At 40.6% G+C, this 122,445-nt stretch overlaps 3 protein-coding genes across 5 annotated transcripts; 1 reads left to right on the forward strand and 2 right to left on the reverse strand.

The window, feature by feature from the left end:
• Positions 1 to 11,668: 11,668 nt before the first annotated feature.
• On the reverse strand, positions 11,669 to 24,666 carry tfap2c (transcription factor AP-2 gamma (activating enhancer binding protein 2 gamma)). Its single transcript, XM_072683156.1, has 7 exons — positions 24,380 to 24,666; positions 22,580 to 23,041; positions 22,377 to 22,428; positions 17,483 to 17,699; positions 15,384 to 15,502; positions 14,070 to 14,211; positions 11,669 to 13,049 (listed from the first exon to the last, which is right to left on the reverse strand). Exons 1-7 carry the CDS (start codon positions 24,425 to 24,427, stop codon positions 12,752 to 12,754), a joined length of 1,338 nt encoding a protein of 445 aa, XP_072539257.1. The 5' UTR covers positions 24,428 to 24,666; the 3' UTR covers positions 11,669 to 12,751.
• Positions 24,667 to 29,463: 4,797 nt separating this feature from the next.
• Positions 29,464 to 64,962, reverse strand: rtf2 (replication termination factor 2). 2 transcript variants are annotated; one of them, XM_072684816.1, is made up of 9 exons: positions 64,705 to 64,962; positions 63,401 to 63,495; positions 63,163 to 63,256; positions 61,716 to 61,855; positions 59,359 to 59,437; positions 37,445 to 37,558; positions 37,117 to 37,171; positions 36,673 to 36,732; positions 29,464 to 30,435 (listed from the first exon to the last, which is right to left on the reverse strand). In XM_072684816.1, the coding sequence occupies exons 1-9, from the start codon at positions 64,771 to 64,773 to the stop codon at positions 30,251 to 30,253; spliced, it is 891 nt and encodes a 296-aa protein (XP_072540917.1). In that variant the 5' UTR covers positions 64,774 to 64,962; the 3' UTR covers positions 29,464 to 30,250. The 2 variants fall into 2 exon arrangements, with proteins under 2 accessions (XP_072540917.1, XP_072540916.1); XM_072684815.1 differs by having other exon boundaries at positions 36,673 to 36,741; positions 64,705 to 64,958.
• On the forward strand, positions 38,965 to 44,512 carry gcnt7 (glucosaminyl (N-acetyl) transferase family member 7). Of its 2 annotated transcripts, none has more exons than XM_072683157.1 (4): positions 38,965 to 39,282; positions 40,463 to 41,442; positions 42,351 to 42,446; positions 42,624 to 44,512. In XM_072683157.1, exons 2-4 carry the CDS (start codon positions 40,503 to 40,505, stop codon positions 42,851 to 42,853), a joined length of 1,266 nt encoding a protein of 421 aa, XP_072539258.1. In that variant the 5' UTR covers positions 38,965 to 39,282; positions 40,463 to 40,502; the 3' UTR covers positions 42,854 to 44,512. The 2 variants fall into 2 exon arrangements, with proteins under 2 accessions (XP_072539258.1, XP_072539259.1); XM_072683158.1 differs by having other exon boundaries at positions 40,466 to 41,442.
• Positions 64,963 to 122,445: the final 57,483 nt, after the last annotated feature.

Below are 122,445 nucleotides of genomic sequence, written 5' to 3' on the forward strand. Positions count from 1 at the left end.
GCTCAGATGTGCAACATCTGCAAGCTTAATCATAATATAATAATCATGGTGTAGTGTAGTGTTAATATAGTCATGGCAGTGATGGTCAGAGTAATGAGAGTAATGATGGTTAATAGTGGTGATATTAATAGTGGCAGATAGTTAAGAGTCCACATAGGTTTTAACATGGTCATTCGGCAGGTAGCAGTGGTAGGAGGGTTTGCAGCAGGTCTGGCATAGGTGGTGGGGAGCCTGGAGGTCGGACTGGTGGCAGCTGGTCTGACGCAGGTAGAGGGCTGACCAGCTGCCACCAGGCAGTCAGTCTTCCAGCAAGTCGGGCTTGCTCATTTACTCTGAGAGGGTAAAAAGACAGAGTGCATTTCAACGTTTTGTTTCATTGTAACATTCATTGTTACATTCATATGAAGAAGATGGTGTAAATTTGAGGTAGCACATTAAGCTATTCAAATATAATCCAAGCAAAGAAAACAGTTAGCGCTATTAGTATTCATACAGTGACATCATTTTTTGTAATTTTGCCACAATACACCACTTCAAATGATTTACAGTGAAGAAATCAAGATACAATGATAGCCTTTAAGCTTTAAGCTTTACTTCAAGGGGTTTTACATAAAATACTGCTTTTAAGTCTTTTAATTACAGCCATTTCTACACCCTTAACTTGTAAGCAATTTCATAGCCTTGGGTGGCCTGTTCCCGCACTGTTCCATGACAAATTAAGAAGATAAAAGATCTGATCTGATCTGAAACGAGTTGATTCCAAATGTTGAATTTGCATTTGGTGGCTGTTCACTGGAATTCTCAAGATGTGGTCGAAAGACGTTGCCATCCTTTAAGATCCACGAAAGTCAAGCATCCAGGCGTTTTCTGTCCTGCACCGATGTGGTGGAGTCCAACGCTCGCTGTCTTCAAACGCAGACTGAAGACCCACCTCTTCCAAGAGTACTTGGCAGAAGTGCAGTGTATGTTGAGCATCATGGTCTCTGACTTTTGTATTTAGTAGTATCTACGCTTAGAGGGATCTTTTGGATCCTAGTCTGTACAAACTAGCTAAGGGTATGTTCTGAGTGAACACTGGAGCACTTTTGTAAGTCGCTCTGGATAAGAGCGTCTGCTAAATGCCTTAAATATAGAAGTAAGTCAAAGGTCATGAGTAAAATCCTGACTGAACGCTGCCTGCTTGCTATATGCCTCATTTCCCCACAGCTGAATTAGATAACCCCATTTTTATGTGTATGCAGCTGTGTTGCATTTGCATACAGTCAGCTCCACTGCATTTCACTGTTATTCAGAAATGCCAACCGAAAAACCCAATGTCTAACTGAGATCGCGCCCATCCAGGCTCAATCCATGCCACAATCCGTTTTGCTTTGACTCTTCTATTGTTCTTGTCATCTCCGCCACAAGAAAGGTGATTTGGATATGCGAGGCTCTCCAATCATTCCTCGCTCTTCTTCTTCTTCTTCTTCTTCTTCTTCTTCGTCGTCTTCTTCTTCTTCCTCTGTCTCTGTATCTTGCGTGTTACAAACAAGTCTGGACAGCTTGCATCTCCCCCTCTTTTTTTCTAGATAAACACATGCAGGAAATGAGTGTGGTTGGGCTGTGATTCACCCTAGACTGGAAACACTTATTGTCTGAGAAACTCATTCAAGCTTTCAGACATTACATGATTACTATACTAGACAGCATCTTATGCTGCTGTTTACCCTATTTGTTTCCTTTAAAGACTGAGCAGAGATGGACTTCCTCTCATGTAACTGCTAATTTTAGCGAGTCTTTATGAATGTGGTAAGGTCTGCAGTACACAGGAGGATTCTGTGAGTTTCATCCAAACTTTGTTTATGCCAAACACTCATGACTGGAGATTTATCTCGGAACTTAGTCTGGTCGAAGAGTGGGGTCATTTATGGCTTGACTAGCTAAAAGTAAAAGCCAGTGCGCGCAGGGTGCCTTAAATCCTGGCGTGTTGCTCTCTGTCTCTCTGAGCTGGTGCTATCAGCGGAGAGTCTATCAGCCCTGAGGCCTTTTCCTTAGCCATGCAGGACAGCTGGTTAGTGACGGCAGGCCAAGTAATGAGTTTTACCTTTAGCTGAACCATAAATGCTGGCTGCCTCCAGGCACCTCTGCACTCTCTCTCTCTGTTCTCTCTCTAAGCACCCCCTCCCCACCACCGCCACCACCTCTTTGACAGCTCTTCATGTTCATCTGACTCCATAATAGCTAAACACAAACATCACCAAGCAAAGATGAAGGTCTTACATAAGCTAATTCCGTAAAGACTGCCTGGTCCAGGCCCTAGTTGTCATAGCGCAGCATAGCAGGGGATTTTCTGATGGTTATCAGTGTGGGGTTATCTGTGCTCATTAGCAACACCACAGAAGAACATTCAACAGCCGAACAATACCTGCAATTCGGAGAATTTCAAAGCAGGGCCAGCATTTGTTTAAGCTGCCCAGATGAGCAGGCGTTTCTTCATTTTGACCTTAAATATAACAAATATGTGGTATTTGTGAAAACATTGCAACAAACTGATTTAAATGCAGAAGAGTTTTTGCAGATTTCACAGAAAGAAATAGGTTCTTTGACCCATAACAACAGTGGAACCCTTGCAATGCCCTTGGAATCACTTTCAAAGGTTCTTCTTCAAAGAACCGGATCCAAGGTGTTTTTTTACGTCAGACAGAAGAGAGCTGTAACAGGGCAACAGACAATTTAAGCATTCAAATGATTGTGTTGTTATGGTTCTATAGAGAGACACCTCACTCCATCACGTCCTTGTCCATCACACACACACACAGCTCACCTCAGTCAGCACTATTGTGGAACTATATTGGGAAAGTACTCACACCTTCACCCACATGAACTTACTCTGCAGCCTGCACTGCACAACTGGGAACAGCCCAGTCATACAGCACCCCAAAGACCATCACCCTTGTGTGTCCATATGTGTCTATATGTAAGTAGTAATGTGTCACATCTGTACATTCATCAACATACATTCATTGTAGCTTGTATGTTTGAACAGTGCAGTAGTATGTATAGTTTACGTTAATGTGTACATCGCTGCTGTCCAATGAAAACCATGTATCTCCATTTTTCCCGTTTTTAGACATGTCCATTTAAGTGGACAGTGACAGTGTATTGTGTGTTGTATTTTTTATATTTTATATATTTTATCGATGTTGTACTGTGAAGAACAACGCACCTATGTGTTTCACCCAATTTTACACCTGAGTTCCTGTGACATGAGGATTTGATTTGACTGGGCCTCATTCACCAAACATTCAGACAAGACATTTTTTTTCTTAAAACCCACAATTTTGAAATTCTGATTTTCTTATTTGAGATTTGTTAAATATATGAGGACAATAGAAACCACAGTTATAAGAGCATAGCTGTGACCAGTCAATCTGACATAGACTTTTTGATAGAACTTTTCTCAAGAAAACATTTGCGAAGTGCGGACCACGCTTGCTGGCTGAGGCAAGGAAGAGGACTCAAGAAATTTGGGCTGGAGTTCTGGGGGGCTTCAAGCTGATGGGACCCAAAGCCAGACGCCCCCCTTGCCAGGCAGCGGTTGCGTATAATTGGACCATCGGAAGGAGCAGGGGCGGTGGAGGGGTGCGAATGTTCAGCATGAGAAGGAAAGGGGAAAGAAGCAGTTTTATAGTGCATACTAACGGAGAGTAGGAGTTTGGGTGTGGTCCTTCTCCCAAACTTGTAGATATTTCATAACTCCATTTACAGGAAATACTTATCTTAGAAGATGTTGGTGATTGAGGTCCATAGACTTATACTAAAGAAACCTTGAAGCCTTTGGTTTTGAGTGTGAAAACTGATTAAAAGTTTATAAGATTTGAAAAATAAAACAACAAAATGGCCTGAAATAAACGTTCAATGGAATACATTTACATTTACATTTAAGGCATTTAGCAGATGCTCTTATCCAGAGCAACTTACAAAGTGCTTTGCTATTTACCCAAGAAAACCTTAGCTAGTTAGAATAGACTAATAGTTCAAAAGATACCTCTAAGCTTTAGACATTACTAAGCACAAGACAATAAGGTGACCATAGTACTCTGCTATTCGTCCAAGTATTCTCTGAAGAGGTGGGTCTTCAGTCTGGGTTTGAAGACAGCGAGCGACTCGGCCGTTCGGACACCCAGGGGAAGCTCAAGATTTTGAGGTGTGGTGGGTCGAGCCGAGCCGTACTTGAAGCTCGAAGGGCTCTTGGTGCGGATCGACTTTTGTCCATTGCCATCAAGTATGGAGAGGCTGGTCCGTTCTTGGCTTTGTAGGCCAGCGGAATACAATGTAAAAGATTTTTGAAACATTTTGGAACATTTGAATTGGATCATTCATCATGAAACGTTGACACAATATAAAGAAAAACTGTCAGATTTACATAATGTCAAAAAGTGAAAAACAGGGTGGAAATGCAAGATTATTGCAGGACAGTGACAGCATTAATGTAACAACATTGTATTCCAAGTCCTTTTGGGCTGTTTGTATTGGTGAAATGTTAACACAATAAAAATGGAAGCAAGTGTTTTTCGAGTGATATAAACAATAAGAAGTTTAAAGGTTTTGACTACATGTATTTTTATTCCTTAGATTCCACTCGATTCTCAGTCATAGCTGCTAGATTGCTGCCTTCATTTCCACTACAAAGCCAGTTTCAGGGCCTCCACCACTCTTGGGACTGCAATAGAGAGTCTACAGGCATGGTAAAACGCTGCCTTTCCGCCTGCTTCTCTGTGAATGCGTGCAGGGACATGCAGCACTAAGAGACATGTCTCACATTGACACTGCAAACTGCAGAGTGTTGTGGCAGACACAGGGCAGCCATGCATGGAGCTGAGTTGTAGAGGAGTGTAAGGTCCTGTAAAGTTCTGAAAATAGCAAGTGCCATCTTGACAGAGTTTCAGCAACAGTGCAATGACTGTCTGCAACTGGCTGGGACTCCATTTAGATTCCTAATGTTAATGAAAAGCACAGTTCCCCTTGCATTATGGGTTTTGCCTCACACATGAAGGAAGTGTGTCATGTAATTAGCAATGGTGTCACTTGAGCGATGATTAGCAAGCCTACTGACAAGTGGCATATCAACACAAGCAGAATGAATAATACAGTGTGGGCTTGTCATTATTAGTCAAACAAATCACCTTCAAGTGAGAACAAAAAAACTGGCAACCAAAAATATTAATTTTAAATAATTAGACTAATTGCTTAGCCCATTAATGCCAGTATCAGTTTGTATCTGGATCTCATATTTGCTCTTTTATAACACGTATAATAAGTTCTTATATGTTTTTAATTAAAGCATATCACTTAAAATGAGCATCTAAAAGCAAGACTGTATATGTTGACATATATTCCCAATGCTTTATAATATATATGTATATATGGTCATATATCAAATCACTAAATGGATCATATCAGTGGATCTACACAGTGTGTTGTTGAGGTAAGGTTTCAGTTAAAAACATGGCACCGACCCCATCCTACTCCTGATTTGTTTAATTCTAGTTTTCAGACTGTTTGAATGCTCTTCTAAAACTTTAATTTTAGGCCAATCAGATTCAATAGAAGCAACAGAAAGTAGGAGGAGCTGGTGTGTAATGATGGATACAATACAAGATGAGCCAGCAACAAAATATGAGAAAGCTGTTGTGATTGTCTTCTGTTATGGTGCAGATCTCCATTAATCCTCAGAATCTGATGGGAAAATAACTCTGACAGGTGGTTCATAGACCATCCTGCTCACAGTCCACCCTCCAACCCCACCCCATGCACACACTCAAATCAAGTCTGTTGAGGAAATTAGACAGTATTAGCAATTGGCAACTAGCATAACAACCCTGGGAACTGACCATGTGGCCTCTGGCTATAAAGGATTAGTAAACCGCTCTGGTCAGTAAAATTCTTTGGGAACAATTGTTTGAAAATCCTGTAGATTTTTAAAGTAGATTATTAAATATTACATTTTATTAATGTGTTATTATTATGAACCATGATCATGCCATTTAGACACTTAACATTACATTGGATACCAAAGTCTGTGTTTAAAAAATCTAGACAGTATAGCAGCTTTAAGCTTACAATGCCTAATAACGTTTACTAGTAAAATTTTAAAAATTCTAAATATGTAATTTTCACAAATCAGATTGTAATACAAAAATTACTATGCAATTTTTGCTAGACATTTTATCAGGTCTCTGGATGACATGGCCTGGATGACATGCCTTAAGTGTAGTTTTGACTAGTCATATCTTAGCACTCATCTCAAATTTTATGAGCAAAAAATAAAACATTTCCAAAATATCCACACTGTAAAATATCCTCACTGTAATTTGTCAAAAGGTCACAAATGCATAACTGAACTGTGATTAGCAGAAATATGGATAACTACCATTCTTATTTTAACAGTCACAATTACATTTGTACATGTAAAGGCCGTATTGCTGCATCGCTGGTGGCATTTCAGGCTAAAACGACTCACCAAAAGAGAGCATATTTTGAGCGCGGCCGTTTAGGTGGCCACAGTGGTTGCTTGCGCACTGACTGTGGAGACCAGATGCTTTTAATTAAGTCTGATGCATCCACCATTTTGAAATTTGGTTCCTCATGCAGCTACAAGTAGCTACAGGCACTTCCAACAGGACGAATTCTGATCATCGAAAGTAGCTGAGGAGTGCGTTTCTTTATTTCTTTAAGAGGTATTTTAAAGGACTGGTGTTTTGTTGGCAGACTTGGGCCGGAGGAGCATGCAGTTCCCTCAGAAACACAGACATCTGCTGTCTACCAGGAGAGAAGCCTCGGCAGTGCCGCGATAGCCTAATTAGCAGTATTTTGCTAGTGAGGGAGGGAGAGAGGGAGGGGGTGTTTGGGTGGCTGGCCCAAGAGAGAGGGAGCCAGGCCACCACATTCCCACAGAATAAGTCAAGAAGGAACAAAAAGAGGAGTCACTCCACGCTCCCATGTCTCCTCTTTCCCAGCCCTGCTCCTCCTCTTCTCCTTCTCTCTCTCGGTTTACACCCCAACCCAAATGTGGGCACAAACGCGCTCCACGTCTGTAATTTAAATTAATTCCTTCCACATTTTCTTCAGGACTTACATGTTCACCCCCTCCCTTTACTTTTTATTTGAATTCCTTGTACCCACAAACCACCCCCCCCCCCCCCCCCCCACACACACACACACACCACCAGGCCCCCCTCTAAGCTTTTTGTCGGCCAGAAAACAGCAACAGCTCTCCCTGACCACCGCCTCCCCCATCACCCCCACGCCTACAGCCAGGTATAGGCTAAATACTTTAATGCATGTCAGAGCATAGCGCCAGTTCTGCCATTGTAATGTTCTACTGTAGTTATCACGAGCTGGTGTGTGCTGATGGACACATGACAAAGCCCATTTAATCTGAAGGCATTACTGAGTGGTTACAGCGGTTTGGAGTTTCTGTTCCCATTAGTGTTCCTGCAAATGACTCCTAATGTAAACCATGTTGGGATGGGGGTGGGGGGCTTGATTCAACGAAGCACATCTTGATTGAGAGCTGTGGCAAAAAGAAACTCTCCAAAGATAAAATGTAAAAGGAAAGCTTGAGGACGCTTAAAGTTCTTGTCTTCAGGTTACTCTGTGAACGCTAATCGTGCCTTGATGCCTTGGTTGTATTGTAAACATGGTGGAACAAATTCTAAAGGCAAATAATTGAGAAACATGTTCCTAAAAATAGAAAAAACACCCTAAAGCTCAGTGGAAGTCAATGTAAAATGATCTTATTTGGATCATTTCTATTGATCCATTGGTCCATCATGACATTTTGAGACAAAATAATGTCAAAAGCTCAAAAACTGGGGCTCCGAGTGGCTCAGGGGTGTAATGCGCTGCCACCATGGCCCCTGGGGGTTGCAAGTCTGGAGCCATGCAGCTACAAAGCCATGCTGTTTGAAACCATGCAGAAGCCATGCGGCTTTGCCATCAGGGGCCGGAGTCCAAGGGAGCACAATTGGCCGTGCTCTCTCCAGGTGGGTAGATGACGCTGTCTCCCCTCATCACTCTAGGAGCGATGTTGAGAGGCACAGGCATCTTTTAGCTGGTGCGGTGGAGCTGGGTACCCGGCGCTTTCCTCCGAGTGTGTCGGCTGCCCGGCAATGCTGCATTGGCGGCAGTTCGAAAAGAGACGGTGGCTGGCTTTGTGTGTATTGGAGGGGACATGTTATGTCCTTCCTTTTAGCATTGCTAGTGCTATGGGTGTGTTAATTGGCAGTAACATTTTCTTTGCTGTATAAAAGCGTTAAACAAAATATAAAATAAAGAAAGAAAGAAAGGAAATCTGAGAATTAAGGTTTGTGCCTGACAGCGGCGATATGCTTTCACGTTTTCCACCACAGCCTCTTACGACCTACATTAGCATAGGTCAACTAATCAAGGGTCGTAATAAATGTAATTAAGGCTGAAACAAATGAGGCATGACGCCTGGCTTTGCTCATCTTAATAAGGCGGGAGACTCTGCATACATTAAGATCATAATTTATGCACACCAGAACAGAAGACATGCTAACACTGTGCTCCTTACATTGGAACAGGGCGGAGCCCAGTACTTTGTAAAATTACTGTTGTAGTTTTCCATTGTCTTAGAACAGATATTGTAAAAACATGACAACATGAACATATGCTATTGGCTTAGCCCTATAAACCCAAAATACTCTTCTTCTTATATATATAAATATTACTTCATTAATCAAAAGCAAATGGCCTAAAGTTTTAGATTTTTAAATGGACAGTAATTGGGCAGTTAAACATATTTGAGGCCTCCTGCAAGTGTACAGTAGTTTCACTGATTTTGGCATGCAGGCTTGCGTCTTAATCTTTTCAGCTAAGGCCTTCACAACGGTTCTATTTTGACATTTGGGTTTGTAGCCAATGCAAATCAACATTTTGAGAGAGCAGGCTTCCTCATGGAGATTGGGTCTTTGCTCTTACATTTGTGAAACACATCCATGCAAATCAGTGATCATGTTTTTTTTTAGGTACCTTTTTAGAATCGCAGGTTCTTTCCGAAGTACTTATACTCACAAAACTGAACACACAGAAGCTATTACCGGCCATTATCATGACCCCTATTCTACATTCTCATAGCTCATGGTATATTAGTTCTTCTACTGAAGCAACAAGCAATAAGCAGACACTACCACTGTATTGTGAGTCATATAGGTGTGATATACTGTGTGAGGAAAATGCTATCTATAAACTGTGCAAACATCAGAGACCAGCTTTCTTTATTTAACTTCTGATCAAAACTGCCATTAGGAAAAGAGTTCTGATATTACCGAGGGGTGTGATAATCCACTTCCTTAGGAAGGAGGAAATCAAAGAAAATATACAAAGGAACAACCATGCAAGACCTGGAAATCCACCAAAACTGCTCACATTATAATTACATCACTGAAAGGTGCCTTAGTGTGGGAAACTGTATTGATATTGGCATAGTTTAATAATAAGATTTTGATAAATGGAACTGACGTATCTTGAACTGTTGGGTACTATTTTTAAAAGCAAAACACACAGAACAGGACTATAAAACTGGCCAATTCCAAAATCTCAAGACACCCAGTCCACTAGTGTTTAACCTATTTCAAGGCTAAACACAATGGGCTAACTTATGGAAAAACTTATGGAAAAATATGGAAGGGAAGCTGGCAAAGCAAATGACCATCCACACTAGACTGACAGCTAACCCTAAAATGCCCAAATACAATTTCTTCAGCTAGCTAACTGCACCCTGTACTGACTAGACACCGAGAGGACAGCAGCAGCGTCCGGTAAGACATGAGAATAATTTCAAAAAACACAATGTTCTCGTTTCAGTGCTAAAACCAAACCTATGCTATGTGGCTACTGTGAGCCGTTGCAGTGGCATAAACCATCAAATCAAAGCAATGTTGTACATTTTTTACAGAGTTTCATTTTGAGGCAAAATAACAGGGTTGTAAACAAGCTTATAAAACTCTGAATCTGAAAAAATGCATTCTGTGGCATGTTTAAAGCTGTTGTCTTTGACTGAGAGGAGAAAATTAAGCTCCACTCGCAACGTTGTTTCTGTCCATTCTCCCACTGTGAGAGGACGACTCAACATTGTGGGTCTGAAAGGCTTCTCAGAAAGACGCTCTTACTGAGAAAAGCAAACAGACTGCAGAAGCTGGGACTGACCCCCTCAGAATCTAGACCTCTACATTATTGAATGTGTTTGGGATGGTGAGAAGCAGAACATGCTAAGAAAATGTGACCTACTAAGACTAAGGAGAATCTCCCTGCAGATTTCCTCAGAAAACTGAAATGAGCCTCCTGAAACGAAGGGAAGCTTTCATGAAGGTAACTTCAGTAAATAATGAACATTTAAATAAAGGTTAAGTAATGTCCATAGCCTTGCCTGACTGTGAGGCTTGCAAAACAGCTTGCACTCGTGTTTGTTGCACACTGTTCCTCAACACCTTTCAGGTACAAGAGGAAGTAAATGTCACAAGCATAGGCAATCAGTCATCAAAGCAGAGTTAGCGTGGCTCATCTTTCAGTCCTGCGCAAGGAAAAGAATCAACTAAAGGCGGTTACAGGCAGGCAGAGCTAAGCAAAAGCCACATGGCCGGTCCATCAGGTTCTGAGGGAGAAGCTCACACTTGTTCGACTGTCAGCTCAGGCACATGAGTCACTCACTTCACACACAGGCTAAGAGACACACACGAAGAACGAGTGTGAAATAAAAAACAAGAGAACTGATGAACCTGAAGTAGCGCAGGTTAAGATATGTCATGCAGCAAATTGTGCTTGATCTGCACCTTTTTGGTGACTGATCTGTGTTACCAAGGCGGGTTGCTAGCCCTGATAGCCCTTTACCATGTCAAACTTATCAGGGTGCAACTTTCTTTTCAGTCCCAGCTCCTCCAAAAGAACCGTGAACGTTGAGCTTTACTGGCAGCCCTGAGTGGCAGTTTCCGCAGCGAATTCAACAATTTCGCAACTTGCCACATATCTCCGTCCCGTAAGCTATGATGAGTTCAGAAAAAAATAAGCTAAATAAACCCACAGGTTGAGCAAATATTATCTTATGCTTTACCGGTAGCAGTTGCGCAACAGCTTCTTCTCCTCACCTATTCATCACAACATACGGTGAGGATTCAGCATAGACCGAAATTCTACAATACCGCATACAGGATCTTATCTGTTGTATCCATGTGTTGAGCTGTCACGCCCATTTGCAGAATGGTAAGGTGAGAGAGGGAAACAGGGAACTGTGTTTACAGGCCATGAATAAACAAACCATGAAAATATCAGGGCAGGAGAGAATCCAGGTAAGGCAGGTGTTGCCAGACGTTAAAACCGAGAACAAACATGCTTCGAAGAGGCCCATCCTTATCTGCCAGCCCGGTTCATTTTATCTTGAGGATCTTCCTGGGAAATCCGGCCATCATCTACTGACCTGCATTTCTCAGGCCGCATCAACAGTTTCTCTCTGCCTTTATGCACTCTTAGCACACTTGAATTGGCCATTATCTGCATGCCTCACTGGCCTCAACCCAATGACATAAATGAGAAGATTTAACAAGCACAACTACGAAGCGTGTTGTTGTTGTTGTTGTTTTTTTTTTATTATTCTTCTTTGACCTATAGCTTTAAAAGACTTTTACACATATATGAAAAGAAACTCATCCCCAGGGCCTAACCGCTATATGATAAAAAACTAACCCATTTATAAAAAAGTTGAACACATCTGTTTGAAAGTTAAACCATACACCAGAATTGTACCAATATTTACAAATCCCATTAAATTACAACATAAATTAGAAAATATTTACAATTAGGGCAAAATATGTGGAAACATTTCTAGTCCGATTTGTCTAAAAGCATAAAAAGACGCACTGTATTTACAGAAAACATATAGAATTTCACACATAAACACACACACATGCATATGCCTGTCTGATCTTCTCGGACTCATCAATGGATTCCAATGTTGAGCAGATCTGCCGATGCCTAACTGTCACTAACTGGAGAGAATTTGCTCAGTTCTGTGATCTGAATAGGTGGAATTAGAAGTCAAACTAAAGGGAGACACAATGGACTCAATGGCCCTGAAAGAGCATCTGCATTTGACCCAAAGTGTGTCTCTTCACTGCCTTCAGGGTCATTTCAATCTGAGAACAGCCACATACATAACACTCACTCATGCTAACAATACTCCCACAGACAAAAGTACAATAACACTGCATCCAAATGAAGTCAAGCAAAGAGCAACTCGTTCTCTCGAGCAGATCACATGTTCTCAGCATGTTCTATAGGGATTCAGCACCAAGGAAGAAGACAAAACGGGACTTCCTCTTCATGAAAAAAAAAAAAAAAACACACAAAAATAATATTTCCACATAAACTCTTGAAATGGTGTCTGGAGTGGACAAAAAGCGCCTCCATTTTCTTTGTGCAGAGCCATGGACAAGATGTACGTGTCTACACGTGCCGCTGAAGAAAGTCGTAATCATCTATGTCGGTCACAGAGGAGGGGGAAGCACTGTAGAGGAAGGAGTTCTGGAAGACCAGGATGAGAAGGGAGTGAAGGTCCATCGAAATCAAGCGAGTAACGTGAAACCGAACCATTTACAACAACTACGGTGACAAGAATACGACAAAGTCAAGTGTAGTCCATGAGACAAGAGGGCCTGCACGCTCCTCAAAAATGTTCCAGTCCAGCTTCTCCAGTTTACTTTCTGTGCTTGTCCATCTTGTCCGTGGCTTTGCTACCTCCATCTGAGGAGCCTTGTGAGGAGTCTCCACCCACGCTCAGGTACATTTTGTCCACCTGCTTGAGAGCCTCGTTGAGGTAGTTCTGCAGCGAGGTCATTGCGGCGCAGATGGCCGGAGAGCCGAACCCGTGGGTGATGAGGCTGAAGTGAGTCAGGCAACCCTGGATCCCTGGCTCCAAGATGGGAGCAGGCCGCGAGTTGCCCAGTGGAGACCGATCCTGGGTTAGAAGGTCAGTAAACTCCTTGCAGATTTGTCTGGAAACAAAAAATAACGTATATTTATTTCGTTAGCTTTTGTAGGTGGTTTATTCAGGTTAGGTGAAGAGTATAGTAAATCATATATCACAAATACGTTATACAGTTGGTATGAGAGATAAAGGGGAGTGTTTCGTTGTGGAAATGTAATTAAAATGTAACAATTAAAACTGTACAAACGGGAAAGCCCATTAAAAACCACCCTGTTACAGTGGTGGTACGTCCAGGAGATGTCTATGAATTTATTAAGCTACATTGTCAAGGATGTCAAGTTTGCACTGTCAACTTGGGCTCTTCATTTTGAACCTTAATTTTCTCCAGATTTATCTCCAGTTGTATCTTCTATTAAGCCACAGTTTAACAGATAAATCGTTCATCCACTGCTACACTGTTAAAAGGACAAGATCCTCAAGGAACCTTTGGAGGTTCTTCAGTTTGAAACTATGAAGAAACCTCTTAAAATGTTCTTAGAAGAAGTTTATTTCACTTTAGAAAACCTCTAGATTCCTCCAAGAACTAAAATGCTCCTCTGTGCTCATTTGGAATTCCTCGGGACCAATTCTGGTTCTTCAAAATATTCATTTGTATTAAAGTTGCCACTGGTAAATGGACAAGATCCTTGAAGAACCTTTGGATGTTCATTAAATTTGAAACTGTGGAGGAACCTCTTAAGTTGCTTCAATGAACCTTTAAGGGATCTTGTTCTTTTAACAGTGGCAACTAGCTGTAGGAATTCCAAAAGTTATTACAACCTCCTCTAAGACCACTGAACCTTCAAAGGGTCCTCAAGGATCTTGTCCTTTTTAACAGCGTTGGACACAAGCATATATTTCTTTGATGAGCTCTGATGAGCTGCCCAAGTGTGTCAAAGGACATCAAAACGTCCCACCACTTGAGTGCCACTGGCCTAAGCCAAAATGTGGGGAATTTGGAACATGCCAAGCTTCACTAAAATGGAAAACAGCAGAATGGTTTGTCAGTAATGTTGTGAACGGAAAGGCTGAGAGGACTTCAACTCACTTGGCAGCCAAGAGCATGTTCTTGCGAGAGTTGATCTCATTGCGTTCTACGTGTGGTCGTCCGAGGTACTCTGCAACTGCCTTGGCAGGAAACTCCGTCTCGCAGACATAACCAAAGTCCCGGGCCAGGTGTACAGCCTCACCTGCAGATGTTAATCAGAGTTGAGTCAGGTCCATGAGACATGAGCAAACGAACGTGACTCATCATTTGACCGAACAGTTCACTTAGTGAGTCAAACAGCACCATACAAAAAAAAGAAGAATCGGTTTTCAGCTGGAGGGACTTGAGAGTTACTCAGATGAACATAGATGGCTGTATCTTCTCTAGGACGAGAGGGATGGTCATACTGCATGCTGTTAATGGGCTTATGTAGCTGAAGGCGGCAAACAGTTCCACAAATCCAACAGAGGATCTTATTGATAGACCGCACATTACTCGCAGAGTCTCTGTCTTTAAGGTCAGTCTCTCCTCTTGGCTAGCAAACACATGATAACAAGCCCCAATTCAGCTTTGAAGGTCTCTAAATAACACAGCCTTGGAGTCATGTTCCTGCTCCATCCCCTTCATCCCATTAACAGGGAGAGCGGCACCATTACAGCAAAGGGGGGAAAACGTATTCCATGTAGCTGTGGGCACTAGCTCACTCATGATCTTTGCATTACCATCTCCATGACTCATTGCTTGAATATACTTCCGCGAAAGGTACATCTTGAGATGAAATGTCATGAAATTAGAGCATTTGTTAGCACATGGCCTTAAGGGTCATTTGTACTGCTGAGTTGTGCAAAAAAAAAATGTGATTAGCATTTTAAGACTGAGAAGTACGCCTGAGATGGCTAAGCCAGTACTTGTCATTGTCTAGCAAGATAAATAGCTCTGCTGCAGAAGATCTGCTGGAATTTACAGGCCTGGTTTTTATGAGCCATTTCTTGCTCTTCAAGTTTGAGGCAGATGCTTGCTAACCCCAAAATGTCAAACATCTTCTCACATGACACACACTCTTTCTTCAAGTCTGATGAAAGCTAGGCTTGGAAGACCAAGCCTTTAAGCCTTTATTTGTAGCGGCTTCAGTATGATGTGGTATGAGCTTAAGACAAGTGAACAGTAATGCCAGCTAAACAGAAGCGACATTTTTGACCTGGAGTTATAATCATGCTAGCATGTTCATTAGAAAACTTTCTGGGCCACATTACTATTGGTCCCATCGCTCACTGATTCAGATGTGGCTGCAGAGCCTAACCTAATCATAGCTGCTCCTACAAGGACTGTGAAGTCGATTCCATAGAAGGGATATGCATCAAGAAACGTACATACCTTCTACTAGTGCTGTTAGCAAGGTGACGTTAGCCGCCTTCCTGCGGCCTGCTGGCAAGTTCAGCCCGATCTTATCCAGCTTCTCTCTGAGGGATCTTCCACCGTTCTTTGACTTAGCCCTGTGTGATAAAACAAACCATGGGTAAGCCTTTCGCTCTGAATGACAGACGCGTTAATTGCAGGCTGAAACATTTGAGTTTTTGACAATGAGAGTTATTTTTGTGTGTGTGTGTGTGTGTGTGTTTTTTTTGTGTTTTTTTTCCTGTAGCCTACTGTATGTGGGAGGCATTGTTCAAAGCGCGGTCACATAAATAAATAGTTACGAAACTGCAAGTAAGACGACAAATGAAACCACAGCTCCAAAGCCTTTGGAGTGAAAATACACACACACACACACACACACACACACACACACACAACGCACAGAGATGCATACACATGCACAAACAAATTCCCCACTTAATTGAGCCGCTTCAGTTTTCCGCATGACTAGGCTTGGAGGCCTGGCGTTGCCCTCTGCGTGGCGGGTGAGGGAGAGGCGACATGTTTAGGGAGGAGTGAGTAACCACCCCCCCTCCCCCTTGCTCCCCCCTCGGCCTTCACCAACATCTCTACATGACCTACTTAATAATGTCTCTAAGTGCGTGAGTGTGTGTGCACGTACGTGTGTATGCATGTATATATGTGAATGTTCTGTTTATTTTTCATTACTTTTTGAGTTTTGATCCAATTATTATCATTATTATTATTATAGCTGTATGCAAAAGTTTGAACATCCCTGCTCAAATGTTGTAAGTGAAAATAAGTTGGAACAATCTTGAATGAAGGATTTTCAGCTCATTTACAAAATTTACTTTTTGTGTATTTGCTGAATTAATTAAATTGGAAGAATGAAATAACATATAAAATGTGCCAGAATTTTTGTACATGCCATATTTGAAGCCTTATTTGTTCTCAGAGTACATTAAAATGTGTTAAATTAGGTAAATAAACAGTAAGTGTTTTACTGTCAGCAGTACAAAATATGCAGAGCTGTGTTCTCGTTTGCGTATAGCTGTATGTCGTTGATGTCATGCAAAAATCTCACATTTTTGCCCTCCATATTTGCTGTTTCCCCTTTTTTGACATAATTCATATCTGTTCTTTATATTCTGTGCACATTTCATGATGAATTGACCATTAGAAAAGCTCCAAAATGACTTAAAAATAAATTCTGTTTACATTGACTTCCATTAAAAGTTAAGTCCTTAACTTCTCCTGTCAAACTGCCGTTTTGGAGATATGAGGTTTTTGTGTAAAAGTGACCATATGTTAAATACACATCCAGCTAGCCATCCCAGCTAGAAAAAAAACACTAACTAATGAGTGTATACTTGTTTGAGCATGTGTGTGTGTGCATAACACACATGGGAAGTGAAAAACATGCATTCCCAGCAAAAAACTGCTCTAGACATCAGAGCTTCTGTGACACCCCCCATCACTCTCCATTTCCCTCAACATTGCTCCTGCTGGCATATGGGGCACAAGGTCAACTGTTCAGCTACAGTTAAAATCAGCCATGCAACCCCCCTGCACCCCCCTAGCCCCACCTACACATGCACCCCTCCACGATCTTTTCTCAGCACGCACAGACATACGCATCATGCTACCTACCACCTAACAGATGGTGACTGATGAAATTATTTGCCACTACACATAGCTTATGAGATCATTTTAATTATGAGATTAGTCTCTGTTCTATACTGTAGATATCATGGAGGGATAATAAAAGGACTGCCATCTTTCAAAATGCTAAAAAAGGACACTACACACCACCTCAATATGCTTCACTAAAAAGTAGGCCCAAATTCTCCTGATGTGCCGCACTATGGAAGTTACCCTGGATACATGGAAGCATCCACTAAATGCAGGAAAGGTAAATAAGGTAAATATACATCTATCTATGTGTTTCTATTCAGACTGCGTCATAAGCTACGCCCTTCTCCACACCTAAACGGTGGTAAAGACATAGGCCAGATACTAAACCATTATTTTACATTATTATAAAATGTGTGTTTATTACTGTAGAAAAATGTGTGTGTGTGTGTGTGTGTCCTCACCTGCGTAGTACTCCTCCAAGCAGAGAGGCATTGAGACACTCGGGTGGGGACAAACGTCTCTGGACCTCAGCTACAGTCACTTTGTATTTAGAGGTGGAGCTGAGCAGAGAAAGGCGGCCAGGAACTGAGCAGAAGACTTCCGTGGGATTGGACACCATACCCAGCAGGGACTCCTTCTGGAAGGGAAGACCCATGGGGTTCCCCTTGGGCAGGGTCACTGGACCGGAGGAAAAGAGACATGTGATTATGCTTAGGCAAAAAGCAGACAGATATATGGCTTTATAGTTAAGACTTTATGGAGGGATTTTTTGAGGTTGTTTGGTTGACTGAAAATATATTTTACTCCACTGTTGTGACGCAGTTTTTGAGCTGTTTTCGGTTTTGGGATGGTCACTGATTCCTGAGAGGGTACAGAACTATAAATGGAACCCCTTAAATACTTTGAAGGGATCTTCATGTGGTTCCCAACTTTAGACAGAGATTTTAACAGAGATACTGGAATCACTTGATTATGGGATTATACAAAACAACTACATTTGAAGTGTTCTAATCAGAATCAGATGCAATCCCTGCTAACTGCTGTCTGGAGGCGAGCTCTTCCGCCTTGTTAAACATGTAACCAAATGATTCCACAAGCCAGGCAAGCCAAAGCAAGTAAGTGTTAAGCAGGACATTCAACCATCAGCACAAATTGCACCAGAAACCCGAAGCCAAGCCCACACAACCCCTAATACTGAAAGCCTGCTTTACTTTGACTGGGTCTGAGTACACATAAAGGTCCCAGATTAAGCTTAAACTAAAGACTAAAGTTTAACTAAAGGCTGAACTAAGACTAAAATGGCTTTTTAGTGATGAATCGCCACTGAGTCTTACACCATTTTAACAACCAAGGTATTACAAAAGTTTTTTTTTGTTGTTTTTTCAATATAAAAAAAATATATTTTTGTAAAAGAGATTGATTAAATACATCATTAATGTATTTAAAGCTTTAAATGGTTCTTTACACATACATCTCTTAAATGAAAAGATAAAAAAACCTTTGTAGCACCGCGATTTTTAAGAAAGTCTCTGACAACGCTTACTCCACATCTGGGAAAATCGGGGCAACCAGAACCATCTCAGAGTCTGCCCTGCATATTACTTCCAGACAAACATGCATTACTAATACCTTCATCAAAACAAGCAAGAAAGCCCACCCCCCCCTCCAAAAAAAAAAAATAAAACTCTCAGTGTCTCTGAAAATGATCAAGACGCCTGCCACCTCACAGTCAATGCTGAATCTCAAAAGCAGGATGGGTGGTCGCTTAGGACAAAACGGATGTTTGTGTCCTGTGGCGTTTCAGCATGGGCAAAAGCCATATGGCATTAATAAAATATGCACAACTCAAGACCATTTAGGAAAACAAAATAGATGATGTAAATGTTTGACTAGTAATCCATCCCCGTTTGATGTTCCGAGTTTATCAAATGGTCTATTCTCCGTCCAAGCAGAGACTCAGATGGTTGAAGAAGTCATTGAGATAATAAATGTGAGCCAAAATTGTGACTTATATAAACCATAATAGGAGCCCACGCTCTGCCAGAGCCATCCATACTATAATCAAGTCTTCAAATGTATTGGCGTAAATGTGTATTTGTCAAGATGCTCTACGGAGTTAAAAGAGACTCTAAATTACTGACTGACAAAAATGCATGCCAAACCTGTCAAATCTACTTGTGGTGCAAACATCCCACGGTGGATGCACAGAGACACAATAAATTACATCGTATAAAATGGCTTGCTAAAGCTTTGCCCATTGATTCCTGCTTCTGGTCCCTGAAAATACAGGCCAGTGAAATTATTCTCACATGATGGAAGTTTGGTAGCCCATGTTGTGCAGAATATGCTTACAGATTTCAAAGGAACTGTTTACTGAAAAATCTGATTTCTTAAATCTGGTTTTCACCCCAAACACAGTCAATCAACCGAGACATGGTTGTCGTCTAAAAGTTGCTTGTTTAGCTTTGCTACAAAACTAATGAAGCTAAAAATGGAGGTAATTGAGGTCTATGCCATCTAGAATCCTGCAGAACAAACCCAAAAAAGACAAACTTTGCTTCCCCAAACCTTGCTTGGATTGAAGGAGTTCTATGTTGGGTCCATGTTCTGGTTCACAACAAATTTGATAATTGATGAAGCCTCTGTAGATGCTTTTGGCTGACCTTGAAGTTTTGAATGCTTGACACCAACAACAGTCAATAGAAACACAGAATGGATAATATTATTGGTTCTGTGCATCATTCATATCATTTATTTATTTCAAAATAAATGTCCAGTACCCAAGACCTTTTTTGATGACCATTTCATCAGCTTACAGCTGAGTCAGATTGTCTTTATTTACAGAAGATAAAGCCTGTTTTATCTAGACGTAATAGTATTTTTACTACCTTGTTATAACAACTTGTAATAGTGAGGAATAGAGTCATTGAATGTTTTTACAGAGTTGTTAGAGAGTTAAAAATTGTACTGGGTTCTAGAATAGGAGCTGAATTTTGGTAAATCTGGTGTAAAACAGTTCTTCTGACAATGATCACATTAATTTCATTGCGTTAGCTGACCTTACAATTACACAGACACTTCCTCTATATCTTGGAATGGATATAAAAAAATACGTACTCCTTATGTTCTTAAGAAGGCCGCCGCTGTTGCTGGTCTAGACAGTGATTAATCAGTGAAATCCTGACTGACTGCTGTAATTAAATTCATCTGGAGTTTTTTTTTTTTTTTATGAGTGGAACATTGAGTGGTCATTAAAAATGTGTGAGACCTAGCGAGTGCGGCGTGAGATTAGAGCTAATTGCTTGCTGACGGTGAGAGTTGGCGGCCCTGAAGTACCCCCTAATGTTAACGGTTGTTGTAGCAGTTACGATCCTTAGAGTTTAGTTTGAGGTAACAGATAAAGCTAAAGTTGGCTTGTTCATTCTTCATTTTTTAGATATAAAAATTTTGGATGTTTGTGTCATTACTGTGCGAATTGGCAGGCTAAATATTTGACATAATGGCGTATACTTGTGTGAGAGGACGGACAAGGGAAGCACAGCAGGAAATTTAATGCCTAAGGGACTACGGGACTGTAAACAGTTTGGGAACCACTGGTCTTATAAAACATGCTGAAGCTTGAAAGTGTGACCAGTCACAAGGCAGTCCACTGTGCTGAACTAAACACAATACAGATATAAGCTTTAAATATGAACAGCCAGAATCCCTCACCTCACTAACTCCTCACCATCAGGAATGTGCTCCAAAAAAGGCACAAATCCATCAAAATGTTACTCAAAACCTTAGAACAACACCTGACTCAGCCTCTCAGCTGGTCATAAATATGGGCTTTTAGCCTAACGTTCACCTTGACCGGTTCAGTCCAGGATCTTCTGCATCTCACTAAGTCAAAAGAACATTTCGTGTCACAACACCTGACTGAGCTAACTAGCTCTGCTCTGGCGGTGCCACACCCCGAGCTCTGTTGTTTCACGTTTCTCTGTTTCGCGTGACTTTGCTGAGGCGGTCAGCTCTGACAGCACTCAACGCTCATTCACCACAGCAAAGAGCATTAAGCTTGCTGAACAAAGATGGCCTGGGCCTCCTCTCTCTGAGCCAACAGAGCATTTTCAAGATTGCCCAACTTCCACAAGTTGTCAGCTTGTCAGCCATTTTGAGAAGATTCCTTCTCCTGACTTTCCATTCATGCTGAATGGAGACTACAATGCGAGGAGGATCAAACCCAGATTAGCTAAATGGAGCACGTGGGCAAAAGGGATTAGAGGGGAAAGTTTGAAGCACAGCTTCCTCATCCCTTCCCATTCAGGCTCTCAGTGGGTAAAGCAGCCAGACATTGAAGTTAAGAGCAGTGTAACTGGTGCCATGTGTGCATCATGTTATTTTATGCCCATCTCTATTAATGCCCTTCTCTCATTTCCATCCCGTCAGTTTGAATATTATTATTCACTAAAGACAAAGGCTTCTTTTAGAACCACAATTAAATGATCAGCACTCATAGTGATCTGATTTGATTGTCTTGACGTCTTAAGAGCTTAATGCCTCTAAAGAATAAATAAATACATATTTTATTTTTTATGGCTGATTTTTTTTCATTTATGCAATATATTTATTTATTATTATCCTTTATCAACTTTTATTTTATTAATATTTTTTACCATTCTTTTTTTAACATTAAATACCAAATTTAGGAATATAAATTAAATGTCACAAATAAATAGATTCCAGCAACACAACTGCTACAGTTAAGTTTTCTTGGGCCAGAATTGAGCTCATAGCTCAAAGCCTAGTTCCTATAATCACCACCTTAAAGACATTCAGTTAATAGATTTATGTACAGTTAACCTTTTACACTAAAATATTTTAATGACTGTTATATTTAATGACTGCCAATATTAAATTATGCAGAAATTGTGAATTTTTAAATTAGTTAAAACTCGTTGATTTTCATATAAAAAAAACAAGATAACTGTGAAAGTTGTCCACTGTTTAATGCTAAGTAACAGAGTTGTATGAGCAATTGTTGAAATCTCCATTTAATTAATACTATTGATTCTACAATAGTTATGATTATGAAATGTATCATCCAAAAATCCTGCATCTGCATTTCTGCTGTATTTACATTTTTGACATCATGTGAATGTGTCCATAATGAATGGACCAGCAGAAGGGCTCTAAAATGGCTTGGAGTAAAATCTTTTTACACTGACTTTCATTAAGGTCTTTTTTTACTTCTGTAAAGTTTTTTTTTTTTACTATTTAAAGTGTTAAAACAGCATCCCCATATTTTGCCATTTTTACGAAGATCGTATTTGCATTTCATTTTAAAAGACATTAATAAACTGGAAGAAAACTGACCTTTTTTGATGACCGTCTGGTCTGCAATTACAATACTGTGATCATCCACGTGCTGAAAATAGATAAATAAATCAAAATCACTCAACGACTCAATGATACAACGATACAATCAAAAAACAAACAGCCTGTAAAAACACACTCCTAAAAATCTGCTAAATAAAACTAGGTTTAATTTTAAGGAAGAGGTTTGGGGCACCACTCACGTGCACATCGTCTATCGCCCCTTGGCCCATGTCGTGCAGTGGCATGTTCTCGCCTATGGCCGACTCGATGCCATGGGCGTGTGGAGGCAACAGCTCGGGCCTCCTAAAGCCGTCTCTGCGCAACCCGGACGACACCCCCTCCAAACCCAGGATCTGTCCGGCCAGCCCGCTGCGGCCGTGCCCCCCGATCCCGTCCTGGTTCTGACGACCGGGCCACGCCTGCTGCTGGTTGGACGTTGGAGACTGGTGTATGGGGTTGATGTTGAAGGGGTCGCTGAGGTGAGAGTAAGGGTCGTTGGGCTGTGTGTAGGGCAGGGGCTGGTACGGAGGGGGAAAGTATGGTGGTTGGAAGTCCGAGCCGGTGGGGTGGGAGAGGGAAGGAGCCGGGCTGTAGAGGTGCTGACTGACCGCGGGCAGGTGGGGTAACCGGGGGTTCCCATTGCTGCTGCCGTCATGTCTCTCCTGCTGAAATGGAGACAGAGGGTGAGGTGTTATGGGACGTCAGGTCAGACTGGACAGTGTGTTCGGTATTAACATAGACTGGCGTGGTGTTTCATTCAGTTGGCCACTAAAACACTGGAGAAACCCGTTTGTGGGGTTTCCTTTCACTGGTTTAGAAAGGAAATGCGCCAGTGACCACCAGTTGCAACTGGAACCAACCAGGCCTTTAATTTCTCGTATGGTCAATGAAAGTGAAATATACACGTGCTTGGATATTTGGAAAATTGATATGGACGTGCAAAATATACTTTAGTCTATGAGCGATCAGATAGTGTGATTTTGTAGGTAAATACCACAAAATAAATAATGAATAAATAATAATAAATTTGCATGATAAATATGCGCGAAATTGTGCAAAGTAAAAATTGCAAAATTGAGAAGATTTAAATTTGTTTGTCATTTAAAAAAATAATGTATCCTTCCTCGTTATTCATTTATATATTCAAATCTTAATTATATGTACAAAACTAGATTCTAACAACAACAAAAAATAAATAAACATTTTAACAACACCTCTAAACTCTTAAACAAAAACATCCTATTTTTTAATTTTTTTTGATTGCATAAAAACAATGTTTGTAAAGATACGTGTGCGTGCCCAGAACCTCTGAAATGTTCATTTAACCTTCACTTGATGTAACATGGACTTCTCTTACAATCATGACTCTTCATATAATTGAAAAGGGTTCTCTTATGTCATGACCCAAAGAACCATTTGCAGCACCTTTTAAGTTCCCTTTAAGAGTGTACATTATTAGCACGTCTGACAGCGCAGAGCACTTTGTCCGAGACTGTCTCCCAGTAGCAGACTGTCCACACCTTGAATGGGATTGACATTGTTAGGGTGTCATTGTCCCAGCGATATTACTGTCAATGCAGGACAAAGAGTGAAGACCACAGAGCAGATCGCCCTGGACAGCTCGCATTAGGCCAATTGTAGACTGAATAGGGGCCAAATGAGCACAATGAAGAAACAGCAGACCACTTAAGGTCTGAGATGCTGTGAGAAGAGCCTTGCAGGAGCAAAACTTTTAAGCATGCTGTTTTTTTTATATTTTACTTTAGAAGCGAGCGCGAGCTTTGATTAACACGTGAGATGTAATGTAATTAAGTTGAATGAAATAAATTAAGGGTCTGACCTGAAGGGTCTAAAGGCCTGAACTGAAACTGAACGCCTGTTTAGGTGAGACACCCAGCTCCTCAGATCTTCTCAAACTGCTGCTAAATGTGGCACAGGTTTATGAGCAAACCGAGGAACTGAAGGAACATAGTCACTTCTCCTCTGATCGACCGACTCACCTCGCAGTCCTCCTCGTACTTGACGTTATCTGCTAACTTCCACAACATTTTCTCGTCGGACTGAAGCGACTCTTACGCGCGGAGGCTTGAGAAGTTGTCTGCTGATGTACAGTTTACTCCAGAGTGCGCAGAGCACGGGGTGAGGAGATGCATCAACTGGCGAAGTAGGCAGCCGAGAGTGTGGTGAGGAGGACCAGCCAGACGCATGAAGGTCTGGACCTACTAGCCTACAGATAAGACTGTCGGGGGAATCGACGCAACTACCAAACGTCCTGTTCCAGGAAGAAGCGACACACGCGCTGGCGGCTCGCAAAACGCAACCTGACTCCCTCTGACGGCCGAGCTCCTCTGCTGTACTCCTCTCGGCTCATCCCTCTTTAAATCTCGCCACTGTATTCGAGTAGTTGGCGAAGGGGGGCGGGGCTTCACTGAGACGTGATAATCAATGACGAGGAACTGCGCTTTGCTGATTGGCTGGAGGTAACGACGGACCAATCAGTGCGCTGTCCGCCTACTTCACTGGGTTTAAACAACAAACGGAGATGCTGGAAATGTATATGGCCTAAATATGGCCCTGTTACTGAAAATAATAATCATATTTAAATGCAAGTAAATGAAAATTAGCTAGGGTGATTAATGACAGCTTTGTTTATTATTATGGTCTGCTGACAGTAAATATAAATACAGCAAATATACTATACATTTAGTATGTATCTGTATATCTGCTTAGTTCTGTATATTTTCTGTGTATTCAGTATGTTTATGCATATATATATATATATATATATATATATATATATATATATATATATATATATATATATATATTCCCCTGTACATTAACGTTATCCTGATTAATGCTGTAATAGCCCGAGCCTCATCACAAGAATTTCAAACCTTGACTTGGCTTTTTCCTTGAATTCAATTCTTCCAAATAACCAAAATAATTGGATTAAATTTCATTTTTAATTGTCATTATTTACTGTGTCAGGAGTCTGGATAATTTCTCCAAAATATCAGTTTACTTATTATTATTTATATATTTTTTTTATTATTTGTTCTATTGCCCCAATTGCAAATTACCTCACGCTCATAAACACGCGTGTGTTTATTAATACTTTTGTTAATATTAATACCCTAAACACGTGTCTGTTTATTAGCCTAAAGTCATATTAGTCTCTGAGCACGCTCACTGAATGTGTTGACATTCTGTTATTGTACCGTATCATTTTCTAGATTGCGTTTTATTTTTATATTAATAGGCTAATACATACTCAAACACACGCTCTATATAAAACCTCTTAAGATACCACCAATTCCCAAACAGCTCCCTCTGATCCCTCCCGACAGTTACATTTGTGTAACATACATTTAGGAACACGGGATTTAATCCTGAAGATTTACAAGCAGACAGCAAAAATAATGAAGCCATGCCCACGCCGAGAGGTCAGCTGTGTTTTAGGGACGATGTCTTCCCATCAGCATTTGATGTCGTTATAACTCCAGTGAATCCCATTTAAGCCCTGAGTCTATAAGCCCCTGGCTGTTTACACGCGGAGGTAGAGCACGGTCTGCTGGAGCACTGCGAGAAGGTGCACTCGCTTAACCACTAAGACTTGCTCTCTAATCTTAATCACCGCTTTTGGTGGAGCTTCTAGGCTGAGCAAAGCTGCTGCAGGAAACCAAAGACCAGCCGAACTCAGAAAAAGAGCTAATTACACAGAATAGCCCGCCACAATCAGTGGGATCTGGTTTTAATTTGGAGATATATTTTACTTTAGGACTAAACGCGGGATGTGTGCACTGTAAAAAATAAAGCCATAGAAAACAAAAACACGTTTGACTCCATGAAGAATCATGTTTTAATGAAGACGTGTGAGTGTGAAGAACCTTCACTTGGTGTAAAGATTCCTCTCCAATTGAAATCGGGACTTTTGGTGGATCCAAAAGTGGTTCTTCTATTGGAACTAATTGAAGCACCATTATTTTCAGGGGGTACTCAAACCGTCCTGATATCTTCGGAGAGCGGCTTTCTGAAGTCCAACTGGAGATCAATTCATTGTGAATTTGCAGTAAATCTGGTGACTACAAAATTAACTAAACCCTAAATCCTATAATCAGATTTGCCAGTGTTAATTTAACAAATCAGCAAATTTACTATATATGTCTGTAATTTAAGGCGCAGCTAAAATTATTGTTGTATATATCTACAATATTTAAGAAGTGAAATTTCGGTGGCTTCTAGATCTGTTCATCTGTACAGTTTTCTAGTGGATTTCGGCTGTTATAAGGTGTGCACGCGCGATACGGGTTTAAATGCCAAATGCCGCACAAACTTATTTATTCAACATATTTAAAAAAATGTATTTTTACACCTTCATAAGTAGTATGTAGAAAAGGTCACCATATAGTCACTCTGTATTAGCAACTGAGCTTTACTCTGTAGGCCTTACTCTCTCTCTCTCTCTCTCTCTCTCTCTCTCTTTCGATTTGAGCGATGCCATAAAATCCAATATGGAACATTTTTGGTTTCATAAAGAATCACATCGTAAAATAAATCTGTGTAAAGAACATTTTAAAGGTTTAAAGAAGTAAGTGGTGTATAAATGTACACACAGAGCCTTTAAAATGGTTCTTCAAAAGAACCGCTGTCAACATCTTTATTTTAAGAGTGTATGGTTTAATGCTCAATTTGTGTCCATATATTTATCCATAAATGATTAAACGCTTCTTTATTTTTGGGCGTTAAAATAAACAAATCATAAACGATCAAACTTTGTGAAATGGGCACATTTAACACACTGTGATAAAGAGAAGGGATAAGACTGAAGACTGTTGGAAATGCCAGAACGTTCAAATGTGTCGCAAACGATTTTCAGAAGCAAATATTTAAGTGAACGAACTGCAGGTTAAATATTTATTAATTAAACTCATTTTCGGTATGGAAATGCACGTGCAGTTACTCTTCTTCTTATTATTATTATTACTACTACTTGTACTAGTGTTGTTTTATACAACCATTATCACCACTACTGTTCTAATTACTGTTAATTTTATGCTAATGCAACATGTACAATATCAATGTTATTTAATTCAGATAAATTCGGATTTGATTGCTCCTGTGTGAAAACCCCTCCTCATTAGCCTGACAACCAGCCGAATCCTCACCAGCAAAAGATGCGCTGAGGTTTTAACACCAAACCAGACCAACCAGATCACTTTAATCCTTAATATAATAATAATAATAATCCTTAGATCAAATCAAATAATACTGATACAAAGATGATAACAAAACTTACCCTCCAGTCGAGTCTCTCTAATAAGGACATCTGCATGGATGACTGCACGGTCCTATCCGACAAACAGCAAATGCTGAGCTCGCACTGAGGGAGAGCGCTCACTACACCTGGCTGGCGGCGCATGCGCAGACCATCGCTACACCTGAGTGGAGGCAGCGGTATTCCGCTTCCCTCGTCCACCCGTATTCCGGCAAGCCCCGCCTTCGTGCGCAGGGATTGGATAAGCGGTTAAAGGAAGAGCGCTTGGGAGGCATATTGAGTGCATGAGCGAGTATGAAGTACGGGCCAATCAGAGCACAAGGGGCGGGGCCTGTCGGAATATGGGTGGGTAATAAACAATGCGTAATTTAGTGATGACTGGTCAAATCTGAAAATCTGGCACACAGATAAAAGAGGTTTTTAATGTTAGTTATTATTATTATTATTATTATTATTATTATTATTATTATTATTATTATTAATAATAATAATAATAATAATAATAAACCTAATAATATGCAATACTGTTGGTGTATTATTATTATTATTATTAATAATAATAAAAATAACAGCAATAATAATAATAATAATAATAATAATAATAATAATAATACACCAACAGTATTGCATATTATTCGTTTTTTTTTTTTTTTTACTAGTGTGGCCTAAACTGGCTACACTGCCAAAGAGGGAATGTCAAATCAACATGTTTCACATCACATGATTTAATAATTTAAACTTTTATAAGCTAAAAAAAAAAAAAACTCATTATTTTTGTTATCAGATTATTACGAAACTTCAGCCTGGACACACTGCCTAACTCACCTCGCTGTTAATTAGGATTGTATGGAAACGCTGGGACAGGTTGGGTCACATTTGGTTTCTGCACACTACACTGTTAGAAAAGCTGCTTATGAAGGGTTCTTTGAGCAATGCCACAGAATGACACTTTAATAGATGTGTGGATGCTGTGAACAACCGTCTAAAGGGTTAAAGAAGTGGATCATAAAGATTCTCAACCAACTTATAGGTTCTTTACGCTCACACCTCTTACCAAATGTGTACATATTTGGTTTCACTCAAAGAACCCTTTACAGCACCTTAAAGGAGCAGGCCTAAACATTGTGGAACTGTTGAGTGACCGTGGCTTTAATAAAGAAAAAGGTTCATTTGGCATTTTAAATAAAGCCTCGGTTTATGTTCAAGTGTTTCTTAATGTTTTAGCCTGGTGTGCAACAACCAAGTGTGTCTAAACTCTCAATATTTCAATGTTAAAGATTGGGAAAGGCAAAGAGGGGTTAAAGTGGTTGGATGTGAGGAGGGAACCTTGTCTGGTGTGGTGTTTACTCTTTAAATAGTTATATTAAACAGGTTGTGCTTGATCTTTAGCCCAAAGGCCCATGGTATACATTGGCAAGGTTGCCTAGCATATGGATCCACATGTCCAGCAGATCAGCAAACTCAAGGAAGTCCTCTAACTCCTTTAGCTGTTGTCTATTCTTCAGTGAGCACCTCCCACCTGAACCTTTTCTTATTCATTACATAAGAAACAATATCTCAATGTGGCAAGAATAAGAAGCAACTTTACTGTGTTCCTTCATTCAAAGCTGAAATGCATCGACAAAGCCAGAGCTTTTATTCAACCTGCAGACACATATTTTTAAGAGCAACAATATAAAGCAAACCAGGCTGCAAGAATTGCAGGATCAAGCACCTATTGTTTAAACAGCCCTGGTGAGAGTTTAACCAAAACACAGTGATGTGCTGCCATCTTGTGGCCACTCAAAGTAACTGCAAGCTACAAAGTTGGGTATTATCGTTTTATTTACAAACTAAGTTGCTGAAAATTGCTGCAGCTAAGGTTACATAATCTAATGAGTAAGAAGAACAATGAATATTTGGACTCTACAGTCTATAGACAAGTGATGAAACAATGTCACACAGTTATTAATACAATACAGCAATATTTTAATACACTACTTCAATACACCCCGAGTTGCCAGTTCATAAAATCTAAACACATGGGTCATTTTTATCAGAGACAGGTACCACATACGTGCCCTATGTAGGTTTAGAGTTGCAGCCCCTCACTATCTCTTGCATCCATGAAAAGGGCCCACCATAAAAAGGTTCACAACTAAGCAGAGCAGAGAAGTGACACGATCATGGATGTGTGGGGTACATGTAAACCTACAGATTGCACTAGCATGGCAGATGTACCTGATTGGGTGTCCAATAGTAGGTCCATAAACTAGCACCTCAGAGTGATGCAGAAGAAGTGGCGAATCAAATGATGACAACAGAAAGAAATTCACAGGAATATCTCACATTTGGAGAAATACAGACACAAAAAGCCCCCCAAAAATTGTCAAAAAATGCGTCTAAGAAAATACTCAAAAGCATGCAAAGAAAATGCTCCATCACAGAAATATATTAAGGAGGATCAACATACACTTCGACCCCTAAAAGGAATCCATAAATGGAAATATTATGGTGAGGTTTAAAAATGCTGCACTGTAAGTAAGAGTGGAAAAAAATAAAATATTTTAATTTGCCACTAGAGGGCGCTCCTGGACACGTAACTAAACAGCAGTTAAAAGTGGTAGGGAGTGTGGGTGACCCAGTTGGACAACTGATCTTTGGTGCGCTTGGCAGAGCTGTGAGAAGTGAAGAGAGATTTGTAGGCCTCGGATTTCTCCTCCATCTGCTGAATGGACCTTTTACTCCCTGCTGCAGTGATGGGCTTCGCCGTTTTGGAGGAGCTAGATGGTCCTGGAACTGTAGAGATGGAGAGAACAGATCAAATGAGTTTACAAATTGCTGCGAAGTGTGGAAATCATCAGGAAAAATCGATAGAGTAAAGTAAGGCTACATTATTAAAAATCACCCTTGATTAATTACTGAATATAATATTATTATGGAACAAATTAAGCTATTTTATTATATTCAGAAATACCCAAAGCAATGAAAAGGACAAAGACCCATATTCACCATTACAGTTGGCCTCTGCCTTTAGCTCATCCATACCCCACACACACACACACACACACACACACACACACACACACACACACACACACACACACACACACACACACACACACACACACACACACACACACACACACACACACACAAAGGTGAGCAAAAACACACAATGGACTTTGGGCCTCACTGTGGCGCCCGGGGAGCAGACAGGGTTAAGGGCCTTCCTCAAGGACCGAACACGGCCATCAATATTCTGGTGCTCTAACCACTGAGCCACCATGCCTCACGATGAAGCGGGTAATGAAGGGGGTTAATGTGGCTTAGAGTGGAATGGAGAGATTGCGCAGACACATCCAGGTTTCAGGTTTCATACCAAAGAAAGTATCTGGAGTCTTCAGCAGAGTTGAAAGCAAACCTTTTATCTCCATTAACTGCAAAGCCACACAGACAACTGTGTGTTCAGGGGCCAGATTCACTAAAGCTTTCCCAAGAAAAAAACTAAATGATCTCAAGATAAACATCAAGACGTTCCTAAGAATGTGGTTAAGATCTCTTGTGTTCTTTTTGTCTTTTTCTTAAGACCCTACACGGTTTTCTTATGTAGCTGTTTGTACAGAGCCTTCTATGCTGCATTTCACAGCTCATCGTGAACGCAAGACACTTTATTTCCCACTATTTAGTGAAATCTGTGCAAATTGGAGGAAGACGACTCCTTCTAAAATTCCAGTAAACAAGACCTCGACTTGACCGTAGAGGATACACCCAACATCTTTGGAAAATAGGACACCTGGGGCATGGCATCAGGGTGCAATCATTTTTCCCATGAGAAACTCAACAGTACATTAAGAACAATCCCCACTTTTAATCTTAATTAAAAGTTAATTAGACATTCATTCTAGTAATTAAATTATTCAAACTGATCATTTTAAGGTCTGGCCTTCAAAACTCCTAAACCCAGACACTGGGGACACACTGATATCTACTGCAGTTAAGGTTCTTGTACCGGCTCAGATGTTTTGGCACCTGTGATTCAGACGTAGAGATGGAGACTCAAGTTCCTGGCTTTGGATGCTTGAGTTCCACCATGTTGATGGATTCTTAACCTGACTCAATATAAAAGATTCAGCTTGGCCCAGAACAGCTGGCCTTAACGGTTGGCCCAGCCATGCAACTCCTCTGCTGCGTTCTCTCTTCACTGGCTTCCTGTAGCTGCTGTTCCCCGCATCACATTCAAAACCCTGACTCTGGCCTACAAAGACCAGCTCCTCCGTACTTGATGGCAATGGTCAAAAGTCGGTCTGTACCAAGAGTCCTTCCAGCTTCAAGTACGGCTCGGCTCGACCCGCCATCTTTTAAGATCCACGGAAGACGAGCGTCCAGGCTTTTATCTGTCCTGCACTGAAGCTAGGGTGAGGGTTAGGATTAGGATTTGGGTTGAGGTTAGGGATAGGATTAGGATTAGGTCCAGAATGGCAATTAGGATTTGAGTTGAGGTTAAGATTAGGGTTAGGGCCAGGATGACGATCAGGATTTAGGTCGAGGTTAGGGTTAGGATAAGCTCCAGGGTGACCATTTAGGATTAGGATTTGGGTTGAGGTTAGGGTTAGGATTAGGGCCAGGATGAGGGTTAGGATTAAGTTTTGGGTTGAGGTTAGGGTTAGAATTAGGGCCAGGATGAGGGTTAGGATTAAGTTTTGGGTTGAGGTTAGGGTTAGGATTAGGGCCAGGATGAGGGTTAGGATTAGGTTTTGGGTTGAGGTTAAGGTTAGGATTAGGACCAGGATGAGGGTTAGGATTAGGTTTTGGGTTGAGATTAAGGTTAGGATTAGGGCCAGGATGAGGGTTAGGATTAGGTTTTTGGTTGAGGTTAAGGTTAGGATTAGGACCAGGATTAGATTTAGGATTAAGTTTTGGGTTAAGGTTAGGATTAGGACCAGGATGAGAATTAAAGTCTACTTGGTGTACCAGATCAACAGTAAATCTACTGAATGTCAGTAAAGCATTATCAGAACATCTTATATTTACCTCAGTGTAGTCAAGATATCAAGATATCTACCTCAGTTCAGATGTTTCACTGCTGCTACTGCACTTATATACTGATACTCTGTTTAGAGTCGATTAGTCATCTACAAAGGACCGCTCAATACAGTACATTACCATGAAAAGACCCGAAATTTGACTCAGACTTGCATTAAGTAACTTCTAGTAATCGCTTTTCTGCTGCACATTACACTGGGCATGTTAGAACACATGGGTGGACAATTTTGTCCCCATTTCTAAAGACTCATCACTGTAGCAACATATTTGAAAGTGCACAAAACCAGGTTGCCATTCAATGCTAAGCCATGATGCTAAACCCAGCATGGTTCAAAGGTGAGGAAGTACACATTACTCTTCATTTTTGTGTGCCCCTCACATGCTCACCTTTCTATCACAATGGTAGATAAATGTTATCTGTCTTTACCTTTCAGCGGACTTCAGCATGTCGACTGATTATATGTTAATTCTAACTCAGGGCAGTCAATGAGCATGTTATCTTTTGAGAAACACCTATTTCAGTTCTTTTAGTGTGTAAAATGAAAATCACATGGTTGTAGTACAATTTCATGAAGTGATTTTTGTACTACAAACAACACAGAAAAATAAATGGTAAACTTTGCTGAGATCTTGGGAACCCTATTGTTTATGGAAGACATGAAATAAAAGTTGGCGATAAACTATTAGTGTTCTGTAAAGAAAAAACAAAAAACAAACAAACAAACAAAAACAATCCCACCATAGTCAAATCTTAAAATAATTAAAATGTCAACATACCCTCTATATTCCCTCCCCTTCAAACTGCTTAAAACAAAGAATTGCACTGGATTCAAGTATTCCTTAATATTTCTTTAATTCCTGTGTCCTGCTGTAGCTGAAATAGGGATAGGTGACATCAGGTGATAGAAGTCATGAAAACTAAGCAATCAGTAGATGCAGCTTGTCCTGTGATTCTGTTACGTTACATCTGAATGTAAGTCAGACATTAACAATAGCTACAGTTAAATTTACTGGAAGTGACTAAGAAGTGTCCCTCCCCATGAAGCACCACACAACACTGCATTTTTTTGGACAATGATCATTACTATTTACAGTAACTGTGGGGACATCCAAGATGGTTAAAACAATAGCCAGGTTGTCAAAAAAGAGGAAGTTTCAGTTGTCATCAAACTGACAGCATAAGTAAAAGATAAAGGTAAAGGTGCACGTATTTGTCACTGTACAGTGTAGAGTACCGATGGAAAAAGTGGTGTTTGAGGTCCCTCCATCTCTAACCTCATGGTTAACGTCTCTAAAATCTACTGATCAGGAAATCCTGCTCATTTGATTTGATCTTTATCCATTACAGGCGTTTCACAAAAGATCACGTCTCTATGAGTCACCAAAGAACTTTCCATTTAGAGTGGCTGCTGCCTTTCAAGACCTCACTCGCTCACTCTCTCTTTGAATAAGAGTGGAAAAGTAGCAGTGTCCTTTTAAACACTCTTCATCTTTTTCTCAGTCCTCTCCACTTTGCCAGTTGTACTTGTTTTCTGCATCTCTACACTTCAGGTACTACTCTAACAAAAGCACTGTGTTTTTTTTTATGCAGCATTCTACAATAATGTGCCAATGTGTGACCAGATGAGATCTGATACGACCTTCCCACGTAAAAAACTCTTTCTTCCATTTAATTTCTGTTTTATTTCCTGTGAGCAACAGCTTTTAATTTCTGCTTCCTGTAAACAATGTTTTTTTTTTAATCTAAACTGTACGTCTCTGTGAGACTGAACAGTTTAGAGGAATGGTGGGGGTTCTGCAATGTGGTTCCTGTAACAGCTCGACCAGAAAATGCAGCGGCCTATTTAAACCACAAGGGAATGAACCTAGTAACATGGCCATCATCTACCAATAAATAAGCATGAGCGCATACAGACCAAAAAACACAGACCAGTCACAAGTCCAGATGAAATCTGAATTAAATTGAAGGCAATGCATTAATGCAACTTGTGTTTAACTGGGAAAAGATGGTGTTGTTTTTGCAGTTCCGTTTGCCGAAAATCTGTTCTGTTTAAACTGTAAATGCTGACTAAACAGATACATGAACATACATTTAGTTTGCCATCTTGTGTGGACTAGAGGAGAATGGGTTCCTCTTTTGCATTTGGGTTCCTCTCAAGGTTTCTACCTCCTCCTCTTTAGAAAGTCTGTCCGAGCCACTGTTGCCACTGGCTTGCTCTAAAGAGGCTCAGATCCAGTTCTGTGTAAAGCTGCTTTGTGACAGCATCTGCTGTTAAATCACTAAATAAAAGTGAACATCTTTTCAATGCTTTCTTGAATGTTGTTTTTTAGCCTTTAAATTGAACATTTAACATTTAAATACAGAAAGAAAAGTGCTGTATGCTTTCTCAAAACAAAACTCAGCAGCAATACCCTAGGGGTCACCGCTCCAATCTTCTACAATCCCAGCAGAGCACAAACACCACACTGCAGACATATCTGCCTGCAACCCTAGCCACCTTCTGCGTCAGCACTTTACTTTACTCCCAAGAGACCCCGGATGCAGAGCCCTACATTGAGAAAATCCAACATAACAGAGAGCCCTCTGCCACCACTTGCTAACAAGATGTTATTCCCAGTTGTTCAGTTAGAAATAGACGTGTTTTCTGACCTAGATAAACATAGGCAATTTTTAAAGGGGAAATAAAAACATACATACATACCTAAATAAAATAAATAAATAAATAAATGTCCATGTATTCTAATGTTAACTTGGAAGGATTTTAGTTTTCTGAGCACATAAATGAGCTTAGAAAGCTTTACATACAATCTTCTCATGAGGCACACTAAAGTGCTTGTGCTTGGCAATTCTTGTGTAGTTCTGCTAGTGGGCTTGTGGCTAGGCCATACACTAAATAGATCAGTTGCAGGCAAAAGTATGTCAAGTGTAGGTGGCCATCAAAGAAACAATGAACCCCTCAGAGTACATAGTTACAGAAAAGGAAGCCACAGGGAGGCCCACAATCACTCAGATGGAGCTACAAAGATCAGTGGCTCAGATGTGGAGTGAGGATGCACCACTCAATGATTGTATAATGATATGATATATACACACAAATGGGAGCGTGGCTGGGGAAAAAAGCCATTACGGATTTCAAACAAACAAACAAACAAATAAACAAAAACTCAATTCCAAGAATGAAGCATGGGGGTGGCTGCATCATGTTGTGGGGATGTTTTTTTTTTCATTGTTAAAACTAAAGAAAGGATGGATGGGGTTGAATGCATGAGCAAGCAGCATCTGTGTGGCACCTGTGTAAGTGGCATCTGTAATCCTAACAAATCTCATTACTTTTGCAAAGCATATGCTGTACTGTGCAAGGGATTTCACACCTGTGAAAATCATAATAAAAAAAAGTAGCTTATCTGGTCAGTAAGTGTTTATTTCCTCCATACAAACACTACCACTGCAATAAATGCTAATAACATTCCTATAGAAAGTCGTTATTTTCCGTCACTGTGTTAATCATTAAAACATCTCCAAAGTTCTCCTCATGGAGTCTAGTATTATTTAGAGTTCTCCTCAGATCAACACCTGGTTTGGTAAATCAGAGCTTAATGGTGGTAAATCGGGTGAGCTGCTGCTGCTGCTGCTGATGGAACTGAACACAGCCACACTGTGCTGGATGGACTGGGGGCGTCCAGGAGAAACCTGGAGGAATCAAGCTCTGTTCTTCAGACTACATAACAAGATCTCACCTACTTTCTTCAAAATAAGAAGCTCTTGCACCTGTGTTTTGTGATTTGTGCTTACCTGCATCTATTACTTGTTCTAATGGAATCAGGAGTTTCTACAGTAAAAATTCTCTCACTATTGAGAGAAATGTTTTAAATAATGGGTTAGTGCCCAAATTAAGTGCCTAAATGTCTGCACAGTACAGTATTTATACAGTTAAAAGGAAGTCTTTACACCTAGCATTATTTTGAATATGTGAAATGAGAACTCAGTACCTGAGTCACTGCTGCTGCTGTCGCCGCCGCTCTCCCCATTTGTTAATCCTGGTTTAGACTCTGAAGACACTTCATGAAAACCCAAAAGGAACAGAAAAAAGGCAATTAAAAAGTGCAGATTTTAAAAGTAGAGATTTGAATAGAATCTTGCCACTGACAGATGTGAAAATCCAAACTTCATGTTTAAACGTCCACACAACTCTCTGCCAGATGAGGAAAAACAAGACTAAACAGGCTACCGTTAGTCACAAGGTTCATTTTATGCCAACTAGTGAGCTCCTTTTCACACAACAATTATTGCTAGTCTGTGCATGATAAACCAAACAATGCAATGGGTTTGTTTGGAAGATTTTGCATTTCTGAGCGGCCAGTTTATGTTAGGATCACAGATAACTCCAAAGTGGAACATAGACCTCTGAGAGGGAACTCCACTGTCCACTGTACCTTTTGCTTCTGAAGGTTTGGAAACGGTTTCAACACCCTTGCTTTTCTTTGATTTCTGAGAAAAAAGGAAACAAAAAGAGGTTTTTTTTGGCAACAAACAGCAAACATCATATAAGAAACATGCTCTACACTCCACAAATGAAGGTGGTTCTCTAAACCCCTTCTGGTTTGTAAGACGAGAGATGAACGTGAAGAACCAACAGTTTATGTTATGAACCCTGCAGTAGTACACAGTAAAAATTAAACTTCACTTGCAAATATGACTAGAGAAACCACATGAAAACAGCTGGGTGAAAGGCAGAGTGTGAAGAACATGATGCAGCCCCACCTTTCCTGTTTTAGCTTTGGCCCTCCTCTCCTCCATTGTCTTCTGTAATTTCTCCAGTTCCTCTTTGCTCCCATTCAGAACCACAATGTCTTCATCTTGGAAAGGATCTCCACACTACATATGGTCAGACAGAGAACCAAACAAAAATAACGGTAAATTACAAAAGGAGGACTCACATTAGTCTTTAACTTAGTCTAAGACGACTCCTTACTGCCATAATTCAGGCTTTAAATACACAGACACTAATTGATACTGACATTGAAACCACATTATTCTTTTTTTATAAGCAGAAAAATTCACTTAAATAACATTATCAGACTTCAGACATTTCAGTATCTTTACAAAAAGGTCTAAGTGAGCTGAGGTCAAAATGGTAGCGGCACATTTAAACACGAGGAAGAGTGAAACCTTAAAAGAAAAGTGAAACCATGCTTCATGCAGTTTTGGGTTCCTCAAACTGACAGAAAACTGACAGAAGCGTGTCGCATGTCACAAAATGTCGATATGAAGAGCTTGTCGGGGCGACTCATCTGCAACTAGGCTGGGAATGTTAAATGACCAAAGGACGATCTCAAACAGTTAAAATAGTACTCATGTCGCATGTTAAACGTTTATTCAAATTTACTAACTCAATTAAACTCACTAACTCAATCACTGGACCTGAGAAACAGAGTTAACTGAACTAAACAAACATTTCCAAATGAGTCTGAAGAAGCTGCATTATTCAAAATTGGCAGCTGTTCATCTCCACACAAAAAAACGGTTTATCCCATATGTGGCAAAGGCAAAGGGGAGGCTTATGTTCTTTTTCCTCAAACTGGAAGCTGCCCAACCTCAAGCATTCATTTTCCCCAAGCTGAATAAAGCAATCAGGGAAGCAATATTATGTGGGAACACGGACAGGTTTTAGTCACCGATGAAAGCTACTGAAATGAAAGCGTGCCGTGTGCACACACAAAGACAAAGGCATTCACTACCAGGGAAGCTATTGTCTCTCACAGTGGGGTCAACGTGACTTCTATCCGCAGTGGTGTTTGACACAAGAGGGCTAATCTCCTGAGCTGACCAGGCACAGCTCATAAACAGGCTGTCTCTAAGGCTCAGAGTGGCAGCACACCACTTCATACACCTGAACACAACACCACTTCGGAGCAAAGAGCTGGCCTCCTGTATTTAGACACCATTCTGCTGGACCAGGGGCTTTTGTTTTGGAAAAGTTTGGGAAAGATAACCAGATTGCCATGGGGGGAAAAAGGCGGAGGAGGAGTGTGAAGAAAAGACTGGGAGAGCCTGCTGGGGGAGCTGAACTGAGGATCAAGATTAAGAAAAAAAAATTACAAAAAAAAGAGCAAGTGTACGATCAATGGAGGAGAGGGGAAAAAAAAAGCAAGTGAGGCTGAGAAGTACAGAATGAACATTGTGGGAAGTATCAAGAGAGGGGAGGAGACTTGGAGGACAAGAGGCATGAGTGGTTGCTATGCGTCGCTCTCTTGCTCATTCGCTCTCTCGCTCTTGCGCGCACACACTCTCCCGCTTTCTCTCTTCCTACCTCATGGGAAATGTAGCTCGGCAGCCAACCCCACGGCGAACAGAGGACAGCACACTGATTACACAGCGGCAGCAACAAGGGTCACAAACACACACAGCAGGTCTGAAAGCGCTACGACGGCGGCTCTTGAGGCACAGATCTTCTCTTTCACTAGCAGCCATGGTTTCCCTTTTCCTCTGTCATTGTGTGCTTGGTTGAGGTCATGCTGGAGCGGACACTACTGGTCGGCAGTGTTCTCTAATGTTTAACTTCTTATGATAAGCGAACTGGACCCTGCAGGAGCTGAAAGGTAAGTCTGCTCTCTTGATCTCTATAGGTATTAGGTAGTGTGTGTGGTGGGGTTGCTGGAATGAGTAAAAACTCGTAGCGTTATTTAAAAAAAAAAAAATGAAAGGGGACGACAGTTAAAATGGGTGGGGGCTTGGCAGAGAAGTATCACAGCTTGCTGTATGTTTGGGAAAAGATTAAAATTCTCCTGCCATCAAAACACCAAAGTGGGCCAACTATGAGTCTGAAAAATATGAAAGCTATGAAACGTGTAAACTGCAAATCCATAAAATGAGGTATCTTGGAGACAATCTTATGTCTAAAGTGTTTTTAAGATTTTTAAGGTTTTCAAGCAGTTCTAGCCTAAAAAGAACCTCAAATACACATCTGAATCCCTTCCTACCCAGGAGTAAGGTCTGCTCCACAGAGAAGAATTTGACTGATCAAATCCTATGTAAACTTTAACTTTGCGACTTAATCAATAACCACTCAAGTAACTGGGCCCTCGCTAACAGACAATTCAGTGTAAATGGAGTGTCCAAACCTCGGCAGCATCCTATAGCAATTAGTCTTCAGTGAAATCAGCGACAGAGCATGCTTAAGTAAAATCCGGATATAAGGACTCGGGATGGAGGAAACATCCTTTATCTTATCCCTTAGAGAAAAACAGCAGGTGCAATTACTCTGTAAAAGGCAGATGAATTAGCCACTGATATTTAAATGCGAGTCCTTGATCCTGATATCCTTTTGCAAATGAAGAAATGAAAATGTGTTATACCCAAAGGCCGCTTGCTATCAAAACTTGTGCATTTATTGCAGCAGTATTTCCATAGTTGAACAGACAATAAAAACAAATGAAGAGCAAAGCAGTGGAGACAGATGTAGGATGAAGCCCACAAACAATAAGGTTATATTGAATGAGGATCTTATGTTCTATAGTTTTTTTTATTATTATTAATAATAAAACCTTGCTTTGTCCTTCCGTAAAATTACCATTATGGAAAAACTCTCAACCGGAGTCAATATTTCTAATTTCAAGTAATTTTGGACCTTTCTATTTCTAAGCAAGGCTGTTTTTCCAGTTGTTAAACACGGCAAAAGCAACTTACTTACAAGCAAATTCAAATATTCTATTTAACCTCAAGATTGAATGCCTATCAATGAGCTTGCTGACTGTTCCAACCCCAACCTGTGTGTTTTAGCAGGTACTACATCAGCTGGTCCGTTTGATGCCGGACTATTATGCTCCAGCTTGAGAGCGCCAAGTGCAGTTTTCTCTTTTGCCTCGGAATCTGCATCTTTATCTGCTCGGTCATCTACTTTAAGGCCAAGAGCGGGGACGCTCCCAGGGCGCTGAGCCGTAGCCTCAGCTGCCACCCGTTCCCGAACAACTGCCAAGCTCTGCCTCCCAGTTCCTCTTCCACAAGATGGCAAAGAACGTCATGTCGAGAGTTCAGCTATCTCGAAGGTCCCTTGAACTGCTCTTGGATGCAGACTGAACTTCACTTCATTATGGAGCCTCTGAGCACAGAGGAGGAGGACTACCCTCTGGCCTTCGTCATCACCATCCACAAAGAGTTTGAAATATTCGTGCGTCTGCTGAGAGCCATCTACGCACCTCAGAACGTCTACTGCGTTCACGTAGACAACAGAGCTCCCGACGACTACAAAGCAAGTGTCAGAAACTTGGTTGGGTGTTTCCCCAATATCTTCCTGTCATCCGTTAGCGAGCAGGTGACGTATGCTGGCTTTTCTCGCCTGAAGGCCGACATCAACTGCATGGAGGATCTAGTAAGGTCGCCGGTCAGGTGGAGAAGGGTCATAAACCTGTGCGGGCAAGATTTCCCCATCATGAGCAACCTCGAACTCATTCGATACATGCAAGGAGCAGAATGGAGGGACAGAAACATGACCCCAGGGATCAAACAGCCAAAGTACATGCAACACAGGACTCAAATACAGCATGTGGAGATCAAAGGTGTCTATGTGGTCCCAAAGGGTCTCAAGAAGAACTTTCCACCACATAATCTGCAAATCTACTTCGGCACAGCCTACTACGCGCTCACAAGAGCATTCGTGAAGTACGTACTCAACAGCTCAGTGGCCAAGGACCTGTTAGAGTGGTCCAAGGACACATACAGCCCTGATGAGCACTACTGGGTAACCCTTAACCATGTGAAAGGTAAGCACACACTCCTAGGTAAATTATATACAGGCATATTCAAATGATTAGAGAATATCTTAATGCCCAATATTTGCATACCCAACCATAGCTGGTCAATATTTTGACAGATGGTATACACTATATGTCCAAATGTTTGTGGACATCCCTTCAATGAATGCATTCAGCTACTTTGAGTTGAACCCATTACCGACACAGATGTGCAAATGCACACACAGCTTGTCTAGTCATTGTAGATAAGTACTGCCAAAATAATAGGACTCCCTGGAGCAGATCAACCTAAACCTATTGGCAACACACCTATTGCCAGGCGTGGGTTAAGAAGGGTATAAATCCCCCAGCATTGAGTTGTGGAGCAGCGGAATTATGTTCTCTGCAATGATAGATGGATGGTGCTCCATCCAGTACTTTTGGGATGAGTCAGGAGGAGGTGGGGTGGTGATCATCTAAGAACGCAACCTCACTCGCCAATAAATGGAATCAAATCTGCACAGCAATTCTTCATAATGTAGTAGAATGTAAGCCTTCCTTAAACAGTAGAGACAGTTACTTTTTAATACGCCAATAAAAAATGAATGAGGAGATGTCCCAATACTTTAGTGCATATAGTGTATGCAAGTGATGATCCACAAGTAATATTCGGGGAGGGGGAGGGGGGGTGAGACTAATAAACAGGATGAAAACCCCAGTCATATGAAAAGTAAGCACAGGGTAATTTGAAAAATGATACAAAGGTATATGCAAAAAAATCAGGGAAGCTCTAGGTACCCAAAATTTGTGAAATCAACCACAGCTCATGGAATATGCCGGACTGGACAGATAATGTAAAGTAAATGTATTTATCCTTAACTATAAACAGCAGGAACATGTAAAAACTGAAGTAATAAAAAATGTTTAAACCATCACAGAGGCGCCTGGAAGTAATATAGGAGGTGAATGGGAAGGAAATATTCGAGCCATCAAATGGAAGGACCAAGAAGGGACGGCACATCAAGGCTGCAAAGGTAGGACACCCACAACAATGTTATCAACACTGGATAAAATCTTGCCTAAAACAGTCAAAGGAATTTCATGTAATCCTCGTACCTGTGAGACGTATCTGTAAAGAGTTTACACAACACAGGATGAGAACGAATCCATTCACGGCACAATCTAATCAAGAACACTGTTTGTTTCAACAGGACGCTACATCAGGGACATTTGCATCTATGCTATTGACGACTTACCCTGGATAATCAAGAAGAACAGCATGTTTGCTAATAAGTTTGAGAGCACCAGTTTTCCTGAGGCTCTAGACTGCCTGGAACAGTGGCATAGGCACAAAGTCCTTCAACAAGCGATGGTGCCCATTCAGTTATCATGGCAGCTTGCAACCGAAGTCAACATCAGTAGCGTCACAGTAGCGGGTTGAACGCAAAACCGAAAGCGCTGCCAACATTAAGAAGGAGGACGTGATCAACGTGTGATGTACTAAAGTGAGATTTGTAACGTTCAGAATGGATATAATGTGGATACAATGTTCAGAAATATGATACATTCCTGTTTTGTGTAGAAGAAGCACTGTTTTGAGAAATATTTTTATTTATATTTATTGTACTGCTTTGTTGTGTATAGTTGCCATGGATTGTGCTTAATATGCTGAGAGACAGAACTATGAATATATTGGAAATATTTCCATTGGAAATTCTGTGGAACAGTATCGCTTCCTATAGGTTCTGTCTAAACTCAACACTTTAGTTCGTATGGAACAAACCCTTCAGCTTTTAAACTTATTGTACATTATTTATTTATACTACTCAGGGTTAATCTGTTAAATGTTTTGCTTATAAATGTTATAAATGATTTAACTGTCAATATATAACTATTCTTTACAACTTCTGCCTACAAACCCCAGGCATTCATAAATAAGAAATGACATCCAACAGATAGAAAGGTTAGTGGGAAACACTTTCACATTAGATGAGTATTGCACTAATCTGTATCCTACAAAGACTTACTATTAAGGGCTAAACTGGCTAACTCTGCTTGCAATAAACAACATTTAGGACTGCATTTTTATTACGTTTGGCAATGCTCCTCCAGATTATGTTTTGCTGCCCCATATTATGAACTTTTTGGTTTATACAACCAGTGCTGTGAAGTTGCTTCAGAGGAAATGACACACATTAGACATCCGATCCTTATCCAGGGTGGTTACATGTGAGCATCATTTCTAGTGTTACAGACTGAGGCCACAGATCCTGGAAGGAAATTCAGTTTTACAAATGTATTACAAGCAGGTGATTAAATTAGCCCGTGCAAGATGTTCCTCACTTATTTTCAGCTCTGGGTAGCTCATGCATCAGTGCATGGACAGGTCATCTTCCCGCATTGTTTGAACAACTATTACTTAAACTACACTTTCAAAAAATGTTATGTTTATGATTCACCATGCTGAGAGATGGGAGCGTGAAGGATCTTTACACTGGTAAACATCACGTAAAGATTCTTTAGACCTTTAAAAGGTTCTTCACACTCATACATCTCAATTCATTGCTATTCATTCTATGGCTCACAGAACCTTTGGAAGCACCTTTATTTTAAAGAGTTTATTATAGTTAACATGCCTATATGGGATTAAAACAGGTGCGATGACAGCAGGGAACATATTAATATTTGCACAGCAGGCACAGGATTTTGAAACTGGCCGTCACCAATTATGTTCCTAATGATCACTTGTTATTTACCTGCCGGTAACCTCGTGGTGGAGCATATTTGCCATGTTTGCGATGTGAATGTGTGCCTGGCTGGACAGTTGGGGCTGCCTATTATTGCTCACATCCGAAGCACTGCAGGGAGTGGGAAATAACATTGTTTGTGTGTTTGTTTTTTGCCTTGTGTGTGTGTGTGTTTGTGTGTTCTTAGATTACAAGGCCTTTTTTAGTATATTGTTCCTCCAGTCATTACAGTAAGGTTTAAGTTCTGACATTTTGTTTAATGCTCTTTTCTAAGTCCTGTCAAATCTGCTGAAAACAAGTCTTCAGTTTGTCTGCTATTTATAAAGCTAATGAAAACTCCTCTATAATGGTTTGATTATTTTTTAGAACTAAATGGATTATTAAAGAAACAGAATGAAAAAGCCTGTATACAATATTTCTTTGAAGGATAGTCATTCTTATAAATGCATCCTGTATTCAGTCACAATCACGCAAAAAAAAAAAAAAAAAAAAAAAACATTCTTTACATTGTGTCCAAATTTTATGATGAATGGACCAATAGAAATGCTCCAAAATGACTTGGATTAACATCTCTTCACATAGATGTTCACCAAAAGTTAAAAAGGTCATTCTAAAGATACCTTGTTTTTCCATGACAATGTAAAATGAAGCTGTGGTACTTTGTGGTACTGCTGTACAGCCATCAAAAGTACCTCCATTACCACTGCTAATGAACCACACATGCCTAGAGCACACACTTGCCTACAAATATACCATGAACAGATCATTTACAGGGATCTCTCTATTTAGACCAGTGGCTTCCTGTTTACCTGCCATTCTTTTAACCAGTACATGTGTATAGCAGTGCCGTACAGAAAGGCCTACATATCTACTTAGCTGAAAACAGAACACCATAGGATTCATCATGTCTAAATAATGGTTGATTAGCTAGCTAAACCAGGGTGATATCGATATCCAACACTGCTTTGTTTCAGCATGACTGTAGAGTAGCTCTATCATGATTAGCATGATGGTTGTAGCAAGCACAATTTACACCCCTGCACCAAGCAGATGGTAGTCATAGCGGATGCTGTGGTTTAATTTCCTTCCAGTCTACGGATATGAAAGAAAGAAAGAAAGAAAGAAAATGGAATGAACAGAAAGGGCGCAACGCAGGTCCTGCACGTGACCGGTCCCTTACAGCCAAGGATATCACTAAAATTAAACAAAAAAAAAAAAAAAAATGGTGCTAGACCCGAGGTTGCCCTGTTTTCTATGGTCACTAACAAGCAAATCAAGCTATATTAGAACGTTCACTGACCTTGTGGAAGGCTCACTACAGTTAGTCATACAGAGAAGATGTACTGAATATTACAACAAATGTTTATTCAAGAATTTCAAATGATCAAATTGATCAAATATCGAAGCAGAGCTGGAGGCAGTATGACTTCGCAAGGCAAAAGTGCTTCACAAGTGCTCGCTGCGCTGACAAACACCAGCTCATTCAGAAAGCACAAATGCCCAGAACAACTTCACATTCACAAGAATCATGCAGGACAAGCACAAACATTCATAGATTTGATAGAAGTAAATATACACAATATACACAGTTATATTGTCTAAAACACAAAAGTATGATTTATCTGATTACATAACAGAATATTCAATTCCAAAAACATTTGATAGTTGCAGCCCTAAAAGATATATTAACCAAACACATCAATCAGCCATTACACTAGTACCACGGACGGGTGAAGCGAAAAACATCTATTTATCTACTTTGGCAACGGTCAAGCAGGGGATATATTAGGCAGCTTTTTAATATATGTAAACAGTCAGTTCTTGAAGATCATGTGCTAAAAGCAGGAGAAATGGACAGCATAAGGATCTCAGCCACTTTGATAAAAAACCAAACTGTGATGACTAGACGACTGGGTCAGAACATCTCCAAAACATTAGGCCATTCCGGTGGGGTGCTCCCGGAATGCAATGATCAGTACATACAAATGTTAATGCCTTAAAATGGTCAGATCTGTTGTGGTGTACCTATTCATCTTTAGGCAGGTGATACTAATGTCTATATTCTTTACATACACAATCTTCTGCAAAGGTTTGGGCACCCTTGAATTGAGAAGTAGTAAACAGCCTCAATAACAAATAGAACATACTGAACATCTAGAACATAAAACCAATATTGGTCAGCTAATCTTTAGGCAACATTACACTGTGTTTCACAACAAAAAAATCTAATCAATGTGACCTGTGAAAAAGTTTAGTTTGCAAGAGACCTCTAGTATATGGCCACTGTCTGCATGTCTATGTCTTGCTGAACAGCTTGTTTAAGGCCTATCCACAAATTGTCAGATGTTTAGACCAGAGGACTATAGTGGGTATTCCAAAAGCTCCAAAATTTGTGTCTCTTCAGGTAGACCATGACTGTGTTCATGATATTCAGAACATTATCCTGTTGTAGAAGCTGCCATTTCATTAGATTATCAGATCTCATCATCTTAAACAAATGATCTGACATTTGCATCCAAGATTCACTGGTATTTTGTGGTACTGGTGGCTGGTATTATTTTCTCCACTCATGGAAAATAGTTGGCAGGGTGTTCTTTTCATGAAATGTAGTTACCTCCAAACTTATCATGGCTTATTGTGGCCAAATGTTTCTATATGAACTTGATCAGTCCACAGTAACCCAAACTCTAGATGTTCTATAGCACACACTGAGTAAAAGTTCCCTTCTTATAACTCGTCCATGAGGGCTAGGTTTGGTATCTTATTGACTCAGCTAAATTTTCATGCAGGTTCTTAGCAGTCATACCGAGCAGAAAATGAGCAGGTTCCCCTGCCACTGCCATTTCATAAAATACGCAACTAAAAATGGAAACTAACAAAACTAACAAAAAAAATAAAAATAAAACAAAACACAATAGTAGTAGCACAATGTAGTTATTTGGTGTACCTCAGGGCTCAGTTCTTGGCCCATTGCTCTTTATAGTGTACATGCTTCCTCTTGGTAAAATCAACAGGCATCACAGGTTGCCTTGGTTTTAGTGAACTGCTAAGCTAATGCGAGGACATGGATGACGGATAATGTTTTGAGCCTGAACAGTAACAAGTCGGAGGCTATATTAATTGTCTCTTCAGCTACAATTAAGAAGAACTATTTATTATCCGTTTCCACTCTGGGGTTATATTGTTTCTTCTTCGGCCCAGAAGAAATCTGTGAGGCATACATTGTTTTTTGAGCCTCATATTAAAAACATTTGCAAGGATGCATTGTTTTCATCTAAAGAACATGGCTAAGATCCAGCCTTTTCTCTCTTTTACTGCGGCTGAGACTATTATCCATGCTCAGTGTTGTGCTACGTGGACCCCCTGCTTGGGTTCTGAACAGGCTGCATAGATACTAGATCCTGGGAGCACATCTGTCCAACTCTGAAACATCTCCACTGGCTCCCAGTACAGAATCATGCCCAATATGAACAACTTACAATGGTTGTAATCGTAAACCTTGTACCTTGATAGTCAGTTGCAGTTGTACTCTCCTGCTTGCACTCTTCACTTCTCTGACCTGCTTTTGTTTCTCCCTTTAAGATGCACACCATTGGTGATGAGGCATTTAGTGCTGCTGGCCCCAAGATATGAAACAGCCTGCATTCTGAGCTGCATGCCTGTTAATGAAGCAAGTTATCTGTTGTCTTTCTGAAACATATTGTATTGTATCTATCTAATCAGGAAAGGCATTTTATTTTGTTCCATATGCAGGTCCCTGTTGCTCTGTATATTTAGTGTATTTCTGGATAAAGTTTGGTGTATTAGTACTATTCCACTGTAGAGTCTCTCCATGAACATTTCACTGCATGATGTCCTGACATGTTGTTGCAAATAAACCCTGTCTCGACGTGGATTAACTTGTGGCCAGTTATTACTTTCGTTTTTAGATCTTTAGACTGTTGCTTAGAGGAGACCATGGTTGCTGAGTGTTAAAGTTTGAACACCTAAATCTGAATAACCAGACAGTCCCTGTAAATCTCAGCTACGGCTTTTTATGTTTAAGTGTTTGGGTTAGGGAAGAAACAGACATTTTCTTAAAAAAAGGGGAGTCTGCTAACTGATGCTGGACAATTCAATGAGGTATACTTTTGTTTATTACTTAGTTATATTTACACCATAACAAAGATCCCTCAAGAGGAACAATACAAAAAGCCTGGACATAACTGTAATGTAACAGACCAATGTAAAGTGAATTGTAAACATTACATAATATTATTACATAGATTACATTATTTGTTCTGTTTTGCTTTGTATTTATATGGGCTGGTGTAAACTGTCTTTATGATCATTGCCAAATCAAACCTTGGCTACATGACAGCCAACCACACATTAAACAAACAAATATCAGTGTGGCCTGTGCAAGGGTTTGAGCACCTTCCAAAGTCAGGACTTCAACACCCCCCAACACTTTTAATAGAACCAAGGCTTGCAGTTCTCCACTTTACAGAAAGTGTCTAGTTCTAAACGATTCCTGGGATATCTTGCTGCAAAGCTTGTTTAAAATCTATCCACAAATTATCTACGATGCTTAGGTCAGGGGACAGTGAGGGCCATTCCATGAGCCCCAGGTTCTCTCTCCTCAGGTCATGTTGAGGAATTCTTTACATAACTATATTGCTGCATCCAGGAACTGTCATTTCTTAATAACAGTAACTACAAATAGAAACAAATACAAAATAATAACAATAAATAATAAGAAAATAATTACATAATTACGTTACAGGTAAAGTTGCGTGATTTTCATTTCCATCATGGCCATTTCTAGGGAGACAGACGACAGTTATGCATGGAAGATTGTGGGACAGGCAATGGAGTGCAAGAAGTGAGAACAATAAAAGGAGCTTTTCTAAACTATACAAAAGAGAAGCGAGTACTGCCAGACAGCGGCCGATTAGACAGTGTGTTGTGGCACATTTCGTCTTGTGGTACGTCAGCACTGAAAATACAATCTACAACGTGGGGGGGGATATGAACTGGAGATTTTCAGTGGTCCATTAGATGGATTCTCATCTGGATTTAATCTCAGAACTAGGCTAGAACTCAAGCAAAACAGTTAAACTTGCGACGATTAGTCCACAATGCTTTGCTTCATTGTAATGTTAACACAGAGTACTGCAATCGTAAAGTAAAGGAAGTGCATAATTGTGAAAATCTTTATAATAATATTACATAGTAATATAGTAATATTACACTGATCTAAATACTTTACTAGTTATTAAAATGTATATTTGTATATTTATAGTGATTCAGAAACTTCTACTTCTGCTTTTCCTGTAGTTTTCAGTTTTCCTGAGAGAAAAGCACGGTCATAAATAATGATTAAGAAACGAGGGAGCTGTTAGTCACCCATGCCAAGGGTGTCACATTTCAGGCATCACAAGAGGACTTTCACTCACAGAAACTGTAAACATGTGCATCCCAGTAGAATACTATTTAAAGGCTACAGATGTGAATGATGCAAAGCTTCAATTACATTAGCTTTGTAGCTACAGTGTAAAACAAACATCAGACACCAAACATAACACAATAATTAAGGTAACGGATTATTCCATTACAATTAATATTGATTAATATTTAGTATATTAAAGTTATATTATAGTAGATTATTGTAACTGGCAGATTATTAGCCATTTTAATATGTAATAAACTACCAATGGAAACATTAACACAAGGCATGTTTGCAGCTACTGTGTTTTTGCTTGATCAACAATATGCTGAATTAGGACATTTACATTTACGGCATTAAGCAGACGCTCTTACCCAGAGCGACATACAAGGTTATTCATATTACACAGGTGGGCCAATGTAGTGTCAGGAGTCTGGCCCAAGGACTCTTATTGGTGTAGCGCAGCATAGTCACCCAGACCAGGAATCGAACCCTGGTCTCCCACATGTTACATAACTGGTCTCCCACATGGTGTTGTAACTCAGTGGCAGGTAGTTGCGCCACACCAACCACAAGACACACCAGTATCACATCATATCAAATATAAACAATGTATTATTCAATCTTTGTGGAGAATGTGGTGGAAAAAAAAATAACACAGTTGTGGCCCCTGAGGAAATATACAAACCCTCTATCCACTTACATTTCACCCCTCTAAAAATCAACTCCATAATGAAAGTAACTGTCGAGTTTGTTTTCTTGTGACCAAACTGGAAAGCAGGCTTTGCATAAATGCGTCTTCTGTTAAATACTGAGTAATTCACTAATGGGTGGCTTACAGAATAGTAAATCATTTATACACTTAATTATTCTTTTGAAGGTTGTAGTCAAGAGGTAGCAGGACTCCCACTAATTCCGAACACCAAAGTACCAGTCCACTGGAAGGCCTAACTAAAACCAGCTAAAGATCATACATATACATATGCATGTAACACAAATACATATCCAAACATTTGGTATACTTAGCATGTATGATGCTGCAATAAGTGTTATACTTGGAGTCTTGCCTGAAAACAAAGCAAAAATATGTAAATAAATAAATAAATAAATAATTAAATCGCAAGGTATTTTATGGTCCAGAGCCCCCCTTTAAAACTGCAGCAATCACGAAAGTCTCACACAGAGTAAAGTCATTTATAAGTGAAGGAGTAGCTCAGTACTGCCACAGCACTGTTTCTGACTATGTCTGAAAATGAGAATGCTCTGCAGCAAGACTCAGATTAGATAAGCAATGCATTAGTGGCTGATACTTATCTGTGGTACATTAAAGTATTTTCTACTATTGCTGATTGCAGCTCGAATTAGATTTTGTTTTTTATGTGCGTTAGTAGATCATGTTCTGCCTTCTATTAAAGCACTTTATGGACTGCATGGCTATAAAATGACCAGAAACATATAATATATAATAAAAATATAACCAAAACTATACCAAAAAATATAAAACTAGCAGTCAAACAATTATACAATATGTTCTAATTTACTAATTATAAATATATTAGTATTTCCAACTTCATAAACTAGTACTGAGCCAATAAAATGTAAAAAATATTACTTAAACAGCACTGATTATACTGTATTTCAAACTGAATTTTCAAGTTTTACAATATACCATTCACTTTTCAGTCTATACTCCATTTATGAAAACTGGGCACGCTGATAGTTAGGACTTAAGTATGGAAGGGGCACAGGCTATTTGCCCACCCCCCCATGATCGAGATTCAGACCAGTGGAAGTGCATCGTCGAGTTGGACACTCAATGTAATCTAATAGAGCATAGTGGTTAATGACTGGATGCACCAACAGCATGGAAAATTACATAAAGCAAGCAGATTGTTAAATAACAAAAACTACCACATGCTGATCCTGACCTCAAGCAAAATGTTCCCCATCCAGGTATGAAATAAGATATCACACTAGATCTCGAGTACACTCCATTTATACAGCTGCTTTTTTATTGTCCCTGTACAAATGGTGGTGGGCAAACAGCAGCAAGCTGCTATACGTCCATGTTTGTTTTGCTACCAGCATATCCTACCTTATCTCTCTCAAATAATTCCTTTTCAGGATGCTGACACTTTTCTCTCTGCATCTAGATTTCACACAAATTCAGCTATAAAATCAACATAGCTTTTCACACAGCCTCACATTCTGGCATTCGAGCAGTTTCTCAGCAGGGACACGACAACATGCAATATTCTAAATAATAATAAACAGCAACATCTGAAGCTACTGGTCATTTATATTCCCACACAATAAGCTATTTGTCACCTGATATTGTAAATACAACAGCTAGATAAGAAAAACAAACCATGCAGGTAGCAGTGATGTCTGATAACAGCTAAATTAAAAAGCTATGCTCACATTTACTTAAAGTTTATCTGCATCTTGTATATCCAACACATAAAAAATACAGAAACCTCCATCTCCCTGCGAAGGGTTTCAGTATACTGCACACTGCATCTCCTCTGGTGTGAAACGGGCTCAAGTGTACTACTACTTCTTATCAGTTTAATCTTGCTCCTGCTGTTCTTCTTAAATCATGACTCTCTGCAATTGGCTCCTTTTGCTCATCTGTAAATTCCTGTAACTCCCGTAAATGCCTGTAACTGGAAAGGGTGTGTTGTCTTGGCCAGGTCTCCCTTCCAAAAAGAAATGTTTAATCTAAAGGGACCTCCTGGTTAAATAAGTCTGTTTATTTAGTGTCTCTCTTCAGATTCGCTCACTGCTTCTCTAAAATTCGCTGTGGTTGCACTAATCTTTAGTAATCTATATAAGCCCTTTCAGTCTGGCCTTTGCACCATGCACAGTACGAAGACCACTCTTTTAGAGGCCGTCAATGATTTCTAACTTTCTACTGATGCTGGTTTTCTAAAAATCCTCATTCTCCTGGAACCTCTTGCAGCTTGACACTGTAAATCATTCTAGACATTCATCTATAGGTATTACAGGCCTAACACCTGATTGGTTTTCTTACTAACAAGCGATAGTTTCTCTCTCTCTCTCTCTCTCTCTAGAAATGAACACAGTGCTGAACTATTGAAGTTCCTTACTGCTGCAGACGGCTTGATGGAATGGAAAGTTTGGGTAAGATAGCTTAGCTTAGCGCACAGCCTTGCTGTAAATGTGACACAGCAACAACAAACAGAACAGCAGTTTACAGCAGTACAAATATTGTGCTAGTTAATATGTCAAAAAAACATGATTTAAACACTTTTACAAAATGTTGTGTCTATTTTCTGCCATGTTTACTGTTAAAGCAAATCACAGCTCATTCAGTCCTGATCAGGGCTCACTTTAATTTTTAATCTTAGTGTAAATACCCAGATTAAATAAATCACCACACTACAAAAGAATCATTACACATGAGTAATCAACAAATAGCAACAGCTAGCAGCTCAAAGCGTGTACCAATATGCATAGAGGCAGGTCAGTCAGACTGGATTATAAAATAATTATTTTAAAGTAGGGCAGGGTGATATTGTGAAAATACTTTTTCCGCAAAACACAATATTTATCACAACACATGTAAATCCCAGACTAAAAACATCAGTAGCAACAGATATATACTTATATATTACTATTCAGATTCTCTCCTGTACTCTGATTCTCTGCTGCACTTCATCTAATTAACCCAGTCTAATTACACTGTTACTAATGAAACCTACAACTGATCAGTGTTTATTTTTATAGCACTAACAGTCTCCTCCATATGCTCAGAAAAGCATATTGTGATCACGATTGCAAAATTCCTCAATACAAAAAAAAATCTAGATTAAAGATTAGAAGATAAACAGAGAAATATTTAAAGTAATAAAAAAGGCAACTACAAAAAACAGTGATTTAGAAGATAAACAGAGAAATATTTAAAGTAATAAAAAAGGCAACTACAAAAAACAGTGATTTTACTAGTGTTTACACAAGTGTTTAAGTTGTGAGGCTGTATTATTTGTACAAACAAAAAGATCAACAGTTATATTACATTACATGTACCTGCCATGTACCTGACATGTACATTACTCTGCCTGGACCAGGGCGCAAAAAAACTTTGATTGGGACCTCCCTAGTTACAAGTATTTCAATTCTACCCAAATTGCTCAACCGCCTTAAATTAATTTAAAATTCAGCAGCCGGAGTCGGCACACGTGACATTTACATTTACATTAATGGCATTTAGCTGACGTTCTTATCCAGAGCGACTTACAAGGTTACTCGTATTACAGAGGTGGGTCAGTGTAGTGTTAGGAGTCTGGCCCAAGGACTCTTATTGGTGTAGCACAGCATAGTTACCCAGACCGGGAATCGAACCCCAGCCTCCCACATAGTGTGGTAGCTCAGTGGCAGGTAGTGGTGTTATCTGTTGCGCCACACCAACCACCCCATCTTACATCCGCCTCACTGAATACAGATACCTTCTCATATTAAGTACAAACTTCTCAGACTTCCCCTTTGCGACCGCTCTACACTCTTCTTTTGATGCTCAATGTAAAGCCTGTAACTTCACTGCACACAATTCGTCCTTCTCCACATCCTATCTTTGTTGTTTTTCCTCGTTCTCCATGTCAATGTTTTTGAAAGGTGATCTATAAACCGAACTATTCATCATCACTGTCCAACATCTCGTGCTGGCTAAGGGGAGCAGATCTGTGCTGGGAGATACACCTATGGGTGTTTGTGGACCCGAGATTTATTTTTTAATTTTTTTATTTCTTTACAGCTTAAATAAAAACCTCTCTCTTCACACATTTGCATCCTGCTCAAACTCATGGTCAATGTTTTTTTGTTTGGGGTTGTTTCCCCAGTTTGCATTTCTGTTTCTCTATGTAAATGTTTGCTGAATGTGATCTATAAACCGAACAGTTTATCACTATGCTACATCTCGTGCTGGCAAAGCACATCAGATCTGTGCTTTATCCAGAATGAGAAAATTTAGGCAAAAATGTACATTCAGCTAACAGCCACAGAATTATGGCTTCAGAGCTAGCCAACTTTAACACTGTGGTCCACTTTGAGGTCATGTACTTATGCTTGGTGGCTTTATCTGGACCTGGAACTGTAAAATAAGAGCCTAAAAAAAATCTCATCACACAACAACAATAATTATATTTTAGATGAAGTCAGACACGGCTCAAGCTCAAATACAAACTCTTTGCCCTGTTTGTTTTTTGACAAGCGGCAAATCTTCTTTAGTGTTAACATTTTGTGGCAAATGGACCAATAGAAATGCTCCATTTAAGTATTTTGTGATTGGTTTTTAGCAGAATGGTTTAATATCTTGTTCTTTGCACTGAAAACTGATATCGTTCTTTGTGCTAGACACTGATTTTGATCATGAAAGCATAATACTACTAGCCACCATAATATTACGTAGACATCAACAATGCATTCCCCACGGGAAACTAACTGTAACATTAATTAATTAAGCAAAACATATTAACTGCACTGTCTGGGCATACATGTTTTAAAAATACAGTCAGTCAGTAAGAGACAGTGACTATTGTAAGCAGGTCATCTGAGCCAAGCTAAATCATAATAATTATCATTATACCACAGCTGTTTCGAACCCCACAATGTGACTGGCTAAGAGACATTCTAGGAGTGCCAATATTGTGCGATAATGACAAAATCTGACATGTTTAATTCCTCTCATTCAGTCTACATAAATAGTACCTTTTTTAATGGATGGATGCAATTAATGAATGAATTTTTAATCACAGCCATAAGTAAATCAGCCCCATCGCTTAGCCCTGCACAAGTGTGTTTGTTTGACTTACTGGTGTATTTAGGAAAAGGCAGTAGCCTCAGACATTGATTACAACACACCCAGAAACCGCTTAACGCTACTCTGTACGCTAATGAACGCAGAAGTGTGACAGTGGTCTACTAATCTTCCACATACACGTGCAACCTAGCAACCTGCTTACAAGACAAAAACACAATAAGAAAGCAGCAACATTATAATTAAAAGTAAATGACAGCCAAAATGAACATTTATTTGTATAGCGCTTTTTACAACAGGTGTTGTCACAAAGAAGCTTTACACAATCAGTAATTAGTAAAAGACAAGAATTTAACAACATAAAGACATAAGAACCTAAGCCCCCCAGTGAGCAAGTCCAAGATGACTGTGGCAAGGAAAAAATCCCTCATAGCTGAAGAAATAAACCTTAGGAGGAACCAAGACTCACCAGTGGGAACCGACTCATCCTCCTCTGGGCTGAACTATTTATAAATTATTGATAAAGGTCACCAACCCACTGCATAAGACCGTTCTACTGTTCAGGTGTACAAAATAATCATAATATAATAATCATAATAATAAATCACAGTATAGTATGACTAATATAATCATAGCAGATAAGAATAATGAGTGTAATAGTGGTGGTAATAACGAATAAGTCCATCTTTGATGTTAGGGCCATTAATACAGGTCATTCGTTACTGTAGTATCACTAACAAGAACTAAAACCAAATGAAAGCAGAATGCTGGAGATTTTATGCTATTAACCCACCATGGGTTTAAATGGCTTTCATCAGAAGTGTTGCTAGGTAGGTAGGTAGGTTACGTTGTGTGGTTTGGGACACGACATTAGCTCAGGCAATCAGAGTAAGCATGATCTGTGTGTGCAGTCATGGGATTAATATAACCAGTAACATCACCTAATATTTTGCCCATTGGATGTATCCCTGATGTCTAGGAAGTAATTAACTGTTCCTCAGCTATTATGACTACAGGGCATACGTTAGTCTGACGATGAGCTTTCAGTAGCAGGGTGACTGATAGGATGGGACTATTTTACCTGGTGGAATGCTGTTTAAAACATCTTTCTTTCTGTTTCTTCTGTCCTCTTTATCTTAAAAGCTTCGATTTATAGATCACAAACAATAAACAGTGATAACAGAAGTGTGGTATAACGGCAAATAATACATGCTATAGTACTCACATAGTACTCCATCTCGTATATTATTGCTTAAGTCCTATTGCAGTCCTATTGTAATTGTAAATGGTATCAATGTGCTGCGTGAACATCCCTCTCTAAACACTCTAAATACAAAGTGGTCTGGTAAGTTGGGGGAGTTTTCTCTAAAAGAGGACCCAGCATAATTTTCTGGCTATATGAGCAACTGTAGCGCTGCAAATGGTGCTGATAGAAACGTAGAGCTATCAGAACGGCAAACTCAGCCTGTTTAGATTCATTCGCTCTGAAAAGAGACCAAACATGTGCATGGTGATGCAATTACACATTCTCACCAGAGAGGTCTCTAAATCCCCATACAGACTTACAGACTGTTGCTTTAAATACTACACCCCAACAAAAACGAATTAAAAAGGCCTCAAAACGTAGTTGTTGTTTTTTTTTTTTTTACATTATTTACATTAACAGCTTAACATGATGTTAAACTGAAATATCTCAGCATACTGTAACTCAAAGCCAGCAAGCCTACTGTTTACCAAGGGCGTTTTTTTTTTTTTTTTGTCTTTAGCCACGATCGATTACTACCATGTTTGAGGAAAGGACTCGGTATTGCAAGTTTACACAGAATTCCTTCCAAATCAATCATGATAAACAGATAACAGATGTATATCTCACGCAAGACCACCATAGGCTCACCTATTTTCCCATGAGAAGTTCACTGCTCAGTATTCCACATTAAATAAAGTAAACCCCTTATTACCAAAATGTTATGCATTCTCTGAAGATGAATGATGATCTTGGCAATTACTTCATGTTACACTGTGTATCCACATTAAAAATAAATAAAAAGGACAAGCAACAAGACACTGAGAAGATAACACTAGAGTTCTCTGGAAGCGAACCTCAGCTCAGAACATTTGTGAGAACAAGGTATGAGTTTCAGGTCAGGTCAAGGGGCTTTGCCAACTACATTCCTCCAGGACCATGGTGCAACACATTGTCTGGGATTCACATCTTGGGAGATGAGTGTGTGTATATGAAGGACTCCATCCAGTTAGTCTCTGGAGTTGAGAAGTTGAATGGCTTATGGAAAAAAGCTGTGGCAGATCACAGCCAAACTTTCAGACTCAACTAAATGCCTCCTTATAAAACAGACCCAGGTCCAGGATATTTTAATGCATTTTTTAAGGTGTTGCTAAGAGTCAGTTTCACATGCCACCTGCTAGTTCCCCATTTTCTGATCTAATGAGGTACATAGTGTTGACTGTTTCCAAATAAGGGTCCTACAGAGCTGGACATCATTTGCAAACCACAACTGTTTCATCTTTGGCAGACATGGGACAAACCTGCCATATTGGCAAGACCATGTTGTGCTCTGGTAATGTCAGATATCCGAGTCATGTATTTTGCATGATGCAAACTATAATATCAATATATGACATCAAATCATTTAGAGACTGACAATTCTTTCATTCCAAAAAAAAACACAAAACAAAACAAAAAACAAAAAAAAGAAGGACAAGTTGAGATGGGTTGAGTTTTAGTGCAAACCTTCTTTACTACAGTCTTAATTTTTGATTAATAATGCACTGTACAATTGTGAGAAATAAAAAGAGGAAATAAAATAAGTTCACAGTCCTGTGACATAAAATATATAGCTACTGAAACAATTTTGCACATTTACAAACTTACTATACATTTAACATCCAGCATTACTGCAAAATAATCATTTAGCTAATGTTGCGTTATTTCATTATTTTATGTAATTATTTAATGTAAGAAACAACATATACTAAAGCGTGCACCATAAAGTTATAAGCAGGATCAGTTTAAAGCTTATTTATTTTACAAGAAATCCAGAAAAACTTGCTTCTTTTTCAATAATAAAAGAACAAACTATACAAAATGTTCTTAATGACGCTCTTAGTTGTGGAGAGGTCAGGATCTGATCGCTGTATTTTATGATTGCGAGAGACTGCAGATATTGCATTGAAAAATTTTCACTGTCCTATGACATTAAAATATTGTAGAGCAGCATCTGTAAGGTACAGTTAGAGGAAAAAAAAAAACTCAAGCCAAAAAAAAATTGTTTAACCTGCATTATGATTATGTCCTGTATATTGAAGTAGCATAGTAGATTTATATATAATATTTATGGTCAGTTTTTACATGGAACTGGGTTAATTATTAATAACAAATACTCTTAAGAGATGTTCATTTCTCATTTTACGTAAAATTACAAAATAACAAAGGGAAAAATATTGTGCATCTTTAAATAAAGGGTTTAATAATTAATCCTTGTTAATTAATCCTCCTTGTCCCACTTAAAATAAATAATCGCCACGGTCTCAGAACATATGACCCCTACTGCTTTAGAACTAGAGAAATGTACGTCTGTTCATTCTTGATTTAAGAGTTCAGTTCGTGGTCCACTTTTCTCTATTTAGAGTCACCATGTCAATTAACTTTCCTCTTACTTCCCTTTTTTCCCTCCGACTGCTATTTTTGACTCTGTATGTGTTTTCACTCACTCGGATTGCAACGTTCAGCATAATGCTCAGATCTGATATGCGAAGTAACGTCATGTGTGATATTTACAACTAGAAAAGCTGCGCCACTTTAAAAAGTGGAGTGTTAAAAACTATTCAACACGCCATCAAAGTTCAATAGTTCTCAATAGTTTAATCAGTTATAGGTCCAGGTACTGAGAGGACAGCGGCAGGGTTCGGACCTGGACCGCAGTCCGCCTATTAGTGATGTCAAATTGCAAATTGTGTAAACAAGGATTGCTTCTTACCTTATGACAGATCTCGGTCTTAACTTCCCGGAGAGCTCGGTCTGAGAACACACAGCCACAGGTCTGGAGATAGCAAAACCTGTCAGGGAGACACACAAAATGTTCCACTTCATTTTACAGATTTAGAAATTAAATAAATAAATAAAAATACTAAAGCAGAGCAAATTAAGTGTGTTTGTTAAAGGGTATTAATCCAGGTACCTTAAGAACTAGTAATGTACACACAATAAAAAGCCCTCATCAAAATATCTACCAGGTTTAATATCTGGACATGGCGGCAAGTCTAAAAGCGTTGCAACTAGAAGACTAGCTATAGCCAGTGAGAGCACAAGACACAGGGTGAGGAGAAAGGTTTTTTTTATTCTTCTTTGCAGTTTCCCCACAAGGCAGCGCACAGACAACTTGTACTGATCATTTCTTATGGAAAACCATTTTGTGGTGTAGTGCCAAATTTTCTGTGCACTGTAACAATCTCGACTAAGCAGGTAGAATCACATCCAGTCAGCCTGTCCAGGAGCAAACAAAGGTCAAAAAGCAAGCACTGAAACATTCCCAAAATATATATGTAAAAAGGCTTTTTAAAACGGTAAGGGTATGCGAGAGAAATGGCTTTATATATTTAAATCAATAAAATGATCCTTGGCTAAGCGAAGTCTTTTTTTTTAAACCACAGGCAATGAGAGAATTCTGCAGGGCCTTTGTTAACAGTATGGTAGGGATCCAATCACTGGGTAATTTTCTGGCACCAAGTCAAACCTTTGTTTCTGGAGTAGTTTCAGGAAGAACATGAGAAAAAAAAAACAACTACGGCCTTTGGGAGTAAATGTACTAAGACAGTGGTTCTCACACCAGTCCCTGTGGACCTGCAGAGACCACATTTTGTGCTCCGTCCTAATATGTTGCAGTAGGCTGAAGTAAAAAATCTCAGCAGTGTCCGAAACTGTGCCCTATTCACTATATAGGATTCCGTTCTTTCGGTAAAGGTGTCCGGAAACGTTGTGCCAAAATGATTTAAGTAACAATACCACGATGCACCTTAACATATAGTGTACAGATGATGATTCTCAGAGAAGGACTGATGTGCAGACTGGTTATGCCACCAGTGTTGCCAGATTAGACGGTTTCCCACCAAAAAGGGTGGATTTTGCAACAATGACATCAGGGCCCTTGACCTGGACTTGAAAAAACTCTGTAAACAAAAAAAAAGTCTCGCTGCTCAAGTCTCCAAACTCTGAGGTGCCCAAAGCTGCTGGGGAGATTCGACTCCTCTGTGTACTGGTTAACCTGGCAGAGAGTACACAGTTCTGCTGCATTGCAGTGATGCTGCATTGCTTGTGGAGGTAAGATGTTTTTACACGTATGCACAGTTATACTTCTGTTAATGCTTTATAGTTTTATATTCTATATATAATCCTATATTCATTTTTCTAATTTGCACAGGATCAGGTGTCCCATCATAGAAAATTTAATCAAACACACATTGAAAACATGTGACTTTGTAACACAAACAATCTAAAAATTATAAAATGAACTTAAACATGCAAATAAAATAATGTCCTTCTTTATTCTCATCAATTCTGGAGAGCAGATATGTCGGTTGGCTTACTGTTGCTGAAATGCTGAACATTTAGTACCAGTATGGATTTTCACATGTAGAAGATCAGGGCACAGTTTTCAACACAGCTCCAGACTCCCTGGGTTTCCCAGAGGATCAGTTTGGGAACCACTGTACCAGAGACAGTGGCTAATGTCAAAGTGGTCAAGCACCCAGGAGTAAAGTTGCTGGCATTTGTGAGTGTCTGCAATTTGCTAGAGTACAAAGCAGGACTGTGCAAGATTTGTGCTTTTTTTGTGTTGTTATTCTTTGTAATAATAACAAATTAAATCACTAGAGGGCAGCACTCCCCTTCTGCTTTTCAGTAAGGGCAGATGAATGGTGATGATTACCTACTAGAATGAGATATACATCATCCTAGACATTTACTACACGTACCTTACTGTCTGTTAGAGCCGAAATTTAGTGAGAACCACCTAATATACTACAGCTTAATTTTTAATTCTTTCAAAAAACAAGAAAATGTATAGGTTCGTTGTCCAGTAATAAAGAGTATCAACACATACTAATTAATGTGATTTTGGCTTTGTAATCTCATTCGTCTTGTAGAGGTCAGACCAGTCATGCCTGCCTGTAATATTAAAATGTCCCTGAAGGTCATCATTACCTGGCTCAGATATGTTAGATTACAGCTAGAGGTAAGCAATGCAGGGTGGCAGACCTCCAACAAAGGTCCCCTGGTGTACAGTGTTTAAGGAAATGGATAAGCAATGTAATTAAGAAGGTAAAAGAAGGCTCTTACTTGTGTTTGCCATTCATCTCCAGTCCAACTACAGGACAAATAAACATGGCGCAGTGCATGTCCTCATAGCAGTCACCCTTAGCATTCCTCCTCTCTCCTTCCCATGCAGGGTTATCAGTCAGGTTCAACACTTTCACATCCTTCGAATAAAGAAACAATGTTAGACAGGTACATTAAGATTGCCCTCAAGTTCCTCAACACAGGCCTAGCACAACCCCAAACCCAAACAGCTCATCATTCTGCCAGAATAATGAAAAACCTTTTTTTCCTGCATATTTACTTTAATAGTATTTAAAGTAAAAATATTTTAAAGTATATTAAAGTATTTAATAGTCAAAATTAGTTAGTTATGAAAGAAAGTTATTTATGAAATGCTCCTTTTTAGAGAAACTGAGTCACAATTATTTACAGTTGTGGTGATTAGGGATCTGATGAGTTTAATGTCTCTGGAAGCTGCACAAAACCACCTCCAGATCCTATTCCAACAGATGCAGGCAAACATCAATCCAGTAAAAAGGAGCAGGAACTTCTCATTCTGAAGAAAGTAGGTGAGATCTTGTGAGCTAGTCTGAAGAACAGAGCTTGGTTCCTCCAGGTTTCTCCTGGATGCCCCCCAGTCCAGCCAGCACAGTGTGCATGTGTTCAATTTCATCATCATCATCATCAGCAGCAGCAGCAGCAGCAGCAGCAGTTTACCTGATTTACCATCATTAAACCCTGATATACCAAACCAGGTGTTGATATAAGGAGAACTCCTATAATACTATAATCTATGAGGAGAACTTTGGAGATGTTGAAAGCCAACATCTGTAGGAATGTTATTAACATTTACTCTAAAATTAGTGTTTTACTGAGGAACTAAACAGATCAGGAGCTTTTCATTCGAATAAGGTTTTGGACATCAAGAATAATTTATTCTAATTAGTGTTTTACTGAGGAAATAATACTGTTCATTTCCACAGATGCCATAAACTGTTGCACAGTACTGTATATAAATTAACATTTTGTCTAGGTTCATTAGTTGTTTTGGACAGACATAAGACTCAAAAGAGCTCATCCGAGAAACAATTAAAATTGTTTGGGGGGGGGGGGGGTTTCTCCTCAGACATGCAGAGTTCCTTCGATTGCTCTAGACAGACAATTAAAAAGCTGTTGTAGCTGTTGAGTCTCTCTACAATTGACCATCATCACCAAAACAACAGGAGACAAATCTGCCAAAATCCGCTTATCATTTAAACCCTGTAGCTGCTTCTGCACAATGTGTCATTAATGCTGGATGAAAGGACCAAAAGAAATGCTCTAAAAAGACTCGTTGTAAAATCGTTGTACATTGACTTCCATTGAAAGTTAAGAAGGTTGTTGTCCTTCCCCTGTGCAGTTGCTATTTTGGAGATACATGTGTTTCATTGGACAGCGACAACTCAACACTATAAAGCAGTTCTCTTACCTTCATGCCACGAATGTGTGCCACAACCTCTACGTTTGGTCTTTCTGCTGATTTATCCAACAGGTACTCGATGACCGCATCTTTGTTGTACAATCTGTTGAAAGAATCATTTCATTGCATCCAGCTTGGATCCTGACTGGCGGCTTGAAACCGATATTAAACAGTACAAATAGTGATATGAGGCACCTCTCTCCAAGTCTCGGACTAATTAAAACTGCCTCAAAACTAACACTCTTACCTCCCAAGTTCACAAGCCACAATAGGACGCCTGAGCTTCTCCTGGCTCAGGGCGCAGTATTTCCACTTGGCGGCGAGCTCAGCATTTTTATCCACCTGAAATATAGCAGATAACAGTTCTGTTGTAACGTTGCTGCACTGCATAGACAAAATTAGTCTTGGGTAAAAGTATTGGGACACCTGTTCAAGCATCGTTTCTTCTAAAATTACAGTTGTTGAGTTTAACCTGCTTTTGTCGGAGCATTGCTGTGAGGATTTGATTGCTTTCAGCGACGAGAGTATTAGTGAGGTCAGGATGTTGGGGTTTGTTGGATGATCACCACCTCATCCTAAAAGTACTGGATGGTGCACCAACCATCATTTCAGAGAACACACACCGTCCCACTGCTCCACAGCTCCTCAATGCTGGGGGGCTTTATACCCCTCTAGCCCACGCCTGGCATTAGGTAGGCAGCATGGTGCCAACAGGTTCATGCTGATCTGGCTCAGAGAGTCCTATCCTATTGACAGTACTTCTCTACAGGGACTAGACAAGCTGTGTGTGTGTATTTGCACATTGTGTCAGCAACGGGTGCAACCAAAAATAGATGAATGCAATCATTACAAGGGGTGTCCACAAACATTTGCGGACACCCCTTCACCTCATCATCCCCAACTCATCCCAAAAGTACTGGATGGTGCACCAACCATCATTTCAGAGAACACACACACCGTCCCACTGCTCCACAGCTCCTCAATGCTGGGGGGCTTTATACCCCTCTAGCCCACGCCTGGCATTAGGTAGGCAGCATGGTGCCAACAGGTTCATGCTGATCTGGCCCAGAGAGTCCTATCCTATTGACAGTACTTCTCTACAGGGACTAGACAAGCTGTGTGTGTGTGTGTGTGTGTGTGTGTGTGTGTGTGTGTGTGTATTTGCACATCTGTGTCAGCAACGGGTGCAACCAAAAATAAATGAATCATCAATGCAATCATTACAAGGGGTGTCCACAAACATTTGGACATATAGCTAGCTCGATAATGTACCACCCCACAGTCTAACTAGCTAATTAGCTAGCTAGCCTAGCTACACGGCTATGAAGCTAGCTAGCAAAGCACCAAAAAACAACAAAGTAAAAACTAGATATAAAAACTAGAATTTAACATGTTTAATGTACCAGTCCACCTTAAACAGCACTGCAGTCACACGCACTGTCCCACGATTTAAGGTGGAACTTGGCACTCGCCACCGTCAACTTTAGCCAGCTAGCTAGCTAGCTAGCATTAGCTTCGTAGCTAACCAACGTTAGCGTCGTTTTTCCCCACCTTTTCCACCTTCTTTGGTCCTTTAACCAGTTCATGCCGTTTGGGAATAGTTCCGCCGTCACATCCCATGTTAAAACACGATGGTACTGATTGTCTGACTCAGAACCAGAACCAGAACCAGACGGACGTATAAACAAACGAGGAAAGCGCAAAAAGAGGGACCCTCCTGCTAGTGGGCTTCCCGTACTGATTTGGGATGTCGCCCCCGAGTGTTCACTAAAATGAACATTTCTCAGACGTTTCGGACACTAGATGGAGCCTAAAGCTTCTCCATACAGTGAATGACCTGTTGAACATCAGTGAAGACAAGCAGGGCTAAACAGTAGCTCTGTAGCCATGAAAACGTGCCCTGTGTGGACAAAAGTATTGGGACACCTGCCCATTCATTGTTTTTTCCAATATCAAGGGTTCGTTCCACCTTTGTTGGAGTGACTTTATCTAGGAAGCAGGCTTTCTGCTAGATTAGACGAAAGCACCGCTGTGAGGATTTGATTTGATTGCATTTAGTGACAATTAAAGCATTAATGGGGTCAGGATGTTGGATGATCACCACCCCACCTTATCATCCCCAGCATCCCCAACCTATCCCAAAAGTACTGGATGGAGCTCTACCATCCATCATTCCAGAGAATGCATACAGTTCTTCCACTGCTCCACAGCTCAACGCTGGGGGACTGTGTACCCCTCTAGCCCACGCCTGGCATTATGCCTGGCAGCATGGTGCCAACAGGTTCATGTTTATCTGCTCTAGAGAGTCCTATTCTATTGGCAGTACTTGTCTGCAGGGGCTAGACAAGCTGTATGTGTATATGTGTGCATTTGCAATGGGTGCAACTTGCAACTTGCAGTGGCTGAATGTTTTCAAATTAGAAGGGGTGTATAGTGTTAATGTAGATAGAGTGACCATGTTGGCTTAGGAGAGCACTGGAGGCCCACAGGAGTCCACAGTGGTTAGGATGTTGTGGCCGGGGGGCTTCAAATAGGCCTAAGGTCCAAGTAGGCCAATGGCTGTGTGTCTCTGTGTGTGTGTATGTCTGTCATTAGGGTGGAAGGGAGTTCATAAATATCTTTAAGAGCATGCAGCTATGCTAGTAAACATAATTACATACATATTTGCTCATTTAGCATTAATTTAGCATTGCTCATTAATAGCCTATATGACCAAATCATCAACTTAAAAATATATTAAAAAGCAAAATAAATAAATAAATGTTTATATGTTCATGTTGATATGAGTTGAACATCAATATGAATAAATAAAAATAAAATAAAAATAAATCTAATTAAATCAAATTAATAAAAGTCACTATTTCTACTGTTTCACTGGATAGTTTTCAGTCCTACTGGAGAAAAACTATCACTGAGAGTGTGATTATTTTAATGCTTTAAAACCCTGTGATTTAGGACCTTTCAAAAAACTTGGTCCACTTGGTTCTGTTACATGCATTTTTTTTTTACAAGGCTGTGTTGGGAAGTGGTTTGACCAGTGGTTGTATGCAGATACAGGTACCAGTCGTGGTTGCTGAGAAGACAGGACTTCTGTTCAAATCCGTACACAGAAAACAAGGCGAAATCCTGGACATCTGCATTTTTTAGATCCCAAAAGACATGAGAGGACATGTCCTGGGAAAAAGAGGACATAAGGTCACCCTGAGTGTGGGGGACCTTCCCAGAATCATTTGAAGTCAATTTTCTCTCACCTTCAACAATGAATATGAATAGAAATGGCCAGTGACAGGTCCCCACTCCAGTTCTTAGGGCAGAGAGATAAAAGTTGTCTTGAGTGCTAATAAAAATCTATTTCCTGAGTCTCCCAGAGATGGTGATTGGTTTACCATTGACGTGCACCTTAGAGTGCCATTAGTTTGTACAGCAGACGTTATGGAAGACTACGGCCGGATGATTGATGTGCACGAATGTGTTTCAGGCTATTATGTTAATAGTTAATGACACAGTCCTCTCAATAATTACATACAGCAGTAAATGTGACGTGAGTTATGGCAGCCGAATGTTTCGGACTATGCAGCAAGCTGTTAGTCAGAATTTTAGAGTCTCTGAGCCAAGTTGTGCAGATCTTAGCTAGATAGCTAGAAACTGGACGCTGGAAGGACAGACAGCCATCATTGCAGGATCCCTAGAAAAGTCCTGAAGCTTGACCTGAGTAAGCCCAGATCTTAAGGCGCTTATTTCATCCCACGGATTCTTTTCTTTGCAAAGAATCTGAGAACCCTGGAGCTCTACCTTCTTCATGCAATCAGAAATCATGCCTCGCAACGTAATGGAATCACTCTGGACCGGCCTTTGAACCTGGAGCAGGCATTAGCTGCTCTCATCAGGCTTGGTGGGGCAGCAAGTCAAATGCATTTAGCATCTCTAATTGGGCAGGCATCTCGCTGTTTGTACTGGCAGAGGCCTCTCCCAACCAAAAGAGTCTCCAGCTACTCGAAGGAAGCCAGAATTCTGGAAACCTGAGGAATGCAACTTTTCTTCTCTCTGCTTTTTCTCCTCCGAAGCAGGAAGCGAAGCATACCGGGGACATTTTGGCAGGCCGATATGGTATAGAGATCATACAGCGCATTCGGGGTTAAAATAATAACAGCTCGACTGGGGAAGGGAAGGCATATCTTGATTCAATTTCAAAAGGTAGTCCATCAAAATATGTGCAATAGGAAAAGAATGTAAGACCGTTTGAAAACGGGAGGCTTTTTTGCGCCTTATTTAATCCGAATGCACCTGGAGCAGCATTAGACCAATCTGTCAGTTATAGTGGCTGTAATGGTAAATCTCTCCACATGAAAAGTTTCTAGACTCGTCATTACAAATCAAATAAGGGTTATCATAGTGCAGGGACTAACGCTCGCTAAAACGACTTTAGGAAAGGGGGGCTATGACATTAGTGAGGTCTATTATTACCAAGTACTCTTGAGCATCTTTACAATAATCTTAATCATTATCATATTAATCAGCTGCGACCCACCTACCTTGTTCTGGGCCTGAGTATACAGTTCTAGGGGGATTTGCATAGAGCCTTTATCTTACATGGCAGTTCTATAGACTCGTGTGTCATTTACAAAAACAGGTCTTTAAAGAACCATCCATTGAAAGGTAGTGGTGGAGTGCCTGTCGCCACCCGATTTGCACGACCTGCCCAATTTTTCCCAATACACATATGTTAAATTTTACGATACTACCCGATTTGGTATGTGCATGTGCATCACTTTACGATGGCAGCCTTAGTTGCATGATATGTGGTTCATGGACTTTTATGCTTGAAATAATGTACATTTATTCTATATAATAAATAATATTACATATTAAAGCCAGTGTGCGAGGTATGTATCAGGTATTGTCATGTGGTATAGTTTGTGTATACTCTGCATGCTTATTAAGGACCTTTGGTTATCACAGTTTTCATAGGTAAACATCACAGATGCACTTAAAGAAGTTTAGCCTAAAACAGCGCCACAAAAGCAGCCAAGAGGCATTTCCGTATATTCCCAGCTGTGTATTACTAGGTCTATTCAAACAGAAATCTGGATAGATTTTATGGCTGATTCCAACTCTTACAATAATCATAATTATCAAACTACATGGACTGTCACCAGGTCATTGAGTGTCAGGGAATGCAAATATTAACCTTTCAATCATTTTCAGCACAGAAGTGGGAAATTTTCAGGCACGTTATTGTTGGAATATATGGAGCAAGTGAACGCATGGATTAGAAAACCACAAACACTTACCCACACCCAGAGTTGGGCTAAATATATTAAGAGAAAAGCACTTGTGGTGGACTGCACTGCACACTGAATACACTTTAATTATAAATATATAAATATTCATAATAATAATAACAAATACATTTAAAATACATTTTTAAAAAAGGGGCACATGAAAAAACTCTTCGCCATCCATTCAGTGTTTTCCTTGTTTTTATCACCACTTCATCTCAGGAGGTGCTTTTTAATTGGCTGATGAGATGAATCAGAAGTGCTGGTGCAGTGAAAACACTAAAACATACAGAGTAGTGGGTTTTCCAGGAGCAGGGTCAAGAACCACAGTTTTCGGGAACCAAAAATAGCAGTGGTCACCAGTCTTGCTCTTGTAGATCGACCTTCTCAGCAACTCTAGTGACCTGGGGTTGTGGGTCCACTCCAGTTACTGTCTGTGTTCACATAGGTTTCCTCCAAGTATTGTGGTTTTCTCCAACCTCCCAAAAGCGCATTTGGTAGGTGAATTCCATATAGGGGCCGGACGCACCGTAATCCTGACCAGGAAGAAGCAGGTAAGAACATGAATTGATGCATGGATAGTTGTAGGTGGATCTCCTATTCCTTCTTTTTTTTGCATATCCCTTCAGATGGGGGTCAAGTTTTTATTTACAGTATTTAACAGTGTTTTCGATAAGCCAATGCACTGCAGTGCTGTATGTATGATGCGTGAACTAGCCAGCGAGTTTAGCTGGTATTTGTATATGGCTACTTTAGCCTTTGGGAGAAGTTCTCTGGCCAACCACTGAGTGCCAAAGTCAGTAGTGTAAAAGCTTATTAAAAGTTATTAAAGAGCATTGCACATTTTCCAGTCCTGCTTCCTCTTTGGGGTCTTTGCAATATTGTATCAGATTGAACTGTATTGTATTGTTGTATTACAATATTAGTGTGGATAAAGCATTCGATTGGGACACTATAAAGCCCAGCTTTCGTTTCTAATATTGTACTTTCATTATTGAAAATAACAGAAAATAGGAACGTTAAACATGAACGTAATGCATTTAGGCACTCATAATTTTGCTACATTGAAAAATACACTATATTAAGACCAGTGTATAAAATTTAATTCCAAATTCAATCACTACATGCTATCATTTGGGCATCATGATGTACAGAAACGATGGGATTGGTTCTGAATAAAAGAGTTACTACAAATGGTTTCCCTCTACTGCTGAATTAGCATTTACCCGTCCATCTAAAATTCACACTGGTTTTGTTCTTTAATATAACAAACTCAAGCTGTGTCTGACGTGAAGTAGTCCATCACTATGTACCGCTTCCAAAGCATCACCTTCTCGACAGCATAGCCCCTGAAAGCTCCATGCCACAGTGCAGCCTGGTTATTGTCATATTTCCTTGCTTTCTCTCTTTATTTCTAGTGGAAAAACTTCCCCACCCACAGTGTTTTATCAAATATGATCGCCCACAGTGATAATACACTTCTTGTTCCATTTTCCTTGATTACGCCTGATTCTCAGGCTCCACCTGACCTCACTCTTGGTAACAGAACTCCAAAAGATGTTTTCCACCGCTCGAGAGGAGCCGTAATTGGCAGCGTCCGCGGAGCTAACGAGGGAGGCCTGAAGGCCGAGAGCGAGGGGGGAAAACCTCCACATGTGCAGTAGTGGAACAACCCCCCTCTCTACACCCCTCCAAACCCTGGTTGCTGGCTGCTTGGGCCTGGTCGACTCTCGTTATGCTGAAGGGGGAGCAGAGGGCTCCTGACAGCTACTTGGCTTGGGCAGGGGATACCCATGGAGACAGGGACATACCTGTGGCTATACATCTGTGTGTATGTGTGTGTGTGTGCATGCATTTATGTTTGTATGTGTGTGTGTGCTGGTGGTGCACAGGGGCATTGCCACGCGGTAGCCCATGCCAGACCTCGTCTCTGTACAAACCCTAATAATAACAGGCCTCTCCTGCCCTCAGGCTGCGTGCCGTTGCATATCAATGAGCTCCAACACTTTGCTTTTCCACTTTTAGGTGTGTGAGGGAAAGACTGAGAGTTTGTTTTTGAACATTTACAGGAACAACCTGTAGAGGAAAACAGAGTAGACCCAACAAAGCTGCTGTTACGGAAGTTCACGTTAATAATAAAAGGAAAAAAAAATGCTGAACGTGCAAAACCACACATGGGACATTTAAAGGACCCTGTGTCCTGACACTGCATGAAAACAAGCTTGTTTGTGTGTGTGTGTCTGGTAGAAAAGGCCTGGCATTGGGGAACTGAACACAGTGGTGTGTGTGAGCGTAAACCTGAGAGCCACTTCTGCCATTGCCAGGACCCGGTCGACCGAGAAGTTTTAAAGACCCCATGTGACTGAGGGCTCCTGTGTCTCTTACACACACACACACACACACACACACACACACACACACACACACATACATACACACACACACCAATACTCCCTTTTGTTTATTTTCTGGTGCCCTGAGCAGATGAAACCACATCTCTGTTTCTCTAATTTTCGTACAGTTTCCAGAAGACTTTTAAATGAGCAGCTGCTGCTTAACCGAGTCTCTTAACCAACCATCTCCCAGCCTCTCTCTCTCTCTCCCTCTCTCTCTCCTCTATTCTTCCCGCATGTGTTTCTCATAAAGGCCTGAGCGTCTGGCCTTGCATAAATGTTTTTGGTGCGTTCCTTTTGGGACCGGCTCTGTCTTTACTGTGTGGGCTAATCAGCTGTAAATTCTGTTTTAAGAAGGAAAGCAGAGGGAGGGAAGGAGTTAACCCACCAAGGGCCATTGCACAATAACTCTCTCTCAAAGGAGAGGACAAGGGAGGGAGGTGGGGGGCAAAAGAAAGAGAAAGAGAAAGAGAGCAAGAGAAAGAGAGAGAGGGAGAGGGAGAGAGAGAGAGAGAAAAGCTCTAAGGTTTGACAAATGATCTAATAAAGGGGCAGAAGGATTACGGGCTGGGCGCCTGTTGGGAAGAGGAAGTGGCATGGTAAATATTTTTAAAGGCTGTCAATAAATTTGCAATGATGAGTCAAGAGTGCCGTCTATAAAGGAGACCATCAGGAGAGGTATTGCATTACTGGTATGTACTCTTCTCAGAATAAGACTGGGTTTAAATCCTGTAGTATTTTAATGATGCAGCTTTCCAGGTGAGACAGATCTGAAAATGCAGACAGATGAATTTAGCAAGTGCCCAGTTACCCCAGGTATCCCAGTTGTCTATGAGCAGTCAGTTAGTCATCTGATGAGACTATTAATGGGTTTCCCCCCAAATCATCCAGAAGAGGAATTAGTCTGGTGTTTTAAGCAGAAGAACTTAATCTGTGCATGTGGAGCCTGTTTTGGTGCACCTCAAGCATTAGTGCTCTACTAAACCTCATGGCTTACATGGCAGTGTGTCACAGTATGTGGAAGTAGAGGCAGATATAAATGCAGATACTTTAAAACAAAACCAAACAAAGCAAAACTGGATACAAAGAGATACAAACTGGAGAACATCACAAACACTGGGAAACTAACAACACACAAACACACCAAGCTAACACACCGTGACCTGCCATGAGACATGAGCCATGTACAAGACCAGACAAACCAATGCTGGAACAAAAGGAACTATTTATAAAAAGACCAACAAGAAACACCTGAGACTAACGAGAGGGCGGGGCTACAGAGGAGGCACAGGTGGGAGCACTAATGACAAGCCGAGGCATAAACAAACATAAACAAACAGAACAAAAGACCAGAAAAGGAAAACATTTAAAATAATGACTTAGCATCTCAAACTATATGTAAAAAGAGACTATATCAAAGTAAGGACTAAGAGTCTGAAGATAATGAAATAATGATGAAAGGATCAATAGAAACGTTTCAAAATTACTTTAAATAAATGCTTTATTATGATTTTTTTTTACATTGACATCCACTGGAAAATCCAAAAGATTTTCAATAACACTTTGACATTGTGGAGATGGACAAGGTGTTTATGTGACAGCAGCGGTATGCTTAACCACAATGAACAGCAATTTCTTATGTGTTTACTTACACTTAGTAAAAAAAGGATAAAAAAAGGATAAAGGTGCACGTATTCGTCACTGTACAGTGTGGACTGTACAGCGAAATGTGTCCTCCGCATTTAACCCATCTGGTAGTGAACACACACTCACACACACACACACACGTGTTAGGGGCAGTGAGTACACACACACACCCAGAGCGGTGGGCAGCCAACTCCAGCGCCCGGGGAGCAGAGAGGGTAAAGGGCCTTGCTCAAGGGCCCAACAGTGGCAGCTTGCCGAGCCCGGGAATCGAACCCACAACCCTGTTATCGATATCCCAGCGCTCTAACCGCTGAGCCACCACTGCCCCCTTTTTTTTTTTTTTTTTAAGGAAACACCCAGACAGTCTGTTGACTCAAATAAAACTTAACTATGAAACCCCATTCCCACATTAAAATAAAAAAAATCTGTAAAATTCATTATTGGAGATGCTTAGTCAATACCTTGAGATACTATCTCAAAGTATCTCAACTAATAAGATCGAATCTCTGAATGATCTTACAGGATAATTGATTGTATATTTATATTTAAAACTGTGAAAGTGTTTTTTCTTATGGTAAGTTTCATTTGAGTTTTTCTGTTCTTTTAAGTACAAAAAAAATAGTCAAGTATATTGTTGAAAACCTTGTATCTCCAAAATCTCCAAAACATTCCTAACATTCAGTGGAAGTCAATGTAAAAAGATTGTATTCCGAGTCATTTATATTGATTCATTCATCATAAACATTGACAAAATATAAAAAAGACACACTGTAAACAACTGCCATATCCAGACTTAATGATGACTGGTGAATCAGGCCCTCGTAAACGAAGCTACATCTGTGTTGTGCTTCAGTATTATGTTATTATGTGTGGATGTTATGTTATGTTCTGATCTTCATGGCATGCTCTGCTGTTGAATGATGTCATCATGAACCATTGTATTGATTCTCATCTGTACTGGTTTAAGTGTCTTCCTCTAATGCCTGAAGCGTTCAGTGCATATTAGAGATGGATTTTAGTATGTTTATGTTGTTAAAGCGACGGTTAGGCCGACATAGTTTAACAGATTTCTCCTTATCCGAAAGCAGATGTGTTTCAGGTCCAAAATTTGCTTCTTTACTTTCTGCACTGGAGCTACGAGGCTATTATGGCTGAGAAGCAGCAGAAGCCTATACCCTACTGATTAGCATGGTGCTAACTGCAAACCTAAGGCATCACACATTTGATTCAAACTGTGTAGAGATAAAAAAAGAGAGAGAGAGCATTGGCATGTTCGTTGTACACTACGTAGCATTTTAAATGGTACACAGTGAATCATCTCATGCTTTTCAGTTCAGTAGAATCCAGCAATTACACGCCCTCCCAGCGCTGGCTGCTTCCTAGCACACAGGCCTTTGTGTCTATAAAAGTCACTCGCACTCTTTTTCCCACACCATTCATCCAGCCTTGTTAGTCATCAGTCTATTAAATCTAATTTAAGCAGTTCACCTGTGCTAGCCGGGGGCCAGTTGTTTCCTGGGGACGACCCAGGTTGAGTGATGTGTTGATGAAGTAAGAAAGATGGCTGGGGGTCAGGCCTGTAGACACTTGCTCTGACGCCCAGAGAACGGAGTGTTTCATTAGTGGAGATAAGGATGGCGAGCTGGAAAGGACAGAGATGATGGAGGGGTTTAATTTTCTGGTTCTGCTGTCTTTCAGTCTTGGCCTGGCTTACATTTGTGTCTTCCTGTCTCTTGATCGTAGGCTAAGGCTAAAAGCCCCAAGGACTGTTTCTGTTTCTGCAGCACATCGGAACAATACATTTGTGTTTAAAAGGAAAGGAAAAGTATTCTTAACTTTTAATGTAAAACTATGCAAGATATGAAGATACGCTATATGGACAAAAGTATTGGGACACCTGCTCATTCGTTGATTTCTTTTGAAATCAAAGGTACTAAAAAAAGAGTTGATCCAGGGAAGAAGGCTTTCTACTAGATTTTGAAGCATTATTACTGGGAATATCTGATTTCATTCAGCAACATGAGAGTTAGTGAGGTCAGGATGTTGGATGATCACCACCCCACCTCATCATCCCCAAATGATCCCAAAAGTATCAGATGCAGCACCAACCATCATTCCAAAAAAAACAGTTATTCAACTTCTCCAAAGCTCAATGCTGGGGGGCTTTATACCTCTCTAGCCCACGTCTGGCATTAAGAAGCATGGTGCCAATAGGTTCATGTTTATCTACTCCAAGAGTCCTAATCTATTGGCAATACTTCTGGCAATAAGCTGTGTGTTAGGGTCCACAAGCATTTGCACATATCATGTATATCTGGGGGTTTTTTGTTGTTGTTTTTTTTAACACTCACACATTGATTCATTTGTGTACAAAAAGTCAGTTAACATTAGTTTAGCTAGGCATCTAGCTAATGCTACTGCTAGGCTAAGAGCCTTCTAGGTTACCTTTCAAAATCAGTGCCAAAATAAAACTAAGGCATGTGATACTCAAATGAGTTCATGAACCTATTTTTGTCACTTATATCATTAAATAGTGATATTTAATGTAGGGATGCTCACTTTGGAAGTATGGCATGTAGCATAAAATTGCTGCTATGTAAAACCTTGTAGCCTACCTACAAAATATCGGCTTCTTAGGAAAAAGGAAAAAATATATACTAATATTTGAACTCAACAGCAAAACAAATGCAAACCTCAAATTCATGCACATTGTGGGTTAGACAAGACAAGACAAGACAAGACCATATTCACCATTAGTGTTGGACACTTCCGCCTTGGCTTCCGCCTTTAACCCACCCGTGCAGTGAACACATACACACTATCGAAACACACACACAGTGACTGTGAGCACACATGCCCGGAGCGGTGGGCAGCATTGATATAGAGCATGGAGCAACATCCTCATCCCTAGGGCCCTCATCCTCATCCCTGATGGCTCAGCGGTTAGAGGGCTGAGCTGTCAACAACAGGGTTGTGGGTTCAATTCCCGGGCTTGGCAAGCTGATACTGTTGGGCCCTTGAGCAAGGCCCTTCACCCTCTCTGCTCCCTGGGCGCTGGAGTTGGCTGCCCACTGCTCTGGGTGTGTGTGTACTCACTGCTCCTAGTTAACTTGTGTGTATGTTCACTACTGCAGATGGGTTAAATGCGGAGGACACATTTTGCTGTACAAGTGTACACTGTACAGTGACAAATACGTACACCTTTACCTTTACCCTTTTATGTCTTTCAACATGCAAATGCCTCACCAATGTTTACACATCTTCCCTCCTTGCCCCTCCCTTTCCCAGATCCTGTCCACGAGCCCGAATGCTCCCTGTTACTGATTGGCTGGAATAGAGTTGTGATCCAAGCCACTTTGTTTCCCATTTACTGAGCCGGAGGAAATATTTGCTTAAATGTACTGGATTGAAGTTGTAAATAAGTGTAATTTAATTTTTGGAACATTTCTGTTGGTCTCTTTGTCGTTTTGACACAATAGAAAGATCTGTCAGATTTAAAGTGAAAAACGTCCAAAATAAAGATACAAGGTTCTTGTCTGACAGTGATGATATACACATTAGTCAATAAAAAAATGTATAAAACAATATAGTTCTTGCATGAAACTGCATTTATATCCAAAAAGGTGGATATTATTATTTACATTATTATTAGTATGTAGTCTAGGAATAATACAGAATACAGAAAACTACAGAGCAGCACCTAGAGTAACAGCCTGACAACTATACTGCCAATAAGTTACTATATGAGTATTGTGTTTTACAGTAAATACAGTACATATCAGTTCTTTCTCATGTTTAGCTTTTTACGACCCGGTATCTGTCTTTAGCATCTCCAGCATATGGCCACAGACAATACTTTCCCTGTTCTTAGAGAAGAAAAGAAAGCCCACTGACTCAAACCACACACAGCATCACCCATTGGCTTTTATTATACGTATGTTTGGAGTGAACTCTTTGTATAAGTTCAGGGAAACTGTCGCTGCTTATCGGCTGTATGCTACAGATGTTCCGGATAGAGAATAGACTGACTGAAATACGCTGGCGTTATAACTGTAATCCGCGCTCAGATGTTCCAGATACTCTTTCAAAGAGACATCTACAATAATAACTCTATTTTGAGGCTTTTATAGGCCACGAAATGCAGTGAAGGAAATTCAGTTGCCACGAGAAGAGCCGTGCTGTTGTAGATAAACCGCTGCCATATTCCAGACAATTCGGCCGGCGAGAGTTCTGAATGAAAATAAACCCCGCATTACTGCATTGGGTGTTCACCCAGACGCACACTTTTTCCTGACCAGAGAAAGAAAACAAAACAGGGCAGTAAATTCAATTTCGAGACCTCCCTGTCTTCACACTTCAGCAGGAAAACAGTCAAGTGTTAATTCACTACTGCTCCCGCCCTAGCATCCAAGCACGTACTTCAGGAACGCTGTCCCAAATAAAATCCTGCCTAAAAAAAGCGTCCCAACAGTGAGGTGGTGAGGTCAAGAGCTGAATATTTGGAAGGCTATAGTCCCGGCGGTAATACTGCAGCATAATTGAGGTCTGAAGAAATCCTGACAATGGCTAATGCTGGCATATACAGACATACCTTGGCTAGCCTAATTTGCTAAGGCATTTCCTAAGCGCAATGATCCATGTGTATGAATTGATCTGTGGATTTTAAATGCCTTGCTACCATACCACGTCATCACTGCACTCACACACACTCACACGTACACACACACACCTTCCCTGAGTAGATCAGAACAGCCGAGGATGTGGGCTGTTTCCTCACATTAAGGAGGAGGTTGAGGACATTCTTGCTCAGTGAGCCGTTGCTCCAGTCCCTTTCTTTTCCTTTTTTCCCCCCTCAGCATTTGTTAAGCGCTGGGAATAACGTCACACCTAATCCACTGAATTGAGCCCGTGCCTCCCAGCTGCCTCCCAGCTCCCAGATACTGTTTCATTAACTCCGGCCTGTGCTGCGGCCATGCTAGCGGTAGCTGTGGAACCGCACAGTGGAGGTGGGCTATCTTTACTCACTCACTGAGCTCGTCATAAAGGCTTCACAGGGAGAAGCCTTTAGCGCCCAGAGTTCAGTTCCTTTCAACGCTTTCTTCTTCTCCTTCTTCTTCTTCTTCTTCTTCTTCTTCTTCTTCACTGGCGATTCCTCCATCTTCAGCTTCATTCCACTCTGTAGTTCCTGGTTTGGCATGAAGGTCTTCATTTTTTTGGCCCCTCATCTGAGCTTTCTTGGCTCCTCTGGACTCCTAAAAATGCTCCTTAATGGTTCTTGGCTGAACGTGTGATTCTGTGTAAAACTTGAATGGGTATGGAACTCTTTAGCTGGTTGGGCAACTGTAAAGGTTCTTTACCCTCACACTTCTCCAAAGTACAAAACTACAGCAATTCTGTTGAGAACCGAAAAAGGGGCACTCTTGCCTTCAGCCCATAAATTCCAGGTGGGCCCCGGACCCACTGCAACCCTGACCAGGAAAAAGTGGATTCAAAAAATGGAATGTGGTGCACTATATGTCCAATTGTTTGTGGACACCCCTTCTAGTGAATGCATTTATCTACTTTAAGTAGCCCTGCTGACTCAAATGTGGGCAGTGGTGGCTCAGCGGTTAGAGCGCCGGGCTATTGATAACAGGGTTGCCGGGCTCGGCAAGCTGTTGGGCCAATTTACCCTCTCTGCTCCCCGGGGTGCTGGAGTTGGCTGCCTACCGCTCTGGGTGTGTGTACTCACTGCCCCTAGTTTACTAGTTTACTAGTGTGTGTGTCTGTTCACTACCACAGATGGGTTAAATGCAGAGAACACATTTCGCTGTACATTGACAAATATGTGCACTTTTACCAAATACACACACACATACACACACACACAGCTTGTCTAGTCCCAGTAGAGAAGTATTACCAATAGAATAGGGCTCTCTGACGCAGATAAACATGATGATGAAGACATGATCATACAACATCCTGACCTCACTAACGCTCTTGTCACTGAATTCATTGCAATCAAATCCTCACAGCAATGCCTCTCCAAAATCTGGTAGAAAGCCTTCTTCCTTGTATGGTAAAGACAGTTACTCCAACAAAAGCAGGATAAACTCTTTTTTAATACCCTTGATTTCAGAAAAAAACAATTAATGAGCAGCTGTCCCAATACTTTTGTCCATATAGTGTATGATACATGTGTTTTACAGCATTACAGTGTTGTCAGCTTTACTGTAAAACCAGGCACCAAAAGTTAAAAAAGCAGCAAATGACCATCATCTCCATTCCAGTTTAATTCTGCTTGGAAAAATTTCTATCATTTAAATCTTCAACATAATCAATGTAACGACCCCCAGTCGTAATATCTCTTTTTTCTGTTTACTGTGTGTGCTTGTAGTGTTGGCAATGTGCCTGTCCAGTCCTGTTACTGGCCACCAGGGGGGCGCTGTCAACTGTAAAGGAGCCTGAGAAAACGCGAACCAGATAAAAGCATACAATTATTTGGTGTCCAGGGTTTGGCCTGGCAGAGGGTCTGGAGACAGAGCCCACTCTCATTATTTGTTGCAGTCTGATCATAGACCACCTCATAACAACACACTGTAGCTACACTCTTAAAAATAAAGGTGCTACAAAGGGTTCTTTGAGTGATGCCATAGAAGAACCATTTGTGGTTCCATAAAGAACCCTTTTTGCAAAAGAGTTTAAACAGCCTTTAACTCCTTAACCACATAAAGGCTTATTACACACTAAGGTGCACTGCTCAGCAACTACAGGACTTCAGTACAAACCGGTGGGGCTATTCTCTGGTAATAGAAGTTTGCAATAAGGCTTTTGGCCTGCTGGTGGTCCATAGGCTTACTATGGAAACCTATAAGAACCTTAAGAACCTTTACACCCACTTCTTTAAGCCTTTCACGCTCACATTTTTACAAAAATGTTTCTTTCTGGAACCACAAATGGTTCTTCTATGGCATTGCTCAAAGAACCCTTTGTAGCACCTTCATTTTTAAGAGTGAAGCTGAGCGTCAAACATGTTTATATGCAGTAAAATCAGTGGTTAGATCTAACCATGGATCATACATGGTGGAACATACATTTCAGTGTTCATAGGTGTATCGTAGTGTACAGTGTACAGCAGACTACGGTTGTTCAAAATGAACTGCTGTTATTTATGCTTCATTTGGTCTCCATTGGTTTAAGGCATTTTCACATCTATAGTTGGTTGCAAACCTGGAGCGTTTTCTTCTTGGTTTGATTTGTTTTCACACAGGGAAACATTCAAGTGTACCCAAATACATCACAACAAACCTGAACGTGAGAACCTGAACATGAGAACCTTCTCTCCACTTATTGATCAGAGCTGTCTGGGGCGGGAGCAAGAAAGTAAATACAGGAAGAAGGTCCTGTGTTCTAGTGCAGATTTCTGTGCAATATAACATGAAGAAACGGCAGAAAAGGCATTTGTTAATAGCTGTAGTAATGTTAACTTTCTGCGCAGTATAGCTGATTAACACCTGGCCGTGGGATCCTTTTAGCTCAAACTTGCAGAGTACACCTGCTGTTGCTGTTGGGTCGGATCAAGGTTAGATCACGGTCGACCGCTACAGAGTTCATTTGCGACCGGACTGGGTTACCAACTCTTTTTAAGTCTCAGTGTGGTTGTTTTGGTCTGCATCTGAGTGCAGTTATTGTATTCACACCTGCCCAAATGAATCATATCAAGGGTGAAAACTAAGCAGTCTGATTTAACCGGACTAAAAAGTGCAGTTGTGAAAACGCCCTAACTCTCCTAAGTGACACCAAGAAGTGATTTTGGTGTCTTTGGACTTTGGATGCAGTTAAATTTTGTACACTGCAGTGTTTACATCTCTAAATTTGCTGTGTACTTCAACTTGTTGATGTTAGCTTAGCTAACTAGCTAAAATTAACACCAGCTACTTAATAGCTTGCAAGCTTGCCCCACACAACCCGGACACACATAACCTAAAGCATGTGATGTTCAAGATTCAAGTTCATGAACTTATTGTTGGCACTTTTTCATTATATAGCAATTTCTAATGTAGAAAATGTCACATTGGAAGTATCACACACAGTATACACTGATCAGCCATAACATTGGTACCACCTGCCTAATATTGATTAGCTCCCCCTTTGTGCTGCCACAACAGATCTGTCTATTTGAGGCATGGACTCCACAAAACTTCTAAAGGCGGCCTTCTGTGGGATCTGGCACCAAGACGTTAGCAGCAGATCCTTTAAGTCCTTTAAGTTGTGAGTTGTTGCCTCGATGACCTTGTTGCTGATTAATAGGATGGGCATACCAGAAACCCCCCTCGAGACCTACCTGATGTTTTGGAGCTGTTCTGACCCAGTTGTCTTGCCATCGCAGTTTGGTTCTTGACAAAGTGGTTCTGCTTTTAACACACCACCTTCAAGAACTGACTGCTCACTTGCTGCGTAATATACAGTTTACAGATAACCAATGCTCTTCACTCCATCTGTCATCTGGCTGGTTGGTGTATACACACAATAAAAGAGTTAACTCCTCAGAAACTCCTCCTGGCCTTATTTCTTCCCACTGTTACAACTTGGGAAATTACACTGCTTTGCATGTAGTTGCCGGTTAGCAATCCTTAGGGTATAGTAAAAGGCCCAGAGCATTGGGGGTTAAAAAAGCAGTGCTGCTTGTGTGAACCTGTCGCTATATCCAGAAAGAGGAGTCTTACTGATAACAGTAGTATTCTGCTGTCAGGTTGTACTCTGATTAAAAACTTCCAGAGCACCAACAGTAATGGCCTGCCAGCTGTACTGCCAATAAGCCAGTTTTACAGTTTTTTATCTTTTACAGTTAAGGAATAGTTCCTCTTCTTCTTTTTCCTCTTCTTCTTCCTCTTCTTCTTCTTCTTCTTCTTCAGTCCAGTATCAATTTACTTTAACATTGGTCACCATAAGCAACAGCAAAAACACATGCAATGCATCCTAACCAAATACATTACTTAAGCAAGCACACACCATACCCCAACACCTCACTAAATCAAGCCAGTGCCAGTTCCAATTACCGTCAACTTGCTCCGTGCCCCAACGGGGAAAAGCCGGAGTCTGGGGTTTCATAACCGCAGTCAAGCTCTAGAACCTAACCCCCCCCCCAAAAAAGAAAAAAAACTAAAGAACCTCAATTGTGGAAATATTCTTGAAAAGATTTAAAAGAGTTTATAATGAGACGAATTTCAAGTGTTTTCACTTGCAATGGTTTTTGCTAGCCTGTTTCTTATAGTTGTTGCATGCTTTTCATCTCTCTCTCTCTGTCTCAGTCTCTCTCTCTCTCTCTCAGTTAAGTGCAAACTGCCCTTGCGGTTCGTTTTCTTTGGCAGATCCCTCAGGTTTGTGGTTTTATGCATAAGCAGATGCTCAGGGCATCAAGGCTGTGCAATTCCTTCAGTCTCACTTAATCCAGCTAAAAGAGGGGAGTGTGAGTCAGTGTGTTTCTTGACGTGATGAGCTTGCCCCAATCAGTGTAGTTAGTCAGACACGGGCTTCCCTCATAGCACAGACGCCCATCTTTGCTTTTCCACTCACCCTACCTGCCACGTATGTGTGCTCAACGTGCCTTTTTTTTTTCTTCTGCTGTTGAACAACTGCCCTGTGTTGAGGTAAAGCTGCTGTTGGCACGTTTTGTACTAAATTGCATGGCAATTAGTGTTACACCACTCTTAAAGCTAAAAGCTGCAAAGTGAATGTAGAAACTGGAGGTCAGACTGGAGATCAGCTTCTGGATGAGCAACAGCTATTGTAAAATCTGGACTACGAGGATAAATCACTAAGGATCATTAAAGAGTATGAAGACGTTATATCTATATTTGGATCTGTGGGATGTTTTACGGTTGCTAAAATGTTCTGAAGCTGTACGATTAAATATGCCGTTGTTTATAATAAATGTTTTTGCTGTTTTACTGCTTTGCAGTATGGTTTTGTTTTTGTGATGCCCCTATCATTCTCGACTAAATCCCCCCTCCCCCCAGGCTGTTGTCCAACATCCCCAATCCTGAGCCCTTAAACTCTGCGGCCTGCTGTTTAGAATCCATGCCCCCGTGTTCATCGATTAACGGCCCCACTTGCTATTCAAAAACAAATAGCGGCAACTTCCCCTGGAATCCGAGTCAAAACAAGCGTAGGCCGAGCATGTCCACAGCACCCCGGCCAAATCAGCACCAGATGTCTCCTGAACCGTTCCTCTGCTCTCCTCTCACCTCCCCTTTTCCTCCTTCCCTCCTTCCTGTCTGGAATTCCACATTCCGTGCGGATGGGGATATGTGGTGGCGGTGGTGCTACGGGCACCCTGGAGGCCTCTGCTATTGACGATTTATTTAGTGGGATTTTAAGGCAAGCCCTTATATGTTCCTTCTTATCAGGGCTGAGAAATGAGTGCCGTCTACATCACATTTCAAACCCTCATATCCACACACACATACACACACACACACACAGGCACACATGCACAGCTCTGCCGGGAATACGGCCAAACCGAGGGGAAAGGTTGGCCTATGCGAATCTCTTAACATTCTCCACCTGCATGCCACAGCGCACAGAGTCTATTCTTTCAGCCCCAGCCAGCCTCTGCATGTCTCCGCAAGGGGCGAGCAAGAGTGAGCGCAAGCCTCAGCCAAAGAGGCAGCAAATCGGCCCCTTCAGCCCACCCAAAACCGTCCAGCACCCCGCCTGTCGACACACACCATTCACACTGTTCCCCCAGCCAGGGAGAGAAGACTAATTTACTTTTCCACTTGAGTGCAGTAGGAAAACAACTGCCCTGCAGTGACTAAACAAAGCGGCCACTCGGGAGATGATAGCAGCCCTTCTGAAGGCTGAGCTCTACCCTCAGCTAGCCTGTGAGTCTGAGGATATTCAGTGAGGGAGTACACACACACACACACACACACAGACACATACTGTCAGACTGTGTGACGGAGAGAAAAAAAAAAAAGGCATCCCAATATTGTCTTTAAGGCTCAGGAGTGACTCAGGGCTCCACTATGGGTCCGCTGAGAGTTTCAACAAAGCGAATGAGTCAGAGTGTTTGAAGTCCGAGAGGGGTTGATGGCTTTGGATTTATGACCCCCCTACCCCCTTTACACCCCCCCCCCCTTACTCTCATGCTCACATGTAAAAGTGGCCACTGGTAGGCAGGCTTTGTAGAGAAATTCTGGAATTGCTGACGACAAGGCCTACGAGGCTGGGAATTTTGTGGTGCAAACAATTGGGATGTAATACTCATGTCAGACTTTTCAATAGTGCTATTTGTTATTGCTGCTAATCCTTATACTAAATCAAGTTATGCCCAAGACATTCCATCCATTTTCCTCTACTTAAGACAGTGAGCACATTCCCAGTGAAGCTGCCACAACATTGTATTCATTCACGGCAGATGGACTTTCTACATTCCTCCAATCAGAGTGGACGGACTGCGGACGTCCATTCCAGTGGGGGCTGATGATGGGGGACACTTGTGGGAAGGAAAAGCTCTCATTGCCGGGGATCAGCTTGTGTAAACATTCAGGTTAATGAAGCTCACTGCCCCTAATCCCCTCTTCCCCACTCGACCCCCCCTCCTTCTTTGAGCTTAATCCAACAGCACAACCCCAACCTGTCAATCAACTCGCCCTAAGGCCCGTGTGTGTGTGTGTGTGTGTGTGTGTGAGAGAGAGAGAGCAACTGTGTGTGTGTGTGTGTGTGGCTGTTTGTCCACATGTGAGCTTAGGGGGGGTGCATCAAGGGTGAATTCTGGGCCCAAGCCCTGCTCGGATCCAGATGAGGGCTAAGAGGTGCATGCTCGTGAGTAAGTACACGACTCTAATCAACTCCACATGATTCCAACTGAGACTTTTCAGCAGCACCAGAAACACTTACAGCATGACCTACTGCTCTGGGCTTCAGACCCAGGGCATTTATGGGGATGGTAATATGTTTTTTTATGCCACACATGAGGACAAAAATGAAATCTATGAAATGGTATGACTGTCATGTTCTCAGTGTTATTTTGACATACACTATCACACAAGATAAGCTATATAGAGAGAATATATAAAAATGAAGTAGCTGTAGTTATTTATCTCAGTGTTACTGAGCTCTACTAAAGCCTGAGTAGACTGATAAATCACTACTGATCAGTTATTTTGTATCGGTGTTACTGAGCTCTACTAAAGCCTGAGTAGACTGATAAATCACTGTGCTGATCAGTTATTTATCTCAGTGTTACTGAGCTCTACTAAAGCCTGAGTAGACTGATAAATCACTACTGATCAGTTATTTTGTATCGGTGTTACTGAGCTCTACTAAAGCCTGAGTAGACTGATAAATCACTGTGCTGATCAGTTATTTATCTCAGTGTTACTGAGCTCTACTAAAGACTGAGTAGACTGACAAATCACTACTGATCAGTTATTTATCTCAGTGTTATTGAGCTCTACTAAAGCCTGAGTAGACTGATAAATCACTGTGCTGATCAGTTATTTATCTCAGTGTTACTGAGCTCTACTAAAGACTGAGTAGACTGACAAATCACTACTGATCAGTTATTTATCTCAGTGTTATTGAGCTCTACTAAAGCCTGAGTAGACTGATAAATCACTGTGCTGATCAGTTATTTATCTCAGTGTTACTGAGCTCTACTAAAGACTGAGTAGACTGACAAATCACTACTGATCAGTTATTTATCTCAGTGTTATTGAGCTCTACTAAAGCCTGAGTAGACTGATAAATCACTGTGCTGATCAGTTATTTATCTCAGTGTTACTGAGCTCTACTAAAGCCTGAGTAGACTGATAAATCACTGCACTAATCAGTTATTAATCTCAGTGTTACTGAGCTCTACTAAAGCCTAAAACCAATACCATATACCTTTGAATCTGTCCAAATATTTTACAATTTTAATCTTAATCTGGATGTTTCCTCATGCAAAAAGGCTTTACTACAAGTCATTTTGGACCATTCCTCTTGACCAATTTAGCAGGCAATGCTCACAAAATGTAAAAGGCAGCTTCATAAGCCAAGAACCTTGAGTTCTTAGGGGAGGTGCTGGAGAACACGCAAGGTGCAGAGTCTAAGAATAAATGTAAGTGTAGGAGACTAATGTGAGTCCTTCACCCTCTTGCTAAAAGGAACAATATTTGCCTCAGGCCGGTTAAATTAGGCCATAGCTTCTCCTTTTTCACCATATCGCTTCCAAATCACTGCAGTTACACATTGCCACACACCTGCCCCACCCCTGAGGTGCTCTATTAAGACGTTTAGTCATCACAGTCGCACAAATGTCTGAAAACAGTGGTCCTCATTCACCAGTATCTTCCCAAGAAGTTTCTTAAATTTGTTCTTGAGAGATGTCCTAATGAAAAGTCTACGTCAGAGTCATGATGTGTTCACAGCTCTGCTTTGTATACTGATAGATCCCGCTGTTCTGGTAAACTGTACTAATTTCAAATAAGAAAACTCAGAATCTTCTTCTGCAGAACGATTGGGGAAGAAGGCCCAAGTTTTCTTTAAGGTGTCATTAGGCTGACAGGGTTCTCAAGACTGTAACTGTTCGTATGTTTAAAGCACTGTTAAAAGTATAAGATCCTTGAGAAGCCTTTTAAGGTTCACCTTTGAGAAACCTTTTCTTCTAAAGGACACAGACACAGATATTTTGACATAAATTTGACTCTTAGTTTAACTTTTGACATAAATTTGACTCAGAAATGTAACTTTTTCTCACTGATATACACTTTTTAAAAACGGGGATCTTCAATGGTTCTTTAGTAAAGTCGGTTGTCATCTATTATGATTCTCATCTATCATCTATAGCTGTTGTTGTAATGAATTAAAAAAAATAATTTAAAAAAATCTCTTCTCTGGAGATATTTTTCTGTATTAACTTTTTTCCTGTATCTTTTGGATTTAAGGTGTTAAATTCAGGGGCTAAATTTAGCCTATGTGACATCAGATCAGCCAATGAACCAATCAGAGTTAGCAATATATTTACATCACCTACTTCCATTAAGAGAAGGCCTTCCTGCACCATCAGTTTCATTGCGAAGCTTTGAACAAGATGCACCAATCAGCTGTAGTCCCACTAGTTCATCTAATCTGCTTCCCCTAGCAAACAGCATGTCTATAAACCCACCAACACCTGCATTAATCAACGTCAAGTTTTCCAGTTATTCCGGCAACAAGCATGCTTGTTTCAGCTCCCTGTACTCATTTAAAACTAGTGTGCTAGTTTAAGCTTAGTGCTCATTTAAGCTTTGTGCTCAACATTGTTTATTTACTTATACTTAAAATGATAGTTTTATTTTATATCACTCAGATCCAAAAAAATTACGACTGCCAATCATTCTGTGATCTGACACTCTCTCTTTTAAGAGAGCTGCAGCTTGCAGTTTTTAGAGCATTTAGAGCAATTTAACTACAATTTGCTAGAGCAAAAGTGTCAGCTTTTCTGTGGTCGGCATGTGAAGCCTACACCCACCCCCCGGTAAGAGTGGTGGTCTGAAGAGTGCGAAGTTTTTTAGACTGGGGATAGACTGTGAGGTGTGGGTATAGAAATGGGATGAAGACCTGGAGAAAGAGGGGTTATGGGTGTGGTCCTTCTTCCAAAATTAAATAAAATTCTTAATATACACTTAAACAGCATTATTATCTAAACACATATATTGGATATATAAGTGATGAATGCATATACTGTGGTGTAGCTTTAGAATTAAAATACATAAATTACATAAATTACATTATTTAAAACCTGTAGACAGGAGCTTTTATGGGTGTATTCTAAGTATTACATGTAATACTGACATTATTGAGATGCTATGATGCTGAAAGGCTTTGCTGAAAGGAAGGATGACCCTGTTCTTTCTTCTTTTGCAGTCCTGATATGACATCTTCAGAAAAAGCAGGCAACTCCCGCACCATCACTGGCATGACTAATATCTTGGGTATTACAATACCGTCCTCGCCTGTCTTGTCTCTGTGTTCTCACACTTCTCTCTTTTCTTTTCATCTGCATGCTCTCTCTCTCTCTCTCTCTCTCTCTCTCTCTCTCTTTCTCTCTGTCCATTTTTGGAGGAGAACGAAGGAGGGAGGGTTTTATTAGGGCAAAGTTATTGTGATGAAGTTGATTTATGAGCTGGCCTTCTCTTTCCCTTCACTCGTTCCCTCTGTTCTCGTAAATCAGACAAGTGTAGAGCTCTTGGCGCTTCGCCACTCGTGCCAAAGAGACACCTTGGGGGAACAGTGGAAGCCTAAAACGCCCTGAGAAACTTCCCTCTGCTTTCATATCACTGCGTTTTATCCTCCATTCAATCACCCTCCGCAAAAGTTGTTACAAGCAGCCATGGGTTTTTCGCTCCTTTTGTGCGTCCTCCTTGCCTCTTTGTCTTTACACAAAGGAAATGTTAGAGTTTACCGTCTTCCTGTGTCCTGGTTGGAAAAGATGTCGTCTGTGAGATTTCCACGAGTAGGCCATGCTCAGGTCTATATGAATATCCGGCTGTCTGACTATAGGAGGAGCATGTTGTAGGCCTAACATTACTGTACACGCTTAAAAATAAAGGTGCTGCAATGGGCTTTATGTGATGCCATTGAAGAACCAGGTTTGGTTCCATAAAGAACATTTTCATAAAGATTTGTGTGTGAAACCTTTAAATGTTTACACTTACTGTAGTCTTACCATTCTGTCTGAAGACCGTCTGTGAAGACAGTAGTGTACAGCTTTCATGGTATGCCTTGGTTGACCTGCCTTGATCCTAACATGCCACCATCATGTTGGTATTACCACAGTGCTGAGAACAGTCCACTAGGGTTTTTTTCCCAACTTATCCTTAATTAGTAAACTATAAAACCTTTGGTTTTAATAAAATAGATAAAGAGATGTATTGCTGTTGATTTCCCACATGAGTGAAAATACAAGGGCAAAGTGCAACATAAAGGTAGTTATGTAATATAATTATGCTAGTATTTGATTTATTATTAATACATATGATTTTGCATTTCCAGACTGAGCCTTTTGTGTTCATCATTGATCTATACTCTTTAAAAAGTAGGTTCTTCAAGGGTTCTTTAGTAAAGCTGGTAATTGTATATGCATGGTTAAAGGGTTAAGCTTATTGGTGAAAAACCTTTTTTACATATACACTGTTAAATTTTAAACCGTGGAGAAACCTCGTAACTTACTTTGTCTTCTAAAAACCTTTCCTTGTAGGTTCCTCAAAGCACCTCAAGAGGTTCATCCATAGTTTTAAACAGAAGAACCTATACCTTCAATAGTGCAAACATGGTTATCCAGAAGTAATCTAGCGATGTCACCAGTGAGTACCCCCTTTAGTGCCTATGCCTGTGTTGAGTGTTTTAAAGGGGAAAAAATTATTATTAAACAATATGCTTTCATCATCATTAGCAAGATACTGTATATACTGTATCTGATACTGATACTATATATACTATATATACATATATACTCATATATATACATTTTAACATGTTTTAATATATACATATATATTAAAATATATGTTAACACTTATATATAATGAAATTATTAAACAATAGTCTATATTACTACATGATTTAAAATGATGCTGTCTTGGTGAATCACTGTAACTAAGAAAAAAACAGCAGAAGAGAGAGACAGAGACACACAGAGAGTAAATCACAGCCCTCAAGCAGCAAGAGACAAAAATCGGAGGTGGTTTGGCCAGCGAACATAACCAAGGGCTTTTCTGTGCCATGGCGCAGAAGCCGGTGCCCAGACCGAGAAGTGCTGCACCTCTGCTTCTAACGGCACTGTGCCAGAATCAACATGGCAGAGATACATAACCAAATCCAGAGCCGTGGACGCTCACAACCGTTCCACAGCAGATGCAGAGCAGAGATGACATGGGCTGTCTGGGCTTTTGGGGCTTGCCATGACTGGGCCTCCTCACCAGAGTCTTTATGGAGGGCCCCAGCAGTTATTATTTCTATTAACAGGCATTTTATTCTCTATCCCCGATGCCAGCGTTCATTTTCACACAGCTGGTTCTGCTCAGACGGTGCATGTTTGCTTAACTTAAGAGGTGCTTTGCAAAATGCCGACTGATATTTTCCCTTCAGCACCCCTCCTCCTCTCCTCCTCTCCTCCTCTCTCCTCCTCTCCATGTCTCTTTTCTTCTTCCCTCTTCATTCTTGCTATTTGCTGGTTTTCTTTTTTTTCATAATAACTAAAATTGCCAAGGAATGACCTTTTAATAATGTTGGCTCATTTTCAGGCCTACAGTGTGCCATCTTGGGCAACTGCCTGTTTTAAACACAGGGTGAGGATTGCAGTGCAATGGAAGAAAATACTGTTCAACACAAGAATCAAAGGCCAAATAACAGAGTTTATATTAGAAATGGGTTTTAGAACTGGGTATTTGAGTGGTTGTAGCAAATATTAACTAGAATCACCATCTTCAGTAATAAACAAACTGATTAATACTTTAAAATGCTTCAGAAATTAAAAAAACACATTATATTATCATATCTTATATAAATTAATATAGAAATAGATCAAATAAAGGTGCTATAAACGCTAAGATGATAATGACGTCAAAATTTAATGATATGGAGTGATATGGAGTGATGTTTTTCCAGTGGTTTTGTGGATCTGTAGCCACTCGTTAAGCTAGCCTTTGCTTATCTAGCTCAGCTCCAGCTCCACAGACTCCATCAGACAGCTCAATGCAGCGGCTGTTGAATAACTGCTGAGCTAGCGACACTAAAAATGCTAAAAACCTGTGTCTGAGACGAGACCGGTTCTGCTGTGTTTGGCCTCGTAACTGGCTATGTAGGCCTGGATGAACTAGCTAGCAGGCTAAACGCCACAGCGTAGGCCGTGTTCCAGCTAACTGAGGCTTAATTCCCACAGGTTCCGAGGATAAGGCCTCATATCTGAGAGGCGACTGAATGCTCTTCAGGCACATTTAGTTGACTGCTTCACCGGATGGAGCACCAACCATCATTCCAGAGAACACACACAGTTCCACTACTCCACAGCTCAATGCTGGGGGGGCTTTATACCCCTCTAGCCGACACCTAGCATTAGACATGGTGCCAATAGGGTTATGATTATCTGCTCTGGAGAGTCCTATTCTATTGGCAGTGTTTCTCTACAGGCACATTAGATGTAATGGCCATATTTAAGATGATGTCATCTGCCAACTTAGCATTTTTAGGCAGTTACTGAAACACAGCGCAGATCTGGGGTTGAAACAGAATCTGCACTCCGAAGAGAACCGGAGGAGAACTTTTAGAACATGAGGTCAGTCTGTTCAGGGTTACTGAGAGAGAGAGGGAGTTTACTACAGGAGTGGAAGTGCGGTGATGTTATTCTGGATGGTACGCAGGCTTCACACTGGTTTACGGTTTCTCTCCCCAGTAATTCCTGTTGGAGAGAGAGTGAGAGAGAGAGAGAGAGAGAGAGAGAGAGAGAGTGAGAGAGTGAGAGAGAGAGAGAGAGAGAGAGAGAGAGAGTAGGAGAGAATCAATGATGGAGCTCAGGTTTCGAGGTCTCAGATGAGATTAGTAATGTCTTTAAGGAGCACACAGGGGGAGAGGGAAGAGCAGGATCAGAGGAGGTGAAGACAGATCAAACCTCCCTCTCTCTCTCACTCTCTCCCTCTCTCAAACACACACACACACATTCACACACACATTCACACACTCCCTCACACACACACATACACGTCCAGCTCACTTCAGCACTCTTTCCTCTGCTGTTATTATCACATTTATCACAGAGGAATCAGAATTCCATTTCTGCTCCAGTAAAGAGTGTGAGAGAATGAGTGTTTCAGTGAGGCGTGCAGACCGACCAAGCTCCAGCCTCACAGCTGTACTCCTCCCTGCAGCCCATCAGTCCCCCCTGAGTCCCTCCCCAGATTCCAGTTCCCCCTCCTCATCTCTCCTCATATCTAATCCTTTAGTCTCTTTACTTCTTCTCTCCTGTTCTCCTCTCTCCTGTTCTCTCTCCTGTTCTCTCTCCTGTTCTCTCTCCTGTTCTCCTCTCTCCTGTTCTCTCTCCTGTTCTCTCTCCTGTTCTCTCTCCTGTTCTCCTCTCTCCTGTTCTCTCCTGTTCTCTCTCCTGTTCTCCTCTCTCCTGTTCTCTCTCCTGTTCTCCTCTCTCCTGTTCTCTCCTGTTCTCTCTCCTGTTCTCTCTCCTGTTCTCCTCTCTCCTGTTCTCTCTCCTGTTCTCTCTCCTATTCTCTCTCCTGTTCTCCTGTCTCATGTTCTCTCCTGTTCTCCTCTCTCATGTTCTCTCCTGTTCTCTCTCCTGTTCTCTCTCATGTTCTCTCCTGTTCTCTCTCCTGTTCTCTCATGTTCTCTCCTGTTCTCTCTCCTGTTCTCTCTCCTGTTCTCCTGTCTCATGTTCTCTCCTGTTCTCTCCTGTTCTCTCTCATGTTCTCTCCTGTTCTCTCTCATGTTCTCTCCTGTTCTCTCCTGTTCTCTCTCGTGTTCTCTCCTGTTCTCTCTCCTGTTCTCTCATGTTCTCTCCTGTTCTCTCTCCTGTTCTCTCTCCTGTTCTCCTGTCTCATGTTCTCTCCTGTTCTCTCCTGTTCTCTCTCATGTTCTCTCCTGTTCTCTCTCATGTTCTCTCCTGTTCTCCTCTCTCCTGTTCTCTCATGTTCTCTCTCCTGTTCTCTCTCATGTTCTCTCCTGTTCTCTCCTGTTCTCCTCTCTCCTGTTCTCTCATGTTCTCTCTCCGGTTCTCTCTCATGTTCTCTCCTGTTCTCTCCTGTTCTCTCTCCTGTTCTCTCTCATGTTCTCTCCTGTTCTCGCCTGTTCTCTCTCATGTTCTCTCCTGTTCTCGCCTGTTCTCTCTCCTGTTCTCTCCTGTTCTCTCATGTTCTCTCTCCTGTTCTCTCTCATGTTCTCTCCTGTTCTCTCATGTTATCTCTCCTGTTCTCTCTCCTGTTCTCCTCTCTCCTGTTCTCTCTTCTGTTCTCTCTCATGTTGTCTCCTGTTATCTCCTGTTCTCCTCTCTCCTGTTCTCTCTCCTGTTCTCTCTCCTGTTCTCCTCTCTCCTGTTCTCTCTCCTGTTCTCTCTCCTGTTCTCCTCTCTCCGGTTCTCTCTCCTGTTCTCTCTCCTGTTCTGCTCTCTCCTGTTCTCTCTTCTGGTACAACATCTACTGTTCTCGCCTGTTCTCTCTCCTGTTCTCTCCTGTTCTCTCTCCTGTTCTCTCTCCTGTTCTCTCTCCTGTTCTCTCTCATGTTCTCTCCTGTTCTCTCTCATGTTCTCTCTCCTGTTCTCTCTCCTGTTCTCTCTCCTGTTCTCTCTCATGTTCTCTCCTGTTCTCTCTCCTGTTCTCTCATGTTCTCTCCTGTTCTCTCTCCTGTTCTCCTCTCTCCTGTTCTCTCTCCTGTTCTCCTCTCTCCTGTTCTCTCTCATGTTCTCTCATGTTCTCTCCTGTTCTCTCTCATGTTCTCTCATGTTCTCTCCTGTTCTCTCTCCTGTTCTCCTCTCTCCTGTTCTCTCTCCTGTTCTCTCTCCTGTTCTCCTCTCTCATGTTCTCTCCTGTTCTCTCTCATGTTCTCTCTCCTGTTCTCTCTCCTGTTCTCTCTCCTGTTCTCTCTCATGTTCTCTCCTGTTCTCTCTCCTGTTCTCTCATGTTCTCTCCTGTTCTCTCTCCTGTTCTCCTCTCTCCTGTTCTCTCTCCTGTTCTCCTCTCTCCTGTTCTCTCTCATGTTCTCTCATGTTCTCTCCTGTTCTCTCTCATGTTCTCTCATGTTCTCTCCTGTTCTCTCTCCTGTTCTCCTCTCTCCTGTTCTCTCTCCTGTTCTCCTCTCTCCTGTTCTCTCTCATGTTCTCTCCTGTTCTCTCTCCTGTTCTCTCTCCTGTTCTCGCCTGTTCTCTCTCCTGTTCTCTCTCCTGTTCTCTCTCATGTTCTCTCCTGTTCTCTCTCATGTTCTCTCATGTTCTCTCCTGTTCTCTCTCCTGTTCTCATCTCCCCTGTTCTCATCTCCCCTGTTCTCTCTCCTGTTCTCTCTTCTGTTCTCTCATGTTCTCTCATGTTCTCTCTCCTGTTCTCTCTCCTTTTCTCGCCTGTTCTCTCTCCTGTTCTCTCCTGTTCTCTCTCCTGTTCTCTCTCATGTTCTCTCATGTTCTCTCCTGTTCTCTCTCCTGTTCTCCTCTCTCCTGTTCTCTCTCCTGTTCTCTCTCCTGTTCTCCTCTCTCCTGTTCTCGCCTGTTCTCTCTCCTGTTCTCTCTCCTGTTCTCTCTCATGTTCTCTCATGTTCTCTCCTGTTCTCTCTCCTGTTCTCATCTCCCCTGTTCTCATCTCCCCTGTTCTCTCCCCTGTTCTCTCTCCTGTTCTCTCTCCTGTTCTCCTCTCTCCTGTTCTCTCTCCTGTTCTCTCTCATGTTCTCTCATGTTCTCTCCTGTTCTCTCTCCTGTTCTCATCTCCCCTGTTCTCATCTCCCCTGTTCTCTCCCCTGTTCTCTCTCCTGTTCTCTCTCCTGTTCTCCTCTCTCCTGTTCTCGCCTGTTCTCTCTCCTGTTCCCTCTCCTGTTCTCTCTCATGTTCTCTCCTGTTCTCTCTCATGTTCTCTCATGTTCTCTCCTGTTCTCTCTCCTGTTCTCTCTCCTGTTCTCCTCTCTCCTGTTCTCTCTCCTGTTCTCATCTCCCCTGTTCTCCTCTCTCCTGTTCTCCTCTCTCCTGTTCTCTCTCCTGTTCTCCTCTCTCCTGTTCTCCTCTCTCCTGTTCTCTCTCCTGTTCTCCTCTCTCCTGTTCTCCTCTCTCCTGTTCTCTCTCCTGTTCTCTCTCCTGTTCTCCTCTCTCCTGTTCTCCTCTCTCCTGTTCTCTCCCCTGTTCTCTCTCCTGTTCTCTCCCCTGTTCTCTCTCCTGTTCTCTCTCCTGTTCTCTCCTGTTCTCATCTCCCCTGTTCTCTCCCCTGTTCTCTCTCCTGTTCTCTCCCCTGTTCTCTCTCCTGTTCTCCTCTCTCCTGTTCTCGCCTGTTCTCTCTCCTGTTCTCTCCCCTGTTCTCTCTCCTGTTCTCTCCCCTGTTCTCTCTCCTGTTCTCCTCTCTCCTGTTCTCGCCTGTTCTCTCTCCTGTTCTCGCCTGTTCTCTCTCCTGTTCTCTCTCCTGTTCTCTCTCATGTTCTCTCATGTTCTCTCCTGTTCTCTCTCCTGTTCTCATCTCCCCTGTTCTCTCTCCTGTTCTCTCTCCTGTTCTCATCTCCCCTGTTCTCTCCCCTGTTCTCTCTCCTGTTCTCTCTCCTGTTCTCCTCTCTCCTGTTCTCTCTCCTGTTCTCTCTCATGTTCTCTCATGTTCTCTCCTGTTCTCTCTCCTGTTCTCATCTCCCCTGTTCTCATCTCCCCTGTTCTCTCCCCTGTTCTCTCTCCTGTTCTCTCTCCTGTTCTCCTCTCTCATGTTCTCTCCTGTTCTCTCTCCTGTTCTCATCTCCCCTGTTCTCATCTCCCCTGTTCTCTCCCCTGTTCTCTCTCCTGTTCTCTCTCATGTTCTCTCATGTTCTCTCCTGTTCTCTCTCCTGTTCTCTCTCCTGTTCTCCTCTCTCCTGTTCTCCTCTCTCCTGTTCTCTCTCCTGTTCTCCTCTCTCCTGTTCTCCTCTCTCCTGTTCTCTCCCCTGTTCTCTCTCCTGTTCTCTCTCCTGTTCTCATCTCCCCTGTTCTCTCCCCTGTTCTCTCTCCTGTTCTCTCCCCTGTTCTCTCTCCTGTTCTCTCTCCTGTTCTGTCTTCTGTTCTCTTTCACACAGAAACGTCAAAACCTTCCAATGAAACTACAACAAAATTAAAAAAAAAAGCAGACCAATCATTTAAACAGAGAAAGCTGACCTAAAGTGCTTCAAATGGGCACTTTCAGCAATTCCACAGAATAATTATTTTTGGTTTTATAAAGAAGCATCAGTGTAATGTGAGTGTTAAAGGCTCTTCACACACTTTCTGTTACAAACAATGGGACTCAATCACCAATCTGTTCTTAAGAGGAAATTTCTCCTTTAAAAAAACGCTTACATGCAGTCTTTAGGACGATTCTGACCTTCACCAGTGTTGTGGATGTGGAATTTGTTCAGTTTATAAGGACAATGAGATCCATCATTATAAGAGCAGAACTATGAACAACTTTAAAAACACATCATAGACTTTCTGTTAGGACTCAAGAACACTTAAGACACTTAAGACGATATTGGTGAATGAGGCATGAACATTTGTGAGACATGAACAGTAACAATGATCACAGGTACAACATCACAAAATATACATTTCCATATGAATGTCTATATTCAACGTATACCTTCAGCCATGTCTCTCCACTGCTGCGTTCTAATCACTGGCTTCCTGTAGCTGCTGCCCGCATCAGATTCAAAACCCTGACTCTGGCCTACAAAGCCAAGAACGGACCAGCCCCTCCATACTTGATGGCAATGGTCAAAAGTCGATCCGCACCAAGAGCCCTTCGAGCTTCAAGTACGGCTCGGCTCGACCCGCCATCCCTCAAAATCTGTGGAAGACAAGCGTCCAGGCTTTTTTCTGTCCTGTACCAAAGTGGTGGAACGAGCTTCCCCTGGGTGTCCGAACGGCCGAGTCGCTCACTGTCTTCAAATGCAGACTGAAGACCCACCTCTTCAGAGAGTACTTGGATGAATAGCAGAGTGCTATGGTCACCTTATTGACTTGTGTTTAGCAATGTCTAAAGCTTAGAGGTATCTTTGAACTATTAGTCTATTCTAACTAGCTGAGGTTTTTCTTGGGTAAATAGCAAAGCACTTCGTAAGTCGCTCTGGATAAGAGTGTCTGCTAAATGCTTTAAATGTAAATGTAAATGTACCTTGCAGGAAATGCAAAATACGTAACACAAAAATGTTTCAAAAGTCGGGTGAGCTTAGCAGGGTTAAGTCGCACAGCCATACAATCAGGTTTTGCTATGTTAAGTAAATTAGCAGCCCAGAACGATTCTGAGTGAAATCCAGGCTTTATCCAGTTTTGTAGGATTGCCAGACTCATTGTTTTTTTATGAAATCAAGGTAGTTCTTCTTCACTTTAAAAAATAAAGGTGCCACAAAAGGTTCTTTGAGCAATGCCATAGAAGAACCACTTTTAATTCCATAAAGAACCCTTTTTGTAACAGAGATTTGACCTTTAAATTGATAAAGAATCTTTACATCAAGAGAAAGTTTTTTGGGTCTTTTAAAGGTTCACATATTTCACAAAAAGTGGTTCTTCTATGGTATCACTCAAATAATCTTTTGTAGAACCTTTATTATTAGGAGCATAAGGAACCCCTTAAATAACCATCTAAAGCCTTTTATTTTGAAGAGTGTAGAGTGGGTAAGGAAAACAAAGGTTACTAACAACAAAGCCATGCCTTCAGGAGTTAATATGAAGAGCTGACTGATCTGCCTCATATCAAAAGGAGAATCTAACAACAACACAAAACAAAGCAATTATAGACTCAATCAGACTCTGCCAATCCAGGTCAATTTCCAGAGGTGTAATAATGGAGAAATGTGAACATATAACACCCACCAAAATGCAAACTAGTCATGTTCTCTGGTGCTTTTCAACCTAATATTTAACTGCTGTATCTGTTGTTTGCCATTGTGCAGTTCTGGAATTCTGAAACCGTTTATGCAAAACATGCATTTCTTTAGAAGAGCACTTTAATTTATTCTTCAGTCACCGCTATCTGTAAATAAAGCTGTAAATCTATTGGCAATAATTTATTTTTTATCCAAATGAATGTCTCGTTGTCTGGCGGTATGATACTTAGTGACTGGAAAAATACTGGAAGATTCCATTAAAGGCATAATTTGCAACAACCTTTCCAGAGCAAATGCATTGAATTGAAAGAGAAATGAACATCCAGCCTCCACAGATTTATGTAGAACCATATGGATTCTGTAAATGCACCCACCCACACATACACACCCACACACACACACACATGCATGTCCCCCACACCAGTTAACTTCCAAACAGCATTCCGAAGGCTTATCAATAACTGGATTCTGTTAATTTAAAGATCTGGACCTTAAGACCATTTTACTTGTCCCATAATTAACTTAGCCCCTACAGTAATACAGCCCTGATCACAGAAGTGTGAATTATTGATAAGGTATCAGATTCCTGCTGGCTTTGGGGAATTATTAATAATGGATTGAGTCCATCTGGTGGTAAAGAATGGTTGTTAGATTCCCATTCCAACCCCCCTAAATGCACACATACACATGCAGTACGTACACACATATACACACACATAGTCTTGCAATATTTTATAATATTGATACTCATACTGTATTTTCCTTGGGGTGGATACACTGCACTATATCAGTGTGGGTACATTTAAACACAACAACAAGAGTAAAGAGCAAAGTTTGGACTGACACACACATGCATACACACACACACACACACACACACACACACATACACATGCAGCTCTATACATTTAGGACACTGCCATGGTAAATTCTAGATGTCAGACTTATAGTTGAGTCATTCTGGTGCTAATTGCATCCACAACTGCTTCCATAATATATATTTATTTAAAATAAACACTGTAAAATGTGTGTCCCTCAATTTGACTTACCACCCTGTCACAATAACTTGTTTATTCTATAAATAATGCTCAGGTGCTTTTAATGACATAGTTTAAGCCTTTAAAGCAGCCAGGAAAATAAGTCCGTCAAGCTGAACAGAACCACCCCATCACACTAAACACATAGGGAAAAATTATATGATAGGAAAATGATATTTCAAATTGATTGGCATGTGTGCTAGGTCAGGAACTTGACCACATGAAGAACTCTGGCCATGTTTTAAGATGAAATTTACCACCCCATTGCATTTTAATGTGAATCTAGATTCCATGCCTGAATAGAAATAGTAATATTTATAAGAATTGTATGTCTGAGATGAGGAAATATATTTTAATGAAGGAAAAACATTTTAAGGTGTTTGGTCTTGATTAACGTTTTAAAAATGGCTATGCAGAAATGTTACCCATTTCATAGAATGACATAGAGTTTACTTTCAATTCATGCTCATCCATTTCTACTTATTATTTATCAACATAGCTTTTCAGTAATTCCACCAGTTTCTCAAGTCTTAAAAGCTGCACAAATTAAATCTTTACATCTGGCCAATGCAAAGTGGTCACAATGTGTCCTACAGCTTGAACCCCATGTAGAAAAACAAACCACTCTGGATATTTGGTTTCTTTACAACCTATTCATAAAGATTTTTGTGAAAACCAACAGAGGTCTGAACTCATGAGACATATGGGGAGTAAAATCATTTCCAGTTTTAAAAAACCCTCAAAATGGCATATGCTATCATAAAGTAAGGAAAAAATACAATACGTCAAGCTGCCTTGCTTTGGGTTACGCTGGGTAAGGCAGTAGGCCTCGCAGCCTTGATCTGATTACGTGTGGTTTTAGTAGTGTTCCACTGTCTGCTCCTCTCCCCCACAGACAGGCACACAGCAGGTAAACTCTTACTCCCTCTGTACTCAGCTTCATGCACTATAAAAGGTCAAAGGAGAGACCATAAAAAGATACAGTTCAGAAATTTAGATTTGCACGCAGGGTATATTATACAATAGATATGCACATAGGACATTGGTGACACAAACTATAGCTTTGTTTGAACTGGATTCATTTTACCTGGACAGGTAATTAAGGTTTAGTGACAAGAATACAAGATCTGTGTTCAGAATCAATCCTAGGTAAAGAAACAGTGCACTGTATAAAGGGGGCAAAGTGCAATGTTTCTGATGGCCCAAGGGCCTGAAGGACCAACCAAGATCTTTAAAAATCCACTTTTATAACATTACATTTATATTTTTAATGTTACAAATATGAGTTAAGCATGTATATCTTTTTACATTATTCTATACTGCTCCTCAGTGCGTGAGAAAAGTTTTCATCAACATTGTCATCTTCAAGCACACCAATGCATTCACATCCACACTAAACATATCTGCTCACAGTGTGACAAGAACTTCAAGCAATTAAGAAAGAAAGAAAGCCGGTGGGTTTCACAGGTCCATTGCAACCAATTTTTAAAATAATAGTCACATGCATTTTCATTCACAAGCCATGAAAACTGGCGGTTTCTGTTCATCATTTGCATCTTTCGGCCACAAAAGTGGTAGACTAGTATGACCAGACGCTTCCATACACCTGCAAATTCAGCACACCCAAATGTTATCACTCCTTTCTGCCAATCATAACCATCTGCTATGCTTTCTACACATCCAACATATCCAACATTCTCTGCATTCTCTGCAACATGAATCCTGTCGCACAGCCCAATCATCCTTGTGCAGTATTATCTATAGGAGCCTGAAGTTATTACCACACAGGAAGTATTTTATTGCAATGCACACATGTATATCTCAATAAAAAAAAATTAAAAAAAAACAGTAATCAGGACTTGGCATCTTTATTCTCCTCTACTCTTAAATTATGAACAAAAATACATCTCTGCTGACTTTTTCTCTCCCTAAAACTTAAAGCGTGACTAAAACTACACTAAAAAGGACAAATATGATTTAACTACACTAATGATTTGGTGACTGTAAAGTAGATGTCACTGTCCTCCTGGTAATTTTATGGAAACTATACCAAGACCAGGACTCTGGCTCACATTCACACAGACCTGGATAGGTAAAGACTTAAGAATATGTTTGTTCTCATCTTTGGAGTTGGGATTCAAGCAACTTGCTTGCCAAATCAAAAACGTCCTCACGGGCCAGCTTTGGCCTGCAGGCCATTTTGCAGTATTCAATTTCTCAGTGATAGGTCTTTCAGTTATCCCATGTTCATTCCAGCTAAATATAGAGCAAACATTATGTAGTCAATAGCACAAGAGATAACACATGAACACAGTGAAGCTGTAACCACTAGCACAGTTCATTTATACTGCTGTTAGCTAAAACATATGCGCTTTCTATTTCTTTTTTTGCTGCCATGTGTGTCCAGACTATGATATTTCAATCTGGATTATCTGTAGAAAAATCTGTGGATTATCTGTGGAAATTTTATACAAGAATAAGTATCCTGTATGAAATTGCCAGAAATATTCCTAAAAAATATCATTGGGTGCTCAGATGTCCTGTTTTTTCCAGATATGTCATTTTTAGGGGATCCAAAGTGTATCCCATATGTATTGTGTATTTGCCCAGCATATTCCTAAGAAACTATATTTTGCATTGATTTCATGTCACCAATTGCTTCTGCATTCTGTATATGGATATAACTTTAAATGTACCACTAGGTCCTGCCTTCATTACATACCCTCTGTCTTAATTCCCATAGCTGGACAGTCTACGCTCTTCACGATCAGAGGAAAGCCTGTGAAAGCATGGTCAATTGTGCTCTCTCCGACTCCGGCTGCTGATGACATAGCAGAAATAGTGGATTCTTGAATGGCAAATGATTTAATTTTATCCATGTATTTTATTATGATCATTCATTAGTATTATTATTTTTATTGGCATGAACAGAAATATGCAAAATATGGTGTTATTTATTTATATATTTATTCATTTTACATGTAAGACATTTGAATTGAAATGAAAGGAGGTGATTTGGTCTTACAGCCTTAAGGCAATTTATTAGTCTTGGTAAATGAGTTAATGGTAATGTCTTAATGTTCATTAAAATAGCCACCTCACTCATAGTCCATACCATCCTCACTACAGTGGACACCCAGGCATCCCCAGTTTCCTCTTATCTTAAAACCAAAATATGGGTCAACCGACATTACAGAACATTGGTTTGAATCCTACAAGAGAGTTCAACAGTAGGATTTGGTGGCTGTTGGCCTGAGAAAAACAAAACCTTTAAGATTACCCCTTGTCTTTGCCTAGTTGTTACCAATTCCATAGCTAATCTTAATCACGCTACTGTTTCAGCCATTCCTACTGTGGCCTTAAGAGATTTTGATAAGTTATCACTAGCCCTATATAAACTGCTCCATTCACAGATAACTGTATTATGTTCCGCACAAATGCCAATATCATCCCCATACAGTAGTCAGCTGCCACTGATCCTCAGACTATAAGCGATATTTACAAGCGACTGCTGCAAACAATTTGCTCAGCAGAGAAACTGTACATATGACATCCAGCTGCTGCATATCAGCCAGCCCATAAACTCAACAAATCGCACGACACGGCAAAGACTGGGAAGAGAATCAGAGGACAGTGAGGAATGTCTTAGGGAGCAGTACACTGCAGGTGAGCTAGAGAGAGAGCAAGTAAATGAGGGAGCGAGAGAGAGAAAGGGAAGAAGAGGGTGGGGTTGAGGCGGAGGGGGGGGTTGTTACTGGAGAGTGTACAGGTTCTCATGAGTTTAAAACGTCTCTGTGCGGTGGGAGGAGTTTTCACATAGCTTTGAGTGACAGCACAATACCAAAGAATGAGAGAGGGCGAGAGAGACAGGCAGAGAAAGAGAGAGAGAGGCTGGAGAAATGCAGGGCCTGAAGCCAGTTGGCGAATAGGAAGAGAAAACGAACACACTGAGAGCCTCTTTATTTTTTTCTCACACCTTCTCCTCCTTCTCTCGTCACCTGAGGCTACAAAAAGCTCAAGCCCCAATTACCTGCCCTACCCTCCTCTCTGTTTCCAATAAGAAAAGAAAATTGTATTAGGAATCTCTCTCTCTCTCTCTCTCTCTCTCTCTCTCATTCGTTCCAAAATCACCCGAGGCACACTTCCTGCTTCTCAGTAAACAGGTGTCCTACCTGCTTTGCTTCACTCCCCGGTCTAAGGCCGGCCCCTCCCCCAGCAGCAGATCAATATCAACACATTAAGCAAATGACCCCAGCATGTTCCCTCTGCTCTCCCACTGAACTCCAGCACCCAAATCTATAACAGCATATGTATTTCAGCCTAGATATTGATGAGAAATCACTTAAGGACACGCCACTGTCTCCACAGACATCAATAAAAGGAAGATGTCGCCAGAGGGCCTGGAGCACATCGAAATCTGCACTGTGTTTAACCTTTAAACTCTAGCCTTGTTATCCAGTTATTAATATTAAAGCAGACTGTCCAGTAACTACACTCTAAAAACTAGTGATTCTTTTGTACGCAATAAAATAAAAGAACCATCTTGAATAGTTCTTCTATGGCGTTTCTCCAAATAACACTTTGTCACCTTTAGTTGTAAGATGAACTACTGAGTAACCACTATAAGGTGAATGCCATTCCTTAATATCATGGCAATATCATGTTAATATCATATGTAATCCTTATCATTTTTTCTTATTTAAAAATGCCAGATGCAAAAGCAGCAAATCTCAAGCCATCCCGCTTTGCCATCAGCAGCCGGAGTCAGAGAAAGCACAATGTGGGTATATGGCGCTCTCTCCCCTCATCAATCTTAAGCAATGCGATATTGGCCAGCACAGGCATCTGTTAGCTGGTGCGGCAGAGATGAGGACCTGGCGCTTTACTCTGAGTCCAGTGGACCAGCGGGCTGAGGCACTGTCACTATGACCTGAAGATCACTAGTTCATATCCTGGGTCGTGCTGCCTGCCATCAGCAGCCGGAGCCTGAGTCAGCACAATTGGCCTTGCTCTCTGGCTAAAATTAGGGAGGAAAGGTTTTTTTAATTTTAAGAAGAGATGAACGAGTTAAGTGTCCTATATCATTTTCCAGCTCAGTAGGGCACCGTAGTTAAAAACACATTTACTCAGGCCATTTAATGACTAACTGGCCAATAGAACTGAGCTAAGAAATTGCTTATCGCTGTCACTATTTTTTAAATGTTGGTATTTTTGTTTGGTTTAGACATAATATGAATCTGGCCATTGTTCTTTACACTGTATAACAACATTTCATGCTGAATGAACCAATAGGAATGCTCCAAAATGACTTGAATGAATAAAATCGCTATACATTGACTTCTACTGAAAGTTAAGAAAGCTACAGTTTTTGAGATACAATCTTTCGGCATGCCAGCACAGATATGTTTTTTCTTCATCCATTGAGACAACTGGGGACATGTAGTCATGGCAGTAAGGAGGGAACGTTTAGAACCTCTGACAGATCATCATACTTTAAGTCGTTAGTGTTATTAAATATATCTGACAATAGAAGCGTCTAGACATTTGTGCATACGTGTCTATAAACGTCCCTGTCCGCTGCACTGTCTTTGTCTCCTGACCCCGCAAAGGGAGTGCCCTGCACCTCTGGCCTCATATAACAGTGTGGACTTCATTTCCTCAATAAAAGCTGCTTATTTTCATTTTTCTGCTCCAGACATAACAGCACTGTAATATTACAGTACGGGTTTAATCAGAAAACCCAACCCAGAAAAACAAGCCTTTTAATTGTTTGTAGCACAGAGCGGTCAGGGGACTTCGGCCTGAGTGACCTCTAGACCGCAGCCCGCGGCTAATGAAACCGAGAGGAGGCCATTTTGTTTTCCAGCATGTGTTTTGAGGACTTGGTGGACAGTGCAAAGAAAACAGCAGCGCTCTCCGCACTGAGTGCACAGCAGCGGGCGAGGAGCAGGCCATGTTGTTCTAGGAGAAAGAGAGAGAGCAAAGAGAGACTTTGTGAGGGGCGGGAATTTGAATGTGCTTATTGTTACTGATCTAGTGTGACCAAGATATTTTTGTCACCTCTGACCCTTGTACTGTGTGACCCCCTCAGAAAGGACGAGAGAGAGCGAGAGAGTGTCAGTCTTGGTCTTTCTCTCCCACTCTCCTCCCTCTCTCGGTGTGTCCAATCTGGTTCATATTGTGACACAGCAGGGCTTCTGAGTACTGGACATGGTTCATCTTCATAAAAACAAGAGACCATCTTTTAACATCACATCTGAGGAGCCACACCGTAACGGTTTGCGGAGCTAGGCCAAAAATTAGAGAGAGAAAATTATAGCAGGAGTGATTTGTTGCTGATGTCCTGGCCTCAGAGTTATAGGCCAAATTCCTGATAGGCTTGAGTTCCAGTAGTAGTCTGACTTCTAATACCGCTATAATGTTTTTCTGTAATATTATACCACACCGCAATGTGATTGGGTCAGAGATGTTGTAGGAGTGCCAATATTGGCCCCCTGACCGAAGGTCTTCAAGTATTACCCTGCCACATGCACACATAACCTAACAACAACACTAGCCAATGCTTATAACACAAAAACACCTGCCATAACAAAGCAGCAATATTATAATTACACCAAATTATGCTAAAATTAATTATATCTGACATCACTGTTACTATATTTCATATTTCAGACACCGTGAGTGTAAAACAGTCAAACCATAAGAGTAAAAGACTGTAAACTCTAAAAAGGTTGAATACAGTTTCTGTAAGAATGCAAAAACAGTCCAAAACATATTTTTACTGGAAAATATACATTATTCTAATGTTAAACAGTCTTGTATTGTGTTTCTTTTAACATTTATGGCTGTTGTGCTTTTATTTTTGTAAAAAAACAATAAACTGAACTGATGTTAGATTTAATTTTCATTTCTCACATGTTGATGTTTCTCAACAAGTAAAAGGAACTAAATGAGAGCTGTGCTGGTTCAATAATATGCAGTGGGTTTGAGTGTGAAACACTTTGAAGTTTCCTGTTGGCTCCTGGCATCATCTGTTTGCATACTGGGCCTGTGCTCACCCCCTTTACTCACCAGCAGTGTGTAGTCACCCCCCCACAGGCTACATTATCTTGGGTGTACATGTATAGTTTATATAATGGCCTCAGTGTTGAAGGCTATAAGAGTAAGGTACCAGTTTCTAGTTGCTGGCTGTGTGTTGCAGTGGACACTTTTCCATTACCACAGGAATGAGAGAATGAGAATTAGCGCCACTAATAATGCTTTTTCTTTTTTTTTTTACAGTGTAGATAGGTAGGTGGGTAGGGTGTACTGTATGGTTTGAGACACTGAATTAGATCAGCCAATCAGAGGAAGCATCTGCTACACCATTTAAGGTAGAACGGAAATTTGTCATTCAAAGTGGATGAATACAAAACAAAGTTCAGCTTCACATAAGCTCTTTACATTTATCAGCTTTGGCAGTGTGTGTAGCAGTGTGTGTGTAGCCATGGGATTAATATAACTGTAACATCGACAACTGTTTTGCCCTTTCTTTGTAACCCTGATGATTTGGAAATTATAAGCTGCTCCTCAACTATTATGAATGAAGGTCTGATGATGAGGTTTCAGTAGGGAGTTGACTGATAGAATGGGACTATTTTACCTGGGGGAATATTGATACACAAATCGTTTCTTCAGTCCTAACAATAAACAGCGAATAACGGAACTGTGATATAATCGCAATAATATATGAGAAGGACTACTATAATGAGATAATGGCACTGGTGAACTGCGGTCATAGGCACAAGGCACAAAGCCACAGGCCAAGTATAAATCCCTACACTAGTGCCAGTCCCCGTTATCGCCCAAACCAAAGGTGTATTTTTGCGACATAATTCCAGTATCACTGTTTATTATCTTCCGTCACCACGGCTTATTATCAAACAAACCTCTGTAAACAAAAACTGCTATAAAATATAGCAGTATAATAGTAAAGTACAGTATAATATAAAGTACACTCTTTAGAAACAATTGTGTTCCCATAAAGAACCATGACTGTAATACAGATTAGTGTGAAGAACCTTTAAATTAAGCCTGTAAAAGGTTCTTCACACTCACACATCTCTACTGCAGAAGTGGTACTGCATTTCCCAAAGATCCTTTTGTGGCATCTTTACTTTTAAGAGTGTACTTTAACTTTTGAACACACAAAAAACATTATTTTGTACTGAAACAGGCTTTTTAACAACAGTGGAACCCTTTTTGGTGCTGCATAGAACCCTTTTTAATAGGTAAAGAACCGTATACAAGAGGTTTTCCTTGTAGGCCAATGCAAAGAACCAACTTACCTGAACGCTCTGGTATATCTACAGTAATTGGCATGTTTTAAGCTAAGTACACAGTGTAAAAACATATTCAACTAGACATATAACTGGAATTACAACAAATTATAGTAATTGCTGTGATGGTCAATTTAGCTGCCAGTACTTCACCTCAATTACAGGTGATGTTTACTCACTAGTGTGAACTGCAGCAGTATGAACGCTGTATTTATATAGGGGGCTGCTGGCCAGTGAGGTCCTGCGACGTTAACCCAGACTTGTGAGGATACACTCCGTAGGTACTGTAGCTAGGGTGCAGCTGACTGTACAAATGACTGTATCTCTTAGTGTCCATACACTATGTGGACAAAAGTATTGAGACACCTGCTCATTAATTGTTTCTTCTGAAAATGCAGCTAGGTTTATCCTGCTTTCGTTGGAGTAACTGTCTCTGCTTTCCAGGGAAGAAGACATTCTGCTAGATTTTCTACCAGGAGACTTGCTGTAAAGATTTGATTGCATTCAGCGACAAGAGCGTTAGTGAGGTCAGGATGTTGGGTGATCTGCACCCCACCTCATTTCCAACTCCCCAACTCATCCCATAAGTATTGGGTGTAACAGTAACCGTTATTCCAGAGAGCACAGTTCTTCCACAGCTCCACAGCTCAATGCTTGGGGGCTTTATACCCCTCTAACCCAAGCCTGGCATTAGGCACAGTGCCAGTAGGCTCATGTTTATCTGCTGAGGAGAGTCCTATTCTATTGGCAATACGTGTCTACTGGTACTAGACTAGCTTTATGTGTGCATTTGCAGATCCGTGACAGCAATGGCTGCAACTTAAATTAGCTGAATGAATTCTGATGCATTTAAATATGCTAATTAAATCACATATGAACCACAGACAGGCTGAAAGTGTTGTTACAAGCTTCTATTACCAGAGAATAGTCTCACCAAGTCCCTAATACACCTTAGTGTGTAATAAGCCTTTCTGCATTAAGGGGTTAAATCAGTTATTGATAGGTATATATTTTTATTTAGTATGTAACAGGTTTGAGTGGGTAGTCAAGGTTACAGTATGCAAGCCTAAATAGTTTTAGTCATTTTGTTGATTAATTTCTCATTAAACAGTTGTTTTTTTTGTGTTATCTTTATCTTTAAATACAATATAAAACTCTGTTCAGTAACAATTACACTCAATTTAGATTTCACAAGTTAACTTTAGGCATTCAGAGAAATCAACAGGAAGTTCTCAAGAATAACACTTTTTTTACCCAGATTTTATCCATCATCAAATCACCCCAATGTCCAATTACAGTGTTTGAAATAGGCCACTGTTGCCACAATGCAGCAAGCATTATATGTTATGGGGATTCATATTTATCACTGATTTAACATAGATTAACCCTCTGATCCAACCATTTGAGACATGGACTCCACAAGACCTCAAAAGGCACCCTGTGGTATCTGGCACCAAGACGTAAGCAGCAGATCCTTTAAGTCCTGTCAATCTACATGAATGAAAGGATCTGCTGCTTGTTGAGGTGGGGCCTCCATGGATCGCATCAATGAGCCTTAGGTGCCCAGCACAACCCTGTTGCCGGTTCACCGGTTGTCTTTTCTTTTCTTGGAACACTTATGGCAGGTAGTGACCACTGTGTACCAGAAATACCCAGCAAGACCTGCCTGATGTTCTGGAGATGTTCTGACCCAGTCATCTAGCGATCACAGTTTGGCTCTTGTGAAACTGGCTCAGATTTTTATGCTTGCCTATTTTTCCTGCTTTTTACACCTTCAAGAACTGACTGTTCACTTACTGCCTAATGTATCCATCCTTTGAAAGATGCTGATGTAGAAGAAGATAATCTATGTTTTTCACTTCATCTGTCAGTGGTACTAATGTTATGGTTGATCAGTGTATATCATGACTGTCACACACAAAAAAAGGATGTTAATTTTTGCAGATTTTTTGTTTTTGACATAATGTGAATGGATGGACCAATAGAAATCCCCCAAATAGACTTGAAAACTTCCACTGACTTCCACTGAAAGCTATTGGGTTGCCATTTTTCGGGTGACAGCATCAATTTTTTGAGCTGCTTAAATTTACATTTACATTTACATTTAGGGCATTGAGCAGACTTATCCTTACAAAAAGAGTGACTTACAAAAGTGCTTTGCTATTTACCCAAGAAAAACCTCAGCTAGTTATAATAGCTTTAGATACCTCTAAGCTTTAGACATTACTAAGCACAAGACAATAAGGCGACCATAGTACTCTATTCGCTATTCGTTCAAGTATTCTCTGAAGAGGAGGGTCTTCAGTCTGCATTTGAAGACAGCGAGCGACTCAGCCGTTCAGACACCCAGGGGAAGCTCGTTCCACCACTTCGGTGCCAGGACAGAAAAAAGCCTGGGCGCTTGTCTTCTGCGGATTTTGAGGGATGGCGGGTCGAGCGGAGGCTAAATTCCAACTAATCTCCTGTCACCATCTTTTATAAAGCTTACCCCACTCGAACACTCAGGGTGTTCAGTTCTCTTAACCGAGCAGCCTCAGAGTAAAGCATTTCGTATGAAGATTCTTATTATGATCACAATAGTGATGACCTGTGTTCGACCTTCACTTCTAGCACACAGTTCATGATGTTCCAAAACTTCTCAAAAGCTGCTGAAAACACTGAACTTTGGGCTGTGGTTGCCTGATGTTTACCAGCGATCCACCTCAGGCGGTCATCACCAGTCCCCAAAGAACACTGGAGGGATTTTCCCCTTTTGTTGCATTGCCATGGCACAGAATGAGGCCTTGTTATCCTAAACAGACATACTCTTTTCTCACTGAGTGACTTGACTATGCATCTTCATTATGTATATTAAACACAAAAAAAGTCAGACGGCATGTGTGGCCATGTTCATTTGTAATCCTTCAACATTTCTGTGGCTTCTTTTTTTGTTTTTCCATTAATCCTTGCTTCTTCTCTCTTTTTTTTGAGTTTTTTTGAGAGGGGGTGGAAGAATCTCCTCCAGCCCGTTCTAAAACCCAGCCTCTCTCCGGTTACAGCAGCGTGCTTGTGCTTTTGTTGGCCTGCTGACTGTTGTTTGGTGGCTCTCACATGGAGATGCGCTAATACCAGGAGCTGCTGCATTGTTTGGCTGAACAATGCTTTACCTCCTCAGGTCATTGAAGCTCCGTTTTTCTCAGAGCCCCTCCCAGCTGCAGTCAGCTTATGGAGGTGAAGCCTGAGCAGAAAAGCAGCGCTATTCACAACTTGCTCTGTTATTCCACTCACAACATCGCCTTTGCCTGAAGCAGGGTTCAGAACGCTCTGTCTCGCACACTGGAGCATCCCAAGGGTGATCCTGAGAGGGCCCAGCAACACGCACATACACACACACACATAGCGTCACACACACACAAAGCATTGTCATGAAAACAATGCACGCTGATACTGAAGTATCTGCCTTACACAAACCCATTTGTTTTCATGCCTTATCTGGACATGGGGTCAAACCTACTGTATGGCTCGTAGGAATTAAAGGACCTACATCATGGATAGAATTCACTTTTTCCCTTTTTTATCCCTTTTTTAGAGTCCAGATATGGAGAACATTGCCCAATTTGAATGAACAGTTTTTGTAATGTTGCTAAAACCAATAGATTTGCATATATCTATCTATAGAGGGTATATACGTGGACGTTGCTGCGCAACTTGCATTGAGTTAACACTGAGTTAACACTCAGAAAATACCCTTAGCTAGATCCTAAAGACTAGGATCCAAAGATACCTCTAAGCTTAGATACTACTAAATATTAAAGTCAGTATGGACACTACAATACTGTACATACTTTACACTCTGCTCAAGTACTCTTGAAAGAGGAGGGTTTTCAGTCTGTGTTTGAAGACAGCGAGCGACTCTGCTGTTCGGACACCCAGGGGAACACTTCAGTGGTAGGGCAGAAGAAGGCCTGGATGCTTGTCTTCCATAGATCTTGGGATGGCCGGGTCATTCCTGGCTTTGTAGGCCAGCGTCAGGGTTTTGAATCTGATGCAGGCAGCAGCTACAGGAAGCCAGTGATGAGAAAATGCAGCAGAGGAGTTAGATGGCTGAACTTAAAATCGTTGAAGACATGTATAGTGCAATATAAACAGAATAGCAAAAATTCAGGGTTATCCTTTGAAAGTATCCTGTAAAGCAAATGGATTGCTGCAATGCACCGAAATGTGTGAGAGCTCACTGATAGGTGATGTCACACTCTAAAAACAGGTGGGTAAAAAAAAGCCCACTGTGGTTGCAAATATTGCATATTTAGTAGCATGCTATATTTTGCATTTCCAAGTAAAAGGAAAAGCAAGCAAACCTGGATGAACCAGTCTACTAAATGAGCTTCAGAACAGTGGAAAACACTCCTAACCCCATTCACTCAACTTTGCGCTTTCAGATATGAGGCTTAATCTTCTAAACCTGTGTGATTTGAGCCTCAGTTGGCTGGACGTTCCTGGGTATACATGGATTATTGGTTCATGGACTATTGGTTCTTTGGTAAATTGGTTGGTTTCTTCCCTTCCCGATTTGGTCGCTTCCCTTACAAAACAACTGTGTTGCAGAATGTTTTACCACTCAGTCTGACTAAGGGGGGCACATGCCAGCAGGAAAGTAAAGTCCTTGCATGCCCTCTGTTCAGCCTACAGCCCAGACTACCTTCTGTATAAGGCACAATACAGGGCAGCCAGGCAGGACAGAGTTTATTATTTTTTCCCATAGGAATAAATAGGTTGCAAAGGTTTGTGCACTCTTCTCATATCATTAGTACCACCCAAGCAACCACATGGCATACCACACCAACCACTTGGCCACCACCTCATCATTTGGGATACCACAGCAACAGCCTAGCAACCATTTAGCAACACTCTCGCAACCACTAAACAACACCACAGCAACCTTGCATCTTGTAGCACTGTTGCGCCCATCTAGCAAGCACTTAGCAACCACCTGGGATACCATAGCAACCACACAGCAACACCATAGAACCTGCTTGAGCACCTGGGACACTCCAATGACAACCTTTGTAAACATATGGGCAGTCAATCATCATTTTAACAATGTTGAGTGAGCAAAATCAGGGCAAGACTGGGCAAGGACTGGGCAAGTCCTAATTTTAGTCTAGATGTTCTCTGGCAGGCTAGTCTTGGCCTGTTTTTTTTTTTTTTTTCCTTTCGTTTTTTTTTTTTTTTTTGTCCTTGCACACATGACTCTTTCTGATAATAGATGCTGTACTTTGACATCAACTGTGGCAAGAGCTACCTGCAGGTCCTGTGATGACATTTTAGGATTGTTGGAGATTTCCTTACTCATCTAGTGCTCTGCTCTTGGGCTGAACTGAAGTCGGCCTGACCTGGCCACATCTGCAGCTGTTCCACTTGTAAATGATTTAGCGGACAGTGGATCGTCTGATTTCTAATTGCTCTGAGATCCCTTTAAACCCCTTCCCAGACTCATAAATACCTACAGCCTTCTTTCTGAAGGGCTTTTATACTTCTACTTGGAAGGTGCTTCTACTTTGGCACTGAAGTGTGACCCACTTCTGGTCCTGAACAATGTTGGTCAGCCCTGTTTTTCTGTTGATTGGTCTTTCTGCACAGTCATTTCTGTTATGAAAATGTTTAAACCACACGCGCACACACACACACACACACACACACATACAGGCTCATACAAACACTCCTAAACAAATAAAAGTGAAAAATGACTAACATGCTCCCACATGCCGACTCTGACAGGCACCCAGAGTCTGATATATCAAGAGAGTGTGATGGCGAGCACATGCCGAGCCTGTAATCAAAGTAAACACACTCCACGCTGTGTGAAACTGCGTCTCATTGGCCCACTGGAGCAGCAGAAACACAGTATTTACGTGGCTGCTTTTTTAAGAATGAAATAAAAAACAGCACTAGGTAAGCCCTGGGGTCAGGTGCACATCTCACTGCTGTGGGAATTAAAAAAAAAAACATGAATGTGTGAATTTCTCTCTCTCTGCTCTGGGGTTGAACTAATGAAACTGAGTGTGACTCTCTTTCGCTCTCTCCCCTCTTTCTCTCTCTCTCTCTCCCACCCACACACACACAAAACACAACACCCTCTCACACAGCCCCTATCCATCATAAAGTGCTCAGCCTGCTCGTGGCCTTGCTTTATAACAAATCATCTGGGGCCCATTAATCTCAACAGGCCAGAACATATGTCAATCAAATGCTATCACCAGGAAAACTATAGGGGCCTTACAAGAGGGTCAAATGTCCATTTTTACACTGATACAGATTTTCACATGATATATATATATATATCCAGCAAACAATATAAATTGAAAAGCTCCTTATCTGGCCAGTAAGAGTTTACTTACTTACACTAAGTATGTATTATGTTAAGCTCAAATAACAATATAATATAATATAATATAACATAATAATTTAAGATGTATGTGTTTGTGCCTGTGTTCATCGAACCATTTGGAAAGTTCTCCTTGTGGTAGTCCAGTGTTATTTCAGTATCACTGTAATCCAGTAGGCCAGTGTACTTCAGTCATCCAGTGGTTTGGTACAGCAGGGCGGGAAATCAGGTAATGGCGGTAAATCAGGTGAGCTGATGGAACGCATCCTGCTGGCTGGGGGCGTCCAGGAGAAATCAAGGAGGAAAAAGCTTTCTGTTCTTTAAACTACCTAACAAGAACTACTTTCAGAATGAGAAATATGTTACTTGTTACTTTTGACTGTATTTGTGTTTATTTGGATTTAGTTTAATGATACATGGTTTGAAGTAATGTGCTTTGGTAATGCATATATATATATATATATATATATATATATATATATATATATATATATATATATATATATATATATACATTGTATACATATATACATTTTGACAGTATTGCAGTTTGCAGTCTTTTACATTGTTTCAGAATTTTATGATGAATAAACCAATAGAAATGCTCTAAAATGATTCAGAATAAAATATTTTACAGTGACGTCCATTGAAAGTTAGGAAGGTCCTCCCTCCTCCTGTATACTTTGGAGTTTTAGAGTTACATGGTTTTGCCTGACAGCGACGATTTACAGAGACAATCCACCCACTGTACTTCATGGGATAACAAGCAGTTGTCTTAGTTTGCTTTTGCAGTTTACATCCACTATAATCATTACCCCTTCAACAGCAAGCTTATAATTCAGTTAGCAGTATTTAGGTTATTATAAACTAATATATAACTCATTGTATTAAATTATATAGCAAACATTCAGATGAAAGTCATATCCTTATAGTGATGGTAACAGAATCTATAATCATCTATTATACAATTGTAGCCATATTAGTTACTATATAAAGCCCCAGTGAATTGGGGTGTATATGAATATGAGTTGAGGTGGTGAAACGGTTTCAGACAATAGGCAATATATATTTGTTAACAAATCATTGGACAACTCTTTAGACTTCTGATTCCTTTCTCCACTACTGTGAACAATTTGGACTCTCTAGACCGGCTCATTTCACATCAAGCTACTCAGAATACAATTTAACCATTATGCAGATTTTCAAATATTAGAGGAATTCCCCTCCATGTGTGGTTCTACATACAAGCCATTTAAATCATTCTGATCAATGGAACTGTTGTTGTGGTTGGGTGTGCATGTATGTGTGTGTGTGTGTGTGTATATGTGTGAGAGCGTGTGAGTGTGTGTGAGTGTTTCCACAAAACTGCAGTAACCAGTCAGATAAGAAAAAGTTCACAAGTTGACGAGACAAGATTCAAGAGAAGTCCATGGGAAAATCCGACAGCGCCGTCTCGAATGCCTGCCTGCAGGTCAAACCTGATCACGCCCGCTTCCGACAGCGCATAGTTGGAAACGTTTAGCAACATGTGGTTGTTTATTAATTTACTGCAGTATGGGAATGTGGAGCTAAACTGTCAAATGGCTGTAAAGAAAATGATGACTGATTAACAATGTCCTGAATTGCTGCGCTACTGTATTCATTTAACCCTCAAAATCAAAACACCAGCTTGCCTATCATAGAACAAAGACATTATGTCTGACATTATGTCTTTACAGCATAATGCATTCAAAAAGGGGCATTTTTAAATAAACATCAGCTGCTTTTTCATCCTATTGCTTTTTCCAGATTGAGAACTCCCACTACAACACTACAACGGCCCACTGTGCCAACGTGGTTAATGCTCGCAAGCCATGATGTAAATTCCCACTGACTGAACACGAGTATGAAGGCTTCACAAGTCACTTTCCATAGTGGAGCTTTGTAAAGCAGTTGAAAGTGAGGTGTGTAGTAAGGGTGGTCACGCAGGGTCGGCCTCAACTCCCGAGAAGTCGCTTATATCCAAGGTTTATGGTCTGCAACATCTGTTGTAATTTCTGTCAAATTGAACTTTTATTACCTGATCATTAAAGGCCTGGCGATGGAAAAAACAGATGTCCGTGCTGTTCTTACAGCCGCTGCGTTTTTTATGGCGTGGGTGAAAATTGAACCAAAGGGAGCCCCCCGCGTTATAAAATTAAAGGGGAAATCATTTCCACATTCCTGGGACAAGGGGAGCAGTATTGGGGTGCCCAGCGAGAGGTGGAGGAACCAACGTGTGACGGGTTAAAGGGGAAGGACTGCCCACAGAACTACTGACAAAATCAGCAGAGAAAGGGGAAAAGAGAGAGAGAGAGGGAGAGAGAGCTAGGGAGAGTTTATTACTGCAGAAGAATGGCCTGCTGTGAGGGGTTTCAGAGTGTTTATTGGCACTGCCCTGGTTCACTGTTGCTCCAAGTTGTACTTTATTAGCTTGTGCTCAGTCATAGAGCCGGGACAGAACTGCACTGAGCCCGGAGTAGCAAATCTGAAATGGTTAAGTGAAAAGAAGAATGCTCAGTTATCAATTTAGCAACATCAGTTAAATAAACACACAATGCCTAAAATCAGTTTAGCAACATAAATCAAAGAAGTTCAATGAACAATTAATGTTTAGTGTTTAAATAATAATAGTGTTTAAAAAGTGATTTAATAATTAAATCACTTTTTCTTTTTTTAATGTTTCATTTTTAATGGATATGGATACTTTCTGTTATGCTTCTTATATGTTGTCTTATTTTGACCTAATCTTCATTTCTGTTTGATTTTTTTTCTGTATTTATTTATTTAGTTTTATTTTATGTTTCATTTGGATTACAGTATCATTGTTCAGATATTGTGGGAAAGCATAAAGTGAAATTCCTATGAACCCCTTAATGCAGAAAGGCCAATTACACACACTACAGGGACTACAGGGACTTCTGTACAAACTGGTGGGGCAATTCTTTAGTAATACATGTTGGTAAAAACACTTTTGGTCCGTCTGCGTCTTTATGCTGTTTAAGAGGGTTAATTTATCAAAATACGTATACATAATATATAATATAAATATATAATATATATTTATCAAAAACGAGCAAAACTTAGTGCTAAACACAAGCTCTGGTCATATGCACGGTGATGTGGAGGTACAAAAACTTTGTATATCCATTTTTGCAATTGTTTCCATTTTGACATAATCAGAATCTGCTGTTTTTTACTTTGTATGGACCAATAGAAATGCATCAAAATGGCTTGGCATAAAATCGTTTACATTGTCCTCCTTTTTTTTTTTTATCCTGTAAACTTGCCATTTTGGAGATCCAAGCTTTTTGCATGACAGTGATGACATGCTAAAGTACTGGGATGAAAGTATAAGAACAGAAAGGAGTGGGGTTAAGGACAGGGGAACAGAGTAGGACGTCAGCAGAGCCAAAGTCAACAGCACAGATGCAATAGTAACCATATTACAGCTTTCAGCTTAGAGGCTAAATATCCTGCCGGCATTATTGTACCATTTTCCCACTCATATTCACACTACCCATCACTCACAGTGAGGCACATTAGCACAAACATTAGAGTGACTCCGTTAGAGTGGTTAGAGCGTCGGGCTATCAATAACCGGGTTGTGGGTTCGACAAGCTGCCACTGTTGGGCCCTTGAGCAAGGCCCTTTACCCTCTCTGCTCCCCGGGCGCTGGAGTTGGCTGCCCACCGATCTAGTGCACTACTGTGTGTGTGTTCACTACCACAGATGGGTTAAATGCGGAGGACACATTTTGCTGTACAGTGACAAATATGTGTACATGTAACAGTTCTAGTGAAAATGCTGGCGGTACTGTCTTGTGAGTGGTCCTGAGATGATTCAGGAACTCGTAACTCCTGATATTAGCAACAGATCAGTGAAGAAAGAGTAGTGAAGCATCTGGATACATTGAAGTAAATATCCTAAAGATGTACCGTTGATATACTGCTAACATTAAGTAGACTGGTACTGTTGAGATGAGTTCAGAGAGGCTCATTAGTTGCCCACCCCTACCTGACCCTCACCCCGGCTCTAATCCTGACCCTAACCTCAACCGTGCGAAATCCAGTTAATATCCATAGTCACCGACTGATGTCAAAACAACGTGTCACCAGAATTTGGATCTCACACCTGGTGCACACTTCACAGGCACAGAACATCATGTGATGTTTGAACACAGACACTTGCTCTCGGCTATAGATTTGCATGACGCAGAACGGAATTCTGGGCAGCCGATTTAAAATGTGTCTCCGGTGTCGTTGTGCTGAGGCTGGTGCACGAGGAAGACAGAGACAATGGCTGCTTTTATTTTTCCTCAGCCGCAAATTCTTCTGTAAAACTGGACTTCACCCAGACACTTTGCAAAATGAATCACAAGCAGACAAACTCATGTCTGGGTCCTGTTGCTTAACTGCAGGCACAGGTAAGGTTACAGTGTTCTTCCTCATGTCATTCATAAGCTTCATTTGATATTCAGATTTTATAGAAAGGGAAAGGGAGCTTCATCAGTTTCCAGCAGAACTGTGGTAACGTCTGTGACTGTATAAACGCCTATAAATACGTCTATATTTACCTGGATAACAATCTGCATGCAAAACCACTGACATGATAACAGGATGACTGTTTTTCACTTTTGGACATAATGTAAATCTGGAGGTTGTTCTTTACATTATGTCAAAACGTTATGATGAATGAACCAATAGAAATGCTCTAAAATGACATTGACTTCCATTGAAAGAAGATACCATTTTGGAGATACAAAAGGTTTTTATGCAACAGCAACGATAGGTTAGATTTATAAATGTATAAAATAACTATAATTCTATATAATATATCATATAAATTATCATCCTACTTGAAAGTAAACAGTTAAATGACTCTATAAGAATAAAAATATTCTCTAATAGAGATGTGTGAGTGTAAAAAAGGCATACAGAACCAAAACTAGCATCGCTCAAATAAGCCTTGGAAGCCCATTTATTTATTTATTTATTTATCTATCTATTTTACTTTATTTCTTAAGATGTAAATCACTGCATAATCAACTTTCCTTGGTTCAGCTGTTGGTTTTGAGGGACCAGACCATCAAAAATGACGGGCCTTTCTTTCAACTTCTTTCTACAACTACCAAAGCTTTCTTGCCTTCTCCCTCTTTACTTCAGCATGTTGAAAAAGCCTGTGCTATTTCTAGGAAATGTCCTCAACAGGTAGCCTACCTCTAACTTTCTCACAGTAGACCCGCAGGGCCATGCTGTCGGGGAAAGGAAGAATCCACACCACCTACATGACATAATTCGCCCACTCCCTGCTCACTCCCGCCTTACTATCTGCCTTTGGCAAACTGGGTTAAAAAAACACAGACTCTCAGAACAGGAATAATATAGTGTTGGAGGCACATCTGTGCGGCGCATAGGGCTTGCTGTGTGTCAAAGCATAAAAACATCTGATCAAGACATTAAAACCACCTGCCTAATATTGTGTAGGTCCGTCTTGTGCCGCCAAACCTGACAAGCTCTGATCCGGTATGGACTCCACAAGAGCTCTGAGGGTGTCTCATGGTATGTGCCATCGAGATGTACTTTAGATTCTGGGGTCTCCATGGATTGGATATGTTTGCAGACATTCAATGCTGCTAAGCTCATTTCAGGTAGCACCAAACCCCCGCAGCCCTCAAAAGTGACCCCTTACCCCAACAATATATGTTTATATTTCTTCGGCAGCCTTACCTAATTCGTTTATTGGTGATTTTGTCAAATACTTAAAGCTACTTGGCAGGACGTTTAAGCAAGTCCACTGGTAGTTTGACCTCATCATGAAGGCCATCATTAGAGCAGCACAGCTTGCATCACAGCTAGATGCTAGCAGGGGTAAGTGCCTTTTTATAGTCCCTGTTTTTGAACTTTCCACCATAGAGGTGCCGAACTGAACTGAACTGATGCACTATGAAAGAGAGGGGTTGAGTGTACATCCAGCCCACAGAGAACACTGATAGGTCAACTGACTAAACAACAGACCAATCAGGATGTAAATCTCACCCACAGAGCTCACTGGAAGGTCTATCGAGTGCAAGGAGGGACCAATCAGGATGCTTTCTGTGTTACACTCTGTCGATGCTTGTCACTCACTCATTCTGTCTCGCTCATTTGCTCAATTGCTGTACATGATTTGCGGGCTTTAGGGAGCCTCTATTCATATGCAGGTGAATCTAAACAGGAGGTCTGTGTTTGTGCAGCACATCCCATTCCTGCTCTGAGATCTGATAGCTTTCTGAATTTGAAGGCCACATTTTGGTAGATACTGCCACTGCATACACCTTACAACACCTCACAAGACCTGCCTGATGTTTTGAAGACGTTCTGAGCCAATTTGGCCCTCAGATTCTTATGCTTGTCCATTTCCCTGCTTTTAACACATCAAGACCTTCAAGAATTGACTGCTCGCTTAGTTAACTGACTGCTAATATACTAATAAACTAATATACTATACTAACTAATATATCCACCCTTTGGCAGGGGCCACTGTAAGTAGATAATCAAGGAGGTATAATCAGGAGTATTACTGGGACTGTAGACATTGGTGGGGTTACTCTTTAGCAGTAGAATACATATACAGATACAGAATACATATAGAATACATTTTTGGCCCATTCATTTACTGACCAAGACCTGTTACTTACCTTTTACCTATCCTCAGGTCTTGCCTGTGTTTAGTAAGTGTTTTCTCGACTCTCTGACACACTCACTGTTCAATTCTCAAGAGGTTCGCTAATTGGTTTGCTACTGTTATTGGTACCAGTCCGTGTGCCCTGATCTAACATACACATGGACCAGCTGTGAAATTCAGTCAGCAGCTGTAGGAAACTTTATTAGTAATCAAATTCAAATGGAAGTTGTTTTAAAGGGGGTTAAAAATGTGTGAGTGGTGCGTGAGAGTGTGAATCTCAAGGCCAGTGCGTTAGATCTGCAGCCCTGATTGTGAAGCCTTTTTGTTTAGGTTATTGTTTAGAGGTAGAGTTAGTTGGGGCAGTGGTGGCTCAGCGGTTAGAGCGCCGGGCTATCGATAACAGGGCTGTGGGTTCGATTCCCGGGCTTGGCAAGCTGCCACTGTTGGCCCTTTACCCTCTCTGCTCCCTGGGTGCTGAAGTTGGCTGCCCACCACTCTGGGTGTGTGTGTACTCACTGCCCCTAGTTCACTAGTGTGTGTGTGTTCACTACCACAGATAGGTTAAATGCAGAGGACACATTTTGCTGTACAGTGACAAATACGTGCACTTTAGTTCTTAAATCTAATGCCTCTATTTAATGAGTCATTATCTGCCGTTCCATGTTAAATGAAGCACCGTGTCCAGGAGAAACCATGTTTCACTTCTGTGGTAAGAGGAATAATAATAAAGTTGACTTTGGTTAGAAAACTTCTTTAAAAAACCGATCTTTGGCTAGCTGTTGGCAAAATCTTGCCTGATGCTTAATCTCTATAAATTACTCATGAATGATTTGGCAAACAGGCAGCGTGATTTTAAAAACAGTTCCTGGGAACAGATACATAATGAAAGAGTCACATCTTGAACTGCTGCCCATGAGAGTAATTAAAAAACAAAGGATGCGCATAAATCAACAGTTTGCTGTCCTAAACTATGAAACTGGAGCGTTAAAGGCCCGGTGTTGAGGAGAACTGAATTACCTTCCTTGTTTTTACATACATTTATCAATGAGACCATTAAATCCACTGATAGGTGAAAGATCTGTAAACAGGCAAAAAATCTGAGAATCTGAGGTACTTTGACAAGGCCCAAACCGTGATGGCTAGACAACAACAAAATGCTGGATGTTCCCAGTATGCAGTGGTCAGTACCTACCAAAAGTGCTCCAAGGAAGGACAACCTGTGACCCGGCCACAGACAGGGTCATGAGCCCCCAAGGCTCATTGATGCAATCCATAGAAGCCCCCCTCACAGCCTGTAAAGGATCTGCTGCTAACGTCTTGGTGCCAGATACCATAGAGAGACCATACAAGTCTTGCGAAGTCCATGCCTCTTATACTAATATTAGGCAGGTGGTTTTAATGTTACGGCTGATTGATGTACTTCCACCTAGTGCATTCATAAATTCGTAGAATGCATTTATTCAGTGTTTTAATTATGTATAAAAATTAAACTATGTGACTTTGAAAAATGTCAGCATGTGTTTTCACGCACTTTTCCTTTTATTTGCTGGTTTATGGCACTGTGGACACTTTTAACCTTTCAAACCCTGACGATGAAGGGTGCAAATACTTATGAATGACAGGTACATAGTAGTCTAATTGTACATTAGACTATTAGTAATTAGCACTTATTGAATAATTAGTAAGTACTGAGTAATTAGTACTTACTGAATCATAAATAGCCACTGAATAATCAGTAGATTCTGATTAACTACTTATTAACTACTTTAATAATTAAGAGACGCTGAATACGTACTACACTACTTACTGAATAATAAACATATACTGAACAATTAGTAATTATCTAATAATTATAAGATACTGAATAATTACTGGGTTCTGAGTAACTACTTATTGAATAATTAGTACTTACTGAACTAGAACTTATTTAATAATTACTGAATGACAAGTAGACACTGAATATTTAGTAGATTCTGGATAACTACTAATTATACAATTAGGAAATACTGAATAAGTAGTACTTACTGAATTAGTACTTATTGAATAATGAGTAGATACTGAATAAACAATACTCACTGAATGATTATAAGTAAATACTAAGTAATTAGTAGGTCCTGATAAACTATGACTTACTGAATCACTGAATAATTAGTAGTTACTAAATAATTAGTACTTACGGAATAATTAGCATATACTGAACAATAGTACCTATTAAACAATATGTAGACACTGAATTTAGTAGAACTAGTACTTATTGAATTATACATGTATACTGAATAATTAATACTTATATAATAATTAGGAAATACTCAGTAATTAGGGCTTACTGAATTAGTACTTATTGAATAATGAGTAGATACTGAATAAACAATACTCACTGAATGATTATAAGTAAATATTAAATAATTAGTAGGTCCTGATAAACTATGACTTACGGAACCACTGAATAATTAGTAGTTACTAAATAATCAGCATATACTGAACAATAGTACCTATTGAACAATATGTAGACACTGAATTTAGTAGAACTAGTACTTATTGAATTATACATGTATACTGAATAATTAGTACTTATATAATAATTAGGAGATACTCAGTATTTAGGACTTACTGAAGCATGAAGTAGATACTGGATAATTAGTAGGTTCTGGATAAGTAGTATTTACTGAATTAGTACGTATTGAATAATGAGTAGATACTGAATAAACATGACTTTGTGAATGATAATAAGTATTATAATCATTCTAAATAATCAGTAGGTTCTAATAAACTAATAGTACTAATAGACGAATTATTATACTAAGTAATACTAGTATGTATTGAACAATATGTAGGCACTGAATAATTAGTGGGTATTGATTAACTATTACTTATTAAATAATGAATAGATACTGAATGATTAGTACTTATTGATAAATTAGTCGATACTGAATAATTAGTAGTTACTAATTGATTACTAGGTAGACAGGTACTGAATAATAAGTATGTAGGTGTTAAATTAAGACCCCCTAACAGACCCAGACTGTGAGTACTAGCTAACGAGACACACAC

Source organism: Salminus brasiliensis, chromosome 7 (assembly GCF_030463535.1).
Source record: "Salminus brasiliensis chromosome 7, fSalBra1.hap2, whole genome shotgun sequence".
In the NCBI taxonomy this organism is placed as follows: Eukaryota; Metazoa; Chordata; class Actinopteri; order Characiformes; family Bryconidae; genus Salminus; species Salminus brasiliensis.

Bases quoted from the DNA above. Each gene is read 5' to 3' on its own strand.
- gcnt7 (XM_072683157.1), top strand. From the start codon at position 40,503: ATGCTCCAGCTTGAGAGCGCCAAGTGCAGTTTTCTCTTTTGCCTCGGA. The intron at 41,443-42,350 runs GTAAGCACACAC...AAACCATCACAG, and splicing joins AACCCTTAACCATGTGAAAG to AGGCGCCTGGAAGTAATATA. The intron at 42,447-42,623 runs GTAGGACACCCA...TTGTTTCAACAG, and splicing joins GGCACATCAAGGCTGCAAAG to GACGCTACATCAGGGACATT.
- tfap2c (XM_072683156.1), bottom strand. From the start codon at position 24,427: ATGTTGTGGAAGTTAGCAGATAACGTCAAGTACGAGGAGGACTGCGAG. The intron at 23,042-24,379 runs GTGAGTCGGTCG...CCATTTCAGCAG, and splicing joins AGTACGAGGAGGACTGCGAG to GAGAGACATGACGGCAGCAG. The intron at 13,050-14,069 runs GTGAGTTGAAGT...TTTTGTTTCCAG, and splicing joins AACATGCTCTTGGCTGCCAA to ACAAATCTGCAAGGAGTTTA.
- rtf2 (XM_072684815.1), bottom strand. From the start codon at position 64,773: ATGGGATGTGACGGCGGAACTATTCCCAAACGGCATGAACTGGTTAAA. The intron at 37,172-37,444 runs GTGGGGCTGCAT...CTTTTTTCTCAG, and splicing joins CCAAAGCTAAAACAGGAAAG to AAATCAAAGAAAAGCAAGGG. The intron at 30,436-36,672 runs GTACTGAGTTCT...CCATCTCTACAG, and splicing joins CAGCAGCAGCAGTGACTCAG to TTCCAGGACCATCTAGCTCC.